The sequence below is a fragment of the Grammomys surdaster genome, unplaced genomic scaffold (genome assembly GCF_004785775.1).
Source record: "Grammomys surdaster isolate TR1022 unplaced genomic scaffold, NIH_TR_1.0 251, whole genome shotgun sequence".
NCBI classification, from domain to species: Eukaryota; Metazoa; Chordata; class Mammalia; order Rodentia; family Muridae; genus Grammomys; species Grammomys surdaster.
In genome coordinates, this window is record NW_021604692.1 from 1,201,671 (window position 1) to 1,344,665 (window position 142,995).

The 142,995-nt window shown below is 49.7% G+C and overlaps 3 protein-coding genes across 6 annotated transcripts; 2 read left to right on the forward strand and 1 right to left on the reverse strand.

Annotated features, from left to right (window-relative positions):
- The first annotated feature begins 22,523 nt into the window (after positions 1–22,523).
- Angpt4 (angiopoietin 4) lies at positions 22,524–57,278 on the forward strand. Its single transcript, XM_028774997.1, has 9 exons — positions 22,524–22,996; positions 37,170–37,325; positions 38,989–39,110; positions 41,276–41,514; positions 46,664–46,779; positions 48,430–48,531; positions 50,831–50,997; positions 55,360–55,490; positions 56,454–57,278. Exons 1-9 carry the CDS (start codon positions 22,664–22,666, stop codon positions 56,612–56,614), a joined length of 1,527 nt encoding a protein of 508 aa, XP_028630830.1. The 5' UTR covers positions 22,524–22,663; the 3' UTR covers positions 56,615–57,278.
- Positions 57,279–79,100: 21,822 nt separating this feature from the next.
- Positions 79,101–90,233, reverse strand: Fam110a (family with sequence similarity 110 member A). 3 transcript variants are annotated; one of them, XM_028774942.1, is made up of 2 exons: positions 90,016–90,233; positions 79,101–80,634 (listed from the first exon to the last, which is right to left on the reverse strand). In XM_028774942.1, the coding sequence occupies exon 2, from the start codon at positions 80,556–80,558 to the stop codon at positions 79,668–79,670; it is 891 nt and encodes a 296-aa protein (XP_028630775.1). In that variant the 5' UTR covers positions 80,559–80,634; positions 90,016–90,233; the 3' UTR covers positions 79,101–79,667. The 3 variants fall into 3 exon arrangements, with proteins under 3 accessions (XP_028630775.1, XP_028630777.1, XP_028630776.1); XM_028774944.1 differs by lacking the exon at positions 90,016–90,233 and adding an exon at positions 83,803–83,875; XM_028774943.1 differs by lacking the exon at positions 90,016–90,233 and adding an exon at positions 81,335–81,413.
- Positions 90,234–106,937: 16,704 nt separating this feature from the next.
- Slc52a3 (solute carrier family 52 member 3) lies at positions 106,938–119,362 on the forward strand. 2 transcript variants are annotated; one of them, XM_028774970.1, is made up of 5 exons: positions 106,938–107,074; positions 114,407–115,042; positions 115,950–116,437; positions 117,945–118,068; positions 118,337–119,362. In XM_028774970.1, exons 2-5 carry the CDS (start codon positions 114,476–114,478, stop codon positions 118,547–118,549), a joined length of 1,392 nt encoding a protein of 463 aa, XP_028630803.1. In that variant the 5' UTR covers positions 106,938–107,074; positions 114,407–114,475; the 3' UTR covers positions 118,550–119,362. The 2 variants fall into 2 exon arrangements, with proteins under 2 accessions (XP_028630803.1, XP_028630802.1); XM_028774969.1 differs by lacking the exon at positions 106,938–107,074 and adding an exon at positions 110,131–110,239.
- The last annotated feature ends 23,633 nt before the right edge of the window (positions 119,363–142,995 follow it).

Sequence of the window (142,995 nt, forward strand, 5' to 3'; positions counted from 1 at the left end):
CTTTAGTCTCAGAGGAGACTCTGGGCTTCCACTTTTGAACAGTGTGACAGCTGCTCAAAGAAGCTGTGAAGACTTCCGGGACGGACCAAATGCATTTCACATTATGAGACTTGGAGGGCTTGGAGCATGATGTGATGGTTTAAATAAGAGGTGATAAAGGGGTGATAAAGGTCCCCAGCTCATGACACCATTCAGGGAAGATCTGGAAATGTTAGGTTGTGGAAGAATTAAGGTCACTGGGCACGTTCTTGAGACCTCCCTTTTCTCCTCCTTCTTCCCCCCTTCTGTCTCCCTCCCCCTCTCTCTGTCTCCCAGACACCATGAAGTGAGGATCCCCTATACACACACATACACACACACACACACACACACACACACACTCCCGCTGCCACCATGTTCTGCCCAGACAAAGCAACCATGAACTCTGGCTCTGAAGTCATGAGCCAAATAAAAAGAAGTCTTCCCTAAGTGCTGATCTCAGAGGTTTCCTCACAATGATTAAAATGCCTATGAGTACAGTATCTTGGAACTGGAGAGATGGCTCAGTGGTTAAGAGCACTTGCTGCTGTTGCAGAGAACCAGATTCAGTTCTCAGCACCCACATGGTGGTAACTCTAGTTCCAGGGGGTTCTCACACCCTTTGCTGGCCTCCACAGGTACTAACCAGGCTCATGGTGCACCAACATACAGGAAATGTCTATGTGTGTGTGTGTGTATGCGTATGTATATGTATAGAACTAGAAATAAATAATCAAAGATAATAAATATAGTATCTTTTAAAATATTTTGTCTGTTTTATTGGATTGTTTTCTTCTTACCTAGTTGTAAAAGCTTTCTCTCCTTTCTTTCTCTACGTAGACAGAGATCAAGTAGAGAATTAGAGGCAAATCAATGAATAGATAGATAAAAGGTACCTTCTAGATGCAAACTTTTTACGGATGCTGGTTTTGCCTGCATATTCTAATCTCTGGTTTATCTTTTCATTTTTTTCAACAGTCAATGCCATTAGAACAGAACTTTTATATTTTGTTATTGCTGGGAGTTTTGTTGTTGTTTTGGAGTTGCTTGTTTGTTTGTTTGACACAGGGTCTTATGTTTCCCAGGCTGGCCTTGAAGTCGCTGTATAGCCAAGGATGACCTTGAACTCCTAAGCCTCCTGCCTCCACCTCCTGAATGCTAAGCCACCAGGAAAGGTTCCAAACCTTTATATTTTAAGTCAAAGGCTTCCAGTTTTTATCTCATAGTTTCTGTATCTTGTCTAAAAATTCTTGGCTTGACCAAAAGTCACAGTGAATCCTCTTGTATTATGTCTAGAAATTGAATGGCTTTAGGTTTTCCATTTAGATCTTGGCTTTCTTCTTCAAGGTATTTCTGTGCATGAGGTGGTGAGCTTATCTTCCTTTCTTAATTTTCTTTTTCTTAATTTCTAATTTCTTAAAAATTGTCTTTTTTCTTAATTTGTATGTGTGTGTGCATGAGTCTGTGCAACCATAAGTGTGCTTGTGAATGTGTGTGTGCATGAATGTGTGTGCATAAGTTTGTGCATGTGTGTGTATATATTCATGAGTGTGTTTGTGCATAAGTGAGTGTTTGTGCATGAGTGTGTGTGTATGTGTGTGTGTGTGTTGCCATTGACATGAATGTTTGGAATTCAGAGAACAACTCATAGGAGTCAGTTTTCTTCTCCTGTGTGAGTCCCAGGGACTGAATTCAGATGTTCGGGCTTGGTAGCCAGTGCCTTTGCTTGCTGAGCCATCTTTCAGGTTCATTTAATATGAATATAAAATGCAATTTTACTCCTAGAAAAATTATCCTGTATGGATGCTGGGAGGTTGCTCAGCTGGTAGAGAGAAGATAACCTTTGGATCCCCAGAACCCCCGTAGACTCATTAGCATGTCTGTAATCCTAGAACCCTTATGCTAACTAAGGTGGGAGGCAGAGGTGAAGAGGCCAGAAAGCTAGCAGGCTGGGCTACACTGTAGCAACAAGAGACCCTTTTTTAAAAAGAGAGATGGAAGATGAGGGCCAAAACCCAAGGCTGGTGTCTGGCCTCCACACAGATGCTGCAGCATATGCATAAAAGAAAAAAGAAAGAAAGAAAATCACCCATCTGCCATGTTTAGTGGCGCATGCCTGTCATCCTAACACTCTGGAGGCTGACAGGGATGATCGGGAGGTCAAGGGTATTTTAGTCTAACAAAGAGAGAGGAAAAGAAGGAAGAGAGGGAGGGAGGGAGGGAGGGAGGGAGGGAGGGAGGGAGGGAGGGAGGGAAAGTATTGTCCACTCTCCCATAAATGGTATTTACTGCAACTTTTACTCAAAGAGAAAACATCAGAAGCCACCTGTGCCCCTAGCCTGCAGACTGCCCAGGGACATGCTGGCCTGCCAGCACTGTGGAAAACTACAGCGACAGTTCTGGTGTTGGCTGTCGGCCATGTGCATCTGCAGGGGATGGACGGAATCCACTATGGTTGATTGGTGCCCGTGCTGAACTCTGTGTTTTGAACCCATCTTCATTGGACATCAGAAAGAATGCAGTTGTCCTGGTGGGATATAGCTTCCCTGAAGAGTTCTGTTGGAACAGCAAAAGACAGCACAGGCCCATGTGCTGATCCAAAGCTTACCATCTGTGCATTTCCTTAAATGTGGATAAAACACACCTAAGAAGCTTTACAGGGAACTGGCCACACTGCAGTCTCAGGGAGCAGAGCTAGCATCTTCGGGGGCTGCAGTCAGGGACAAGTGTCCCTTTGTAACACTGAGATTTCATGCTATACTTGAGGAGTGCATCCTCAGAAAATAGAAGCTGCTTCCCCAGGGTGTTGCTGGGGAAGGCCATTCCCTCCTGCTTTCTAAAACACATCCACTGGACAGATCAGTTTGATGGAGTGACCACTAGGGCTGGACCAAGGTGCTGTGTCAGGGAACCACTGGGACCAAGAGCCAGCAAGGGGCCTTCAGTTCATCCTGTCCCTAAGGAGACCCTGGCAAAGTTGCTTTAGGGCCAGCTCAGAGGCCAACCCATCTGGAAGCTATCTGTGCCCTGGGCAAAGAGGAGGACAGTGGAAGAGGGTGGTGGTGGAGGGGGGAAGGATGATGGGAGGAGGGAAGGAGAAGAGGGGAGGAGGGCAAGCGAACCTGGGTACATACACATCTGCTCCTCATCAAGCCTGAACTGTAGACTCGGCCCCAGCCCTGGAAACCTTGTATACCAGCCAGATCCAGCCACCCTCCCCACAGGGACAGAGCAGCCCCACGTAAGATCCAATAGGAGAGGGTGGAGGTGCGGGTTAAGGAGCAGACAGCCTGGCTACAGCCCCATACCTCACAGGTCCCCTGGTTCCCTTCCTGGTAGCTATTCCATAACCCAGGCAAACTTCACAAGAATCATCTTCCCCAACACACACACACACACACACACACGCACACACACGCACACACACGCACACACACGCACACACACGCACACACACGCACACACACACGCACACACACACGCACACACACACATGCACACACACACACACGCACACACACACACACACGCACACACACACATGCACACACACACACACGCACACACACACACGCACACACACACACGCACACACACACACACGCACACACACACACACACACACACACACACCCCTCCTCATCTCTGTACCACAGGGCAGGAGCCTACACCAGAAGCTGAAGCATCCAATGAGGATCCAAGCAATGTCTGTTCACTCATTTACACTGTATAGCAGCCGTCTGAGCCAGGCAGCCCTACTAGCTTGGCACTTCTCATGACCCCACCAAGGCTCAGAGACATTGAGTAACTTGCCCAGAGTCACACAGCCTGCAGGTGGCAGAAGCTGGATGTGAACCTGGGTGCCTGGCTCCAGAAATCCTACATCCAAACACTACTGAACCATTCCTTGTATCTGTGGACCCAGGTTCTATCAGTATTTGTAGCAGTGCCCCCTAAAATGAGGGTGAGAACTGGTTTCTACCTGTACTGGTTGCCAAGGCCACAGAGGAATCGACATCTCTAGCAATTGGAAATGAACAAGGTGAGGGGCCCGGAGGTTGGGGAAGGCCAGTGAGACGGCTCGTTTTTATTGTCAGCCTTGTGTTTGGGGATCACCTGGGAGAAAGGTTTCTAAGGAGGATCAGCTAAGAAGGGAAGACACGTTCTGAGTATAGGAGCACTGTCCCATAAGCTAGGCTCTTATAAGAAAGAAAAGAGGAGAGGAAGGTGAGAAAAGACATGAGAACCTGAGTGCAAATCCCTTGAACCTACGGTATATAAAAAAAAAAAAAAGGAGAGAACTGAGACAGACAGTCCACACCTATAATCCAGTCCAGCTGAAGCTGCAGGTTCTGTGAAAGACCCTGTCTCATAAAACCAAGGTGGAGAGAGGTTGAAGAAGATACCTAATGCTAACCTCTGGTCTCTCTCTCTCTCTGCCTCTCTTTCTCTCTCTCTCTCTCTCTCTCTCTCTCTCTCTCTCTCTCTCTCTCCAGCAATACACATATCCATACACACCAGCACACACAAGTGTTCACATACATCCACACGTATATTCATACACAGCAGCATTCATTTGACTCTGCTCCCCGCCTGCGGTGACAATGCCACCTCGCGTCCCTGCAGTCACCGATGCCCTTGTATTCCTGGACTGTACCTTTGAACTGTGAGCCCCAACAAAACCCTCTTCCTCCTGTAAGCTGCCTCTGGCCTTGTGTTTGATCGCAGCAGTGAGAACAGTAACTCACAGAAGCGGGGGGGGGGGGGGGGGGGGCATCGGGAACTCCACACTAGGACACAGTCCAGACCAGCTGCTGGTTAGGTGGAATGTGGCTGAGTCCAGCATTGAAGAGTGCAGTGTCCACTGGCCTCTGGTCTAGGATGCTCCCTTTGAGAAGCAGGCTTGTGTGGACACAGTGGCACCAACAAGGACTTCTCCTCAGCCCTGCTAGTAACAGGACACTAGCCCCAGCTCAGCTGCCCAGCATCAGCAGCCGTGTGGCCCAGCCGCGGTGCAGAAAACGATGCAGTGATGAAAAATTCTGACGCACAGGCCCTGTGCTGACAGGCTCTGTGCGGAGCCCATTGTTCCGGGGACAAAGGAAGCGGCTGGCCATCGTGTGCAGTGTGAATTCTGGGGAACTGTCTGCGTAAGGAACTGGGAAAGAGCAGGAAGCGGGGCCAGGAGAGGATGCATGCGTGGAAAGAGTTTTAACTCACCACCTTATACCTTCCAGACCTTTCCCCGCTGAACCAGTAATAGTATATCAGAATTTTTCTTTTAAACAGCGATGCTAAGCACATGATAGGAGACAGCTCAAGGTTGCCGAGGGTGGTTTGAGCCCTTGTAACTGTTCGGGAGTAGCCAGTGTGTGCCCTGAGCATCCTGGGGAACTGGGAACTGGGAATGGGAAAGAAATGGGCCAGAAGTGGATGTGTGAGCAGAGTTCTGCATTTGCCTGCAGCCCCTTCCTCAGAACTCCAAGTGTCTGGTGGGTGGTAGCAGCAGGAAGAAAGAAAGCTAGGAAGAAAGGAAGGGAAGCTGGAGGGAGGAGCCTTCCAGTGGGTGTATTGAGTACTGGTTGTGGGCCAGAACCATTCCCCCAAGAGAGCTTTACCATCCCATTTTCCAGATGGGGAACCTGATCCTAGAACACTCACATCCCTTGCAGCCAGCAAACAGCAGCAGCACAAGTCACACGTGCTGGCTGCCACCACAGTCTCTGCTTAGCTCTGCCTAGGAGCTATGACCAACTGCCCTCCACTCACAGGCCAAGAGCCCAAAGCCTGGCTCCAGGGCTATACTCATCCCTTCCAGAGGAGGATGAGGGCAGCCAGCAGCCGGTGGCTACTTAGCCAAGATGCCTGGGAGTGATTAGGACCAAGCCCAGAGCTCTGGACAGAGGCGCCTTCTGAATTTTAATTGCATTTTAATGGAGCCGGGCCACAGAACCCATAGGCAGGTCACTGTTCTGTAGCAGAGAAGGCCAGCCTTCAGGAATGTGAAGACAAAGTGCCTCCCTGTGAATGAGGAGAGGAAGGACAAGGCCCAGGTAGAACTTTGGGACAAATAGAAGACTCAGACCTGAAGGAATGATCTGTCCCCAGCCCCAGCCCCAGCCTAGATTGAGCATCCACGTGTCAATAGCCACCTTCCCACACACTGACTACTGAGCCATCCACCCTCTCTGAAGCCAGAGGGGACCTAGGTCAGGATCTACTTAATTATCCTGATGACAGCCCCAGCAACAGCCATAGAGAGTCAGAGAACAGGGATTTCCCACAGTGACTGATGAGTTACCTCATGATGACCTTGGGACTGAGCCACCCTTATGTCACAGATGAGACAGGAGCTAAAGACACTCTCAGAGACAGACAGTTGCCAAGTGTGGCTCCAGACTAGCCCACCTCTGAACAAGGAAGAGGCAAGCCCAGAGAGGGCACAGAGAAGAGCCAGGTCACACAGTGAGTCAGGACAGGACTCTCAGACTGTCCCCTTTTGCACCAGGCTCTTTGGGAAAGTGAGACTGTGATCTAGGTTCTGAGGGCCTGGATTCAGGCCTGAGTCTCTGTCTTGAGGGACTCAACCTCTACTTGCAAAGGACCCAGAGACAGAAAGTGAAAACTGGGGAAAAGGCCAGCAGGGACCAGCTTGTCACATGGAGGGGAAGGAGACATCTTCATCTCCAGGATTCTCTTTCCTACACCCCCTGCAGCTGGCCTTTAGATAAGGCCTTCTACTGCTCCCCCAGAGCTAACCTTCTCATCACAGCTCAGATGTGACAGTCACACTATCTCCTGCCTTCTCCACTTGACTATATTGCCCTTCCTCCCACTCCATGGTGACAAGCTGTCCATCCTCAGGACCTTTGCACGGGCTGTTCCCTCTGCCCAGAGCAGCCTCCTACTGCTCCTCTTCAGGGGTTTCCTCTACCACAATGTCTAAGCTCCAAGACCAAAAGTAGTCCCCGATGTGGAGGTCTACAGGCCCTCCTTGTCTTGTGTCTTACGGTCTTCATGGCACTCATCCCCACCGAACTCCTCAGGTTCATTTTCTCTCCTGTGTGTTCTGTCCTGCTTCCCCCTGGTGAGCCGTGTGCCTCAGGAGGCCCAGGGTTTCCTCACATCAAGCTCTTGTGAGCTTGACTGTAAAGGTGCCAGGTGTTAGCTCACAGAAGGTACTGAAGGCCTGGCCTGGGGAGAGCACACCAGTAGGAAGCTCAGAGAAGGCTCTGCCCACCCAAGATCTGTGTTTTCATCCGTGAACCTGGCTGACCTCAGCACAGTCTTCCTTCTGCCTCAGCCAGGATTGGATGGCCTCAGCTTGCCAGTCCTGGCCCCGCAATGCCCTTGGATGCTGCAGAGGCTCTGTGATTACTACCCTTGTTACGGTTAGTGTCCTGTCCCGTCGCCAGACCCTCTGCCTGCTTGGGCGCCGTCTGGTAGTCTAGGGGAGGGCTCTAGAAACGTCTGGCCTTGGCTTCACAGAGTGGTCACCAGGATTCTCCCAGGCACCTTTCTCGCCTGCCTGCCTCACTGGTGCCAGCGGGGTGGCGCTGGGGTGGGCTGTCATTGATCTTCAGACCTTTGAGGGCTCCAGGCAGAAAGTACAAGGTAACATGCAGAAACCAAAAGGTGCTCTGTGCTAAAGCCCATGAAGACTGACTTCCCCCGCCAGTGTCTAGCATGACAATCCCTGCAGAAGGAACTAGCAGCCCTGACAGGCCCAAGCCCAACCCCCAAACTCTGGTGCCTCCAAAGGGGTATATCTTTGTTACAGTTTCTATTGCTGTGATACAAACACCACGACCAAAAGCAGGTTGGGAAAGGATTGTTTACTTGGGTTTACTTGGCTTAAACTTCCACATCATAGACTGTCACTGAAGGAAGTCAGGGCAGGAACTCAAACATGGCAGGAACCTGGAGGCAGGAGCTGATACAAAGGCCCCGGAGGGCTGCTGCTTACTGGCTTGCTCCATGTGCCTCGCTCAGCCTACTTATTGTCTTTTAGAACCCAGAACCAGCAGCCCAGGGGTGGCACCACCCACAGTGGGCTGTGACATTTTCTATTAATCACTAAATAAGAAAATACCTTACAGGCTAGCCTACATGCCAGTCTTACAGAGGCATTTTCTCAATTGGAGCTTCCTCCTCTCAGATGATTCTAGCTTGTGTCAAGTTAACATAAAATTAGCCAGCACTGGGAGGGAGGCCTGTGGACAAGAGCCCAGTCAGAGGCCCCTCTTCATCAAGGCAGGTCCCTGGGAGACCTAGGTGGCACTGGTGCTTCTTTAGATGTTTCCAACCCTGGTCCTAGAACAGGAGGATTGATGAGCAGAGTTGAGAGGGCAAGTACAGACAGTGCAGCTGCCCCAGGGCCTCCAGGGCGGATGCTTGGTGTTTCTGCTTGCCCCCACACCCTGAGTCACAAGTGTAAACAGGTATGTAACATCTGCATGGGATGGGGATAGAGGAAGGTTTGAACTCAGACCTACTTGGCCCAAGAACTCCATAGGAAAAGGATTAAAGAGGTGAGGAGCGTAGGGAAGGGGATGAGGAGGGGGGAAGGCAGAGAGGAATCATCCTCAGCCTTCAGTATCCCAAGGGGTATGGGGAAACCAGTATGATTCTATGACCAAGCAAGGCAATGCTGGGCCTGAAGGACAGAAGGACACCAATGCATCCTGACGTCTGATTCATGAATCATGGCTTAAACTTTATTCCCAGGGAGAACCCACCCAAACGAAAAGCCTGGAAGAGCCATAAGCCAGAGCCCCATGTTCCAGCATCTGTCAGAGGAACTGGAACATGGCACTAACTATCCACACTGACCCGGGACAGGAAGTGTGGCCCCCACGTCTCTCCTCTGTGGGAAGACCCTCCCTGGTTTTATGCTGGGAACTGTCCACACACACTCAGCTCCTCAGCAAGCGTGGCCACCCAAGGAGTCAGGTGTATTTGCATCTGCTGGTATCGCACATATCCACTGTGCGATAGGAGTGTGTCCCGAGAAGAGAAGGAAAGCTTTTCATTGTAGTAGTGGTTTAGTTTTCTGAGGCAGAGGCTTACGTGTTCCAGGTTAGCCTTGAACTTGCTATGTAGCTGAGGGTGACTAAATTTCTACTCTTCCTGCCTTCGACTTTGAAATGCTGGGGTTCCAGGCATGCACGACCATGCCCAGGTTATGTGATAATGGAGATTGTAGCCGGGACTTCACACATGATAGGAAGCACTGTACCAGCTGAGCCACATCCAAGCCCCAGAAGGAGAATAGCTCAGGGAGTCAGTGTGAGAACGAGTGGCTGTCAGTGCCAACCAATGCCTTCCTAGGGGGCTCAGGGGATTTGAGGTAAGAGGTAAATCCCTCAGAATGCTTTCTGTTCTCTCCAAGAGGAATCCTGTGTGGTATTGAAAAGATCAGTTTAGTTTTCTCTTAGGTGACAGGGTGGCCTTAGGGTTGGTCCCGCATGTTTTTTTAATGTGTCACCACCTCTCCAAGTGCTGCCACCAGCTCTGCTTTCTGTCAAGGCTGCAGGGTGGTGTGCAATCTAGGACACTCAAAGCAAGCAGAAATAAGGAGGCATATCTACAGACACATCACGCCCCTTGGATCTGAGCAGCAAATGTCTCCCCTGCAGCCAATGTCCACCCACATCTCTCAAGATGATCTTAGCACACAGAATGACATTAAAGGGGACATTTGACTGCACAGCCTCTGGAGGAGTAGGTTAGCCAAGGAAGAGTTCTGGGTTAGCCAAACTCGAGTCCCATTCCAGGGTGCAGATCTTCGAGCATCCAGGAAGACCTCTCAGAGAGCACATAGGAAGCCTGGGTAGAGGAACAGGAGAAACCCAGGGATGGTGATGGGCACAGTCAGTGGTGAGCCCCAGCCTGGTGCCAGCAATCTAAGAGAGGGAGATGGTGGATTAGAGAGCAGGTCTCTGCAGCAGCCGATGCTAGAGAATAGAGGAACAAGAGAAAACAGGCAGGTGGACCAGCTCAGGTGTCCACCAGACATTGTCTTCTGTTGGGTTTCAGGAAGCCACTGATGCCACAAAGATGAGATTTGGATGAGCATTTATCGGTCTGAATTCTAGGCTCCTGTGGCTTGAATCTGCCTTCCCAAAGCCCATGGTGTCCCTGCTCTGCCCAGCTTGCTGCATCTGCCTGTGGATTGTGGGGCCAGCCACACTCTGTAGCAGGTGGGGTCTAGTGTGGGAGGTGGGGTGACTTTCCTGATTTCACTCATTTGGGAGACAGGGATGTACCTAGGGTGTGTGAGCCTAGAGCCTGAAGCATACTACTATCAGCAACAGGCGTAGTATGTAGAGGTATGGTCGTGCAGACAGTGCTGTGTGCAGTGGAGACCATTTGAGTCAGCATTGTGGATTAAGTGGGTGCTGCCCCTTGGGCTCAGTGTGGCTCCATCAGGCCATCCCTGCTGTTACCTAGCTTAACTGCCTTGCAACATCCTCAGTCACAGAGTGAACGGCCTGTCTCTGAGTCCTTGGTCCGTGGAAACTCCTTGGTAAATGTTCTGTGGCCAAAGAAAAAAGATAACAATGCCCATAGTGTGAACCTTGCTCCAAGCACGGATGGTGTTGAATTCGGATCCAGTAACATCCGCCTGAAATGATATAAGGTTGGCGAGAACAAGACTAGGTCCATTTTACAGGCAAGGAAAGTGAGGCTCACGGACACCAGACCAAATCAGCAGAGGACCTGTTTTTCTAACCTTTCAATCTCTTCCTGTCACCATTGTTGTCTGTGTCCATCAATGACTATGGGAGGATGGTAGATAACCAGCCTCAAGTACCAACACCCAAGATGCCATCTGAGGTCCTGGAGCTGGAAAATGCTGGTGCCTCTCGGCCCCTTAGCGCTGCTGTACTGCTCCAAAGAGCTAAACAGCAGCCTCTTGGGAGAGAAAACGGGCTGTGAAGAGCTGGTGAGGACAGAGTATACACCAAAGCCCTGTGAGCAGGTGTAGAAGGCTCCATGGTCCAGAAGCATGACACACTGTTGGACTTTCAGGGCCTTAAGACCAAAGTCCTCACTGGGCCAGCCAGAGTCCAGGATAGACTGCTGGGGAGGGAAGGTCTCGATAGTTCAAAACTTTCTTGTCTCTGTTTTTCCTTTGTTTGTTTGTTTGTTTTAAATTCAGGGGTTTTCCCCTCCCCCTTCATTTTATTTATTCTACATCCTGACCACAGTGTCCCCTCCAACCTCTGCTACAGTCCCTCTCCCACCCTTCCCCTCTTCCTCCCCACCCAGCCACTCTTCCTCCATTTCTCTTGGTAGAAGTGCCGGCTGCAGTGGATATCAACCAGCCAGGGCATATCAAGTTGTGGTAAAACTATTGCCTCTGTTTTTAATGGGTTGTTCTGTTATTGGATCTGGTAGCATCTTCTCGTGTATATAAGTAATTCTTTCCATCAGATACGTTTTGCAAATATTTTCTCTTCGTTTGCAGTTTTCTTTTTCATTACTTTACCCTAATAAATTTTAAAAAGTAAAATGATGTTGAGGTGTGTTTATTGTATGCAGCAGCAAGAGGGTAGCGCAGGCACTGAGATTGACAATTCACAAATGGGACATCATGATAGAGAAACCCTTCTGTAAGGCAAAGGACAATCAATAGAGAAACTCAGAGAAGCTAAGAAAACAATGAGGGTTGAAGCAGCCTACAGAATAAGAAAAGATCCTCATGGACCCCACATCCACAGAGGGCTAATTTCCAAAATGTATAAAGAACTCAAGAAACTAGATATCAACAAAGCAAATAATCCAATTTAAAAATGGGATACAGATCTAAACAGAGAATTCTCAAAAGAGGAATCTCAAAGATGGAGAAAAACTTTTAAATAATGTTCAACATCCTTAGCCATCAAGAAAATGCAAATCAAAAAGACTCTGAGATTCCATCTTACACCTGTCAGAGTGGCTAAGATCAAAAACGTAAGTGACAGCTCATGCTGGCGAGGATGTGAAGCAAAGGGGACACTCCTCTATTGCTGGCGGGAGTGAAAACTTGCACAGCCATTTTGGAAGTCTATATGATGAATTCTCAGAAAATTGGGAATAGATCTACCTCAGGTCCCAGCTATACCACTCCTGGGAATATTTCCAAAGCATGCTCCATCCTACTACAAGGACACCTGTTCAGCTATATGCATAGCAGACTATCTGTAGTAATATAACTGTAGTTGGCGTGTGATATTCTATATATAATTACCAGAAACTAAAAACAACCTAGATGTCCTCAACTGAAGAATGGACAAAGAAAATGTGGTTCATCTACACACGGGAGTATTACTCAGCTGTTAAAAACAACGACATCATGAAGTTTGCAGGCAAATGGGTGAAACTAGAAAAAAAATCATCCTGAGTAAGGTAACCCAGACTCAGAAAGACAAATATGGTATGTACTCAGTTATAAATGGCCATTAGCTGTAAAGCAAAGGATAATTATGCTATGATCCACAGATCCAGAGAAGCTAAGCAAACACGGAGGATTCAAGGGGAGACGCATGGATCTCCCTGGAAAGGGGAACAATAGATTTTGTGGGTGGGCTGGAGGCAAGCGTTGATGGGAACAGGAGGGATTGGGTAGGAAGGAAGGATGAAAGGAAAGTGCTGGGGGAAACAGCTGGAATTGAGGGAGTGGGTGGGGTGTCTCTGCCTCTTTTGCCTGCTTTTGGGACTCTTTACCTCTGACTGGGTTGCCCCCGCCAACCGTTTGTTTGTTTGTTTGTTTGTTTTGTTTTTCGAGGCAGGGTTTCTCTGTGTAGCCCTGGCTGTCCTGGAACTCACTCTGTAGACCAGGCTGGCCTCGAACTCAGAAATCCGCCTGTCTCTGCCTCCCAAGTGCTGGGATTAAAGGCGTACGCCACCACCGCCCAGCTGCCCCCTCCAACCTTGATATGAGGGAATGTGTCTCATCTTTTTGTAACTTATGCTGTGTTTGCTTGATGTCCCTGGGAGGCATGCCTTTTCCTGAAGAGAAACAGAGGAAGAGTGGGAAGGAGAGGAGGGAGGGGAAACTGTAGTTGGGGTGTGATATCTGAGAGAACATTAAATAAATGAATAGATTTTGAAAAGTAAATTGAAAAGAAGTAAAATGACTAATTTTGGTGAAGTTCAACTCGTGATGAGTCTCTTATCTTGAGTCACATGTGACATGACTTTTGTGTCTGAAACCACACCTGACAGAAAGACACCTCCCTGCCAAAGCCCAACCCTTAGGATCTGTCTTTGCCAGTCCGGCCATAATATCTCCTAAAAGCTCCACAGACAGCATAGTGCCACCAGCTGGGTTCAGAGCATGAACCTGTGGGGCACTGTACATATTCAAACTGTGACATGTGATTTGATTTTAGTGGTGGTGGTGGTTTGTTTAAGACAGTCTCTCTCTATGTAGCCCTGACTGTCCTCGGACGTGCTATGTAAACCACACCTGTCTTGTACTCACAGAGATCCATCGGCCTCTGCTTCAAGTACTAAGATTAATCTATGAGTTCTTTTAACCATATGATCCACTTTGAGCCATGCTCTGGGATACTGAAGCCCGTGAATTTGTTATAGTTTCCTATCCTGTGAGGAGGAGGAGGCTTCCAGCAGAGAGCAACCAATCTCCACAGGCATGGGGTACCCCTTCAGGTTCAGATGACAGCTGGCCATCCACCACACAAGTATCTATCTCTCAGTGCCTGCCCCTCTAGTCTATGCAGAGTGGGTATTGCCTGGCGAGAAGGCTGGGCATGTGGTGGTTGCACAGTCCACAAACCAAACAGAAACAGGAGCAAATAGACATGACATACTGAGCATGTGCCAAGTGTCCGAGCTTCACAGACTCCACTCTCTGATGGCCTAAAGAGGTGCCCTCTCTTGATGGCCATATTAGTCGATGGATTTTGGTATGTCCCTTTCCCAGGCTACCTGAAGTGCCACAAGGCCAATGCTTAAAATGACAGAAGTGGCCTTGCCCAGAGCTTTGTACCAGAAGACTGCCATTGCTGTGCTTTTGGTCTCCCTCTGGCACAGTACTCATCCCTTCCTGGCTTTTCCAAGCCTCTGATGGTGGCCGTGGTCCTGGTGGTTTATCACGTGTAGCCCCGTCACTCCATCTTTAGTGACATCTTCACAGGGAACCCTGCCTTTTGAAGGATACCAGGTGACAGGTTAGGGAGTTGTTCAGCAGTATGTTACATGGCTGCACCTTCCAGAATACTTAGTCAGACAAGAAAGCTCAGAATAGAACAATCAAAAAGAATGCTAGGAACTTAGAAAGGTTACTTGTCATGTCTGAGATGTGACAGTGACAGGAACCGTGGGGGTCGTCGGGTCCTCCCTATATGACCTCCACATGGACCACTCATTCCATCCCAGCCACAGTTGGGGACATACTTGTGTCCACCAAGTTACAGAGACTGAGGCCCACAGCATGTAGACTGGCTGGCCAGGCCCACTTTAGCTCCTGCTTCCTCACAAACCCCCATAGAGGGTTTGTCAGGACCGGTATCCCCCTTTATGAGTCACTTGGTCTCCATAGTTCAGGGTGACCAAGTCTGTCGGACTGATGCAGGATGACAAGAAGACTTAGCCATGTCTTGCCCTCTAAAAGCTGTCTAGCACAGCATCACTTTCAAGGTGGCCACAGGGTTCCCAGGAAGTGGAAAAGCAAACCTCAGGGCACACAGCCAAGCCAAGCCTCTGCATGCCTCTGTTTGAAAGTGCCCCCCTGGCCAAAGTAAGTCACAGGGCCACAGCCATTCTCAAAGATTGGGAAAGAGAACCTACCTCTTTATCGAATGAGCCGAGGGCATGGGGAATGAAAGAGGAATGTGCTTCTGGACTTGTGGGGAGGTCTACCACAGAAATAACCCTCTGACCAACAACAGGGGGCACTTAGAAAATTCCCACTGGAGGCTTGGAGGCAGAGGCCACTACTAAACACAATTACAGAAGATTGTGCTGAGAAAGTAGCTCTTTGTGTGTCGTGAAGTAGGAAGAACGAGCTGGAAAAGTGCATGGGTCCTTTTCCAACCACCAGATTGTCACAGAGGCAAAACTGGATAATACCAGTGGCAGGTGGAGTGATGACCCAGACTGGTGGGAAGTAGTCTGTACAGCCAGCCACATCCCAGCAGGGATGCCCTTCACTCAGTCCCTTAGACACGAACTCTTGCTCTGGGCCAAAAGGCTCTTGCGGGGGCGGAGTAGGGAGTAGGGGGGGACGATGCACACAAATTCACTAGGAAAAGCAAAAGTTCCTGAATGGAGCCAGCTTCCACCAGCAAGACTGAAGGAACACGGGATATAATTACAGGATGCAGCACCTCGCAGCAGGAGAGAAAATGACCCTGGGCCTGGGGCCAAGCCAGGATATGCAATCTAGACAAACCTGGAAACAGTGGGCTGGAAACAGTGGGCAGAAAAGCGCATCCCACAGAAGACTGCCAGTCTGCCTTCAGAAAACACAAAAGTGTCTACATGGATTGCGCATATCTACAGGGACCAAGGAGCTCTGTGAAGGAGCTATAGGCACGCCTGCTTTGCCTGGACTACTTCAGTCCTTTCAAAGTTGAAGACAAATATACCAACCCTTGATCTAAGGAGGGGGGTGTGTGCACTACAGGGTGGTTTGTTACAATGCTTTTTCAAAAGATAAACCTGAAATAAGTAAAGTAAAATTTAAAAATGGTTTACAGACTAGTCTTGTGTGTGTGTGTGTGTGTGTGTGTGTGTGTGTTTCAGATAATATCACTAAAAATATATATCCATGTAGAAATGGCTGAGGGGGATGACTGTGAAGCTGACTGTGGACTCTGCCCCAGCTGGGGAGCTCTTCCCACCAGGGACATGCTGTGCTTGTTAAATTAAAATAAACAGAATCCAGAAGGGGCTGTTGGTTCTCTGGGTCACAGGCTTCTCCTGGCCTCTGCAGGGTCCCAGGTTCCAAAATAGATCTGCACCCCCACCGCCACCCTGACCTGGCAGGCCTGGTCCTCTCCTCCTGGAGGATAGCCAGAGGCAGGCTGGAGCTGAGCTCCTGGCCTGAGAAAGGACAAGCATGGCAGTGGCCCAGGCTACCCAGGGTGGAAAGGATATCACATCTTCCACTGTAGTCCTCAGGATCTCTGGCTTGGCAGGACCAAGGTAATGCCCAGGAATTCAGGAGGGAGACAGTCCAAGAGACACTTCCACAGAGCCCATGCACTGACCACAGCAGTAGCTGTGTCTGAGGTCTACCTGCTTGGGCTGCTGATGGCATACTGGGTGACTTAGGACAGAGCCAATGCAGTTTCTGGGCCAGTTTCTCTAGCACCATATGTGGAAAGAATTCTACCTTCTATTGCACCTTCAGTGTCACAGGGGCTGAAGAAGGATTGGGTACAAAAAGAGGCTGGCACTTTCTGACACCAACACAGGTGACAGTAAGCCACCTGGAGTTCTCAGATGTTTAAGCACTCTGCGGTGGTCAGCATACCACCCAAAGACAGTAAGATACCTCCTATCCTGTTCCCCACTAAGGATTAGTTCTCTTCTGCTTGACCTTGGCTACCATGCTGAAGGCTTAGGCTTGAGGGACTTGAATGCTTTGTGTCCCACCCTCCCTGGGATTATCTGTCTTGGAAACCAAAGGGCTGCCATGTATATCGGAGCCCAGGCCACTCCAAGATCCAACTGTCTTGGCCAACAGCCACAGCTGACTCTGCACACAGACAAGGAGAAGGCTGTCTTTATTTTCTCTCTTTCTGGGGTGTGTGTGTGCGCGCATGTGTGTGTGCATGTGCGTGTGCATGTGTGTGTGTGTGGTATAGTGTAGTGTGTTCTGCATCTCTGGGTTTGGGTTTGAGTGATAGCTACTGGAGGTGAGAAACACGTGACGTATTGTTGTCTTGGTGAAAGATTATTGAAGGTACCGTAGTTCCTGCTGTATGAAACTTGATCCCTGGCTTCCTGGGGACACTAAAAGACCATCCTCCAGGGTTGTTTCATCCTTGGAGCTTCCTGCCAGGACCTTACCTTACATCAGTGCTGTGGGAGATGCCCGGATAATGACCTCTGGATAATGATCCTGCGAGGTCAGGCTGGTGACATTCCTGTTCACACTTCTCAGAATGAAAAGCAAGAACCTGGGAGAAGTCACTGGAAGATGCAGGGCACTGGGTACTGGGTAGTGACCATCAGTGGGGCTCTAGATTGGTGACATTTGTCTTCTCTTTGTTACAGATACTTAATGAGACCAAATCAACAAGTGACTCACCAGGTATGGCTCATTTCACAACCAAGTTCCTGAGAGCCAAAAAATCAGATATTCTGGACCACCAGGTCCTGTGTTTGGCTTTGGATGATAGCCTGCCTCTCCTGCACTAGATGTCAGTTCCCCGTGAGATAAATGCAAGGCAAGGCGCAGGCCCCACAGGCTCACTGAGGCAGCCCAGTGACTCACTTGGGTGACTGAGTTGGGGTGGAGGTGGGTAGGTGGACAGTGACTTTGTGCCCCCTTGGGTTTCCAAGAAGACTACTAGAGTCTCAAGAGATCAGGACTGGTCCATTGCTCCAGGCTTTAGCATGCAGAGCAGTGTGGGCAACCCACTCAGCCCTCAGCTATAGCGAATGGTCCAGGAACAGCTACGTGCCCTGAGCTGGAATGTTCTCAAAGCTATCAAGAAAGAAGTATTCATTTCTAAGGGCTACCAACTTGATAGAAGATGGCAGCAGTCATGGCGGGGCTTGCCAGAGAGTGAAGCCAACAGAAGAAAATCACCCTGGACAAGAAAGAAAAATCTCTACTACCTTCTAAATATCTAGATCTAGCATGTCTGAAACTAGAGCTTAACTTCTCAGCTGTATCGCTCACCAATTTTTGACAAACTGTTTGAGCAAATGTGAACATGCTAAATGGCAGAACTGTATTCTCCACACTCTGCCTCCATGCTGGTAAAGTCAAAGTACACCTTGGTGTCAGTCAGTTTTCTATACTTGGAGTCAAGACACTTACAAAGACTCAGTAACTCAGATGAGACTTCCTGCCACCCCTGCCCTGAAGGAGAAAGATGACATCCAGGTTTCTACTTTAGGATGTTACTGAGCCAGCTCCTATCCAGAGGTGGGGAATTATTCACTCAGTAAACGCTTGCACGTGTTTCTATGAAACAGACCCTTGGACCAACACTAGGGGCTAAGACAGAAAGAATAGCCACAGGCAGAGGTTGCTAAGCCTGGGACTAAGTGCAGACCTTATGAGTCAGGGGAATGCCTTGATGGGGACACTGTGGCCTGGGCATCAGAGCAGTGGATGGACAAGGTACTTTTCCTCCCAAGGAAAGGAAGATGCTCGTGGAGTGACTTTCAGGGATAGCTTTCTGCAGTAATGTCAGCCTTGAACTCAGATGACAGAGCATACACAGAGAACCCAGCCAGATAGCAGGCAGGCCCCACAGAGGTCTGTGAGTCACCAGTTTGTACTTCAAGCCAGAAGCTTACAGCACAGAGGTCCAGTCAGTCTCTCTCTCTCTCTCTCTCTCTCTCTCTCTCTCTCTCTCTCTCTCTCTCTCTCTGTGTGTGTGTGTGTGTGTGTGTACGTGTGTGTGTGTGTGTGTATGTGTGTGTGTACGTGTGTGTGTGTGCATTTGTGTGTAAGAGAACACAGTTTGGAAACATATTGCTGAGTGCCACTTTGGAAACAGACAAACACATCTTCCCAGAAAGTGACAGGCAGTCCTCATTAGAGTGACAGCAGAATGTTCTGGTCCATACAGGCTGAGAAGTAGCAGAGACCATTGACTCTCAGTTCTGGAGTTCTTTCAGGAAGCCCAAAGAAGGGTGCTAGCTGGAAAGGCATCTGAGAACAATGTTCTGCACTTCAGTAATCCCAGATGTCATTTAATATCAATACGCCTCTCTCCTCAGTACCCCACCAAGGACCAAACTTCAAGCTTGTCATGCCCTTCTGGGCCTTTTATCCATGGCTATTAATCCTGTTCTTGAGCTCCTTCTCTGCCCTAGACACACCCCCAAGGCCTTTGCATATGGTACACAGACTTGATTAGGGGTCAACTTATGACCTTGGGGCCCAATAACCCTTAGACCACAGGGTCTTTATTTAATACATACTAGGTATTGACTGTGGGGCTCCCTTTTCTAACTTTAAGTGTTATCAGGCAATGGTGGCTATTAGTCCATTAGACAGAAGAAATGGAGTCAGAGAGGTGATGTAACTTGGCAATGGCCACAGAGACAAGAAGCTAGAATCACAGGCCTGACAGGCCAGTGGACTCAGGGCATGCAACTAGAACAGGAAGGTATGTGCAAAGGCCACTGACAAAGCAAGGTTGGCTGGATGTGGAGCCAGGGCAGAGACAGAGTGAGATCATGGCGCCTGGGCAAGCTAAGCTACACAGCCCAGGCTCCAACACAGAACACAAGCCAAGCCTGTTGTGCTTTCATTGAGAATTCTAAGACAGGATAGCATGTTAAGCCCAGCTTGGTGGAAATACTTGAAATAATTTCTAAAGCCAAATGGCAAGCAACAGATAGTGGTAGCATTCCTTCTAGGCTCTGCCCAACAGTTACCTGGCAACAACCAAGTAGACCTGGCTTACCATAAAAGGGGCTATTTGTCCCCTCCTTGCTCTCTGCCTCTCTCTCTCTCTCTCTCTCTCTCTCTTTCTCTCTCTCTCCCTCCTCTTCCGCCCTTTCCCCCTCTCTCTCTCTCTCTCTCTGGCTCTCTTCTCTCCCTGACCCCTTTCTCCGTCTGTCCTGTCCTCTTCCACCTCCCCCTTTCCACATGTTCCTGGCTGGCCTCTCCTCTCTTCTTCTCTCCATCCCACTCTCTCTGTCTCTACTCCCTTCTCAGCTCCCCTTTCTACACCCCTAAATAAACTCTATCCCATACCGTACTCATCATAAGGCTGGTACCTCAGGGGGAAGGGACGCTTCAGTGTGGGCCCACCAAGACACCCCTCCCACCTTACAATACCTAGTTCTACAAAACATATCCTGTTCTGTTATATAAAACACAACAGATAGTTTGGCTTTACTCTAGGTCTCAAGAGCTGCTTGTCTCGGTATCCTTCAGTGCCCACATGAGAAACCAGGCTAAATGAAGCCATTGTGCTGGTGACATCTCTGAAGGTCAGCTAGGGAAGGTCAGCTGTTGACAGAGGAGAGAGAAAGCCTTCAAATAAAGTCAGACCAACCACCATGCTTCAGTGGAGAAGATGAGCAGAGGGCCCCAGGGAACGTCCACACTCCTGACCTGAGAGATGACAGATGGCCACTGTACCTAAAGCCACCACACACTGGGGTGACTTGTGGGTGCTGTGATAAATGGAGGGGCAGAGCAGGTGAGCAGCAGTGCTCTGGACAAAGACCACAGCATGTTCACATGTGCAAAGGCCCTGGGAGGGGGGCGGTGCTGAAGGCAGTGGGGCCCCTGGGTAGACATCCCAGCATGGAGACCCAGCTCTTCTATTGGTCTTGCCGATGTTCTTCTTTAAAGTACAACTGTCTCCTCTTTCTGCTGAGATCTGTTCGCATAGCTCCGTGTCTATTTGACAAGCCCTGTGCAGAGAGCAAAGCCATGTTTCACTCATTCACTCATTCATTTGTTCTCTCCATCATCAGAGGTGTCTCCTGTGCAGGAGGAGGCTTTCCAGTGTTATCTGGAGACCACACCACACCCCACAGGAGGTGTGAGGACTATTTCCTGTGTCAGCTATAGACAGGACCTATTTCCTGTGTCAGCTGTAGACAGGACCTGGGAGGCCTGAGGGTCTTGTCAGCTGCCAAGGGTAAGAAGCAGAGAGCACTGGCGGGAATTAGGCTGGGTAATGGCCGCTGAGTCTTCTGTGTTCTCTCCATTCCCACTCCTATCCAGTGCAAGGTCTTCCAGACTGTGTGCCTTTTAGCAAATAACTCAGCTGCTCTGGGCCAGGTTTGATTTTCACTGTAGTTAAATAGAGAGGAATTCTGCAGGCCTCGTTGAGGTCAAGAAGCATGTCAGCCAATAGCCATGATGATGGCTGACCTTCAGCCTACACTCCTGTGTGTCAGGCACGGGCCATACACGGAGCTGCGCTCCTGTTCTGAATTCATGTGCTTCTGCATCCATGGCCTCATCTGTGATCAAGGAAACCAATGCAGAGCTGGCCTGCCGAGCTCTGGCTCGCAGACAGGCACCTGGAATGCTGCCTGCTGCCCTCATCGGCAGCTGTTTTTCCTCCTGCCAGGGTCCTACCTGATCCAGGGCTCAGGCCCCAATGAACTCTTGTTCATTCATTCATTCATTCATTCATTCATCCATTCATCAGAAGTTCAAAAATACGTAAGAGAGGAAACACACCATGAAGCTGGGCTGCATGCACCCTGAGGCACAGACTCAAAGGCACCCCACTAGAAGCAACTACCAGTTCCCCACCCACACCCGTCATGACCATGGCCCCAGAGACCAATCCCTGCATTCTCAGGCTTTCAATGCTGTATCTGAAGGAGGAAGAGACAGAAGCAAATGCTGACACCGTGCCTCTGCAGCATGTCCCTGTACAACACGACCTGACTCAATGACTGTCATGCTCGGTGAAGTAGGTGGGTACTGGCACTTTCCTTGCTCAAGAAGCTAAAGCGCAGCGGCTAATAGACTTGGGGAAAGCCACACAGCTGGTAAACAGCACAGCTGGGCTTTGAACAGTAAACTGAAAATTCCTCAAGTCCCTCAGCCAGGACTTCCACGCATTCCTCAAACAAGAGCCGGGTCCTGCTCTGTTTTGCAGCAGGAGTGTAAGATTCAGGGCCAGCCACATCTGATTCTAGGGGTACTAGCCAGGATACTCCCCTGGCCCAAGACTTACCACCCAGAACAGGAAGTCCTGGGACAACCTACCCAGGAGACTTTTGATTCCTGGCGCCACCACGAAGCCAGAGCCACCACAGGGCAGAATGCCCCCACCCCAGGCCCCAAGGGAGAAGGGAGGCCAGGAGCCAATTGTGCTGGGCACCCACAGGACTCTACTCCAGCCTTGGAAAGCTTTCTGTCTCCAGGCTGTTTCCCCAGCCTCGCCTTGTTCCCTCCCTCCCCAGGCTGCTCTGGGGGTCACTGCTTGTGTTCCAAGCCTAACTTGGAATCAGAGGGGGAAGGTGGAGGGGCTGAAACTTGAGAACCGGGCTTTGGGGGACAGGGGTAAGGGTGGAGAGAAGAGAAAGCTGGGGAGAGGGGAGGAAGAGACTCAGATACTTCCCACTTGGGAGAGAGCCTTGCATGAGCTGTGGTCCAGTGTGTGAGTGTGCGTGTGTGAGTGCATGGGCGGCCTTGAGCCCGCCAGGGAGGACAGGCCCCACTGCACAATCAAAGCCTTAGAAGCAGAAGGAAGAGGCAGGAAGGGACAGAGAGAGGACAGAGGTGGCTGGGGAGGGGGGGGAGCAGGAGGCGAGGCCTCAGAGGGGAAGCCAGCAGCTGTGGCTGCCCTGAGTATAAATAGCCCAGAGGAACTGGCCCTCGGGACTTACAGCAGTAGGACTCTGCATCCAGGTCTGTCTTCACAGGCCCCAGCTGCACAGCACATCTGGGCTAGCTCTGGCTGTGGGTAGTTACCTGCCCTGGGAACTCTGACAAGACCATCCCATCACCACTTGGTCTCAGATGCCCTGCCAGCCAGCTATGCTACTAGATGGCCTCATCCTGCTGGCCACCATGGCTGCAGCCCAGCACAGAGGGCCAGAAGCCAGTGGGCGCCGCCAGATTCATCGGGTCCAGCACGGCCAGTGCAGCTACACCTTTGTGCTGCCGGAGCCTGATATCTGCCAGCTAGCGCCAGTGGCACCCGAGTCTTTGGGGGGCTCCAATAGCCTCCAGAGGGACTTGCCTGCCTCAAAGCTGCACCCAACAGACTGGCGAGCCCAGCGGGCCCAGCGGGCCCAGCGTGTGAGCCAGCTGGAGAAGATACTAGAGAATAACACTCAGTGGCTGCTGAAGGTACCGCTGGGGTTGTGTGCCGGGCTAGAGGGTGGCTAGGGGACTCTCCTATCATCAGGGGGAGCATCAGCCCAGAGGTGTTCATCTCACAACAGAAGGGCCCAGGCTTTATGTGGTATAAAGCCTCTGGGATGTGGGGTCCAAAGAGGGCCCTGGATGAGGAAGGCCGTGGGGCCTCATATGTAAGGCTGAGCACCATTCGGCCAAGTTCCCCTCAGATGTCCATTCATTCATCTAAGAAGAATTCGCTGAGTGCTGACCATGAGTCAGGACCATTCTAACTGTCCGGGTATCCCGACAAGAACAGAACGATACATTCCTATCTAATGTGCTGGGGAAAGGAAGGGTGTGAAAACGTTGTCTGCTCTGTGGGGCAGTGACACACATGGAGGTGGAGACAGGAAGAAGGTACAGGGTGGCTTAGTCAGGTCAGATCCTTAGGGCATCTCTGAGGAAGTGAAGTGAGCAATGGGTTCCTAGAGGGCATCCTAGCGGAGGTGGGCGTACAAGAGAGAGCACATAAGTTGGGAGTAGGAAGGGACATGGGCATTCCTGGACGGATGAACGGACCACAAAGGCATTTGGGACTTTGGCTTCTAAGTGACTTAGCTACCACTGCCTTGTGAACAGGCTGAGACTGGTGGATCTGGTTTAAGACATTATGGGGTAGAACGGCCTCTGGGAGGCCAGGTGTGAGGTCTCCATGGATTCTGCAAGCTCTAACCATGAGGGTCTGGAGGTCTACAGGATTCGTGTCTGATTCTGCTTTATTCTTGTGAATCACTGATAAACTGGAAGTCAAGTGGCCAAGAACCAGGAAGTAAGGTATGTCACTGCAGTGTGGGCCCGGTGCCAGGACTGGTGAGGGGGTCTCTGGTCACCTTGCTCATCCTGCAAATGCTGAGCAGCTTATATCTTGGTAAGCACTGGCAACAGAGCTGAGGAAGGCAGGCTGGGCTATGAGTGTGTGGGCAGCATCCTGTCCTGTGGGACCAGGATGTGGCCAGCCAGAGTCCCTGAGTAAGAGCCACCCAAGAAAAGAGGAGACCTAAAGCCATGTGGGGAGAGGACAGAACCAATCCATGGAGGCTTAAAACAAGGTAGACAGCAGATATGCCTGACAAAGAATAAACCAGGTAGGATAATAGCCACCCAGAACACCTTTATCGCCCCTGTGGTCTCTAAACTGTTGGAGTTTTCTTTTTTTTAACTATTATTACATTTATTAACTTATTTACCTGTGTGTGCATGTATGTTGGCATGCACATGCCACATGTGTGGAGGTCAAAGGACAGCTCATGGAAATCACTTCTCTCCCTCTACCATTTGGGTCTCAGAGTTCAAACTCATGAACCATGTCATGGTTGTCAGTCATGTCAACAAGTACCTTTAACTGGCTGAGCCATCTTGCTAGACTCTGAACTTCTTAAGTTATACACCCATTGTTTACACACATGAACCCCTACTAATATGACACACTCCTGGGTGAGCTCCCTGTAGTGAGTAGGCTGGACTACATGTATTGAAGTCCTGTTCCCACATGTTCTCATACCCCCACTCCCACCACACATGAGTCTGCTGTCCCTGCTGCATCCAGGCTGCTGCTCCTTGCCTCTTGTCCCTCGGGTCTTCCAGTCCACCCCATTCTGTGCCCATGTCCTCGGCTCCTTTGCTGACTGCTGCAGGCTGCCTGAAGCCCCGTTCTCTGGGCAGCTGGCCCCAAGTTCTACGAGATATCTAAGCCAAGCCTTCCTTTCTAACCTTCCCCTTCTCCGCTCCACCCACCTCTCACCAGATGTGTCCCAGCTATAATAAACAATAGAAGGCACGGTGACTGTCCTGTGCCTCCCAGTGCCCAGATCTTGCTCAGGCTCAGACAGAATAGGGGCCTCAGCCTCCTCACCTCTCCCTTTCCACATGGCCTTTCCTATCTCTTCTTCTCATCTCTTCAGAGTTTAGCCATCCCCAAGCATCCCCCCTGCTCAGGAAGATGGAAGTGTCTATAGCCCATACTCTGCATCCTCTTCCTCCTCAGGTCACTTCTCAGGTCCCAAATCCTATGACCACAACTCAGCTCATCTTCCAAGACCTCAGGACAATGTTGGCAGTCAGAATCATCTTCTTGGATTTTCCAAGAAGCACTCTTCCTGGATCCAGTCCATCTCTCATAGCCCCACCTTGACCAGCTATGGGCTTCTCTGCCCTCACTGTCCCAGGACTTGCCATCTCTCCTCTGGACAGTGCCTTTACTTCCTTCTAGTTCCCTACCCCAAGTCTCACCCTCATATCCCTTGAATCACCCAGTCCTGGTGCTTGGGAAACAGCTGAGTCGACAACAGATTTGACTTGATCTTTGAGAAAGAAAGTCACTTGGCCCAACACTTTCTACAGGATCGTACCTGGGTGGCACACACCTAGACTGATAGTCCAGGGAGTCCTGTGGGGCTGAGCAACAATGGGAGAGTCCCCCAGCCTGACCTCACATTGGTGGGCCGGGTTATCTGTGTGGCCGAGGATGAAACCTGACCCTCATCTGACAGAAGGTCAGGTGGTGCTGGGAAGACGGAGACACTCGGGCTCCCTTCACTGCTGTGTCCCAGCAGCACGAACGATACCAGAATGGAGCAGCTCACCAGGCGCCGAGGCAGGGGGCTGATGGGTTTGTAGCTTCTCAGCACAGTTCACACTGGAGTCACCACAACTCTGAATTCACTCATGGTCCCTCTTAATCATATGGGCCAAAGGGCTGTGAGCTATCCCCTGGGACAAGGAATGTTGCCCACCTGTGCCATATTCTCAACAGACTCAAGTCTCTGGTGGGCAGTCTTACCATCCTCAGGGTAAAGGGCCTTTTGGTTGAGCACAAAGATAAGACCTATGGACTTACACAGACCTAGAAGTCACTTGGCTTGATTATGTCACCTCCTTGGGAAGCAGCAGAGCCTGGGGTGGGGGGGAGAACTCTGACCCTGAAGCTTCAGTGGAACCTTCCCTTCACGGTTTTAGAGACTTTGCCTCCCAAGCCTCACCAAGTGAAAACATTGCCTTCCTCGAGGAAGATTTAACCAGACAATGTCCAGGGAATTCTCTGCTCATGGGGTCTCAGTGTGTGCAGATTGTTTGCTCCAGGGTCCTCTCTACAAGTAGATGGGAGTCCTGAGAGTTGGAGTCTTTCACTGCCTTCCAGTTGAGATGAGTAACTCCTGGCTTTGAATAGTTACACACACGTGTACACATATACACAGATGCAAACACATGTGCACCCACGCAGACACACACAAACACACACATACATGCACATGCAAACACACATACATATACACACATGCACACATACACAAACATGCAAACACTCGCATACACAAACACACACACAAACACACACACAAAGATCGTCTCACACGAATTCACACCCCTTGACACACCCCTCCCAGGCAAGGGATGCTATGCAGCCTGTGGATGCCGCTGGGACTCTTTTTAGGCTCCTGTTTCTACCTGGCATGCCTCAGAGCCACTGAAACTCCTCTTTGGCTTTTTTTTTTTTTTGAAAGAGTGTGAAAACATTCCCTGAACACGTCGTCATCTTTACCACCACCACCAGACTGCCCAAGCTCTCTAACCACAAGTTCCTTTTCTTTGAAGCTGCAAGGGGAGTCAATCCCTGCCCCCCTGCTGTGAGCTCCCGCAGCCTGCCTTTAGCTCCCCGCCTCTTCCTACAGTGTACCTATGAGGAAACTGAGGCATTTGGCAGCCGTTCTCCCTGCAGCTGTATATGCTATCTCCTAACTGGAAGCTGGGACTCTGGGTGCTATGGGAGAGGGATCCTCTAAGCCACCCTTCCCCGTGGTGTGGCTGCTGGGTTCACCCACACTCATGATGTTAGCTCCAGTCTCACCTTTCTTCTCCCCTCTTCCTCCTTGCACCCCTCATTTGCCTTTCTTTACTCCATTCTCCTCCCCACTCACCCCCTCCTCCTAGAAATCTTCTGTTCAGTGACTCACACTTATTATGGGCTGTACATCAGTGCTCACCTCTGCTCCACGCCCCCACTAGGGTGAACTACTGTGGCCAAGAGAGATGGGGGAGCAGGCACGGACAGCTAGTGAAAGGAGTTCCTGCTGAGCAGTGTGGTCCAGCCGTTAGCCGGAGACCTCCCAGGGTGATCAGGAACCTTTAGTTAGGACAGCAGCTATAAGACAGAACAACAAGGGTAGCTAGCCACTCAGAACCTTGGGCCTGGCAGGTGAATGTCTGCCCCCAGCAACTATTCCATAGACCACCCTCTCATTACTGAGGTTGCCAGTCACTCATTACAGGCAATGTCTACTAGTCTCAGGTCTCTCCCCCATAGAGTGCCATCTGTGACTTCTCCCTGTCCCTATATCTCTATGAATGAGAAACCCCCAGTCTAGCCCCCAGTGCTGGGCCCTAGCCTATGTCCACTACCTGAGAACAGCATATCTTCCCAAGACTTAGGGCCCAGGGGTATGGGGGGAGTAGACACCACACAGCTCAGGTCTTGTGCTTACTTACCTGTTCTCTCTAAGTGCAGCTTTATGGTTCTGAGGCCTGCCCACTGTCCCACACTTTGTCTCCCTGTTTCTTTCTTTGTTTCTGTCTATAGCTGTCTTTCTCTGTCTCTCTCTTTGTGTCTGTCTCTCTTTTTATCTTTTTTCTATTTGTCTCTCTGACCTCTCTCTGTGTGTGTCTCTCTCTGCCTCTGTCTGTCTGTCTGTCTGTCTGTCTGTCTGTCTCCTTGTGCCTCTCTCTCCTCTTCTCTGACTCTTCTTGTCTCCTTCAGGTGCTCCCCCCTGAGTCCTTAAGCCACCTCTCCTGCCTCTACCTCCAAGACCAGTGCACACTCTCGGCCAGACTGCTAAGCTGGGGTCCCTCCGCCCTTCTGTCCACAGCCACCTGGGGAAGGAGTCAGCCTCCAATGATGTACAGGCCCCTGGCAGCAAACAGAACAGCTAGGCCCCTCAGCCCAGTGGCCTGGCCTGCAGGCCAAGAGTTAGGAAGGCATTCAGCAGGAGCCTAGTGTGGGGTCCTGCCCTCCCCCGAGACCCTTCCAGGCTGATGGGGGCTCCCAGCAGCCCTGGCCTCCCCAGGCTGCCTGTAAATTCTTGGCATTTTCAGCCTTCGGTTATGCAAACAAGAAATAAATCTCAGTTGCCACAAGAAATAAATCTCGGTTGCCGAATGGAATAGCTTGGGTTGATTTCCTAACCTCTCCGCTGGCTTTCTGGGCAGTTGGTGCGGGGGATGGGGTGGAGCAAGTGGCCTCTGCTTCTCAGAGGAATGAGATGATATTTCCAAGAAGGGCTTAAAAACTGTGGTTCCAGAAGTCCTGGCCTGGGGATGAGCAGTTGGCTGATATTCAACTGGAAGCAGCAGCAGCAGCAATAATGGCTGCCTAAGACCCATCTTGCCCCAGAGGGACAGGTTTATTTGTTCATGTGGCTTGGCTAGTCAGTCTGTGGGCCAGGGCCATGTGTGTCTAGCTCTCTCCTTTAGTGCCTAGAGTGCTCAGGCTAAGATGCACATCCCCTCTGTCTCCCTCAGAGCAGGAAATACAAGCCCCAGACATGTGGATGAGCTGTATTCCTTCCGTAACATTTGATCACTTCAACCTCAGCCGCCTTCAATTGCTTCAACTTCAGAGTGGCCCTGGAATATATCTCTGCTGGCCTTAAGTTCCACCTGGTGCCTGCAACACACGCAGCTGTGGTGAGGAGCACATCCTAAGGGTGCATTGGCCAGCTGTGGGACAGTTGGGGAGGTCATCTCTATGGCTGGTTTCTCTTGGACATGCTCCCTGCCTCCCGGCATAACCGGAGGATAAGGACAGGAGGAATTATGCTTGGCATTCACTGGGCACACAGATTGTGCTCGGTACTTTGTGTGAAGTTTAGCATTTAATTCTCACGGTGGCTTTAGACGATGAGGTGGCCAGATTGAGGAGACTGAGGCATGAGGAGATGGGTGACCCGTCCAAGGTCACATGGCCAGGGAGTGTAAGGTCAGATGAGAGCCATGCTTTAAGCACCAAGGCTAATTTCTCAGAGTTGTGGAGGCTTAAAAGCCAGGGAGTGCAGAACCTCTCTGCATGGGGATCCCAACTGAGACACCCCAACCTTAGCCAGGGCACAAAGGTATCTTCTGAATGCCTGCCATGTCTGTCTTGGTGATCACCTGGCCTCTCTGGGCCTCAGTTTTCTATCACTGGAAGTGATGCAAAAAGACTGATCTATATACAGGGCATGTCTCCAGGGAGAAATCACTGTGAAGCCTGGAGAAGTCAGGGAATTGATGTTGGAGTCAGGTACACACGTCAGCACCGGTCTCTCCACTTGCAGAAGAACCTGTTTGTTTATTTTTTAACCCCTCAAGCCTCAGTTTCCTCATGTGAGAAGTGGGGACTATCATGTCCTCAAATAAAGACAAGGTAAAGTGAAGCCTGCAAATATCTGGTGGGGTCTCCAGATAGAGGTAGCTCAGAACTCTAGAAGCTGAAACCGCAGCCACCTCCCTCGGGAAGTTAGACCAGCAGAGCCTTGTAAACCCCTACTCCTAACCCTAGGCCAGCCTCCATTGATCTACCGCACACAACAGGACCACAACACAGGGGTGACAGAAGGAAGATCATTTCTGAGCAGCTGTAGGCACTTTCCTCAGGAAGCCGTACAGAGGGATGACTCTATCTCAGGGAGAGGACAGGAGAGAGAGGCCAGAGCATCCGTCGGCCTGGCATAGTCTGCTCCTTGCCAGCATCTTTGTCAGTATGCTCAGACTGCTATCACATAAAGCCTTCCTGGCCCTCCCCATCAGCACCAGCTTGGTTTCCTTGGTTTCCTTTTGGCACTTTAAATGTTTGCTGAAACAGTTCAAGTATATGAAAAAAAAACAGAGAGAGAAGACATCCAGCTAAAAAGACAACGTTTCACCAAGGCCATCATGCTCCTGCCTCTGCTCCTTCCTCCCAGGACAGCTATTCTGAACCTTGTTCTGGGATGCATACACTCTTCCTGTCTCCTCCAAGCAAGAAGTACAAGTTGTCAGGTCCAACCCCTGCCTGTGAGCCGTACAGACTACCCCACTCGATCACATCAACCTCTGTGACCCTGTACCTGACCCCACTCTCATCTCCAGAATGCCATCTTCAGGGTCTGCCTTGGCTGCTAATGGCTCAGCCCAGGCCTGAAGGAAGCATTCTTGCCCTCTGATTAACAGCCTCGCTTACTGGCTTCAGATGATAGTTGGCCTCTCCCATCCTCAGTTTACTCAGTTTCCAAGTAGGAGCAGTTACCTTTCCCTCTGGGTTGCTGGGGACCAGGTTAGAGAAGGGTCTCGTGCTGGAGCTAGTGGGGAGGATGGTGAGTGCTGGAGGCATCCCTCTTTCTAGATCAGATTCTGAGGTTAGGGAGCAGCACAGGTGAGGCCTGAGCAAGGCCAGAGACTGTCTGAGTTCTGTGTAGATTCTTGATTTCACTAATAAAAGAATTCAAAATGAGCCAGTTTGAAGCAGAGCTGGATTTTATTTTTTTAAAGGCGATGTTGAGCTTGGGGTTACTAGAAAGAGCTACTATGGGAAAGGACAAGGCACTCTCAGCTGTGGAGACTCAAGGTCTTGCTGAAGTGTCTCAGCAGAAACCAAGTTTTCAGTTTTGATGGCTCTAGGGTCTCGAAAAGTAGCTTAGAAATTTTTTCGTTTCTTTTCCTTCCTGTTAAATAAGTATGGTTGCAGGGTAGTTCTAGGGATGCCTGGGATGGGAAACAATCTCATAAGATAAAGGCATGGGTCACAGGGTTGACAAGGCTGTAAGACATTCCTTTGACTGTAAACGGCATTTCTTGTGAGATTCCTAACAAATTGCAGGTTTTAAGTAGGGAAGAGAGAAAGGCCGTGTTGGGGGGGGGGGGGGCTCAAACATGACTCATCGCTATTTTGACTTCTTATTTGAAAACATCTTGATATCAGAAGAATCCTGTCTGTATGTTGGCAATCCTCACGGTCAATGCTCAGTGTGCTGGAACTGTTGGCTCTCAGGGGAGAGGAACGGGGCAAAAGCTTCAAGCAGATTCCAGAATGAAGTGTTCCTTTTGCTCAGTGTCACCCAATGGCTTTAGTCCAGGGGTCCTTGCAGAAGTGTGGCCCCATACAGCATTCCTGTAACTTGGCCATTCCCCTTGGGAAGGCAGTGCTGAGTGAGCTCATAGCAGGGGTGTAAGCAGGCTCAGCTGTAAGGAGACTCTCTCCCAGTGGCCACAGCAGGGGAATTGCAGCACTTGCTGTTCACATTATTCTTCTTGGCTCCTTGCCTTCAAAACAAAAAAAAAAAGTTAAAGTTGTAGCCTAAATGTGGAGCACGCCTGTAATCAATCCTAGCACTTGGGAGGTAGAGGCAAGAGGAGATAGCTGTCCAAGACCAGCCTGGGTTACATGAAACCTTGACTTTAAAATATATACATATATATATATATATACACACACATATATATATATATATATATATATATATATATATATATATATATGTTAAAATTATAGACATGTAAACTGAAATTGAAACACATACACACACATACACATGCACAACACACACACACACCACAGACACTGACGTCAGAGGTTACTGTGCAGAAGTTGGTTCCTGGGATTAGATTTAGGTCATCAGGCTTGGCTGCAAGCCCCTTTACCCACTGTGCCATCTTTCTGGCCTTTCATTGTACCTTTAAATCCAAACTAATTTGAGATGTGTAATATCAATAGGAGATGTCGTCTCCCCGTTGTCACTCCTCCCCAAAGCCAGTCACTGCGTCTGGCAGCTTGCCGTCTGTGTCCTCCATCTGCACACACACAGAATGTATCACTGGCATCTTTCCACAAGGGTAGGTCCGTGTCATGACAGGAGTGGATCCCGACCATGACACGAGTGAGCTTGCACTGTTGATGGTGCTTTGATCATGGCTGTGTTCACTCACACACCTCTAAGACATCTCTGTAAAACATCGGTGAGGAGACTCAGCCAAGCTGTAAGCCAGCACTGCCAGGAGGAGACCTGCAACATACACATCCTGGGTTTTACTGCTCAGTGGTTTCATAACCATATGGAGCTGTTTTACCCAGGCATCTCCACTGCGTTCTCAGCAGCCCTGGGCATAGAAGCTGAGACGGTGGCTACCACTGACCCAAGGCAAGGCCCACTCTGCGTTAGCAGTAAACACTTGCTTATCTCAGTCCTGAACTTCAGGCACCATTTCCCCAGAAAAGACACAAGGAGCATGTGGCTGTTACCAACTTCCATCTTCCAATCCTGTGCACACTCTTCCTACCTTGGGGGCCTTTGCTCTTGCTTTCCCTAATCCTGAAATCCCTCCCTCTAGGCTTTCTTTCAACTGTTGTGTGTCACCCTCTCAGCTCAGGTGACCCAGGCCAGCTTGCCCCAGTTGTTCTTCCTGGCTGGTTTGTTCCTGGTGCACATCACTACTGCAGCTCCACTCCTGTGTCTAGTAGGAGCCCTGGAACCAGAAGCTTGTCAATTCTGCTCGTCCCTGACTCCCTATACCAAGGCTAGAGCCAGCACATAGCAAGTGTGCCTGAGTGGGTGTGTACCAGAAACCCAAGGTCCCACATCAGTGTAAGAAAACACTTCAAATTATAATACATATTTATCTAGAACCTCATGTTGGCAGGCTTCTTTTTATTGAGACATAATTCACATACAGGAAAACCCATGTACTGTCATTTTATGATATAAGGTAATGCCAGCATCCCTAAGCATTCCCGTGTCTCTTTGAAATCACACACTCCCACCCAATGCCTGATGAAGGTCAATTATGACTTACTAAAAGGTCCCCTTGGTAGAATAGCCCACATTTGCAGACACCGAGTCTTTGTTTTTTACTTTAGAAACCCGTCACTGTGACTAGGCACACTAAGGACTCATCTGTCCCTTCTCAAGCTGACTGGCGCCCACAATGTGACTGGGGCTCAGCTATTCAGCTATTTTCCAATTAAGATCCATTTATATAGATAGCACAGGAACAAGACAGGCTCACTCGGACTGCCCAGGCACCGAAGCCACACCACCCACCTGGGTCTGCATGGAGGATCTCCCCTTTCACCCTTAGTCTCTGCCTAGTGAGAGACTTCCTTTGCTTTCCTCTCTTCATGCCCTCTTCTCAACAGAATAGTGCTTGCTGCCCCCATAGAACGTGTTTGTAAAATGAGGCCCAGGAGCATGCAGAACCCCTCCAGAGCTCACACTGGAAAGCAGCAGAGTTGGTCCTTGGGCCCAGGTGAAGTACAGGCTGGGGATGGGTATGTACACTGGTGGCTCAGATTACAAGAATATCCTGCTCCAAGGTGCTAGAAAAGGCACTGACAGTCTGATGCCCAAATAATAACAGACCTGCCTGCATCAGTTTCTCAAGTGGATTCCTTTCCACAGCCATTGGCTGATGCCTCAGCCTGGGGCCATCCCCAGGCGCCTGTCTAGCCCAGTGTTGGTATCCAGAACCTCAGCCTGGCTGAACCAGGCCATCTGGCTGGGATAATCTGCTGAGGGCCCAGGCCAGTGGGTGGGCTCGCAGATCCAGTAATAGGATCCAGCTGTGGATGGCCTATGCCCCACCCATCTACTTACAACCACAGACCCACTAGGGGAAAGCAGAGAGTCTGCTTTTAGGGAATCCCAATCACTTGAGAGGGTCCAAAGTCACTCTGAATCCTATAGGATGAAGGAGGACCAGTGGAATCTTGGGTTTCCTATATAACTTGGAACCTATCCTGGGTAGGAAAGTGACCTTCACTCTGCAGTGTGGAGAGGTGTCTAGAAAGTTCCCTACACAGGAATGAACTTACGGCTGGCTGTCTAAGTAGAAACTTGGGGCCCTGGAGTCTACATCTAATCCATGTTTCAGAAGGCTCCTGCTTAGCAGAAAAATCTAAGTGCAGACACAGCAGTGTCTGCTGCACCCTAGCCACTGGTGGGCCTCAATAGCCACCAGTAGCATCCCTGGGGAGCTGAGGGAAGAGGCAAACAGACTTAAAGCTCTTGCTGGGATCTCTGAGAGAGACTTAATAGCAGGACATGTGGAGTGAACAGAGTCAAGATTAAGGTCTGGGTTTGGGGCTTCAGAAAGGGACAGGGCCATTTATTGAGAAGAGCAAAATGAGATCAGGAAGGGGTGGGGCCATTCACTGAGAAGAGCAAAATGAGAGCAGGAACATGGAGGGAAGTAGAACTCAGAGTCCTATGCGGGGCGCTAGAGACGCTGGTTGTTTTGATTGTTCTAAGACAGGGTCTCATGTAGCCCAGGCTAGCCTTGAATTCACTATGTAGCTGAGGATACCCTTAAATTACTCATCCTCTTGTCTACCTCCAAGTACTGGAATTATAGGTGTGCTTCCCCCATTTTCAATATTAGAGGTCCCTGTTGGAAACCTGTCCAGATGTGGAGAGGTGTCCAGGAAGAATTGCTCATAGGAAATGGTGATTCGTGAGCTATGAAGGTCACCAGAGTAGCAAAAGCACACAGGCAGCACCCTGGGGTGTTTGGAGCACTGGGCCCTTCAGTATCTGGCCCCAGAGAAAGCCAATTTATTTTTCTTAGAAACGCATAAAATCAACTAGGTATGGTGGTACACACCCATGACCCTAACACTCAGGAGGCTAAAGCAGGAGGATTGTTGTGAGTTCAAGACCAGTTTCCTAAATTCTGGGCTATAGAGCAAGACCCTATCTCAAAAGGCCACACAAATACACACAAAAGAAAAACTAAAGTCATGGCCCTTAGAACAATATCTAGTAATACTGTAGTCATAATCCAAATATTAAAGACCAAATTGACAGTAAAATTGTTGCCTCAACCAGTGGTGGGTTGATAACTCCAATAATTCCATAGTCACACTGAGTGAGAAAACCAAACCAAAACAAATCAAAAAGTTCTGTAGACAACATGCTAAGTATGTTAAGTATTCAGAATTTCTCTTTACCACTGAGACACAGGACCTGCTGGGCCACCTCTGCTCCTCTATAGCCTGAGCTAGAGTGAGTGGAAATGCCAAATTGCAATCACAAATCCATGTTCAATGTCATCTTGCACTCGTTCAATGTCATAGAGTCCCAGAATCTCTTCACAGACCCCCTGGTCCCCAATTGAGGACCACTGACCTAGGGAAAGACAGAACAAGAAGCCAAAGAGACCAACACTGGACCACAAGAGAGAGGATTCAGTGGTGCCCAGGTTGCAGGAAGAGGGCACATTAGGTGTATGTCCAACAGCCGTGCTGGTGATAGGTCCGTATAAACTACAAGATCAAGGAGATCATAACAAAGTGACCACCCTGTAGACCGAGCACTGGCCACACAACCATGAGGGTCTGAGTTTGGATCCCCAGAACCCACGGAAAGCAAGATGCAGGCAACACATGTCTGTAATCCCAGCATTCCTGCAGGATGGGAGACTGAGAAAGGAGAATCCCCAAGAAGCTCTGAGGCAAGTCAGTAAGGGGGACCACAGACCCCATCTGCAACAGATAGAAGTGGGAACCAACACTCTTGGAATAGAGAAATTGGCAGGCAGGTGCAGGGATGGGGTCCTAGGCTTTAAATGCATTTGTGCGCACATATTCTCCAGGAGCTGCAAGGAAGGGTTAGGCCCAGGGATGGTGCAGAGGAAGAAGGAAGGTGATGGGCAGAGGCCTGGAGAAGCTCCACACTGGTCCACCCATCTTCCTTGCGTGCTCCACTCTGATGTCTCAGCTGGTTTTAGCTGGAGGTCTATTAAAGAACGTACAGCTGCCTCTCCCCTGGGTCCACATTCAGTAGTGCTGGGCCAGCTCTAGAAAACCACATTTCTAACCAGCTCCCAGCTGAGGCAGATCCAGGAGCCCTCTAGGCAATTCTAGCACTCTTTCTGTGCACCACTGGGACTTGACAATGGAGCACACACCTTCCAAAGTGGTCATGGCAGGAAAAGATGGGTGGCCAGAGGAGGGGGAGAAACGAAGGAAGAATTAGCCTGAGAGAGCATGACCTCCAGTCATGTACCCCTCCCTGAGAGCCTTGACCTTCCAAGGACCCCTTTGAGTGGCTCCAGGGAACCTTATGGAAGACTGAGTTCTGGCCTGAGAGACAGAGGAAGGGGATCCAAGCAGGGTGTGCAGCCAAGAGCAGCGAAGGAGCGCCTGAGCCTGAGAACTCACTGTCCACCTCTCCAACTTGCTCTTGGCTTCCAAAGAGACAAGCACCATGGGCTCTTAGGAAGAATATAGCCCTGCCAAAGAAAGGAAGCCAGCTCACGGGGCCCAGGGCACTTGGATGCTGTGAGCTTAGCTCTGTTTGGCAGACAACAGGGCTAAGAGAAAATTCAACTTGGGAGATGGGCCTGGAAACCTGTACAAGGGAAAGATATGAGCCCACCTCCAACCCCAACACAGGCTGGCTCTCTCCTAGGGGGAAAGGCAGAGCATGAGGGCTACACTCTGATCTTTGCTGCTCCCCCCTCCCATAAATTCATTGAACACAATTATTGAGCACCCTCTGAATACCTGGTGCTGTGCTAGTTGTAGAGATTGAGCAAGATTGCATCCCTGGTTTCGTGTACTTGACATTCTGCAGGGTAAGAGAGATAAAAAGAGATGCTTGGCATAAACCTAGGAAGTGATAAGTGTGTGACACCAATGAACCGACACGAGGGAGTGAGCCATGTGGGTGGGGAGAGCGTTCTGGAGAGAGTACAGGGGTATAGGATGGTCAAAGGCCCTAAGATGAGTGTGTTTTGTATAGGAGGGAAGTGTGGGGGTGTGGCTTCTGAATTGGAATGACAGATGGAAGGAAGGATGAAAGGAGGGGTGGGCTAGCCATAGAAGATACTACCCTCAATGTTTTCAGCTTTTCTAGTGAAATGGGAACCAAGGGTTAACACAGAGCAAAGGAGAGCTTACCTAGTGGCTACCCAGTGGGGACAGACTGTTTGGAAGAAGAATAAAGAGAGAGGCCAGTGAGGGAAACCTAGGAGAGGGGAGCAGTGGCCTGACGTAGTTCATTCTCAGTCAGGTATTTATTTACCTCTAGCTGCTGATCTGTGTTCTGCACATGGGAGGGAGCCACAGGAGGCTTCTTCCCCAGTCCCTGCCATTTCACCACAGCCCTCTGTCTCCCTCCAGCTGGAGCGGTCCATCCAGATGAACTTGAGGTCAGACCTGGCACAGGCCCAACAGCACACAATCCAGAATCAGACAACCACCATGCTGGCACTGGGCACCAACCTCATGAACCAGACCATGGCTCAGACCCACAAGCTGACTGCTGTGGAGGCACAGGTAACTGGAGAGCCATCAGAAGACCAGGCTGATCCTCTAGGCTTCCCATCTTTTCCTGTCACTGTCCTGGTGAGGTTGGGGCCTGAAGCCCCCTGGCCTCCTCTCCCTGATGATACATGCATTCACATAACCGGTCATCTCCCTCTATGTTGCTGCACTCGCTCTGACTTCTCTGTGTAAGCTCAAGACTGCTGGGCACTGGGCAAAGACAACACTGACAAAGCCCCTCCCCCAGGGATTATAGTGCACTGGGAGAAATGGATGATAAAGAGATTGGGTGACCTCAACAGGCCAAATAGGGCAGCCAAGAGGGAGAGAGGGGGCAGGGGACAAGAAAAGAGCAATCCCCCCTGTGTGCCAGGCACTACGCCAGACCCTGGTCCCAGTTTAGTGCCATAAGCAAGTCAATCAAGGTATCCTACTGCCCTGGAACTCACCAAGAAGGCAAGCAGGATACACAGCCCCTGTATGTTACTCAGTGACCATGTAAGGCAAGTGGCACCCAGAGAGAGAAAGAAGGGTGTGCTGCTGGGTCCATGGGTAGAATGGGAGGTGATGAGTCCAGACAGCAAGGTCAGAAGGACACTGGGATACAGTGTTGCTAGTGCATGAGCCAAGTTGCTAAGAAGAACACACCAGACAGGGAGAACAGCATGCATAAAAGCTCAGGGTAGGGTCAGGGGAGGGGGAGGAGGGTGAGCCTGCTGGCTACTCCAGGGACATGGAGGGCCAGTGTCCCGAGGGATAGGGCAGGGGGGGGGGGGTCGTAGAGAGAAACTAAATCATGGGCCTAGGATCAGCTTTCCGCAGATGGATTTTGAGCAAAGGGGGAGTAAAGGGGCCACAGCAGGAAAGGCTGCCTCAGACTGCTGCTGTGGGAATGGGATGAGGCGGAAACGGCAGGAGCAGGGAGCCCTGTGAGGTGAGCGCAGGACACTGGACGAGAGTCAGCAGACAGTGAAGCTAGTTGCTTTCTGTTACTGTGATAAACGCATGACTAAAAGAACTCTAGAGAGTAAAGGGTTTATTTAACTTATGCGTCCAAGTAACAGTCCATCACCGAAGGAAGTCAAGGCAGACACACAAGCAGGGGCAGAGGCAGGAGCCACAGAGGGATGCTGCACACTGGCTTGCTCCCCATGGCTTGCTCGGTTTGCTTGCTTACACAACTCAGGACCACTTGCCCAGGAGTAGCATCACTCACAGTGGGCTAAGCCCTCCCGTGTCAGCAACAATCAAGAAAATGGACCATAGACATACACACAGGCCAATCTTACAGAAACATTCTCCTAACTGGATTCCCTCAGATAACTCTGGGCTGTCACATTGATGGCTGAAGCTAGCTGAGAGAGGCCAAGATTCCATATGGCCTTGGAAGGAAGGGAGTGGTTAGGGGCATTGGGAAGATAGGGCATGTGGGGTCAAAGTTACATCTCTGGAACCCCCAACGGCTAGGAGATTAGCACTGATGTGCAAATGCAGTCATGAGGGAGGACAAATTAGGAACCAACTAAGACAGGTAGGGCTTATGAAAGGTAGTAAGCTAGTAACCATAAAAACTGATAGCTTCAGACCGTGGCAATGGATTGGCAAGCTTCAAGAGTGGCAGGCTCTTGGGCCTACATAGCACACATCCCCACAAACCTCCTGCTTATTGGGACAGGTCCTAAACCAGACATCACACATGAAGACCCAAATGCTGGAGAGCTCACTGTCCACCAACAAGCTGGAGAGGCAGATGCTGATGCAGAGCCGCGAGCTGCAGCGGCTGCAGGGCCGCAACAGGTGAGCAGGGACAGGACTAGAGCTGCAGTGAGCCGCTGGACCTGGCCAGTGTCAGGATGGGACTGGGGCCTGGATTTGTACTGGGGTAAAGGACCACTGTAGGATGGAGCTAGGACTGGGGACACAGCTGGGGTGAGGTTAGAGCTAGATACGGATCAGAATTAAGCTCAGAGTCCAAACAAGGCAGCTCCAGGCCTGCCTCCCAGTGTTCAATATCAATAGAGGCCATGCATTTTTCCTTGAGTCTCTCCTTCCACCTTCTTTCTTTTTGTAGTGCTGGCATGCAGTGCATGCATGCACATGAATACACACATAAACACACATGTATACATATATGCACACATGTACACACACATGTACACAAGTATGCACACATGCACACAAACATGCACACACATACATAGACATGCACACACATGCACACACATATACACACATGCACACAAGAATGCTTGCATGCACACAAACATGTACAAGTACACATGCATTCACACAAACACACACACACATGCATATATACATGCACATAAATACACACACATACACATGTGCACACACACTACCCCTTGTTTGGAGGGTTTTGTTTTTTGTTTTTTGTTTTTTTGTTTTGTTTTGTTTTATTTGTTTTGTTTTGTTTTGCCACTTTGTCTGTTCTGTTTCGCTGAGACAGATTCTTTCTATGTAGCCCAGCTGGCTTCAAAGTTTCTATCCTCCTGCCTCAGCCTCTGGCATTGGGATGATAGGCTTGTGCAAGCATACCCAGCTCTCTCTTTCTGCTTTTGATTTTCATTACTCTATTAAGATACACTTTTCATGATGTGCACTCCACATTGTAAACTTTAACTGGTTTCTGTATCTGTAAGCACACAAGCCTGAAATACCCCTTTCTGGAGAAAGCAGTTCTGAGTGTCAGGCCTCATGGTCAGTCTGGTATTCTGTATAAGTATGCTCTGGGGACACATGGACTTCCACAGACCAAAACAAACAAACAAACAAACAAACAAACAAACAAACCAAAACCAGCCCTGGGGTAGAGACAAGGCAGGGAAATCTGATGCCCAAGGCCCACAGCTTGGTTCTGCTATTGAGTGATCACATTTGATCTTTCTCCAACTTCCCAGAGTTCCTCAGTGTTTATTTCCCAGGCTCTAATCAATGGACATTAAGTTCATTTCCAGCTTTTTACTAATCTACCAATGCTTCCACGTTTCGTCTCCCATAGACAAGAGAGAATGCCTGAAGAGGAGGAGCTGAGTGGAACGCTTTCTTTTCTTAAACACTTTCTGCCTCTTATATGAGTACGCCATGTGCTTATTGCCCCAGTAGAGCTGTGTGGTATAAAGACACTCCGATCACTTGCCTGTGTTGCACCCCGAGTACTGCAAGCAGATAAAGAAAGCACCGCAAGTGCAAGCGCGTCTCCTGTACCTGTTCTATTTCCACAGAAGCCCATCCCAGCCAGGGTTCTCCTGCCTTCCTCTAGCCCACACTGAGGCTCATAGCGTCTTTCCACCATCTGTCTGTCTGTCTGTCTGTCTGTCTGTCTGTCTGTTCCCAGCACTCCATACTGCCATGCATTCCTTTCTTCTTCCTCTCTTCTTTTGTCTCCCACGCTTGAGGTTCCATCAGAGGCTCTGCCAGGTTAGTCCCCACCTCCCCTTCCCAGCTCTTTGCCAGGACCTTCACCTCCTTCCTCCCCATGGCTATAGCACAATCCTGGGAACATCACAACAGAACAGACCCACCAGCCCTGACTGTTGGGCATCTATGATGCCTCTCCTTTCTCACATTTAAGCAGTATCATGCCCGCATTCCATAGAGACTATCTCCTTTGGGCTGGAACACACAAGGTCAAAAGACATCCCTTCTGGGCTTGTGCTCCTGGCCCCTGGCTTGTTGCTGGGTCCTTCCATCCTGACCTCATCCCTTTGCTCACTCCTATTCATGTGACTCCATATACCCCCTCTCTTCCTTGATCTGAGCTATATTAGACACAGTCTACCAGACTGTGTGACCCTGAGCCAAACACTGAGTGTCTCTGAGCCTCTGAGCCTCTGCACAGTATGTGCCGCTGTCATATTCATCCCCAACCACCGAAGCTGGAGGTGGGGTGAATGCTTAAGAGTGGAGACCTTAGGCTCACTGCTATGTGTCCCACATGGCAGGGCCCTGGAGATCAGGCTGCAGGCATTGGAAGCACAGCATCAGGCCCAGCTTAACAGCCTCCAAGACAAGAGGGAACAACTGCAGAGCCTCCTGGGCCATCAGACCGGGGCCCTGGCTAACCTGAAGCACAATCTGCAAGCCCTTGGCAGCAATTCCAGCTCCCTGCAACAGCAGCAGCAGAAACTGATGGAGTTAGTACAGCGCCTGGTGCGGATTGTAGCCCAGGACCAGCACCCAGGTGAGCAGGAGTGAGTAAGCAGGGGCTGGGGTGGAGAGCCAAAGATGGAAGGGAGACCCTGTGTAGCCTCCTCAGCCATTATAGGCCAGGGACCCGTCGTGGGAGAGGCTAGCTCTCTCCTACCATTTGCAAAAGAGAAATTCAGTGAACCGTGATCATACTGGCCACAGCAGCCCCTAAGAGTATCCAACTCAGACTCTGCCCTTGTCTTTCCCCATCTGTTGAATGGAGATGGTGATAACACAGGCAACCACAACTACACTGAAAAGTGTGTGTACCAGATCTTTTTTTTTTTTTTTCAAAAAACAAAAATCAGGTCTCACCATATAGTTCCAGCTTGGAAGTTGCTATGTAGCATGGACTGGCCTCAAACTCACAGAGTCCTGCCTGCCTTTGTCTTACAAGTGCTCAGATTAAAGACATGCCCCACTATACCCAGTTATCCATCTTGGCTTGCTACACGTCTCCCTGGGCCTCAGTTTCCCAAAAGAATGGAAGAGTCGCACACAAGTGTCAAGACTTCTCTCCCCTTGGTGCTCCTGCTCCCTCCAAGGCTTACAGAGCCACATGGAAGTGGGAAGAAATGTGACATCCCCAGCCTATCATAGAAAGGAGAACCATGCCTAGCTTACTCCAAAGCCATCTTGGCATAGCTGGTTCTATCTGCATCCACTTAACCAAGCTTTTACTGAGCACCCACTGTGTGCCAGGCAGAGGCATGTGTGGCAGGGACTCAGCAGCACACAGCTGTCGTGGTTTCTGTCTGCTGCAAAATTCCTTACTGTTTGTCAGGTCTCAGCGTGAAGGAGAAGGGAAGGGCCTACAGTCAGCCAGGTACACTTTAACTTTCTTTTTTATTTATTTATTTATTTATTTATTTATTTATTTATTTATTTATTGAACATGAAATGCTTTTTTATAGCATGTTTTACAAGGGGAGGGGGTAAGAGGGGCCAGGTGGTGGAAAAGTACAAAATCTTCTTGGCCTGTGCCTTGAAACATGTCATGGTCTATACGGTACACTGCCTTGAATTATGATCTACCTGCTGTTCTTCAGAAGATAACACTTTAACTTTCTGCTCCAGTTTCCACAGCTCAGAACGCTAAGGGAGAGCAACGAAGAGGGCACTTCAACCTAAGGCCAGCAGGGGGCACACGAGAGTGTGGATGGGGTGGAATTTCTTTTAGAAAGCACAGACTAGTACGGACTGGGTGAGAAACCAAAGGGGCTTCTGCTATAGAACAATCTGCAACCACCTTGGGGGAGGCTGGGCCTTCTGTAAGCTACCCAGCTTCAATCGGGTGAAGGAGTTCCAGCCTGAGAGGGAACTGGGGCAGAGGATCCCACCATGAGTTCACCCTCAGTCCAGCAGTCTAGGGAAGCCATAAAGGGGGCGGGGGGGGGAGAGATAGATGCCTTCTAAACCGCAGGATAGGCAGTGACCAGAGCCATTATGGGCTTGTGCACAGCCCTGTCAGTGAGACAATCTGAATGAGTCCCGTGTGTGTGGGTTTCTCACAGGTGAGGACAGGACCTGAGCTCGGGCCTCTTCTTGCAGGTCCGTAGCTCTCCTGTCTCCTCCCACTGAGGTTGAATGACTGTTCCTTAAGTGCAGTGGGAGGCTGGGTCAAGCACCCGATCACTCTCTGTCCAAACACCTATCCGCTTGCCTGCCTGGCACCAGGAAAAGACTTCTGGTTGTCGCTCTTGCCCCTGGACAGATGGAGAGCCCATGGAAGACGACTGATGAGTGAGAGTTGATCAGAGAGTGGTTCAGGGGGTGCTGAAGCCCAGTGGACAGCCAGCATGGCTACTCTGCAGTCACAATGTGAGGACAGGGACACAGGCTCAGTTGTGCACTGTGTAAAAGCAGTGTTCATGCAGTGGTCCATTGGCCCAGCCTCCCTGTGCTCAGATGAGACACCCAACCCCAAGGAAGGGTGGAGAGGGGAAGGGCTAGCCGGTGGAGTAAGCAGAGTTTGAGCCAGACAGCCTTCCTCACCTTACAGGTCATCTGACTTCTCACCTTCACGATAGGACACTTGCTCCGGCACTTCTCAGCAGAGAGCACAGTAGAAGTCACACTGGCCAGGGCTCGTCACCATGCCTAGGGCCAGACACAGGGTGGGGGAGGGGTGGGAACTGAACAGATGAAGATCCAGGACGCACATTCCACCGCACCACTTCACTGCCATATTGGTCCAGTTTTATTTCTGTGCTGTCCCCTGAATCCTTTTTCCTGAGCCCAAGATGCTCCCAGCAGACCCTGGCTCCTAGGAAACCCTCCAACACAATAGTTCCAGGTAAAAGCATTTTTATTAGACTGTTATTGCTGTTGCTGTTGTTCACTGAGGAAATGGGCTGTAGACAGAGTCTCAGAGAGAGTAGCTAAAAACCCCAGGCCAGCTCCCAGCTCTGCCCTGATTCCTTAAGTACAGTGTAGCCTGTCTCTTCTTACTTCCAAGCTATAATGTTGCTTGCATTTGCTGGCCTCTCCTTCCCTGTGCGGGATCTGAGGGCTGCTGTCATGCTGGCACTAGAGACCCCTGACCAGGAAACATTCTAGACACTTCATTTGTGGTATGGAGCAACCCCGTTCAAACATGTCTTCCAATGGCAGGATCTGGGAGCCACTATCCAGATGTAAGGACCAAACAGGAAGTCCCATCCCCAGTAGCATCCTGTTGGGTTGCTTGTTTGTTTGTTTGTTGTATTAACAACCATCCCTCCACAATTTTGGCTCCATCTTTAGGTACCTACCTCTCAGAGAGATGGGGTTCTAGTAAAATCTCATCCCAAACCTGCTAAGAGAGCTAGACAGAGGAATTTTAACTCCCTGTATATACTGGGATCATGGAAGATTCCAGTCATTAAGTTAATAGTCTCTTGGTCTCAAGAACACATTGTTAGGGAATGTACGTGTGCCCTTGAAGGCCAGTGGTCAGCTTCCAGGAGGGCAGGATGAGGAGGCCTCTAACTGGAGCTGCAGGAGATCCAGCTTATCAGACAGCCACAAAAACCCCAGGTCCCCTCTGAAAGACACTCCAGCAAGGGGAAGCTGGGAGCCCTTGGGTCAGTCCTCATCCTGTGCTTCAGTGTCTGCCCTAGGACGTGGGAAGTGTCTCTGTGGAAGGCAGGTGTCACCTGCCTTCTCCAGGTGCTGAAGCCTAGCGGCCCAGCTCTGGTTTACCTGCTTGGGCATCTGCCAGGAGCTAGCCTGGCCTGAAATGGTCCGAAGCAGGACACAGCATCGGATGTAGAGGCAGCTTTAAAGACTGATGGTCCCCAGCCTTCTAGCTCTCTAATATCCTGAATGCCTGCTGATAACTTCTAAAAAAAAAAAAAATCCTAAAAACTTTCTTGCTTATTCTACGTCAAAAACCGCTGACTTGGGCGACTAACGCCTGTTGCCTAGCAGTGGGAACTTAAGTAAAACTTACTGCTATCACCCTCTTCTCTGTCCTGGCAGCCAGAAGCCTCTCTAGCTAGGATGGTTAACTCCTTGTGAACCAGAGAGGAAGGAAGGAAAAGAATTAAGATGTTTTATACAGGCAAATACGCACAGACACAGACATTCGTATGCACATTTGCATTTGCATTTTTATTTATACATTAACACAGTCACATATTTATTGGGTCTACCCTCCTGTCTCATACACTCCACCAGTATTCATGCATGCTTACATACATACACATGTACCCACACATGTATGTACAAGCAGATATATACACTTGGATGGATGGATGGATGGATGGATGGATGGATGGATGGATGGATGGAACAGAGCCCCCACAGCCAAATCATCCAACCAATAATTTTATTTCTTGTCTCTGGCCTTTTTGTACATTCATAGACAAAAAGTTCTTTAGAAAATTACCTCAGAGATAGAATGTTACACAGAAGGGGAGTTACAGAAGGGTGCTGATCAAAGCAGTGTTTCATTCTATAAGTTCATTATAAGTTCAAAGCAACAGTTTCACACGGCCTTGCTTTATCATCGTGCACACCTGTGACTTTATCCTTGAGCCTAAATGTTTTTCCTTGAGCACAAATTTATCCCAAGCCTACTTCTTTTTTTAGTGTGATCATGAAAGCTCACTGTATTTCTTACTACACAGCCTTTGCTTACTATATGAGGTGGCACATTCTGTTCTTGATTCTAACTTAACTATCTCTTTCTAGCAAAACAACTAAAACTATCTCTAAAAAACTTTCTTCCTAAAATTATTTGAATCAATTAGGAATTCTATAGAATCATTAATTCACCTAAACAGCATCAATTCATGAAAGTTCATCTTTATGTTGATCTGCGGGAAATCTGATCAATAGAGTGGGCTAACGCCCAGAGATTATTCATATTAATCTAATAATGATGAGAAAGGCATATCAGCTGTAGGAAGCAACCCTGAGATGAAGTCTCTTTGGGACCTTGCCATTGAGTTTCCCCATCACAGACCATGCAAAAACCATGGGTCACCTCTAGGAAGGCCACCTGCTAACCCTAGCCTATCCTAGACGGCTCCTGACAGGAATCCTCTGCTCCATCCCAATCCACTCAGGCAAAGCGCTGTGCCAACGCCCTGCAGTAAGGCTCCTCCCACTGGTGTTTGATGCTGCTGACCCTGCAGAAGTCCAAGCTTCTCGTTTTCCTTTTCTCCCTCACTTGTCTGTGCAGTGGCTCCTAACCTTACCTCAAGATTAGGTCACGGTGGACACTGGTGACCCTCCCTGTACCCCATCCCCTGCACAGAGAGCTATTCCTACCCAGGGATGTGGACAACGTGCTGCTTCCTCTAGGCAGACTTCTCCCTCATTTGGATGGTCTCAACTCACCATCCCCTCCTGAGAGAAGCCTGCATCTTCCTGTGTCTGGACCGCCCCAGGCAGGGTGTGCACTGCCTGGTCTCCTCTCTCTGCCTGCTCACTTCCTGCTGATGCTTTCTCCTTTCCTTCTCTTAGTCTCTCTCTCTATTCCTTCTTTCCTTTTCTCTTTCCATTCTTCCTTCATTTTGAAACAAGATTTTACGGTCCAGGTAGGTCTTGAATTCAGGATCTTCCTACCTCTGCTACTTGAGTGTTGGAAGTATGGATGTGCACTGCTGTGCCTGCCTGACCTCCTAGCTGACATTTGCTTTGTCCTGTTGCAGTTTCCTTAAAGACACCTAAGCCACTGTTCCAGGACTGTGCAGAAATCAAGCGTTCCGGGGTCAACACCAGCGGTGTCTATACCATCCATGGGGCCAACATGACAAAGCCTCTCAAGGTTAGAGTGCTTGGGATGTTGCTGAACTGGGGACTTCTTGACAGACCCTCCTACCCCGCCCCATCAACACTAGGCTTTATCCACCCTCAGAGAGCCCAGAGAAGGAGGGATCTCTGTTTCTGGAAACTCTCACCAGGCAGGTTCTAAGGGAGGGATGAAGCAGAAGTTCACAAAGCCAGCAGTCTACCCTTGGGAACCATCTTCTCCAGAAACAAGCTTCTAGGCAGAAGGAAACTGTTCTGTGCTGGTAAAGATGGCAGCCACCTGTGTAAGTGATGGCCCCAGGCACAACTATTTGTCTTTGCCCAAGTAGGTTATTTCATTCACATACAGTCCAGGAGAAGCAGGAGTTGGGTCTGGGAAGCTGGTGATGGGCTGATGGGGTGCCACCATCCCATGAGAGGCTCCAAGGTTGCTCTGAGGTTGACAGTTCCCCAGGGATAGGGGGTCAGGGGATGTGCAAGTGTCAGGAACAAGGTTTGAGGTAGGCCAGACAGAATGGGAACACACATTCACATATCCATATACAATATACACACACATACACACAAATATCACACAAATATACATTGTACACATCACACACATACATATACACTCACACATTCACACACATATACATACATACACATACACACACATTTACACACACATACACACATTCACACACATAAACATCACATACATATACATTGCATACATCACACACTTACATATACACTCACACATTCACACACATATACATACACACACATACACACACATCACACACACATACACACATATACACACACATTCATACATACACTCATACATCGCACACATCACACACATGTACAAACATTCACACATACACGTCACATACATACACACTCACACACACATTCACACACATACATATACACTCACACACACACACACATTCACACACATACATATACACTCACACACACATACACACACATTCACACACATACACACACACATACACACACACATACACACACATTCACACATACATATACACTCACACACACATACACACACATTCACACACACACATACACACACATTCACACACATACATATACACTCACACACACATACACACACATTCACACACATACATATACACTCACACACACATACACACACATTCACACACATACACACACACACACTCATACTCACACCACCATAATGTTTTGTCCCAGCACAGAATTCCAAACAACTGTGCCCTGAAAATGCTCTTAATCCATGAGCAAAATAAGTCCTTCCTCCCTCAAGTTGTTTCTGTCAGGTGTCTAATGTGAACTTTGACTCTGGCGACACCCCTGCAGTAATAACAAATGAGAAGACCTTGCGTGTGTCAGCTTCTACTCTGAAATTCTCACAATAATTCTGGTTTTCAGAGAACAACTCCACTCTGCAAATGGGGAGAAGGCTCTGAGAGGGTGTCAGTCACTGGCCTCCTTGAACGATGATGTCAGTGGGTGGGGAGTCTGCATCTGGACTTTCCTGATGCCCTTGACCTCAGGTTCACTGTTGCTAGAGAAGGGCAGAGTTCAGCCAAGTTACATTTAGGCTGCCTGAGACTTGGCTTGTGGCCCCTCCAAGTGTATCTGGCTGTGTTGTTCCACCTCCTCACAGGTATTCTGTGACATGGAGACCGATGGAGGTGGCTGGACCCTCATCCAGCAACGGGAAGATGGAAGCATGAATTTCCAGAGGACCTGGGAGGAATACAAAGAGGTAAGATGCTGTCCGGGGGGCTCCCAGCCCAGAGCCTGTGCAGGCAGGTGCTGGGGTGGACAGTGTAAAGCCCTAGCTCTCTCCTGGGTGAGGGTAGAGCTCACCTAAAGCCGACTGCCCAAGCTCACTTGCTTTTCCAGACCTGGCCTCAAATGGAGCCCCTCTTTGACATTCTTCACATATGTCCTAAGAATGAAATTTGTTATTTGTTTTAATATTTGAAAATTTAACACTTGCATGTTGATAATTTTTTTCAAAAAATCCAAAGGAAGGACTGAAGAGTTATCTCAGTAGATGAAATGCTTGCTCTGTGAACAGGGGAACCTAAGTTTGACTCCCAGAACCCACACAAGAAGGCTGAGAAGGACAGCATCTAACTGTGGTTCCAGATCTGGGGAGACAAAGACACACAGAGATCCCTGGAGCTCAAAGACTAACCAACCTAGTTCAGTCCCAAGCTCCAGGCCGGTGAGAGATCCTATCTGAAAAACAAAGATGTCACAACTGAGTAGTGACACCTGGCATTGATTTCTAGAGTACACACATGAGCATGCATGCACACACACGCACACTCATACCCACACTTACACACTCACACACTCATACCCACACTCACACACACACTCATACACTCACACACTCATACACACACTCACACACTCACACACACACTCATACAGTCACTCACACACTCATACACACACTCACACACTTATATCCACACTCATACACTCATAATGCAAAGAATGAAACAAAAAATTCTTATCATCCCTGACTATATGGTTTTAATTAATTTCTTCATTGTTTTTTAGTGTTGTTTATTTGTTTGAGACAGTCAGTCTACATAGCACCGGATGTCCTGTGTAGACAAGGCTGGTCTAGAACTCACAGAGATCCACCTTCCTCTGCCTTCCAAGTGCAGGGATTAAAGGCATGAGCCACCAGGCTCTTCAAATTTCCTCATCTTTCTATACATCTGAAACACATCTACAAGACAAATTTCTCTGCCTATACCTCATCTTCTTCTGGATTTCATGTATTGCAAGTTGACCTCAAACTCTCTTTGTAACAGAAGATGACTTTCAACTTCTGATCCTCCACCTTCATAATGCTGAGATTATGGGGCTGTACTACCACACTCGGTTTAAGACAGATTATTGAAAGCGGGACTGCTCCCAAGAACACATGGATGGCAAGGAGTACCCGACTGCCTTCCAATTTTGTTTTCCGTTAAATTTTGGACTTAGGAATTTTGGCAAGCTGACTTAAAAGCCCTTAAAGTTTTCATAAGTAAAAGAAATGGAGAAAGATTCACAAGAAATCAGTCCATGTCCATCAGCCATCCTCCAGATAAGGACATAACAGTGGCTGGCATTAAGCAGCCAGCAGATCAAGTGGACACTGTGTGCCCCTGTCCTTGGTCCTGAGAGATGGCTCTGCCAAAGGGCATCGGTCTCTTGCCATCCTGGAGCTCGGGTTACAAAGATACTTTGAGGACTGGTAGCCTTACATTTCTCCATTGCTGAAACTGTTTGGCCTCTGCCTCACCTCTGGAAAACTGTTCTCTGCCTCTCCTGCCTGGCAGCTGGCTCAGCCGACTCCTTTCTGCTGAGGCTTAACGTACATGTAGCTGAGAACACAAATACAAAGCAAAGAGCTCCGTGAATCTCCCACAGGCTCATTTATGTGACTGCCATTCACCCAGCTTCCTGGCACCTGGAAAGTCCCCCTGTGCCCCATCTCCCTAGGTGTTTCCCCAGAGGTAGTGGCTATTTCTTTTTATTTTATTATCTGTGAGTGTGAGTTTACATATGCAATGCATACACGTATTTATGCTTGCATTCATGCTAGAAGGCCAGTAGAGGGGGTTGAGTCCTGCTCTCTACCTTTCTCCACCAGGTTGGTGGCCAGGAAGCCCCAGTGAGTCTCCTCTCTGCTTCGTACATGGGTGTTGGGGGTTCTGACTCTGCCCCCATTCCTGAACAGCAACTGTTCTTCCCCTCTGAGCCATTCCCCGGCTATTCTCATTTCTATCACCACAAACGAGTTGTGAGTGTTTCTGACTTTAGAGGAATGTGATTTCAGTTAATTTTAGTGGGCTTAAAATTTACAAACAGCTCATCTTTGTTCTCTAGAGGGGAGCTCCTGTCCCAGGCCAGTGCACACTGTCCTTATGAACTTTCTCATTAGGCATTGACCCTGGCTAAGTGGCCATGGAGCCTTGGCTGGCCCAGCTCCTTGGCCACAGACACTGCCTCCCTCTTCAGCACACAGACACCCTTTCCTCTCCTCCCCACAGGGTTTTGGCAATGTAGCTAGAGAGCACTGGCTGGGCAACGAGGCTGTGCACCGCCTCACCAGCAGAACGGCCTACTTGCTACGTGTGGAGCTGCGGGACTGGGAAGGCCGCCAGACCTCCATCCAGTATGAGAACTTCCAGCTGGGCAGTGAGAGGCAGCGGTACAGGTGGGCTTGGGGCCCAGGCTTGTGGGCGGTTTGGGGTCCCAAGGCAAGTGGCTGCAGAGTCTGCACCAAGGGTCATTCCCTGGGCGTCTCCTACTTCTACCATCTGGCCCCCATTTGGGTGCACGTCACGGGATCTGGAGGTGGCCACTTAGCACTCAGCACATCTTGGACACTGGGTGGGGTGGAAAGACTGTCACTGACGCCACCATGCCTGGAGCAAGAAGGGATTGTCCAAGGTTAGCCACCCCATTTACAGACAACGGGAGGGGCCATTGACTTCTCAGTTTGTCCCGATGCCCTGTGGTGAGATGCAAAAGCTCCCACACTGGAAGAAAGAAAAACCGTTCTGCTTTTTGCACTGCTATTTGCAGCCCTGAATGAAACTTGGGCTCCTCAAGGCTGACCTTCACTGTGTTCTTCAGCAGTGTTGGGCACAAGGCTATGGTCAAGTCATGGAGGATTTCCACCCCTTCCTCTGTCTGGTTTATGGTGTGTGTTTAGGAAAAGAAGCACACACTTCCCAGGTACTTACTGTGTTCTGAACACTGTTTACTCTTCTCTTTAATCTTGTGCAGCAGACATTACCATATATGTTTTGGTGATAAAGAACCTGAGGCACTGAGTCCTTTGTCTAAAGTGACAAGTTAGATGGGTTCCAGATTTGAACCTGGTTCTCTCTGCATCTCCACTCTGCTCATGAGCTCGCTCATGGGGCTAAAAGTATGTCCCCTGACATCCTGACATCTGGCCCCTCTACAGCTGCAGACAACCTCCAGAAAGCTGAGGAGACTCTGACTTCCTCTAAGAGAACCTCTAAACATCTGTTTCCTCATAAATTTACTTCTGTGGACTTCCTTGGCATTTCCCCATGCCTCCCTTTTCTTATTAAATGTTCCTGCTTCCTCCAGCAGAGTAGGCCTGCCATCCTCCCTTGCGAGACCTGCCCTGATGCTTGAGGTGCGGGAGACAGAGCTAAAGGGAGCATCCCTAGGGCTGAGCTGTACAAGGCTGAGTGGAAGCCCCAAGCACACCCTCAATCCAGTCCAGAGGGTGCAGGCTCAGATGTGGGATCCCATCCAAAGCACCCTCACTGTGCCAGGCAGGTAAACAGTGTTGCAACTGCTATCACTGTTGCAACCCTCATGTGGTGCAGGCCTTCTCTGTGAGAGCCAGAGTCTGGCATCATAAATCAGATAACCTATGCTAAGGCACCTAGCATACAGTGAGTGTTGGGTAAATGTTGGAGATCCTTAAATGCTAGATTCAAAAGCAGAACTACACATCTAACAGTGTCTACAAGGATTGTGTTCACCATACAAAGTCATGGTCAGCTCTCAGCCCTTCCTATACTCTTGCATGTAAACTGAGTGGACATCTCTGGCTTTGTCTCTGAACCATGGAGAGCTCCCAGTGATCAGTTCTGCCCAGCCTCAAAAAGCAGCATGTAAGCCGGGCGGCGGTGGCACACGCCTTTAATCCCAGCACTTGGGAGACAGAGGCAGGAAGATTTCTGAGTTCGAGGCCAGCCTGGTCTACAGAGTGAGTTCCAGGACAGCCAGAGCTACACAGAGAAACCCTGTCTCGAAAAACAAAAACAAAAACAAAACAAAACAAAACAAAAAGCAGCATGTACTTAATTGGCTGCAGAGCTTTAATGACAGGATACTGAAACTTGCCCTGTGCCAGGCATGTTACCGTCACTAGAGAAAGACTCTGGCCTAAAACTATGTCCTCAAAGCTGCTCATACCCTAGCTTGACAGTAGTTGAGTGGAGTAGGCAATCCACTTACCCCAGAAAGGCAGTGGCTTCCAGGAACAATATTCAGGGGTCTAGAGACAATCAAAGAGGACTCCTGGGAGGGGCAAGGCTGTGGCAAATGAGTCTTTTTGGAGGGGAATCCCAGAAAATGAGGTGTTCTCAAAAGTAAACGGACCAGGGCTAGAGAAAAAATTCAGCCAATAAAGTTCATGCCTTTGGAGCATAAGGACCCAAGTTTAATCCCCAGAACCCAAAATTTTAAAATTAAGCATGGTGGCATGTACTTATATCCTCCGTGCTGGAGAAGTAGAGACAAGAGGCTCTCTGGAGCTCAGTGGGCCATGAAACACCCTGTCTCAAAAACTACCTGAGGAAGGACACTAGAGATTGTTTCTCTGACCTCCACATGCACACAAACATATATGTACACTGGTACATACACACAAACATCTACACATACACACTCATACATTATAAAAATGCCAGCGAGTTGGCATCCAGCTGGTAGGTCACACGTTCCCCAAACTCAAATGTTCACTAGGCTCCTGGGGCCATATGGTGTCTACGTATATAAGAAAGGCTTGGTCCTAGGACTAGCTTGGGATGGAGTAGGAGGTCTGGAAACTACTGGAAGCCCTGGAAACTGCTAAAGAGGAACAGGGGAGAAGGATAACAGCTTGCCCTGGGCCCTATCTCCAGGTCAGCAGCTAAGTGGGAAGATCCAGAGAAGCCCAGAGGCAGGGATGAGAGAACTAGCAGTGACAGGCAGGAGGCGCCCTTGTTTGTTAGATGCAATGTCTGGAACCATCTGAGCACAGATGGGACACACTTCATAATCTTTCTTGGGGATTCACAAGAGATTCAAGTTTCTGGGTTTCCTAGGGCACATGAGATCAATGGAAGGTTTCCCAGAGAATCACTGACTCCCATTCCGGTTCCCAGAGAGGAGAGGAACATTACTGTGACTTTAATGGCTAGAGGGAGAAGCCAGAGCCTATAAGTGGGTAGGCAACCTGTGATCCCAACCCTGAAGCCCCTAGCTGGTGATAACTCTACATGACACTGGTCCCCAAGGCTAGGAGAACATGCTTAAGGGCACATTAGGCCTTCATGGTCATGGTCATGAACACCTTGCCTTGCCACAGACAGATAGAGCCTGTGGGTGAGAGGCATGGACTGAGCCAACCATATAGAGACCTTGAGCCTGCAGGGCTAGCTTCCAGGTCCTGCCTTAGCTGTCCCCACCATCTGCTTTCCTCTATAAAGTAGAATATAAGCATATATATAAATATATATATGGTATAAATATGTTCATATACTACATATACTATATATTTGATATTTCTATACTCTATATACTGTATGTATTTACATATTTATATAGTATATATACTGTATTAGTATATATAATTATATATAGTATATGCTGTATAGTTGTACTGTACAGTATACTGTATATACAGCATATATATATACCTCTTATAGTAGTATATAAGCATATATAAATATAGACTTACATATATAAGTATATATAGTATATATACAGTATATTTATTATATAGTATACTATATATGCTTATACTGTATAATGTATATTACATATAAGTATATAGAGTATAGAAGTATCTTAGTGACTTGAGCCAGCTCCTGCCTCAGCTGCTCAGATAAGCTTTTCCTACATTTTCCAGCCAGGCCAACCTGTGCCAAGGACTGAATCCCCAGTCCTGAATGTGCAGGGGTCTCACCAAACCTGCCTATCCCTCAGCACACTTCACTGGCTGATGTCACTAAATCACAATGTGAACAAGGTCACAGTAAGTCTCTTGTCACCATCTGAATAAGCTGAGTCTCAGTGGAGTGGAGATGCCTTCCCAGTGCCAGGCAGTGACAGAATGGCCATGTTGGGGCTTGAATCTAGGCACTGTGCCCTACCCCAACCCCACAGCCATGGTCACCCAGGAGGCTTGGACATATTCACACAGAGTCTGGCAATGAAATAGAGACCCTCTGTCCCCTCGCTGGGGGGTTCCTGAGGGTTGAGCCATGAGAGCTGGACTGTCTAGGAAGGCTTTATTGAAGAAGTGTGGAATAGAGCAGCTGTTATGTTGAAGTGGCAGAGCTGGCAAGCAAAGAGCATGTAACCCTGCCTGTACGAGGCCAGTTCAGACTGGACACTGGCACTGATGGTTACTGAGTCTGACAACCTGGGCAGGTTCCTTTGGCTCTTGGCACCCCCTTTCCTTGCATAGAAAAAGGTAGTATGAGGTTTAAATGAAAATGAGTTAACCTTCTCAAGACACTGTAACAACGCCAGAGCAGATGCTTGAAAGACTTCTACCTCCTGTCCTTACTCTGTGTCTCCCACTCACAGCTCTCTAGGACCCAAATCCAGCCAGTATAAAAGGCCCAGTAGCAGTCAGCGCTGTAATCCCAGGGTGGCAAGTAAGGAGGGCCACCATGAGGGAGGCTGGCCTTAGCATGAGAGCAGAGAACACTTCTCATGCAAAAATAACAGATTGGAAACATTGCCAGAACAGAGCCCCTGGGGGAGCCCCAGCCTGACTCTGTACCCCTTTCTTACCCCACCTCACCACTGCCTCCAGCCTCTCTGTGAATGAGAGCAGCAGCTCAGCAGGGCGCAAGAACAGCCTGGCTCCTCAGGGCACCAAGTTCAGCACCAAAGACATGGACAATGATAACTGCATGTGCAAATGTGCTCAGATGCTGTCTGGAGGTGAGTGTATCAGGATGATACCTGTTGGTGGGTGTGTCCAGATGATGTCTGGGTGTGGGTGTGTCCAGATGATGTCTGGAGCTGGGTGTGTCCAGATGATGTCTGGAGGTGAGTATGTCCAGATGATGTTTGAAGATGGGTGTTCCTGGTGAGACTCTAGCCAAATCTCCCTCTTCCTAGTCACTGGAGTTTCCATGGGGTTGTACTTCCAATAGAAACACCCTTAGATTTAAGCAGCTGGGAGATGACAAGGGTGGCTCTGGGTAAGCACAATGCCCATCAATCCCGCCCTCTTGTCTGAGGATTTTCCTACTCCCCAGGCCAGGTAGAAACATCATGGGAGAGAGCAGAGGCAGTGAGGGCAGCTCCCTTGCCCACCTCTATGTGAGGCAGTGCTCCTGGAAGGGAAAAGGCCCGAGGCTGGAGATGGAATGAGAAAAGCACTCATAGACAAGACCCAAGTCACAGACACAAGGCCCAGAAGAGGCCAACAGTGACACAAGGTGGCAGAGGCAGAGAGACACAGGTGACAGCAGACAGTAAGGAGAGGACTAAAGCCCAATAGGTGGGCAGGAAGTGTTCAGAGCTCACTGGAGACAGAGCCCCAGGGGAAGACAGGGCAACACAGAGACACATGACACAGAGAGAGGAAGTGCAGAGGGACATCCACAAACACAGAGACCACTAGTGTGAGCAGGGGGGCATGACAAAGCCTGGTAGGAGATCATCAAGGGAAAAGGAGGGAGATAGGGGTGTCAGAGACACAGCAGGAAGTCTTAGAGGGGCCTGAGCTGTGACCAGAGCCGCTGCTGCCCTCTAAAGCCCTGGCTTCACCTCTGCCCATCTCCAGCCACCCACCTTCAGCAAACTGGCATCCCAAAATGACAGTCCATCAGCCTCCTCCCTGAATCTAGGCCACATGTCTCACCTCCTCTAAATTCCCTGTCCTCCTTCTTCCACTAGGGTGGTGGTTTGACGCCTGTGGCCTCTCCAACCTCAACGGCATCTACTACCCAGTTCATCAACACTTACACAAGATCAATGGCATCCGCTGGCACTACTTCCGAGGCCCCAGCTACTCACTGCCTGGCACACGCATGATGCTGCGGCCAATGGGTGCCTGACACACAGCCCTACAGAGACTGATGCTGTAGGAGGAGTCTCAACCCAGATGACTCTGTGCACGCTGAGCCCTGCCCAGAAGTCAGTGCCCAGGGCTCATCTTGACATTCTAGAACACCAGAGCCAGCCTACCTTGTCCCTGAATTACAAGAGTCACCTGCCTCCCTGTGCCCCTCTAATGTGAAATGCTGAGTGCTTGAGGTGCCTGCCTCTGTGTGACCCATACTCTTCCCCCTCCTGCTGCATGCAGGGACTCCCTGAGGCAGACTGAACTTGACACCTCAGAGGATGGGGTTGCAGCAGGTGGGAAAATCTTGCAGACTGGGGTGCCCTCTTCCAGGGGAGGCCGAGATTCTATCCTCCAAGTTTCTCTTGCCTTGAGATGTCCACAGACTTTCTTTCCAAGGTTGGTAAACACTGTTTCTGCTCCCAGGCCCCAGTGCTAGCCATCATTCCCCAGGGCTCTGTGGCTCTTGGACTTCAATGGCTGACAGTCAGATCTGGTCTCTCAGAGGCTTCTAGAAATAGGAGAGGGGATCTTTTTACACCAGTGTTTCCTAGAGTGTGCTCCATAGGTAATAACTAAGGCTCCTCTCTAAAGTACTTTGGACAAAGTGAGAGAGAAACAGCAGGTTAAATAAAGAGAATAGACGTTCCTAACTGCAAGACTTGTCAGGGTCTTCCATGTGTTCCCAAGGCTTATGGTCACCCATGAAGGAGTTAGGGGAAGCAGCTTTCTCCAAATTCACTTCCTTGAAAATCAGGACTGGTAAAATTCTTGCCATGCAAGTGTGAGGACCAGAGTTCAGATCCCCAGCATCCCTATAAAATGTTGGCTGTAGCCATGAGGACCTGCAATCGGCACTGGGAGGCAGAGACCAATGGTTCTCTGGAGCTTGATGGCCAACCTAGCTGAATTGGGGAGAGAAAAGTAAGGAGGAGAAGTAGTTGAGGAAGACCTGAGTTGATGTCTGACCTCCACATGTATGACACAGGAAAACACACACACACACACACACACACACACACACACACTTTTTTTATAGAGTCCTATTTGTCCCATCTTGGGGCTATGGATTCCCTTGGAAAGCAGGTGCTCATCCATCATGGGGAGGAGCCCTAAGGACACATCCCCCACCTCCAGCTCTGCCCCTCCTTTACTGGCTACAAGGATCATGGGGGCAGCCTCAGACAGCCTCTAAAAACACAACTAGAAGGAACTTTGCATTAAAATAGACATGCCACTAAAGAAGGTTCTAGAACAGAGATCCTGTCTGTGCTAGGAGTTGATGTCCTCCAGGGATCTTTCTGCCCACAATAAGCCAGACTTCTGCCTGTGAAGGGCTCAGCCTAGCAATTGTCAGGGCTGACACCAGCCAAGGGATCCTTTCTGCCTCCAGGTCAAGGCCTTCTGCTTCATCCCACATGGTGCTACCCCTCTGTCCCTGAAGGAGGTGAAGTCTTAGCCTGAACGGGCAGTCATAGGAACCCATGACCTCTAAGAAGCTTTAACCAAAAGGAGGGGCCACAACCACTCTTGCCCGTCAGATCACTGTGTCCCCTTCCACGGTCCTCACAGTACTGTTACAATCCCCTGACACCACGCCCAGTGGGGAAGCACCTTTCTCAGGTCTCCTGGGCAAGCTTGGATTGCAGGAATGGGCTCCATCCTCCCTAGAGTCCAGTGATGCTGGGAATTTCCAGCAGGACTGGAAAGAACTCGGAATCAGGCTGCTGCACATGGAAAGCTCAAATCACCTTATTAACCATTCACCCCTCAGAACTTTATTTACTACCTATGATATGAGACGGGACAGAATTGGGAGTGGACACACTGGCCTTGAGACCATAGGCCGGTTGCTCAATTTCCCATGGCCTTTATTGTCCTACCTGAGAAATGGACTCAGTAATGCTTCCTTCCAGCTGCTCTGTGCTATGGAGGAATGAAGCCACATGTGTCAATGTCCCAGTCTCCTGAGCTGAGGAGACGGACTAGTCAGCAAAGTACCCACATGGACACATCATGAGAGCCCATGTGAAATGATGGGCATGGTCAATACCCCTGCAATCCCAGCACTGAGGAGGCAGACGGGTGTGTCCCTAGGGTTCACCGGCCAGTTGGTCTGGTCTAGTGGGCAAGCTCCAGAGCTGACAAAAATGATAGCTCTTAAGGAATGACATCTAAGGTTGACCTCTGACTCACAGAGCACACACTACACCATACACACACACACCACACACAGACACACATACACCACACATCACATGCACACACACACACCACACACATACACACACACCACACACCACACCACACACACACCACACTCCTACACACATACATACACACACATCACACCACACACACACACACACACGCGCACGCACGCACACTAGTTCTCCGATAGGCCAAAGGAGTAAGGAAAGCCACCCCCTCCCCAATGTATGCTACTCCTCCCAATCCAGGCAAGCAGGGAACATCCTGCTCTGTGTCCACAGCATTTATCTCCGTGTTGTGACATTTCTAGTCTACTGCTGGGAAGTAGAGCAGGGCAAAGCTGTAGGCCCCAGGAGGCAGCTCCTCCATCAGTTCACCCCTGGACTCCTGCTCCTTAATATCCATACTGCCCTCTCACCTTCCTTCCTCTTCACTGGACACAGAAACAGTACCAGGGAAGATAGGCTGATGCACATACATGGGCAGTTTCAGGTACAGCTAGTTCCAGGAACTCATGTGATGCCTGCCTCCACTTGTAACTTGTCACACCGCTGGTTGACTGCATTCTCAGCCAGGGTCTCTGAAGTGATGAATGACTTCAGCAGCCTCAGTTCTGGCTCAGTATCTTGAGCCAGAAAATTGCTGTGGCCCAGAGGTTCCAGCCAAGGATGATTCTCTCTGGTCAGCATGAGCCTGGGATTCTGAGTGTCCAAAGCCAAGTTACAGGACCATATCCAGCCAGGGTAGGGCCACTCGGACCAAACCAAGTCTTATTTGACAGAAGCAAGAAAGCAGGAGGAATCCCACCTCCTCTTCTCTGTCTCCCACGGCTGCTCCTGCCCCAGCCTCCCTGCCCCTCAAGTTTTGCCTCAGGTGCCAGTTGAGCCTCAGGTTGCCTCAGATAATCAAGGACCTGAGGTGTCCTACCCAGATGTCCCAGGCACGGTTCAGAAGAGCCCTGGTTCTTTCTGTGACTCGATGTCCCATGAAGAACCTGCTAATCTCCGACAGCCCTGAGGACAGCAGTGCCAACTCACCACAGCTGCTGGAGGATCCCGGCAGAGACAGGGATGGCTTGGAGTGCAGGTTGCATCTCCTGGAGGATGCAGTTCCTGCAAATAGGATCAAGAAATTTCTATCCCGAATCTTCAATACCTCTTCTTGCCTCTGCTCAGTGTCCTACCATTTCTGTGGTGAAGGAAGAGAAAGTTTCGTCCAGGTGCACGGCCACTCACACACTCCAGCACACATGCATCACTGAGCTGCCTCCTTCCATCAGCTCTCTGGAGACATATGTCTACCTACCATAAAAATACTAAAGTGATGTCCTTGCTGCCCATCACAAGGCTAAAGGAATTTTCTGGAAGGATCTCCAAACCATCCTGTTCTCACTGATGCCTGGTGGGTCCCAGTGGGGAGGCAGCCAGGCAGCACACACCGTTCCTGAGAGCACTGCATGAGGCCAGAAAAGGCTGTTGTTATCCTAGAGTTCACTGTTCATATTAGAGAGCTAACCAAAGACACGAGGGAAGGTGCCTCTTAGGGGAGGGAGGGAGGAGACAGGCAGCCCTCATAGAAGGGTCCCTCAGTAACTTCAGGAATGGATCCTTCACTGGTTTTCCTTTCCATCACTGTCTGTGTGAGCCTTTGCTTCTCTCTTTTAAAGATGCATTGGAAAGCAGACAAACTGTTGCCTTGGCAACTGTATCAGCAGCCTCTTTGATAGGGCAGCTTTTCAGAGATGTGCAGCACCGGACCTACTGGATATGCAGCACTGTATGGCTGCATTCACTTGTACAGTTGTGAATGGTTGAGGACCTACTTGGACCAGGCCTGGCGGGGTGATGGGGATGGAGCAATGTATGGACAGATGTCTATAGCCTGCCTCACTGAACTGATCAGGCTTAGAGGAAGACAACCTGAGCGAATTAAAAGTAGTCAGGATGAAGTGAATAAACAATATACCATGAATGCAGACAATATGCGGGATAGACCAGACAGAATTACAGAGGAAACAACTAAGAGACCTCTAAGAAGGAGATCTGGGCTGTGTGTGTGTGTGTGTGTGTGTGTGTGTGTGTGTGTTTACCTTTTCATGTGTGTGTGCTGGGAAGACAAGAGGTTGATACTGGGTGCCTTGCTCAGTTGCTCTCCACATTGTGTTTTAAGACAGGGTCTCTCACTGAATCTGGAGCTCCCAGACTGACTGCCCAATGGACACCAGGAATCTTTCTGCCTCTGCCTCCCCAGTGCTGGGATTACAGGTGTGCCCCACCATGCCCTGCTGTTATATGATGCTAGAGATCTGACGTAGGCCCTCATGCTTGTGTATCAAGCACTTTGCTGACTGAGCCTCTTCCCAGCCCTAAGGAGACAATTTTTTTTAGATTTATTTATTTTATCTGAGAGTGCTGGTGGCTCCTGTCTTTCATCCCAGTATTCAAGAGGCAAAGGCAAACAGACCTCTATGGGTTCAAGGTCAGCTTGGTCTACAAAGAGAGGACCACAGAATGAGACTCTGTCTCAAAATCAAACAAACAAATAAATAAACAAACAACCTACATTACTCTGTGTGTGTGTGTGTGTGTGTGTGTGTGTGTGTGTGTGTGTGTGTGTGTAGCCTGGATGTATTTATAAGCACCATGGACATTCCTAGTGTCCAAGAAGTTCAGAAGGGAGTATCATCTCTCCATCCCCTAAGGAGACAGTCTTTACATCCATGACTAGGTGGGTACAGAGAACTGAGGCAGATGAAGAGTAGCCTACTAGAGCAAACAGACAAGGCAAAGGCCCTGCCGTTGGCCTGAGCTTAGTGAAGTTCTGTAACCACAGGAGGCCACTGTAACTGGAGGCTGAGGTACAAGTGAAAGAAGAATGTGGCCTTCCAACTATAAGAACAAAACACATATGAGTATACGTGCGCACACACACACACAGCTGGGGTTAGAGGTAAGTGCATGGTTTGGCCTTTGGCTACAGAGAAAGAGAAGGACTCCTTTCTGAGGTCACCAGGAGACACATGAGATAACAGCCTTTGGCTCCCAGTAGGCCCTATTCCCCTGTGTTATAAGTGTAGATACCAAGTCTCAGAGACAGTAGGATACAGGCTAAGATAATAGAGCCAGAATTCAGTGGACTCAATGGACCTGGAATGGCATAACCATGCCTAGTGGGTAGCTCTGCTGTCCCCGGCCAGAGCTCTCTTCCCTGGACAGGGAAACTGACATAATGGTGCCATCTCCTAAGTGGCAGGTAGGGAACAGGACATGTGGCCTACCTACACTCCAACCTCGTCCGACCAGCCAACTGCCGCCGCCATCCTTAGGCTCCTAACAGGACTGCACTTCCCTCCTGGAAGTGTGTTCCCCTTGGCTAAAGCCCTCAGGAGCCCTAGAACTCTAAGAAGAAATTCTAATTTTCAGCCTATAGCCAGGGCTCTTTGTGAATTCTGAAGCTGACTCTACCCAGGGTTCCTACTACAGAGTAAGAGTCCAGGTGTCCATAGGCTGCCATGGAAGAACTGTCCATTTCCGGTTGATTTTCATGTCCCTGTGGCACTATTTTTTTTCTTGGTTTTTCTCTGTATAGCCCTGGCTGTCCTGGAACTCACTCTGTAGACCAGGCTGGCCTCAAACTGAGAAATCCACCTGTCTCTGCCTCCCAAGTGCTAGGATTAAAGGTATGCGCCACCACTGCCCAGCCCCTGTGGCACTAATTAAGAGCCCTGGATTCAGCACTGGTGCAAGAAATACAGTTAGACTATTCTCTAGCTTTGCCCCCTTGCAGAGGGGAGGTAGAGCCTGTGAGATCTCTATGAACTAGGAAGTCATCAGGCCTAGAGATAGAGCCATGTACTGTCCATTCTCTGTGACAGCTTATGGAATCACTTTCCACGCCTCTTCTACTGCACAGGAGCTGGCCTTCAGATATCCCCAGAGCCCTGTAACCACTCAGTGATAGCTCAGTACACTCCCTTTCATAGATGGAAAAACTGAGGCATGGGAAAGTGACATCACATGGCTAAAGCCTCATGCAGGAGTACTGTAGACCCAAACCACCTACTCCAGAATGAACCGTCTCCATCTTACTCCCTGTGAGCTGGTCAAAGGAAAACAACTGAACACTCAGAATCTTCTGGGCACTGCCAACAAATGCTGAAAACTCACATAGAAAATGAAGTTCACTGCCGGGCGCTCTTGCCTCATGAGAGACAGGAGCTATATTCAGGTTTCGAGCTTCCTGACTGTCCTGCTGTGGTTTCAGGACACACAGGCACATGCCAGACAAGTATCCTGCTGCTGCACTATGCTCCCAGCCCTGGCAGAGAGCTCAGATGGTGATTCTGGTCTGGGAGGGGTGAGGGTGGGGGTGTGGGACCTGAGTATTTCCTAGCTGTCCCACCCCCTTCCTGGGTGGCCAACACCTGCCACTTCCCATCCATGGTCTGGAAGTCATTGTGCCTAGATTTTAGGAATTGAGTGGATGGAAAGAGAAGTGGATTAAGACACACGATGGTGCAATTGGTGAACACTGTGCTAAGGGGGACCTAGGGCACTGCTGGGTTTTCCCATCATCCCCTGCTTCTTGCTCATTGTCACTACTGAAACGCAGATATGGACCCCAAAGGCTATTGGACCCACTTTAAACACAGAAGCCAATCCAGGAACCTGCTCTTTTTCCTGCTGTTTGGGAAATGACCTCAGAGTTCCATGGGAACAGTTTGAGAATAAGTCCCAAAGAAAGGTAAAAGATTATCTAATACCTTTACATCTGTGTCCCTGGGCCTCAGGGCTGTGACTGGAGCTGGAATGCAGAAAGCACATTGTAAGTAGCCTCTGAGAAGCAGCAGGAGATAATAAATACGTAGTAGTAAACTCAGACAGTGGAAGATGTGTCTTCACTGGACGAGGCTTGGCACAGCATCCGTGGTCCTGGGAACGCTGGCTTCCCAACCTTCTTGAGAGCTGCAGATGTCTTCAGTTTGTTCTTGCACTTTTCCGTAAGTGTGTCTCTACGTGAAGTCAACCATGTGAGGAAGGACCAGACATGCCCACACACACTTAAAAGGAAAAAAATAAAAGGCCATTCTGGGAAAAATATGATTTTGTAGAGGAATTTGGAGGCAGCTAAACTGCACGCAGCTTTCCTGTGACACAGGCATTGCAGTTCCTAGGGCCCTCTCTGGTACATCATGGATACACTGTGCTTCTTAGAAAAGACTGGCTCCCACCCTAAATAAATAAGTAAATGATACTGTTTATCTGGGCACATCCAAGAACTCCAGTCTTAGTAACAAAAGCAAACACTCTGCATCTTGTCGCAGCGATGGGCTCTGCGGTAAGGAAAGCCCATGAGCTCCAACACAGCAGCCTCAGCCTAGGCGCCACCACTCATCACCCTCTGCTTGGTCTGGATCTCATCAAGTGTCCGTGCATGCAGGCTCTCCCAATTCTCTGCTTATGGGGAACTGTGAGCATTATCCATGAGTTGCAGACACCTACTTCCCTCCTCACGTGCACATCTCATTGTCTGACCAGACCTCATTTCCAGCACCAGGTGCAGATATAAGAACTGGGGCATGACAGCAACAGAGCCTTTAAACAAGAGGACAGCCCTTTCTGCCCAGGGGGTCAAGGCCGGGGGTCATGAAGGCCAGAAACTGTCCGAGCTGAGATGAGTAACCGAAGAGATGAAGAGGAAGAAGCCATGTGTCCACTGCAGGGGCATCTACAGCATCTCAAAGTAGCTTAGACAAGGTAAAAATCCATCCTTCTCTTAGGTAGGGTGGGCAAAGGTTGACAGGTCAGCTCCTCCATGAGAAGAACCCCAAACCTTCCTTTACTGTCATTTTTAATCCGTGTGGCTCCAGCTCTCCTCATGGACCAAGCTGCTGGGCTCTGACCATCACACCATACCTTAGATAAAGGAACAGTGCTGTGCAAAGGGCCCAGCGTCTGCCCTAGTCAGCTCCAGCCAGCAGTTTTCCTATCTTCTTCTCCTTGTAAAGTATCTGCAGAGATGGCTCAATGGCTGCACAGATGGAGCACTGGATGCTCTTCCGGAGGACTAGACTACAATTCCCAGAACCCATCAAGCAGTTCACAACCATCTGAAACTGCAGTTGCAGGAGATCGACTGCCCTACCCTCTTTAGGCCTCCACCAGGCACCAGGTATACGTGGTACACAGACATACAATCAGACAAAACACCCACAGACATAAATAATAGCAAGCAAACAAACAAATAAATAAAATTATCTACAGAACGTAATCACATGACTGCCTGATACAGGAACGTGATTCTACATATGAGCAGGTGTTGGAGGGTGACCTTGAACATCATGCTATAAAAGACCACAACGTTTATGCAAGGCTGGTCAGGAGTAAGAAAGGACCTGCTTGTTTGAAGCTCAGGAGCTGGGCTCAGGAGCCTGTGCATTGATTTCAATGTCTTGCCCCTCAGATTCTCCCACTTTCTCTTTGGTCTCATGATCAGCCTCACCCCTGTCCACTCTTCAAAGGGGAAAAGGGCCACTCAATTGCTGGTGGTGTCAACTGAGAAAGAGCAAAGCAGACTGATTTCTGGGAGTTGAACCCAGAAGGAGACTGCCAGCCCTGTAAGGTGTCCCTGCAAGACAGTTCGAGGCTCACAGCAACAGGTTGGACCTGGGTGGGACATAAAGACCTCACAAGACACCATCAGCAGAGACACCTTGTAACTGATGAGCTGGACAGAAACAAGGCCTCTCTGCCACTGTCTACAAAACCCAACACGGCTATGTCTGGGCGACAACGTGGCTTGATTTTTCCAAAGTGTGTCCAAGAAGAGGGACCACTGTTCCCATGTGGGTTACAACTCTGGGCTCAATCCTGTCCTGTCTGCTTCCACTACACTACTGGATTTACTAAAGTACCACTTCATTATCCCAGCGTCTCCATGGTACCCAGCCTAGGGCAAAGTGCATCCCCAGGCCCCATTTGCAGTCAACCAGACGCCATCACAATCCCTTACTAAGACTGTCTTCCTGACACTGAGGGTCACCAGCCAGTATCCCTTTGCAGCTGCAATGATGTTCTCCTTAAAAAACTGTCGGAGTGCTCCCTTGTGGCTTCAAGTTAAAGATCCCCAGACTGAAAATGAATTAAAATTAATTTATATATATTATATATAATGTACTTATATATAATATATTATAAATTAAAATAGTTATATATTTTATATATATCATATATTTAATAAAACAAAACGAGGAGTCAGCCCCTCAGCCTAAAGCTCTCAGCAGACACTGTAACAACATCATCAATATTATGAATTTCAGAGTTTGTCTTTTTATTCTTTGAAAATTTCATACATGTACATACTCAATGTGTTGTGCTCACACCCACTTCCCACACCCTCCCTCCAACTCCTCCATCTTTGCACGGCTCTCAATCTCTCTCTCTCAGTTTCTATTTATGCATAATTATTAAGATAGTGATAATAAGTATCATTACTTACCTCAACTCTATGGTCATAAATATGACTTGCTTCAGGAATTTGATTCTCATAAATCTCCCTCCCTAAAGAAATGTAATCCTATCCACTCACCATTAGGCTGGATTGCATGCAATGGGACATTCAAGGAGATTGGTGACACAAGCCTGTGATCCCACCACTCAGGAGGCCAAGGCAGGAAGACCCAAGGTTGAAGCTAATGTCAGCTACACAGTGAGATCCTGTCTTGAAAACAAAGGAAAATTCAAATAGCCCTATTAAACAGTTAAGCCTTTGCTGTTTTTAAAAAACTGCTTGTTTTTAAATGGCGTATGATATTAAAAGGGTATGTAACTAGAGTGTGTAAGGCCTGACCTCTAGACTTACCTGGTTCTGGATATGATCTGAGGGGCCAGCAGGTTCTGACTGACCATGTATCTATGGGCAGTGGACCAGCTCAAAGAGCTTCTGTACATCCTCATCCTCCAGCAGCCTGGCTGAGTTTCACGGTACTTGCTTGTGTCTAACTTCAGCCTTTCCTGCTAGTCAGGGCAAGATAATGTGATGGTCAGAGGGAAGGCATAGAGAGAGGTCAGGCTTTGAGGGGGCTCTGTGGAGTCATGTTTCACCAAGTAGGCGAGAGGATGGAATGGCTTTCACATTGCTGAGAGATGCTCACCTCAGTGTGTTCCTCTCATGTCAAAGAGTCTGCCAAACCAGTTGAAGCCTGTAGAGACCAGACAGCATTGTTTGCACAAGCCTGGAGAACAGCAGTGGACTCCAGCTTCCCAGATAAATATGTATGAGTCATATCTACATAAACCAATTATGAGATATTAAGAGATAAACTTCCATGAAGAAGCATTCTGCATATTTGAGGCCACCTAGACCAGCTGGATGGAACTGCTCACTCCCAAAACATGGGCTGCACCTAGGACAGAAGAGGACACAAACAGAGTGGCATTGTGACAGACAACCTGCCAGAGGACTGATGTCTTTCCAAAAGCACATCTGAAGACAGCAAGAGGGCAGGGTGAGGCCAGCTCTGCTGCCTTTCTCCAAACATGGAGCCCACACACAAGGAAGTAATCTGAAAATTCACAAAATACCTGCCACAGCCCAGAGAAGCCAAAGGAGGCATGACAGCTGGATTTTAGAAATCTGTCCTAGATGGACCTTCAGCCCAGGGCTCTAGGGATCGACTGAGGAAATATGATAAGGTATGAGCCTATCAGCTAATGATAACGTGACAATCTCCGTTAGCTGTGATACATGTAGTGCAGTGTTACTGATACATGCAGAACACAAGCCTGGGCTCTGACAGCCCTAACAAGCCAGGTTTGGACCGCCATTCTCAATAGGCCAGTTACAGAGACAGGTCATACTGAAAAGCAGAAAGGAGAGAAATCCAATTCATATTGGGAAGAGGAACAAAGATATCCAGTGACAACTCAGGGACCACTTGTCCCCTCCCAACAAGCCCTTCTTGGGGTCCTGACACAAGACTTATGTTGAAATGGAAGGGCAGAGGTATGCATAGCTTAAGCACTGAAATCTCTCTCCTGGAGACAGTTCTTCCTCTGGCTAGTACTGGCCTTCAACCTTGTCCTTTTCCCAGCATGAGACTCTCAGGGAGACCCCAATTTCTTAAGACCCACTAAGGAGGGCACAAGTGTCTCTTCTTGGAATAGCTTCACCCATGCAGGGGCCCTTACATCCTAATATGTTGGTGGTGGGAAAGTGCCATGGCATGGAAGTGCAGGGACTCTGCCCTATCTTTCAATAGCTCTGTTGTTGTTGTTGTTGTCTGTTTGTTTTTTTAAGGCAGGATCTTTCTACATAGTCCTGGCTGTCCTAGAATTCAGTATGTCAATAGAGCAGGCTGGCCTCAAACTCACAGAAATCCACCAGCCTCTGCCTCCCAAATGCTGAGGTTAAAGGTGTGTGCCAGTGTGCCTGACTTTTGCAATAATCCTTAAATATAAAACTGTTCTAAAACTATAGTTTCTTAATTGTATGCAAAAGAGTGTTTTGCCTGCATGTGTGTGTCTACCACATGTGTGCTCAGTACCCACAGAGGTCAGAAGAAGGCATCAGATCCCCTGGAACTGGAGTTGCAAACAGTCATGAGCAGGGGAAATCAATCCCAACCCTCTGGAAGAGAATCCAGTCCCCAGCTGTCTATTTGTTTTTTTATTTGTTTGTTTGTTTGTTTGTTTGTTTGTTTGAGACAGGGTTTCTCTGTGTAGCCCTGGCTGTCCTAGAACTCACTCTGTAGACCAGGCTGGCCTCAAACTCAGAAATCTGCCTGCCTCTGCCTCCCAAGTGCTGGGATTAAAGGCGTGCGCCACCACTGTTTATTTTTTTTAATGTATAGAAAGATTCTGACCAGGTGCTGGGATTAAAGGTGTGCAGCCACCACCATAAGCAGTCTATTAAGGAGAAGAAGGACAGATTTGGGGAAACAAAGAAGCAGCAGAGAGCAAGAAGTGCAGAGGCAAGCAACAGCCCTTCTGGGCTAATCTAATTGTATCTTAGAGATGAACACTGTACTGCTTGAGGGTTTGTCATCGTGAAACAATGTAGGATTATCTGGGGAAAAGAAACCTCAACTGAGAAAATGTTCCTGTCAGACTGGCCTGTAGGCAAATCTGTGGAGCATTTTCTTGATTAATGGTGGATGGGAGAGAGACCAGCCCACTGTTAGTGGACACTGCTAATGTCCAGTGCCCTGGATAGGTGGTCCTGAGTTCTATAAGATAGCAACTGAGCATGCCAGGAGGAGCAAGCTAATGAGTGGCATTCCTCTGTGACTTCTATTTAAGTTCCTGCCTCCAGGTTCCTACCCAGCTTGAGTTCCTGCCCTGAGTCCTCTCAGGATAGACTACAATTGAGCATCTGTGACTGGAACGTGTAAGGCAAATAAAATGTTTCCTCCCCAGTATGCTCTGGGCCATAGTGTTTCACCATAGCAACCGAAATCAAACTAGGACAAACACACTGAAGGTCAAGAGGGTCAGTGACTTTCCCAGAGCCCAAGCTCCAGATGAGGAGGATGTCAGGTCTGAAGCCACAGCCCTGACTTCTGGGAGCTGGGGAAAGAGCTCTGTGGGTGAAGTAAAGCATTTGCTGCACACACATGGGGGCCTCAGTTGGATTTCCCAGAACCCACATAAACAGCAGGGCATTGCACACTCCTGTAACCGTGCTAGTCGGGACTGGGGACTGGGGAGATGAGTGGTCTTAGAGCTCTAAATAATGAGCTCCAAGTTCAGAGAGACCTGCCTCAAAACTAAGGTGGGGCCAGGTGTGGTAGCACACGCCTTTAATCACAGCACTGGGAGGCAGAGGCAATCGGCTGTCTACACAGCAAGTTCCAGGACAGCCAGAGCTATACAGAGAAACCCTCCCTACACATGCACCATGGCACATACCCACATGCACACATATTTACACATGTGTGCACACACATACCCATCATGCAGACACAATAAATAGTACATTAATTAATTATAAAATAGGGTGGAAACCAACTGAAGAAGACACTCAGCATCAATACACACACACAAACACACTCACATACATACACCCTACCCAGGTCCTGATTCCCGAGTGCATGCCCTGACCATTAGGCCATGTTGCCTATCTTCAATAGGATAAGGTTAACCAAAGCCATGCTATTGTTGTTTTGCTGAACCTGAACTGCTACCAGTAGCATGGATGTAGGACCATCAACAAGATGCCATTCCACCCCCAGGTCATTACACACTTCCACCCAACTGTGCTGATAACCATTTCCTCCAACCACATCACCCACAGGGAATTTCTTCTGACCTCCTGCCTCTGTACCACACAGCCTCTGTTCAGCAGGAATTCATCCATGCATACCAGAGCCACCTCCGAGCTCTCCTCCCCTGAGCCAGTGGCCAGTGGTGAAACCCTCTAGGCATGATTATAGATAGTCCCTGGTTTTAGATCTTGTCTGTTGACTTTGATACTAGTACCTTAACCTCTCTGGGCCATGACTGCCTGATCTGGAAGTGTTAGTACTGTCTGTCTTATAGGGTTGTAAAGCTTCAGAGAAAATGGAGGCGAGGCACAAAGCATAGTGGCTGTTTCATAGTATACATACATGCACACACACACACACACACACACACACACACGCCGAGCAGGACCCAAAGTCCAAATGCAAGGTCAGATAGGATCCACCCACACTTACACGGATGGTATGTGGCATGGTATCTGTTAGTTACTGTTTAGGGGTTCAATTCTACAGAAAAGCAAATGATTAAAAAATCCTTTATGAGTTCACAAACCTTCCCTCATAGTTCATCCCAACTCCAGCTTAAGTTCTGAGCAATGACACCCACTTCTCAGTTCTGGCTCAGACTCCAATTCCACTGTGAAATAACAGTATGACATTGAACATGGCCTTGCCCCGTTTGCCCAATCGGCTCATGGAACAATGATACCATTGGAGAGCTAGGAGTTGTACAGAAACCCAGGGTTTTGAGATACAGCGGAGATCAGACCCCTAAGAAAAGAGGGGTAAGCATCCCAAGCCAGAAGGGTGTCTTCAAAGGCAGGGGTGGATCTCCTGGGTCTAACCTAAACCTGTGGTATGGCTTTGCACCCCTCACCTGTATCTTTCACTGCATCTGTTCACGGAGGTTGCCCACTTCACCCCTACTGCGCCGTTCCACACAGTGATTTTTTTTTACCCCCTAAAACCAGCCTTCTGATTCTAGAGAATCAGTTTCCAAGGTCAGTGCTTTTCCCAGAGACTCGTGTGATTGCTTTCACAGGTCAGAGGCCACCAAGGTATCCCACATAGTCCCCAACAATGTTGCCTCTGTGGTTACCTTGTCCAGGGGGAGTTGAGTGACACCAGAGAGTGTCTAACCCAGAGACACAGCTGTAGTTACAAGCTGGTGTTCCCAGAATGGATCTGGGTGAATCCTGGCAGTCTAGCATGGTACATCCCCAGCCAGGGCTGGATAGAGCCCCTCCACAGACCAACCAGAGCCCGTGGCTTTCCTCTGCAGGGCACCAGCATGTCATGGCTCTGCCCACCTCTGCCTTCCTGACCTCACTCAAGACTCAAGTGCCCAAGAGAGAATTGGGAAGTGGCTACAGAAGGCATCTGTGAACAGAGGGAAGCAGTTGGGGTTAACAAGGCTTTTGTGGTGAGAGCCCTTCATGTGCCCAGTGTGTGCACAAGTGGTAGCCAGTGTTTGAAATGAAAGCAGGAGATGATTCTAGGAGTTGGGAAAAGTATATTTTTCCCCCATACTTCCTATGTGCTTTCAACTCCAAGTACTAAGAGCCAGGGCTAGCTACACCAACAGCCAGAGGGCTGGAGGGAACTAGCTAGTTTAGTTTTCCCAGAAAGACATGCAGGTTTGGCCCAGCCCAGCCCACAGCATTCATCTCCATGGAAACCAAACTTCTCCTAACCTGGGAGGCAATGCTTACTGTTCCTTCTGGTGGCATGCTAACAATGACACAGCTAGCTGACATTTTCAGGCCTTGTACCGTCTGACCTGCATCTCTCCTGCTGTTTTAGGTGTTATCTACCGTGTTCCAGCTGAGGAAATCTGGACACGGAGGGCATAGGTGATTTCTCCAAACCACAAAGCAAGCTAGAGGCAGAAACAGAATTTCAGTCTTTAGATGGTCAGCTGTTAGAGAGGTGAGTCCTGCCCCAAACACTCAGACCCCTTAGCACTAGGGAAACTGAGGCTTGTGGAGAGGAAATCTGGGGGTACACATTATAGAGCTCCCCAAGTATACCCTCAAGGCCTAGAAGAGGATTTGAAACACAGTGGATACTTACTGAATACAGGAAGAAGGAAGAGGAGGGAAGAAGGGAGGGAGAGAGGGAATAAGGGAGGGAGGGAGGGAGGGAGGGAGGGAGGGAGGGAGGGAGGGAGGGAAGGAGGGAGACAGGAACCCAGTCTCTGTCACCAAAAGAGCTGTGGGGATGGCTTGCACAGAGCCACAGTAGCAAGACGGGAGCCAGTGAAAACTGGCATCTCTCCATTCCTCTTGTACAGGCTGTGTCATCCTGCAGGTATGTAGACCACGCCATTCCTGGGGCTTCGTCATACCCACAACCAGGCTTGGCAGAAACCCAACACAGAACCTGATGTCTATTGGCTGGGTTTCCCTGTGGGTGTGAAAACCAAAATATTACCCTAGAGGTGGAGCAGCGTAGCCAAGCTGGGCCAAATCCAAAAGGCAGTCCAGGCGTCCAGCTGGGCCTGTCTGTGCTGGGCTTCTCCTCGGCTACTTCCTTTGAAATCTGTTTACCTTTTCTTCATAGATAATAAATCCATATGTGATCCCAACTCTCAAAGGCACAAAAGGAAAAGTCTCCCTCCCACCACTGACCCCAGCCACCCAGTGGATTCCATCTTCAGGGATGGGGTGGCATTCCTTTGCAGTCATGTTCTTGTTCCCACAAACAGCCAGCACTGCAACTGGCCATTCCTCTATGCTTGCACACTTGGGCATACAGCACTTTTAACTACTAGATAGGGTTTTGTGATGTAGCTTGGCCTGAATTTAGCAATTTTTCAGAAATGGCCATTTTCTATTGCTAATACAAGCAGTGGAGAGAGGAAGAAAATCCCACACTTGCTGGCAGAGTCTGTTTGCGCTCAGCTGCTTGCCCTCACTGAAACTGAGGGCCACCAGGTACTGAACACACTCTAAATCCCCAGTTCTAAGGAGACTCTTGGTGCTCTGATCCTGCTGAGCCTGTGGAGAAAGGCGGCTGGAGCAGGCCTCTTCACTTATCACCAGCACATATGCACATCGGTGGTGGAATCCACAGATACCCAGATAGTAATCAACTGAAGTAGGTGTGAGCCTCTGCCCTCCCTCCCTGCTTGTGACCTCAAGCACATGACTTCCCCTTCTAAGACCATATCAGATCCAGATCTACTGCATGCCAAACCTGTACCTTACCCTGCTCTGTGGGTGTCTGTGGTTACGGAGGAATTCATTACTGAGTGAGCATATGGTTTTCCTACCAACAATTAAAGTATTTAAATATTGACAACAAATCAAAGTTGGAAACCATCACCCATGAGCAGCACATGATACTCATCCTGACAGCGTCCACAGGGATGGCGGCATCCTCTCCTTTGCTGGACTTGACAGCAGGGGTGGGCAGTGCGCCCTGTGTAGAGGTACCAAAGTAGGATTTGAACCCAGACCCTCTATGTGACTCCACATGCTCTTGGCCACCAACCTGACTGATCCCAATTGACCACAGCAAAGAACATTCTTTAAAAGCATGACACACACATGTACACACATACCCATCCACTGGTAGAGGTGAGTGGGCCTACCTGCGCTTGAGTGGAAGCAGTGCTCTGCCCCAGAGTGCCCCTTCAGTATGGCTGCCATCCTATCTAAGCTTGTGTCTTCACCAGCTAAGCAGTCACTGCAGAGAAGTGAAATCAGATCCTAGGCTGAGAGCAAGCTTTCAAAACTGTAGGATTACAGGACTTTCCACCCCCATGGGCACGGAGGGAAGAAGGTTAGGTGGGAAGGAAGCTTGCTGGTCAGAGCTTCAGAACGTGGGACCAGCTGTCAGGTGATATGACTCCGTAGACTTCAGCCCAGCGCCAGGCAGGAGGCTCCAGACAGAACCCCCTGCGCCAGCAGGACACCATAGGAGGATAGGGGCCTCACTAGGGGTCAGGCTGAGCTATTTTCAAACCTCAGAGGCCAGGCAGAAGGCCAGCTCTGCCCTCCCACAGACTCTGCTCCTCACAGCGGGGGCGGGGGGGAGTGGGCTAAGCTTGCCAAGTCCGGAGTTGCTGTCTGGCTTTATGACACAAATGGGAAAAGAAAGAACAGGAAGAAGAAAGACTGCCACCCGGCTGGAACCTCAACCCACTCGCTCTGTCACTCATCCTCTGTCCACACCTCCCCAGAAGCTGGGGATACCAGAGCAGAGAGAACTCCCTGCCTCCTGGGGAGATTATTCTAATGAGACTGACAGCACGTGGCCTCTGTGTAACACATCCCTGGAGGTGGTAAACTACAGCGGGTGGCACAGAGACCACCACTGCTGATGGTTATGTGTGGGCATCGGGTAAACAGGACAGAGCTCCCTGAGGGGGTAACAGAGACACAGAATAAAGGAGAAAAGGCGTCATGTGGGTCTCCAGCCTTGGTAAGAAGGCAGCGCACGCAAAGGCGCTGGACAGAAATGTGCCCGGCACTCCTGGAGTAGTAGGAAGGTAGCATGGAGTGTGGAGGAGAAACAGGGTCAAGGTTGTGACAGCCTGGCCAAGCCGACTTTGACCGTGAGGGCGTGGTCCAGGCTGCCTGGCAGAATGGGCTCACAGTATTCAAGGTTCCCATAGCTCTGTATAACCTGGCCTGGTGCACCATGTCCAAACCCACCTTTCCTCTATGCTTCCACCACAGGACTCCAGCACATGACATCTGGAATCCTTTTCTGTTTCTACGATCCCCAGAGATCCAGTGATTAAGGATGCTACCCGTCCAGCTCCCAGCTGTTTGGTGCTAGCTCAGCTTCTAGCACACTATGGGTCCTCAGGGATGCTCTTGTTACAATTATTCTACAGATTCTAGGATTTTTTTTTAAAGGGGCTCCAATTTAAAGGACTAGAGGAGAGTTTGTTCAAAAGCACCTGGGAAGGGAAACTGAAACCAATAAATGTCATACAACTCTGGGAAAACTGAGGGAATGGTGGCACCAGGTTAGGAGGCACCAGGCAAACAAAAAAGAAAAGCAAACAGCAACTCATGGAAAAACAATGATCCATACAGGAAAGGAAATCCAAAGAAGACAGGGGATGTGAGACAGTATTTGTAGACTTGTGACATAATGTTGTGTAGTTGCTTAGTGAAAAATTGTGGTACACATCGAGTCAGAAGAGTAAGTGAATAAAAGCTAACTCCCTTGATACTAATCAAAAGGCAGCTTGAATATGGGCTCATGCATCATGCTAAACACATGCATGCATCTTGCTAAACACATGTATGTACCATGCTAAGTATCCAACAACTCAATCTCAATCACCTGAAAGCTCATGGCTCTTACGAATGAGAAAACTTTCCACATGACCAGTGAGGGGAAGGGATGAATGGGGGGGTGGGGGGCAGGCCAGCACTCACTATGAAGACAATAGATGGCAAAACCAATCAATACTTGTCCAAAATTAATCAGCAGGAGCAGGGCTCCTTAGAAATACAGAGGTAGGACCAGGAAAAAAACAAAAGCCAAAATAAAGAGCTGAATGTGGTTGCTTTGGAGGAAAGAGGCTGGGAGGGGAAGAATGGTTTCACTGGGGATGTTTAACCCATACAGATGCAAAGAGGAGCCAGCAGGTGGGAGCAGGACTTGAGAGTGGGGGACACAAGTGACTTCCCACAGTGATGAAAATGGGGCTGGCACACAGTACACACTTGGCTAAACTCCGCAAGTGATGAGCTAGTGATGGCCTTTTAAGAGCTGTGTGTTTCACCGTTAACAACAACTGTAACAATAATTACATGGGGCTGGGGACATGGCAGTGAAGTGTTTGCTGCACACGCATGGGGGCCGAAGTTCAGATCCCCAGCATCGCAGAGACACACACAGGTGGTCAGGAACAGATACTGAGTGTGCCAGTGAACATCTGTAATCTCAGTATTGCAGGGACACACACAGGTGGCCCCCAGGGGCTTGCTGGCTTGCTAGTTTACCAAACATGGAGAATTCCAACTTCAGCAAGAAGCCCTGCCTCAAAAACTAAGATGAAGGATAACGGAGGCAGGCAACAGATGTGGCCTCTGGCCTGCACATGTACATGGACAGACAAGTGTGCCTGTAATAAACACATGTACACATACACACATCACATACAATAATGCTATATCATACCCCGGAAGGAAGTGTGTTGATGTTCACACTTTAAAAAGCTTTATAAGAAGTGTTGATGTAATGGAGAGACAGACAGGTGGACAGATGGACTCCAGGCAGAACAAATGCAGTGAGACATTAAAGTGCATTCAGAAGTGGGTAAGTGATCATTGGATAATTCCTTCATATTTCAAGTTTTTCTGATAACTAGCAGGGGAAAGCAGGCTACTTCATATGTCATTTGAAATACACGCTATTGTGAAAAACCTAGCTGGGGGCCTGGAATGTGGGATTGGCAGTTTGCTTGTTGCTCTTGCAGAGAGAGGGCTTGGGTTTGATTTTCAGCATCCACATAAACCATCCTAATTCCAGTTCCAGGGGATCTGGGCCACCCCTCTTCTAAGAAAAAAATTCATATATATATACATATACATAGTAATCTAAAAATGACAAAGCTAAAAAAAAAACAAAAAACAAGCGAGTAGGGTTGTTCCACCCACACCTGGATAGGCCACACACCTTCTGTGCATGCAGGGGCAGCTGTCACTATGTTCTAGCCTATGTCCCCACTGTGCTCTGGAAACTCAGAATTCAGGGGACAATAGCCTAACTCCTCACTGCTCCCCAACACCCATGGATGCCAGGCCAAATGGGGAAGCCTGTCCCAGATCTCCTGGGATGCCTTGTTAGCAGAAATAACCATTTCATCAGAGACAGCCCCTACAGCTAGCTGCATTCTACTCTCTGCCAAAAGGTAAACTAAGGGCGGGGGGGCTTTCTCCAGGATCCCTTTACACCTCTAGCCCTGAAGTGGATCACCAAACCACTGTCTCCCAAGCTCCTTTGTGCATGGTCAGCTAGTAGGGAGAAACTGAAAACAGGTCTCTGGCTAATTAAGCAACCGGCAGCTGGGGCCAGGCTGGCCGGGAGCCCCAGCCGCCGGGGCAGCAGCTGCGTGCGGGGTCTCTGTAACAACAGCAGGCTTGAGCTCAGGTTCACACCACCGGGAAGGCAGAACAATGGAGGAGCTGGCTCCCCAGATCCTAGGGCTGCCGGGAAGAGGGGAACCTCACAGCCTTCTGTTTCCACAAAGTCTTAGAAGCCTGGGAACCTTCCCAAGACCAGGCAGCACCTGTGGGAGAAATCAGGCCTGGCCCAGCCCCACCCCCACTTTCAGTAATGCCCACTAGGGTCCTCAGCTACGGAAAGGCACCGCTCTACATTTAGGGCTGATGTCCCTGGGCATTCCTACTTTAGACTTCTCCACAGATTAACTGTTCTCCCCGCATACTGGGTACTACCCAGTAGGTACTTAACTGATCAAGAAGAGAGCTTGAGTACACGGGGAGGGAGCACACGGAGTGCACAGGGTAATGCTGACTACTGTGGAGTGTCTAGAAGACCAGGCTGTGGCCCAGGCTGCCCTGCAGTCCTGCCCTGTGATGGTCCACAAGTTACCACTACCCACACCTGCATCTCCAAACATCACCTCACCTATCCAATGAGAGGTGTGGCCAGCAATAACCCCTTCTCCAGGAACTGGGGTTCACCACTGTTCCTGAAACCAGCACCCTAATAACTTTTTGTTTTCCAAGACAGGGTTTTTTTTTTAATAGCCCTGGCTGTCCTGGAACTAGCTCTGTAGATTAAGCTGGCCTCCAGTTCACAGAGATCCACCTGCTTCTGCCTTCCTCCTGCTGGGATTAAGGTGTGTGTCACCACTACCCTGCTAGAATCCTCATTTCTTCACATGCCAAGTGCGGCCAGCTCACCTACCCTTCTGGGTGGCTGGGGCACCGAGGGTCACAAGTCAGAAAGAGACCATGACCCAAGGCCAGGAGTGTACCCAGAGGGGCAAGGCGGCTGGCCTGAATCTCTCCCCAACCCCGCTCCTTTTCAGCATGTGCCAGGACACTGCCCTCCTGTGCCCATCTCCAGATGGAGAGGAAGCAGAGCCTGTTCTCAGTGTCCCCTTCCTTTTCTAAACCGCCCCGGACCTTGGGGGTTGGTGGTAAACAGACAGCTATGCTGATTCGGATGTTTGTCAACAACCCAGGGGAAATCTCTTTAATGCTTTAAATAAAACCAGCATCAAACCTGTCACCACCACCCCCTCCGATGTTTCCTGTCTCTGAGGACTGGAGACAAGGCTGCCTGTAGGGAGGAAACACCACCAAGCCCCCTCCCCTTTGTGGGACAGCCATCCCCCAGGTCACCCTTTGTGAACCCAGGGAGCTCTGCTGCTCCACTACATTGGGAAAACTGGACAGATGTGAAACCACAGCATCCATGGTTAGCTGCTCTGCCCGGCCCAGGCACTGGGATACAGATTACTTCAAAACTTCCAGAATACAAGGTCCCAATCCCAAGCTCTCCGAACCACCTAGCTCTCCACTGAGGCACAGAAGCAAGACTGTCCTATCCAGGATCATCTGGGGTCACAGGCAAGGCCACCACTCTGGGCTATTCTCTCCCAAGTCCCTCTTCTAAGAACTCTCATCGCCAGTCCCTACTCTGTAGCCTGGTGACCAAGAGTCAGAGTTTTCTCTTCTTGAGTGTCCCTTTAGCAACTCAGCAGGACTTGGGGAGGCGGAAGCTGTCAGGATGCTCCTGCCAGCCTTTTCTCTGAAAGCCTCTTCTTCCTTCCAGAAAGAAGCCACTCTTGGCTCTGGTTCCACTCACTGGCTGGCTGTCTCCTCACCTACAGAGGAGCCTGCAGGTTTCTGGAGAAGGTGAGGCTGCCCTGCTGGATAAGTCTCAGGTATGGCCTGCCTCACTGACATAGGAGAGCCGCTGACCTCCTGAACACCAGATCTTGGTTCAAGAACCATTCCATTCCGAAGGCCCTATCCCAAGACTTCTCACACTCCTTCCCCTATGAACAGAGAAGAGTCCAAAGCCCCGACCTTGAGAAACAAACATTTGTGTTTATTAACCACAGAGAATTCAGAGCATCAGGCTCCTAACCAGTCCCTCCTATACAGTCTACCCACCTAGGCCAACTGCCAAAGACCAGGAAGAGCAGCAGACAGGCCTCATCCTCTGGACCTCCTCCCCAGGGTGAGTTCCCAGGAAAACAGGGCCCTTTGGGTAAGGAAGAGGAAGTCAGCAAAGGAGGACAGACAGGGAAGAAGGAAATAGGCCTAGGGCAGACAGACTTGGCAAAGAACTTGATTCCCAACTCAGTGGAGGGTAAGCGGCCCAAATCCAGTCTCACCCGAGGAACCAGGCAGAAGCACACTTGTGTCACAAACCTTGTTAGGGGGTGGGGGAGACCAAGGGCGACAGCAAACCTCTGCAGGTCAGTCCTTGCTTGCCAGAGGATGCTGGTCTAGGTCTAAGTCTTGGTCTCTACACTAAATTCACCCAAGGGTCTCTGGGTCTGCAGGAAAGCAGCCAATGGATACAATAAAGGACAATGTGCCAAATGTCTCCTCACGATGTCCTTCCAGGAAGCGGGAGTCCAGGAGGCCTAGCCCTCAGTGGCGGGAGGGTCACGTGCCTGCCGCAACCCATACAGCCACTTGATCACACGGGCATTTCGCTCAATCACAGACACCCCATAGGGGACACGCTCCAGGGCCCGCTCTTCCACTGTAGCAGAGCTGCGGCGTGAGCAGCCCCCTTCAGAGCTGCAAGGTCCAGCACTTGGCCCTGCTAGAGACACGATGTCCGAGCTAGCCCTTGCTAGGTGGGCCACCCCCAATCCTCGTGCTTCCTCTGGGTCCAAGCCGCAGAAATTAAAAAAGCGCTCGAGATCAGCTGCTGCCCTGGAAAAGCGCTCACTCAGGTCCGACTTGGAGCGTTGCAGACCAGGGGGACGGCCTGGGCTGGAAGTAGTAGTGGTGCCAGGTGATGGGTAGGGCCGAGCAGGTGAAGCAGGCAAGGGACGAACGTCCACTCGGCGCACCGCGACCGTACTAGGCGGCGGACGAGGAGGGGTGGCTGGTGGGACTTTGTGGGTAGATCCTTCTGGCCGTCCAGGTGTTCGGCTGGCCTCGGATGGGGACACAGGACTATCACACAGGTTGATTAGGCTGCTAAGGATGTCGAGGTCCAGTTGGGGACGGCGGCCAGAACAGGGCAGGACTCGGCGGCTGGGTGTGAGCACTGGGCCGCGAGGACCAGGGCTGAAGAGGGGCTGTCTGGCCAGCGGGGGCTGCACAGGCTCTTGGCGGGTGTTGGCCACACGCAGGCTCTTCACGTACTTAGCCTTATCAGCCTCCAGGCGTTCCACAGCACTTGGTTTCCTGGCTCCCCCGTCTGCTGGCCTTGGTAGCAGGTAGCCGGGGACCTTGGTTCGCAGGCGAAAGGGTAGGGCGGGAGTGGCGGGGGCTCCAGGGCTCAGCGTATCCACAGGCATGGCTGTTACATACCCCGAGGGCAGAGGCGAGAAGACAGACACAGGCACAAAGTTGGCAGCTGTATACTGGGCTCCGCTGCAAGCAAGGAAAGAAGACAGGCTGAGCACGTTCAGACAAAGGCTCACTGGCGGCGAAGCCTGTGCTATTATAAGGTAAAAGGCACGCCCCTGCCTCACAAAGAGCCAATCACCAGGCAAAATGTACTACTGGAAGGCCTGTGGCCCCACCTACTCCATCTCCCTCCAATAGTGGGCGGGGACCTGCACAGCTGAGCGAGAGGAAAGAGGTAGAGAAGCCAGCTCCACTTTAAAGAGAGCAAAACAGGCTCAAGGTCCAGGGTCCTCTCAACAGCCCCACTTAGGGATTGGGAAACTGAAGCTCAAAGAAGCAATGGACTGGCTTAAGCTACCCTTGTCTTCCAAGAGAGGGGGTACTAGCGACCGGGCAGTTGAGATTGAATGACCATCATCCACACCCCACCTCAACTGCACAGAGAGCCAGATACAACAACCAACATCCCACAACTAGCCCAGGCAGGAAGCTGCGCAGTGCCAATCACCTGCCTGGACATGCCAGGCCCACAAGGGGCACAAAAGCAAGAGGCTGCAAGAGAGGAGAAAGTCCCCACCACCACCACCCTAGTAGAGTCCAGATTAGGGTAGCTTCCAGGATATGGCTCCAAGGCCAAGCCCATAGAGATCCAGGCATGTGGACAGACATAAACATCAGCCCCAAGCTATGCTGCTGCAAGGAACTATCCAGGTCACAGCCCCACCTAGTGCTATGCTGCTGTCATCTTGACAGTGCTCATGGGCTGCAGGGCCCTGGGTGCTCAAGTGTCCCCGTGGTTATCCAAGAGTCAGGTGTTAGACCATTCCAGCAAGTCAATTCTGCCATCTCTGTTTCCAAGGAAACAAGGTCAGAAAGTGCCGTCTCCCCACTCCTGGGTCCCTCAAATATGCAACATAAAATCCGTATGCCAAATCTCCTGGTCTGTAAAAGGGGGCGGGTTCCCCAAGGGCATTTGCAGTTGAGGTTACTCAGCAGCCACTAGCTCCTGAATCATACCAGCCCTGCTTCAAGTTCTCCTTGACTGCATGGCAGGTGGCTACTGTACCAGACAGCACTGAGCCGGAGCACGCCTAAACACAGTAAAAGCCCAGCCAGAACAACCAGACATCTCAAGACAGGGATCCCACTGTGTGCCAGACACTCAGAGCTACTCTCTTGTACCACCTCCAAGAGCCTGGAAGCCACTGTTACCATTTTGTAGTTGGGAAAACTGAGACTCTGGGAAATGACTTCCTTAGGTCCCAAGGGAGATTTAAAAGGCAGCATCCCATGATGCCTGGCCTGAGCACATCGACTCCTACCACACCGCTTCTGCATGTACCACACACACACAATCGCTTTTCTCATTATACCCACTGGTACCATATAACTTACTGTGAATATGGTTCTTTCTTTCTTTGTTGTCCCCAACTCCCTAAAATGTCAGCTCCACGAGGGCACAGGTTTCGGCCGCTTTGTTCACTGAGTCTCAGCTTCATGGTGTGGCTCTCAGTACATGCTAGATACTCCACAAGTGTGTCCTGAACTAAAATGCCCACAGGAGTCAGCTGAGAACCAGCACACCAGTGAACTAGAGAGGCCCTGCCCTCCACAGGCAGGTGGGTCCAGGGTGAGGGGTGGAGTGTCACCAGGACTGGCAATCCAGGACAAGCTTTCTCTAGGTTTTTAACTGTGAGCAAATTTCATCACCTTTTTTTTTTTTTTTTTTTTTTGGTTTTTCAAGACAGGGTTTCTCTGTGTAGTCCTGGCTGTCCTGGAACTCACTCTGTAGACCAGGATGGCCTTGAACTCAGAAATCCGCATGCCTCTGCCTCCCAAGTGCTGGGATTAAAGGCGTGCGCCACCACTGCCCGGCTCCATCACCATTTTTAAAAGACAACTAGTCCTGGGAAAGCATAGTATGTCTACAGATATATCTGCTCCTCCATCTGCTCTCCCCAGTCCCCACAGAAACCTCAGCACAGTTTTGGGGAGGAGGAGGAAGAAGAAGAAGAAAAGGAGGAGGAGGAGGGCTTCTCTCAAGGCTTACGGGGCTGTTGGGCAGAAAAGGAAGGTTGGCCTCACACAAATAGACCCCCAGGTGACCTTGGGTGGTTAGGGTCTGGCCAGTAGAACTGCTACAGAGCCCTATCTCGAGTAGCCAGACTCTGCCCTACCTCCCTAACCCCCACATCTGCTCTGCTACCCAAACCAGTCCAACCCGTTGGTAGTGGCTGAGGCAGTTCCCTCCCCGACATCACCTGGGAAAGAGGAAGGAGGTCAGAGGGGCAGGGCTAGGACAGAAGCTCCCCACCACCACCACTTTGCTTTTATACCCACCACCTAACCCTATATAGAAAAGGGGGCGGGGACAGGTGTGTGTTCCCAAGCCTGGTCTAGTAGACACCAGGGTCCCCGTTCTCCCACCAGCCTCGCACCTTGCGCAAGAGGCAGCTCTTAACAGACTGTTCCCCTATCTAAACCCAGTTAAAAATAGACCTCCCTGTGCCTTCGGGTCACCGCTGGAAAGATCAAACGGGTTCGCAGCACCTGGAAAGTGGGCAGCGCTCCCGAAACCAGATGCACTGTCATAGACTGAGGCTCTGACTGTGGAGTGAGCAGACCCCGCCCCCTCTGAAGGTCTCTAAACTCAATCCAGAAGGGCAGACCTAAGCCCCAGCAGGGACAAAGGAGACAGCTGGTAAGAGCTGATCACAATGAGCCAGCGGATCCGCACCAGCGCACGTCACAGGGGCCCCTCCAAGAGGAAGCTAGGATCCCGGTCGCCAAGTGAAATTTGCCAAGTGAGATTTACCGTCTCCTTTGAGGTCTCTTTTCACCACGGGTTTCCAAATGCTGTCGCTAATGGTCCTAAATGCACCAACCTTGAGCCTTTCTGGTCACTATTCCAGTGCTGTAGCCCGACTTCGTCCCTCCCTTCAGGCTCCCAAGGAGTAAGTAGATCAGGACTCCGGGAAAGCCCCTAGTTTGGTTTCGGGTTGTCCTCACTTGAGGGCAATCCTGGATTCTCAGGCGGCGAGGCTTGGGCGGAGCGAAGGCTGTGTGACCCCCACCACCACCACCACCACCATCTGCTGTCCCTCTCTGAGCAGGAGCTGGCCCACGGCTCGAATGCAGAGACTGAAGGGACAATCCCTGATGCATCCCTCACCCCCAAGCACCGCAACATACCTGGCTGTGCAAGCCGCCTCCTTCCAGCAGCCTGCACGCCTCCCGCCCACCTGGCTCAGGTAGCCGGCTTTTGCGCAACTTCCGGGGCCTGGCAGGTGAACCTGCCGGCTGGGAGTGTTCCAGAAGAGGGAAGGAGGGCCAGGCAGTGACCGCAACCGGTGACTGACGGCCCGGTGTGGGAACCTAGCCGGAACAGAGCCCCCAGGCTCACCCAGCCGGGCTCTTATCCGACCTGGAGCCTGCACAGCCGGCAACACATCTGAAGTTGTGCGGGATTCTCGCTGATGTCCACGGCCAGGCACGGGAAAGTGCTCTTTCTGGGCATTTAATCTTTCCGTGATTAAACGGGGCGCAGTGAGCATTAGTGTGGTCTGGGTAGCCTTCCTATGAGGCAACTCCATTGTCATCAAGCTGACTAATAGAAACCCCAGACAGGCCAGGCTGAGTCACTTGCCTAAAGTTGACAAGGGGGGTCGGGGGTGGGGTCCAACCTGCGTACTTTCCCTCCCACCACTCCTGTCGCCCTTTTCTCCTGCGTGCCAGCAGGTGGCTGGGCCACAATCCCATGAATAAGAAGAGTGGGACCTTGGGGGACAGCCTACCGTAAGCTCTCAAGGCTTGAGGTTGCCGGCTACAGCTTTGTGCCAGCTGGAAGGGTAAAGAGGGACAGCTACGGCAGAGTGGCATGAGACTACCCACTTAACCCTTGAACAGCAGGACCACCAGGAAGTGGATGATCTGAAACCCATATTCACAGAGGAGACTACAACCCTATGGGGGGAATCCCTGGGAGGGGTCCACCTGTTCCCTCTGCCAGTCCAAGCCTTCTGTCACTTTCCAGGGTATTGTGAGGTCCAGGGAAAGGAGATGCTCACCAAGGCCTCAGATCCCAGGGACCCGGGAAAGCACTCCTGTACCCAGGTGGAGTGTTGGGCCAGGGCTGGGGAGGAGGATACAGAAAGTGATCCCTGTCCACTTTCCTTCCCTGGGAGCACTGACACTCCCTCTAGTCCTGGATATTAATGGGGATGGGGTACAGGGTCATCCACCATGGCCTGCCAGCTCCCTCACTGCCTGGCCCTAGCTGGGATAGCAAAGGGACAAGCTTGGAGCTGGCCTCAGGCACTAACAGTGGAAACTACAAAGATTGCACTTGTCGAGGTGAAGCCCAGTTATTTCTGCACATTTCTTTGGCAGCAGACGTTGTTTGGAGCTTCTTGTTGTTGCTGCCATTAGTGGAGGATGGGTGTTTGTTTTAAACAGGCTTTTACAGGATAGTACAGGCCAGTCTGGAACTCTCCATCCTCTTGCCTTGACCATCTCAAATGCGAACTATTTCATCCTTATACCCACCTATGAGGCAGCTACTGCTACTGTGCTCTTTCTACAGATGAAAAATACGGAGGCTTAGAGGAGTGATGCTATCTCCCTGAGATCACACTGTTAGCAAATGACAGAACCAGGATTTGAACTCAGGCTTGGATATGGGAAGGAGAGAAACAAGAGACAGAATGTGCCTCCTGAGAAATCCCCACAGACAGCTTGCTTGGGCTCCATAAGGAGCTGCTACCTACGGAAACACATCCAGCTATATTTTGGGCTATAGTTCCCTCAACTGTCTCATGGGGCAATAATGGCAATGTCTTTCTAACAGATCATACTTCGCTGCTGTGCTTGACCACTATACCGATATACGCTCTGGTGATAAACTCCACCCCCAACCCCCATGCAGCCCTCCAATCTCTGCCCAGATCTACCACTTCATCCACACTGTCATTCCTGGGCCAGCCACAAAGCCCTCCTGGCTAATCCTTTACAAAGGTCTTTCCTGCCCCAGGGCCTTTGCACCAACTGCTTTCTATCTAGAACCGTTTTCCTCAGGTCTTCAACCCTTATTTTAGATGTCACCCCTCTGAGGGCCCTCCCTGTCTACTCCAGCAGGCCCCCGTAGATCTTCTTACCTCCTTTGTCCCCCCACCCAAAGCACCTTGGCTGATATTGGCATTCCCAGTGTTTACTTGCGATTTCCCAGCTGCCTACTGGACTGAGCCCTAACACTCTGTTGTGTGTACCTCCTCCCAGGAACAAACAGGAGGGAACATCGCTGACCAAGAGGCTGAAGGAGGCCCAGGCCAACATCAACATACACACATCAAACATATACAGACTTCTGCAGGTCAATCACACTCCAATTTCCAAAGGAAGGAAAGAGGGGGGAGAGGAGGGAGACAAGGAGGGGGGAGGAAGGGAGGGCCACAGTAAAGGAAGGAGCATAGAAATGCCCTCGTCCCCAGCACACCTCCTTTGTAGGAGGATGTGACAAGATCTTGGTAATCAGCTGGTTCACTGGTCATTTCCCCGTTGTAATTAATAATTAGCTGGGGGTGTGGGGAGAGACCAGGATCCCCGAGTGTCAAGTCTCCCCAGGCTTCCATATTACACTGCCTTTCCACACAGTCCTATGCCCGCCTTCCATCAACCCTGTTCCAGCCAGAACACCTCCAGCCATGCCCTAGTCTTCCTCCAAAGACGCAGAGTCAAAATCTTCAGGGCTCTGGCCCATCCCACCCAAACCACTGCAGGGAGCATGTCCATACCTGGTTTCCCCCACTAGAAAACAGGTCCAGCGCATGGCCACTCCATCACAGTGAGCCATGAGGACTGTTGGACAAGCAGCTCCTCCAGAGCCCAGCTCTGGGGAAGACCTCTGCTGGCACGCTGCAAGGACAAGAGCAGCAGTGTGGTGCAGTCAGTTAGCCCTTCCACATAAAAGAAAACAGCTGGGCATGGTGGCGCATACCTTAATCCCAGCACTCGGGAGGTTGAGGCAGGAGCATCATGAGTTTGAAGCCAGCCTGGGACATACACACACACACACACACAATCACACGCTATCTACAGAGTGAGTAAATGAAAGCTACTATGCTCAACATCACTTCACTGGACCATTAAAGAAATAGAAATCGAAATCACAGCAACAGTGTTACACCCATTACCACAAATCCTATCCAAAACATTATGATGTTAAGTGTTGGTGAGGAAGGGTGACCTTAGAACCCCATTCAGTGGCGATGAGTGTGAGAGCCACAGCATGGCAGTTCCTTGCAGGTTGAGCACTGACCAGAGAAACACCTAGGAATCAGACTTCTAAACCCTTATCTCAAAGGACCTACAGTGTGTGTGCCAGCAGAAACCCTCACACAGGATCCCCAGCAGCATTAGTCACCACAGCCAAAAGGCGGGCACAATCCAAGTGCCCACCAATGAATGAACGAGTAAAGAAATGTAGAAACAACACACGTCCAATCGATTATTCGGCCTTTAAGAGGGAAAGCTGACAGATGGGCTACAGCATGAACGGAACTTGAAGACGGCAGGCTGAGTGTGCTGAGCCGAATCCAATGAGACAGAGACTGCATGCTTCTGTGTACATAGAGTCGAAACACCAGGAACGGGGTAGGATGGCAGTGCAGGGGAGTCTGAGGGTGGGAAATGACTGGTTATTGGGTATAGCGTTTTATACTTCAAAGTGGTGAAGTTGGGGCCAGAGACACGGCTTAGGGTGAAAGTGCTTGTCATACAAGCCTGAGTTCAGTCCCCTGTCCCCACGGTGGAAGGAGAGAACTGACTCCTCTAAGTGTCTTCTCACATGCCTGCTGTAGCATACATATCCATGAAATAAAAGCAGTAATCCTCTCACTTCATAGAGTGGACAGAAATCACAGCTCACCCGGGTAAAGTTCTCAGCACAGGGCAAGTGTTCCAAGCCCAGGCAGCTGTGTGTACTCTCTTCCCAGTAGAAGGTGGGATTTCTACGGTTGATCATTTTATGATATTCTGTACCACCCCACCTGCTTCTCTGTCCTTTCAAAGGAAACGTGGCTCTGGCTTGGTAGACAGGGGGGCCTTTGGCTACTGCAGAAGAGGATCAGGAAGGCTCCAGGAAGTGGGGAAGAGCCAGCCCAGCTGTCCAGGTCAGACACCCTGCTGGACATTCTCCAGGGCAGGCCAGGCTCCAAGCTATTTCTGGAGTTTTCACTAGGCTCATGCCCTGGCCTGCCCAGGAGTCAGCCTTGCTCAGAGTAGCTTTGCACAAACCTGAGGAAGGGAGTTGTGAGTGGGCCGCCATGGGAGGGGCAGGGATACCCAGGACAGTGAGCACCTGCATGAGCCCCTCCCCCACATGCTCTCCACTAACTCAAACTCTGGGGACTCAGTTTGCACCCCCAACAAAATGGGAACCAAGGGAGACTTGCAGTGAAGGAGGGAGGGAGAGAGAGAAAGACTACTAACAAGCAAGGCCTTAGGGAAGGGCCTGACACAGGATGGGAAGGTAAGGCTTGAATTAAACCTGTGGCCACACCCACTTCCTGTCCTACAGTGCCTTCTGCCTAGGCCTGAACTCACATGTCAAGAAACTTGCCCAAACCCACACAGCCAATGGCAAACCACAGGCAGGGCAGTGACCTCATAACTTTGTGTAGATGCAATCTCTATGTCTGTGGCTTCTCAGTTGGTTGACCCACAGTCAAGGCTTAGGACTGCAAAGCACGCCATGCTCTATGTGTAATTCTCACCCAGCCCCTCTGCTCAGTAATCTACGTTCCTCTTCCTGCCGCATCCTTATCTAAGGAGTTTTAGATTATTTCCCATCAGCCCCTACTGAGGGCCATGGTGCGTCTGTCCAGTTCTCACTTGCTACAAGGCATGGCAGCATCATGGCACCTGTCATTTTGCATAGAATGAGGTAGCTGGCAAGGGGGAGGGAGAGAGAGAGAAAGAGAGAGAAAGAGAGAGAGTGTGTGTGTGTGTGTGTGTGTGTCTGTGTGTGTCTGTGTGTGTGCGTGTGCGTGTGCTCGTAACAGTGCCTATGCTGCCTCTCTGCTGGCCAGAGTCCACCTGAGTGACACCACCCTATCCTGCTCCACCCCCAGCACAATACACAGCAAATGGCCAACAGATGTTGGCTTTGATCATCTTGATTCTGCAAGTTTCGGGCACCCTGACAGTTTGTGCCTGTGTTAACCATCTCACTTGCCTGTCACATTCAACTGGGAAGACAATAAACTGCCTAAGAAGATACCTCATGCACAGTATGGAACAGACGCTACCAAAAAAAATGGGGCACTCAGGGAGACCAGGCTACAGAAGCTGGACGGTGTGGAAAGAAATGAGGCAGCAGCGGTGTAACTTCTCTACTAGATTGCTCGCTCAGCACAGACCAAGCCCTGGGTTCTGTCCTGAAAATGGAATAAAACTGGTGTGTCGCCTGTCATCAGAGAAGGCAGATTTAGGAAGATGGGGAGTCCAAGATCAGCCTGGTATGCATAATAAGACTGAGGCCAGCTTGGGCCATACAAGAGCTGGGGAAGGGAGCATGACACAAAGACAGATGGACAAACACAGCTCCCCCAGAGTCAGAATGAGGCTCGGAGGAGGAGGAGTTCCCTTCAGAAGAGATCCTTCATCGAATCGGCGGGTCCCTGTGTCAAGGACTGAAGACTCCTGCATAGTTAAGTCTGTGACTCTGAGCAACAGCCTCAACTTCTCAGAACCTCAGATTCCCCACCTATGAAAGGAGATCAACAACAGGGGAGCAGATAAGAGTCCAGCCTAAATTAGACGCTCCACTTGGGAGGGCCTGACCCTGCACCCAACTCTAAAGTCCAGTTCCAGCAACTCTGGCTTAGAGGCACCTCCAACAGACACACACACACACACACACACACACACACACACACACACACACACACACGAGAGACCCACATGACTTCCAGGGCCTTTGGATCTGCAGTCCTAGGGAATCAACCCTGCTCCCTGGGAGGCCCTCTGAAAGGGCACCACTGGGACTCCGGACGGAAGGGGCGCTTTAGGCAGAAAAGTTGCCAATGGGGAGGGAAAAGCATATGTCCTGAAGGGGGAGGGAAAGGCATATGTCCTGAAGGGGAACTCCGAGGGCCGGTAGGATAGGGGTAGCCTAGCCCTGGGATCCCCTGAGCCACATCCTTCCAATAAGCCCCTGAAAGAGTAACCCGCTGGAGTCCTCTGTCTGCCAGGAACGGGGGCTGCAAGGTAGGGCACGGGAACAGCCTGGATCCTCTGCTGGCTCCCTGGGCTGGACACTTGACATGAACTCTCCTCTGTCGACCCCCTGTGCTGAGACGCTTGCAGGGGCTGATGAGAGGACCCTCCGCCCCCTTACCCCATGCTCACCTGCAGCCCACGCCCGGAGGAACCCCACTCCTCTCTGGCTGCCGAAGCTGACAGCTGGTGGTCCCTGTGGACCTGAGGAGGCCACTACGTGTGGAGACCCGCAGGCTCTTCCGAGTGGGAGGCCTGGCTGTCCCACGATCCCACCGGGAGACAGTCCCCAGGGCCTGGAGGAAAGGGAAGTGAGCCCGCCGTCCCCGTCGCTGCAATGGTTCGCCCCGGACTTCCTGATTGGCCCGTCGTTTCCGTTCGAACGGCGCGCCACCCGGGTTGCCAGGCAACATCAGGAGCGGCAGATGCAGCCAAGCGGCTGCGGCCCGAAGCCTGGCCTTCCGGCTGCCCAGATCTTGGCAGACCTTTCTTCTCTTCCAGCTGGGTTTCCTTGGTCTCCAGCTGCAAGAGTTACTAGTCCCAAGTTTGTTTGCTTGGTTTTACACAGTCCCTAATACCAACATTTTTGAGTTTTGAGGCAAGGCCTTGACACATAACTAGCCTAGCCCAAGTTGGCTGCAACTAGTACTAGGATCCAGTTAGTACTAGGATTATAGGTCTATAACACACCTGGCTCGCTCTCTTCGCTTTTTTCTTTTGAGACAGGGTCTCACCAAGTTGCCAGGCTTACTTGGAATCCATGCGTTTTATCCAAGTAGTCCCCAAACTTGCTATCTGCCTGCCTTAGTCTACCCATGCGTTGGTATTAAATGCCCAGCCCCCGAGCTGGGCTCTACTTCCAACTCAGCAGCTACTTCTCTATGTGATTACCCACAATCCTCTTTGCCTCTCCGTCCCCCTAACTGCAATGGCAAGTCAGTTAGTTTTCAAATGTGCACACCAGTAGTTCCCACAGTGCTCATCACAACTGGATCAACTACAGGAATCCATCCTGGGAAGAAGCTGAATTGAGTGTTCTACATAATTCTTGTCAGTACTCAGGACCCAGCTCTGAGGTACCTACCTTCAATTGTCTCCACTTTCCGGTTGGGAATATTATGCAGTAACTTACAATGACGCAATTAAACAGCATTTAAGAACAATGGAAGAATGCTAAGGAAGTGTCATGTTTTAAACACGCTTCAAAATGCTCTATACAGCACAGACAGATATTAAATATATAACCATGCTATTTCTTTCTTTCTTTTTTTTTTTTTTTTTAGGTTTTTTGAGACAGGGTTTCTCTGTGTAGTCCTGGCTGTCCTGGAACTCACTCTGTAGACCAGGCTGGCCTCGAACTCAGAAATCCGCCTGCCTCTGCCTCCCAAGTGCTGGGATTAAAGGCGTGTGCCACCACCGCCCGGCCAACCATGCTCTACCCCCATGAAGTACCCCCTACTTCATGGGGGTAGAGCAATCCAATGGACCATGATCAAACCATCAAGGGCTGCAACCCTTTGAAAGACTGACTTTCCTTCCCCCAGAAACATTCAGCTATAACTAGCTCCTCAGTTACTCATAAGCCCCTCCCCTCTCTGTACTGAAATGTTAACTGGCTTGATCTTGTGCAGACAACCACAGCTGCTGTGGTTCGAAAGCACAGTGGCCCTGCAGTGCCCAAAAGAGTCTGCTTTGCTCTGGTCCTTCCTGACCTCTGGCTCTTACTGTCCTTCACACTGTACATTTGACACAGATGGCATATGTGTGACAGAGCACTCCACAGATTCTTATTCCCAGCCCCTCAACCAGTTGTCCCATCCATGGCACAGAGAACTTTCTCTGATGGCGTCTGTGAGCTGCACTGATTTTATGGTATGGAGATGAATTTAGGAGGCAGTTTGATAGTATGTCCATTTAGCAAATAATAGCAGTAGGTTCACTCGGGGACCAGTCAGCTCCCCAACCACGGGTTCTTGGCCAGATTTGCAATACCAGGCATGTGTATTATCCTGTGGAATAGGCTATAAGTTCAACCAAAAAGCTGTTGGCTGCCCCAAAAGCATTTGTGCCGCTATCATACACATGCCTTGCTGGTCACTATTGTAGCTCAGGATTCATATCTGGATAAGGCTGTTGATAACTCCTCTTTCCCAGCAGCCTACACTGCACCTCTGGCTCTGCAAAAGCTAACCTGCAGGAAGGGTGCTTCCTGTCAGCACTTAACTTCTTATTCATATTTCTGTGGATTCTGCGATTTCCAAGTCTTGAACTGTCACGGGGAACATTTTTTTTTTAACTTTTGTTTGTTTGTATGTGTATGTGATATGTTCATACATGTCTGTGGCAGGATAATTGATCACACTGTGAACCCCAAGATCTTGTTATTTACTGAAAAAATATCTGTCTCTAATTGTGGTGTGGCTCAACCCTTAGCACACACCTTTCATGCCAAACAATGAAGGTAAAGTTAGTTTGTAGAAGAAAACACCCATGTTTGAAAGTGGTGTCTAGTTGAGAGGCAGATAAAGTGATGAATCAGAGAAAGATTTGACAGAATAGGACATGCCCAACTCTCACAAGGAGAGAGAGGAAAGGGAAGACACTTGAGGGCAGCGCAGAGAGAGGAAAGAGGCAGTTCTTACCAGGATAGTTGAACAGAGACAGGTTAAAGAGAGGAGAAGCTAGACACAGGCGGAGATAGAGTGAGCCAGAAAATAAAAAGGAGCCAGAAGAGAACAGACTGCTAGAATTAGCATGAGGCCAAGCTGAGCAATTTAAGAGAGACAGAGAGAGGGGGGAGGGGGAGGGAGAGGAAGAGGGAGAGAGGGAGAGAGAGGGAGAGAGGGAGAGAGAGAGGGAGAGAATTGAATTACTCAGCTTGGAGAGGAATTTGAGCCAGAACAGTTGAGTTGAACCAATCAGCTAGAGTTCAGAAAGAACAAGAAATGGTAAGCTTATTCAGCAGCTAGTTTCAGAGGCTGAAGACATTCTCTCTCTCTCTCTGAGACAGGCTCTCTCTATGTACCCCTGGCTGTCCCAGAGCTCGCTGTGTAGAGCAGACACACAGATCCTCCTACCTCTGCCTCACACTTTATTCCCTTTTAACTTTAGTTTGTTTTTCATTTGTTCCTGGGGGGGGCAGTGCATGCGCAAGAGTGTGTGCCCACATAAAGGACAACTTGTAAGAAGTCCTTCTGTCTTGTAGGTTCTAGGGATCTATGTCTGCTCATCTAACTGGTCCTCTCCATCTAGTTCACTTGAGACAAGACATCTCATTGAACCTGGGACTTAGCTGCTGGCCAGGAAGTGCCACTGAGCCTCCTGTCTCTGCCCTGCCACAGCCTGTGCTCACAGGTATATAGTCACATGTCGCTTATGTAAGTTCTGGGGATTTGAACTCAGGTCCTCAAGCTTGCACAAGTATCTTACACACTAAGGGATCTTCCTCAGCTCAAGACAACTTTGTTTAAGGTGCTAGAATAAGTTAGCTTGAGTTACTGTAGTTCTCAGTTAGTGTGTATATCTGCATTGGTCTATTTGCAGCTGACCTCTGTTCCATTCCATGGAGTCACTGACAGAGCACTTACTGTGTGTCAGCTTAAATCAGGCAGAGGAGGCTAATACTATGTCAAGCAATTCAGAAGAGACCTCCGTCAGCAAGGACGGGGGAGTCTGAGGCTGTGCTAATTTCATCTGGTCTGGGAAGCTAATCAGGGACAGGTCTGATTAATACTCAGATGGGAAGAAGGTCGGAGGATGCTGGATGGTACAAGAACAGATTCAGGGGTTTCAAGCAAACTCCTCCCCTCTAACTCCCCAGCACCATGCTCATGGGAAATGTAAACAAACTGCGCTGTGTTTTCTATCAAAAGGTTAAATGAGACAAAACTCGATTTCAAAGAAATCGTAAAGAAGCCACTTGGCAGAAATCTAAATATCTCCCAAATCAGCTCTTCTCAAAAATCAAATAGATTCTCAAGTTTCATTTCTCCCTAGAATCTGTGCTGTTCTGTATGAGTCAGGCACAGAAGAACATGAGGCAAAGCTCTGGTCACTGAGAGTGAAGCACGGGACATGGTTCCATTAGTAATAAAAACCAGTGGACCCCCCACTAGTGTGCTTGCCAGCATCTATGCACCGCTGGGCAAAAATAACACACCATTCCCAAAAGCAAGACTCTTTACCTTGCTGAAACTTTTTGGATTATGTGGACATTTTGTAAGATCCCAGAGCCATTTCTTACAACTTGGTACCCAACATGGGAGCTTTCTCTCCATGGCCAAAGGTCTTGGAGTCTGATTCTCATTCTGGAAGGTGCATCCCGATGCATCCCTGCAGTGACCCTGGGTGTGGAGACACTCTCCGGCTCCAGAGCTAACAGAAACTTAAAAATCAAAAGTAGATCAGTGACTTAGAGGGTCCACAGAGGGAGCCTCGGCAACCAGGCATCTTCATGTAGGAACCAAAGTAAGAAAATTGAGCTATAAAGTACTATCTTGATGGTTGAAAGTTTGGGGCAGGGGGATGAGAATGTGTCTAGGGTGATTGTCATAAGGTCACTCAGAGAATGGGGAACATGGGTCCAGGAACCCTCCAGTGTAGGGGTGTTGAGTACATCCAGGCAGGACCAAGATAAGGAGCAATGAAGTGTCTCCCTCTGACACCCCATAGCCCATTAGGGTGGATGTTGAGGTTCTGTGAATACAGCTCCTAACCCAAGGTAAAGGATAAAAGATCTGAGGTCCATAGGCGTGAGATTCTTAGGCTTAAGAAATGGGTAAGCAGTAACAAACACTAGTTGGTCTTCCAGAGGACAGAGGTTCAATTCCCAGCAGCTACACAGGGCCTCACACTATCTGTAACTGCAGTTCCAGGGGATCTGATATTCTCTTCTGGCCTCAAACTCAGCAATATGCCTGCCTCTGCTTCCTGAGTGCTGAATTTAAAGGTATGAGCCACAACCTCTTGGCAATCCATATACATTTTTTAAAAGGATGATATTCTCCCAAACAGTCCTCTGGAGCACAAGCTCCACTACTGGGGAGAGATTTCCTGTAACAAAATGAAGCTGGGGACCCCGATAGTTTATATGGGGTGAAGACCAACTGGATCAATTCCTTGGGCCCTTACTCTATACCTGTCCTGATTTGATATTGGTATTGAGTATTCTCTTCTCTAGTGAGGAGAGGGGATGAAAAGAAGAATCTCTCGAGAAAGAAAACGTCATCCTGGAATACAGGTGTCATGACAGCAGATGAAACATTCCCCAACCAACAACCCACATGGAATAAAAGCAATGAGGCCCACAGAGGCCACACCACCATGAAGGGAATTCACTACCCTGGACCTGGTATATGGAAAAAGAAGACTTTACTATGCAAGAGGAGAAGGAAGAGGATCATGAAGAGTTCCCAGAAAGAGAAAGTAGAAAGTTAAAAGTTTAAAAAAAAAGTTTAAAAAAAAAAGAAAGAGAAAATAGGAAGTTAAAAGTTAAATAAAGAAAAGTTAAAGTAGAAAGAGAAAGTCAGACACAGAAGACCCCTTGGGACATGGGATGCTAAAATTACATTTGGTAACTAACATCTGGCCAGACATAGCAGGAAAGTTACAGAAGACCGTGGGGTGGAAGGTCAGAAACTTGAGTTATGGAGGGAAACCCAAAAGGCATATGTAACAACAGATAAAGAAAAAAAAAAGCAAACGCTTTCATAAAATCTACTATAAAACAAGTCAAGCAGTAAAGCAGGACCCAAGTCACTAGGCAGAGGAGCCCTGTCTGGGTTTTCTTCTCTGTTGCTGCGATAACACACTGACCAGAATCAATGTGTGGGAGGTGTGGTGGTGGTTGTTTAACTTGTAGGTCCCAGTTCCTCACTGATGGAAGTCGGGGCTTGAACTGAAGCAGAGACCACAGAAGAACTCTGCTTACCAGGAGAACGCTGCTTACCGGAAGAACACTGCCTACTGGCTTGCTTTTTGTGTCTTTCTGATTCAACCCAGGGCCACCTGCCCCGGGGTGGCACCTCTCACATCGAGCTGTGCCCTCCCACATTGATCATTAGTTCAAAAACTGCCTCATCGATAGATTTGCCCACAGGCCAATCTGATGGAGGTGTTTTCTCAATTGAGTTTCCCTCTTCCCAGATGATTCTAGTTTGTGTCAAGTTGACAAAAAAATAAAATAAAATAAAATAAAATAAAAACAAAAATAAACCCTAAACTATTGCAACCCCCTGTAGGAACTATGGCAGAGGGAAAATTCCAGGGAGAAAAGAGAAAACTGTTATTAAATGTATGTGGGGTGAAAAGATAAATCAAGGGGACCGCCCCATCTTAAAGAAAAAAAAAAAACAGATTCCTTTTTAGCAGGCTCCAGTTGAGATGTGGGATGGAGGGAGACGGATGACTTTCCTGGCTGTTTCGAGGGCTGCGTGCTGCTCTCTATTCTAGCTAGACCAGGGAGAATGTCTTCTGCTATGTAAAGCTGCACTTATACAATTAATACATCAGGTATCCGGCCCTCTGTACCCGCCTTGCTTTTCCTTGTTTGCAAAGAAACTTTTACTTCAAGGTCACTGGTATCTCCAAGCCGCCTACAAAAATGGAAACATTTTATAACTCTTGTCGGAGGAGGAAATGGTGTAAGAAACCAGGCAGAAAAGAGTTTCACAGTAGGAAAAACCTTGGCACTTAAAAGTATGTGTCCAGATGCTCCATATTCACTACGATGTGCACATCTAATCTGCTTCAATTCTTGTTGAAGGAACTGAAATAAGAAACAGGTGTAAGAGAGAGCTGTTGAGAAAGTTGTAAGCATCAGGTTATAACTTTGGTAACAAGTGTTTGAATAGAATAGAGAATACTCCAGATGAGGGTAGCTTTTGTGTGATTAAATAGCTTTTTACTGAGAACAAAAATTTACAGATGAGGGTAAAAGCCAAGTCACAGAGGACCTGAGTAAGTTATACAAGGACAGGGCTTAGGATGTCATACATTTGATGGTCAAAGGTTGTTTATTCCTTGTTAAAGTCTCTAAGCCTATGCTGATCTACTCACAATAATCTTTACAAGAACAAGCAGAAATGTCAGAAGGAGATAATTATTTGTGGTTTTGCTAGCTCTGCTAGGATTTAACTACCCATAACAGAAATCAAGATTTATTTAAAACAGCCTAGGTTGCTTTGTCTGATCCTTACCTTCATGCTACACAGAAGCAGAATTGCACGACTGGGAAAGCCATTCTGGCTTTCAACAACCAAGTCCCAGGAGCCTACACCAATGAGGAGCGGAGGGTCGGGAGAGGACAGCCTCTTGTCCTTCAAGGCTAGCCAGGAGTCAAGGCAATGGTACCCCTCTATAAATCACTTGTCTCTTGATTTAAAAAGGCCACAAAATCTCCAGAGACTGGATTCTAGACAGTGCATATCGTATAAGGAGGGGAGTCACCGGGGAACCCCAGGCTATGTGAGATGGAACACAGAAGTTATCATTGTATACTCTCCATCATTGCTGAACATACGTGTGGGACATGTAGGACTTACAAAAAGATAGACAAGAAGAAGAAAAAGGTATGAGACACCTCATAGTCTGAGACCCTGAGTATCCAAAGAGATGACACAGAAACGTTCAAAGTGAGTCAACTGAAATAGTTACTGGTTATTGTAAACCACTTAACTAATTGAATGCAAGCCTCCTCTCTCCCCCATGAGACAAATAACCATATAATGAAGATACTCTTAAAACCCACAGAAAATACCATATCAGATAACAGAAGCCATTTTACTGCCACCATTCTAAGCCTGTTTGGACACTAATTGGGACTGTCATACTCCTTGGTACCCTCCCTTCTCAGGAAAAGCTGAAAGAATGAATCAGATCCTTAAATGACAAATTACTATGTTAAGTTTACAGTCTCATTGCCTTGGGCTAAGAGTTTGCCTGTAGCTTGTTTGGAATTCCCACATCCCTCAGAAGGACCTCACACTGTCCCTTAGGCTGTATGGATTGCCACATTTGGGGAAGACCATGGAATCTACATGTTGGGCCTCTCCTTCATTTTGCTCTCTTTTAGATGACAAGACCTTCCTGCTCTGACACGTCACTCAAATGTCCAGCCCTTTCTTTCCAGCCTGGGAACTGAACAACAATAAAAGTCTAGAAAGAGAACTAACTGGAACTGACCTGGGTGGGGGACTCTTTCAGGTGCTGTTAGCCAGGGAAACCGAGGTCTGGATTGGCTGAGGGAAGCTGGACACACTACTCCTGTGTAAAGGGGCTGCTGACAGCAGAAGCCAGGGAAATTGGTGGATCCTACCACAAGGAGACCTTTTGAAATGAAAACTAAGAAAGAATTGGCTTTAGCCTTCCCCCCCACCCTGGGAAAGATCGTGGGAAACTTATTGACTGATGTAAGTAAAACAACTTTTGCATTAACTGTTCAATGTGGTCCATGTCTGGTCACACACTGTTGAACCTAGAAACCCAGAGATTCCTAAGGTTGATCATGGGTCGTAGATACTTAAGATTTAAAGCAGAGTACAGAGCTTGGAACTGGGGTGAAGGGAGTCGTGAATGAAGGGTTAGGAGGGGTTGACTATTCTGTCAGTGCCCTACATAAGAGTGACTGTCACACCTGCCCAGCAAGGGGGCCAGAAACTTGGGTGGTTCTGTTCCAAAGGACCACGATGGTTTTAGGAATAGGATGCATGATCTTCATTTCCATCTTGTAAATCCATTTCCTCTCTCTTCCCAACCATCTAGGGACTGAGGCAGAAACCCCAGGATTACCTGACCTCTCTTGTTAAGAACCAATTACTCCTCCTGCCTTGAAAGGTGAGAAGAGAAATTGTAATTCGTAGGAAATTCGTCTGGAGAGAAGGACCTCTGTGCCTTTGAGGATGCAGCATGTACTACCCTGTGTGCTGCCAGAAGAGCAGCCTGGTGCCAGTAATAGAAATAGTAATAGCCAGTAATAGAAATCTCACCAGCCAATTGGAGGAGGACTGGGTGCTGCTTTGGTCCAATCAGCTGGCACTTTTACTATTGCATATCCTTTCATTGAGAAGGGTGCATCTAAGCTGGATAGTGATGATAAATGCTTTTAATCTCACCACAAAGGAGACAGAGGCAGGCAGTTGTCTATGAGTTCAAGGTCAGCCTGGTCTATAGAGCAAATTCCTGGACTATCAAGGCTATACAGAGAAACCTAGTCTTGAAAAGAAAAGCAGAGGGTGGGGTGTATCTGGCTGCAGAATAGCCATCTGACACTCCACTAGAGGGCCAAGAGGAGTCTCTGATGGATTTAAGGCTAGGAAACAAATAGCAGAATTTGAGTTAGTACTAGTCTAAGCACCTACCATCAATTATAATATAGACTGAGAAAAATACAGATACTGGATCTGTTACATGTACTAAGTTATACTGGGGAGCTCTATTAAGGCTACAAATGACTGATTGGATATCATCTGAGATGGCGTGGGAAAACAGGCCAGCTTTAGACAGGACATCAGCAGAAAAAGGTGGCGTCCATGTGATGACAGGGGCCAGTGTTGTTCTCTCACTCTTGATGATGCAGCTCCTGGTGACACCATTCTAAAGGCTCACTGGGGACTCTCATCAGTTAACTAAAACCTCAGAAGGACATGATCCTTTCTCTAATCTAGGGGAAGGAGGGTTTGGAAAATGGAAGGGGATTATAACTTCACTTCTCAACTCCCTTAATGGCAGCTGGGCACTGTGTGGTCCTGTGCACGTGACGGCTGATCCAAAGACTAGCTGAAAGCAACTATATTTGACAAAGTTCCTGTATCATATCAAAATAATATGTTATCAGTAAGTAGCTCAGAACAGGAAGGCCAGGCAATGCTCACTGAATTAGAAGAAAAATATAAACAAGGGGCGGGGGTGGAGAACTGTGGGAAATACAAACAAAATGTACTGCCTGTTCTATCAAAAGATTAAATGAGACAAAAATCATATTTAAAAAAAGAAAGAAAGAAAGGAAGGAAGAAAGAAAGAAGCCATTTGGCAGAAATTCAAATTCCTCCAGGGTCAGCACTTCCTGAAATCAAAATATATGTTTATTTCATTTCTCCTCTGCATTAGCTAATCATCCCCACAGTGAGTAACATTCAAATTGACCATGAAGACTACCCATCGAAGCGTCTTTTGAGTACTGTGCCTTTAAGTGCATTATCTATTTATAAACTCGGGATATTCTTATAAAAATAAATGAGAAAATTAACTGAAAGAAAGTTTCAGAAGTCAAAGCCTGGTTATGCTGAAGCACCACCTACCTTGGTGTTTTGAGACAGGATCTCTTCTTATGAGGGTGCTTGGGATCGAACCAGGTCTTCATGCTTGTTCAAAACCACTTTACCAACTGAGCCACCTCACCTCAAATGCTGACAGTTCCACGAGCTTTTCTCCAGCTGCTAGTCACAGCTGAGTTAAAAACAGAGAACAGCAGAGCAGCCTATGATCCTAACGGGCCAGACCTCTAAAGGATACACAATAAATACAACCAACTGGGTGCCTTTCCCGCCCAAAGCTGACAGAAGCAAAACGGTAAAGTCACAGTGACAAGTGCAGATATATATCTTATACACCGTCACGAGTTAGGGCACATACAAAATAGCCTTTGATTGACTACAGAATAAAAACAAGAATACCAAATGTTGTTATTTCTTCTTCCATTATCCTGAGAAGATGGAGTGAAGTTTACATGCCCAGTAAAAGTTTCAATGAATGCAGACTTCAGGCCTTTCCCGCCCCTCCCGTTGCCTCCTTGCCTTCCTGCAATGCTACTGCCCTTTCCCCAAAGTCTGCTTCTATCAAAGGCCTCCTTACCCTTTCTTCTGGCCTCTGTTTGCTTCTTTGTCTGGTAAGTTTCTCTAGGGGAGGCATCCTGCATCTGAGATCTCCGCTGCCCTGCCCAAGTACCAGGGTGATTCTCCTGATCTCTGCTAACATGGCTATAAACCAATTGCCTGGCCACGTGACCATGGGGCTGGTGAATGGAGCTGGAGAGGTCTCAGGGCCACTCTCCAACATCAAATCTGAAGGCTGGTCAATGGTCACTAACACAGACATGGCTCTGGAGTTATACATATATACCCAGAAGATGCAGTGTGAGAGACAGCTCTGCAGCTAAGAGCATTCACTGGCTGCTCTTGCAGGGGACCCAGGTTCAATTCCTAGCACCCACATGCAACTCCAGTTTCAAGGGATACAAAACCTTCTGGCCTCTGAGGCACCAGCCACACATGTCAAACACAGACATACACGCAGGCAAAACACCAATATACATAAAACTAAAAGTCCAGCCGGGCAGTGTTGGCGAAAGCCTTTAATCTCAGCACTTGGGAGGCAGAGGCAGGTGGATTTCTGAGTTCGAGGCCAGCCTGGTCTACAGAGTGAATTCCAGGACAGCCAGGGCTACACAGAGAAACCCTGTCTCGAAAAACCAAAAAAAAGAAAAAAAAAAGTCGAACATCTTTTATTTATGCCACTGTGTCTGTGTGTTTGCATGCCACTTGTGTGGGCGTCTGAGGAGGCCTAAAGAGGACATTGCATTCTTGGAGCTGAGGATACAGGCATTTGTATGCTGCCGGCCTCTGAGAACTGAACTCAGGTCTACCTCTGAAGCTGCCTCACCAACCCATCCCTATAATTGTAAGCTGTGGCAGATGATATTTACAGAGCTTCCAGAATTAATTAAATTAAATCCACTTAAGTAAAGCAGAGCAAAGCTCAACTAAGAAACTTTAGTTCACCAAGGGAGCTGGTGGATCCTGGGTGCGGTGCTCACAAGCCACTCCCATCTGGGAAAGCCTGGCTCAATACACAGAGAAAGCCAAAGCCCACAAAGGAGAGGCACCCCTGCCTATCTGCATAGAGCAGGTGGCCAAAGTGGGAGGGGACAGATGGCAAGGGCTAGAAGGAGAGGCTTGCGGCTTCCCTAGGGCTGTGGGGGACAGTTTTCCCCTCCCCATCCTCTGCCCACATCAGGGGAGAGATTGGGGGTCAGGGGCTGCCCTGACAGATGGGATTTTGCAATGGAAGGGGGCTGGGAGGAAAAGATGCCCCCAGCCGGCTAACCTCTCACAAAAGAAAACTGCTTTGTCCCTTATGCCTTCCCTAACCCCAGATGGCAGGGCCAGGAGGGAGAAACGCAAGAATTGGAAAGTAGCCCCTCCCCTATCAGAAGTTCATGGCCTATAGGGACAGAGCCTTTGTAAAAGCCTGACACCTCAGACTTTGTACCCCAGGCCCCATATCCCCACACACAAAGTTCAGGCCTTTCAACTTGAACCATCGCTTTGTGACATGAGCTAATCAAACCCAAGTGAACTTGGCTCTGGATATGGCCTCAGGTGCCTACTGACACCTCAGCCCCCTGGCACAGACTCCCCTCCTGCATCCTGCTGGGATACTGCCACTCAGCGCCTGCCCCTAGCCCTCTCCTACGAGCCTCAAGCATGGGCAGGTTCCTGTGCACTATCTGCTCCCGGTCCTAGACCTTCCATTGGCTTTTGTGTCTCTTCCCTGCCTCGCTTTCCCTTCCAGTTAAACAGTTGGCTGTGAAGTCCCAAACACTCTCAGGAACTCAGCACATCCTCACACTATAGATGACACCTGTGGTCCCGTCTCTTTCTGTCCTCTTGCTCCAACCTCCTGTACCCCAGGCAGGGGTCTAGCCTGCCCCTCCCTGCCTATAAGACAGCCCAGCACACAGTAGGTACTCCACAGATATCCATAAGGGAAACAACAGGTTGTGGAGGTGGCAAAGGCCAAACACCCATCCCAAACGCCAGAGAGGCAGACTTGTCCTCAGAAAAGGTGAAATGAAAATAGCACTTGCTCCTTCAGCAAATGTGTGTGCTTCTATTGTGCTGGGCTTAGCCACGCTTGTCTTCCTCAGCTGTCCTGCCTCAGATGCCCATGTCCACACCCAAGGCTGGAGGGTTTACCTGGGCCAGAGCATAGAGAGAACAGAAAGCCTCGGGCCTGGAAGAGGCGAGACTTCTGAGGAGCCTGAACGAGTGGGAGAGGATCAGCAGAGGGACTTGCCCTGAGCTATGATTTCTTTCTTTACTGAACAAAACCAGAACATGGGAAGGTTCACACCCCCCAGAGGGCCCGTAGGACATTCCCAGGAATAATCTCAGAGGCCACCATCACCTCTTCCCCTAGGGCAGGGGCCATCTCCTACACCTCAGACCTCAGAGCAAGGGACTGTTTCCTGGAACCCTTTCAAATCTTAAGACACAGGTTTGAAGGCATCCTTCCCACACAGCTTAAGGTTACCCTGCTGACCTCATCTCCCTTGCAAGAATCAGAGCAGGCTCCATCCACAGGGTGCACTGTGTCAAGTTCACTCTTACTGCAAAGCTCTTGTCAACTGGAAATCACACTCAAAGGACCACAGTGAGTCAGATGTGTCTGCTGTTGGTTCAAGGCAGTGGATTCAAAGCTGCAGGCTAAGGTATCTGGTGAGGAAAAGTCTCCATACCCCTAACTTGCAGAAAGAGCTTCAGGAGGAGACAACACAGACACACAGGTGCTGGGAAAGCCAGGGTGATGGACATGTGGTCCTTAATGTTACTGATGTCCTGAGAGTCTAAAAGGATTCCAATGCAGCCTAAGCATGTTGATTTAAAGACAATGTTCCAAAGACAAACATCATGGCCGGTTCTGGATAATGACTGAATTCGTTAGGAGACAAGAGCAAGAGACTGAGCAAAGTCGGAAAAACTTTCCTCATAGACACACCAGCCCTGTCTCCAGGATGTCTCAGCCCTGGGTATCCCTCTGTGCCTGTGGCCCCTTCCCCTAAGACCTCTGATTCTCCATCCCAGAGATGGCTTCTGGTGCTCTGAGGGGCTTGCTCTAGACCATGTGTCCCTGCAAATCAGACTGAGCAAGAAGAAAAAGGCGCAGCTCAGCTGTGCCCCCTGGAGACCAAGCGATGTGACAGTTTGCTGAGGAAGTGCTGCAGGGCACAGCTTTCCTCCCTCACTCACACTCGTGTGTCCGGCTGACACTTCTGTCTCCCCCTTTGACTGGCAGAGACTCTGAGGTCTAGGCTGTCCCCACCCCACCCCAATCCCTTCTCACTGTCTGGCTGTTCTACATTCTTAGAGAGGAAAGATGTCCACAACACAGAAAGGTAGTGAGGCCGGGCACGCGGAGGGGAGGGACAGGGTCCCTATCCACAGTCTTGGACAGCTGTGGTACCAGCAGGCTGGGCTTCTCCTCTTTAGTTGTGTCTCTTTGCACTACCACTCCAGATACCACGCCCTGTTCAGATAGGAACCCAATTATCCTCACCCCTTCCCTCTCCTTTACCCCCAAAACCAATCTTTAAACATCTGTTAGCCTAGCCTTCAACAGCTGAGCCATCTCTCCAGCCCCTTTAACCATGTGTTATGTTACAGTTCCTTCTGGTGCTGTACACTTGGGATGTGGGTATCTACTTGTACCCCAGAGTCAAGCCCATTCCAGACAGGACCTCTGCCAGTGAGCTATATGCCTTGCCCACGTTTTCTGGAGATATATGTAGCACTGGCTGTCCTTTAACTGGAGATCCTCCTGCATCTATCCTCCCCACCCACCCACCCACCCACCCACCAGATCCTAGGGTAACAAGCTTGCACTACCATACCTGGTACGGTTGTCTGCCGAGCATGAGCCTAGGGCCTCAGCCATGAACAGAACAAACATGGTCTCTGTCTCCCCAACACTAGTTGGGAGACAGACCCTAAACAGGATGCAGGAATGAACACACAATACACCATAAAGGGCACTGTACAAAATTCCAGTGCATCTCAAGGTAGGCATTGGATTACTTTAGTGAAGCAGTCGCTTCTGGAGACAAGAGTGAGCAGAGAAGCCAAAGGTGGGAGTGGCACACACCTTTAATCCCAGCACTCGGGAGGCAGAGGCAGGCAGGCATATATCTGAGTTCAAGGCCAGTCTGGTCTACACAGTGAGTTCCAGGACAGTCTTAGGGCTGGGGTGGGGAGGTTAGCAGGGACCTGAGGATGCTAAGGAAGGAGCCATGCAGCTGCCTCGGGGAAAGGGCCGGTGAAGGGACCAGAGAATGCAAAGGTCCTGACCCAGGGAATAAGTTTGTCACATAGCTCAAACCGCAAAGAGGCCATTAGGGAGTTGAGTAAAGCCTGAGACAGGGAGAGAAGAGAAACCACCCAGCTTCTTGGGAACAAGAGAGCTGAAGGCTGGCTACCCGATAAGGCAGTGGGGTACTGTGCAGAGAAAGGATAGGCAAACAGCATCGCTAGGGCTGAGTCTCAAGTGAAGGGGAGAGAGAGCAGGACAGTGAACCAAGTGACCGGCACCTTCAGGCAGGCCATGAAGGAGGCTGAGTGGTGCCTGTGGAGGTTTGAGAAAGGCTGAATCCTGGGTCCTTCCGTGTCTCTGGAGGGGTCAGTCAGACACACAGTCCACAGGGAAGATCTTAGGTCTATTTGGGGGCCATGTCCCCTGCCGGGAACATAGTGAAATTTGGGGAGGATAGCACCCACCCCAGATTTCCTCTACCGGCTCCATTGTCCTTCTCAACTCCTCCAGACAGCGCCACCTGGTGGCAACTTCTTGAAACTGCAAGCACTCAAATTCTCTGCACAAGCAGTTGGTGAGGTTTGCTCTTGATCTCTCAGCCCTGACCTCATCCAAACTAACACTTTACCTGCTCACACTCTCCTGTGGTGCGGGCTTGCGCAGCAGTCACTCCGGGTACCACCAAGTGCTCCCTTGCCATTTCTTACCCCGCACTAGCTCTCCCCTGTGAGTGGGGAGTCTCTGTCTCAGCAGAGAGAGGGGTATTTCCACGCTCCTTTACTCCCCGGGTCCAGCCTTTCACTGAGCAGCAGAGGTGTGTACAAATGTCCATCCCTGCCTGCACACCCAGGATCAGCTCTCAGCCCCACCCCATTCCTCAGACTTGATTGGAGAGCATATAACCCCTCACCTATGATCTGTATGCATGGGATTCCCTCCACCTCCAATCCCCGGCATGTCTAACACAGGTGTGTCCAACTTTCTGACATTGAGACATGATACTGTCAGCTACAGAGAACCGCGCGATTGACTTACCAAAAATATTAAACTCTCACCATGTAAGTTTTGTGTCAAGCCCCATCAATAGCTATATTTAGTCACATTTAGCAGACAAGCCTGCTATTTGTAGATAGTTTTCGCCGAAGAATAAAGAGACCTGTCGCCTCCCTTGACCCGTGTGCTGAGACCTTTACTGATGCTGCATAAATTAGCATCGGCTATTTTTGTTACTTATTCTTTTTAAAGTGTGTTATAAGTTTAGGTTTTAAATAATCAACAGGTTTACAGATTCACAGATGGTTAAAATATATCCACTCAGGCCAAAGTTCCCTTTGCTCCCTGCATGCTTGTACCCCCACCCCCACCCCACTGTCATTGTACCCCCAACCCCACACCACTGTCAATGCTTCTACATCGTTTCTTGTGGGTGCTAAATTTCACACATACATCCCTAAAGAACGTGTGGGGTTTATTCGTGGGGATTGTTTTCAAACGAATAAAGTTACCAGGTGTGTATTTAGCAACTCCTCTACTATCACCACCTCCTCCCCTGACACACACACACACACACACACACACACACTGCGGGCGATCGTGCTGTTCTGGGCTCTTGAGCTGTATTGAGTGTGAGATCAGCTGCTTTTAACGGAGACTGAGAGGTGCTTCCACCCCGCAAAGGGAGCATATGGGTCCTTGGATGGTCTGGAGTCCTCCTCTAACCCTGTCTTGGCACTTTAGCCACACTGGCATTTCGCGGTTCACCTCCGCCTTCTCCTCACTGCTAGCTTTGCGGGCCCCACCTACCGCACCCTGGAGTGGTGGGGAGAGCACTTAGCAATGAAATTCTAAGAGCTCTCCACCCCCGCCCCCACCTCCGGCCTCCGTAGAACGCAGGCTTTTGCGCCCCCTGGCGGCTGCTCCAGTGAACTGGAGCGGCGCCTTCTTGCCTGATCTTCCTACTCGAGGGTGCGGTCAGGAAGCTGAGCCTGTGGTGTGACGAGAAACTTCTCGTGCGACCTGGCCAGATGTGGACAGGTTGGTCTCTACTTTTGAGGTTCTCCAAGAAACGTGAGCACCACCTCGAGTTGCCCGAGGCTCTGCATATTTACAGGTACCAGTTATGGATAAGTTGTTCATTTGTGTTTCTACATGAACTAGGGTCTTTTCCATCACCTGTATTTAGTTGGGGAGGGAGCACATGCCACACTGTGGGGGGGGGGGTCAGAGGGCAACTTACGGGAATCGGTTTTCTCCTTCCATCATATGGGTCCCGCCGATCAAACTCAGGTTGGCAGGCTGGGAGCAACCGCCTTTACCTGATGAGCCATCTTGACGGCCCTTTAGTTTTGTTTTCAGAAAGAGATAGCAATGGACTTGCTCGGCAGTCCACGCTGGCTTTGAACTCATGATTCTGCTTCAACTTCCCGAGAGCTGAAATTACAGGCCTGTGTGACTGCTCCAAACATTGTAGTTCCGATCTAGCCAGATAAATGAGCACCCGCAAAGGGCGGGGCTGAGCTGATCCTACGAAAAAGAATCCCTAGCGACAGACACGACAAACGAGGTTGCAGACAGGAGCACTTCCTCACCTTGGCCGACCCAAGGCTCCCCAGCAACTGTCCTATTCAGAGGACGCCCCGCCCACCCTTCTCGGGCTCCCTGCCCCGTTTTAAGATGCGGAGTAAGCTGCTGGCGCATTCATCTCTGCTAGAAAATGGGTTTGCCAAGGGCCAGAACTTTGAACTCTGTTCACTTGTACATCCTAAGCCCTTCCCACGGTGCCAGGCGTACAGCTAGCGTTTAACTGGAGTTGTTGAATTAACTGGAGTTGATAATGAATCCCCTGAAGGAAGACATGACTTTTTTTTCTTTCTTTCTTCCTTTCTTTTTCTCGTCTTTTCTCTCTTTCTTTTTTCTTTCTCTTTTTCTTTCTTTCTTTCTTCCTTTCTTTTTCTTTTGGAGGTTTTTCTAGACAGGGTTTCTCATATAGTGCTGGCTGGCTTTGATCTCATTTTGTAGATCAACTCAATCTCGAACTCAGAGATCCGCCTGCCTCGCAAGTGCTGGGATTAAAGTTGTGGACCACCATACCTGGCTTGAGAGGTCTCTGACCTTAAGTGAAAAAAGCAGCTTCAGAATCATGGAGTTGTTGGGGATGTAACCCAATTGGTAAAGCACTAGCTTAGCATGCACAGAGCCCTGGTTTGGATTCCCAATCCTGTATAAAACCAAGAGGCAGAAGGCTCAGAAGTTCAAGGCCCTCTCTGGGTAGTTACAGAGTTTGAGGCCAGCCTGGAGCACATGTTTGTTTCAAAAACAAAGGAATAAACAGTGAGTTGTGCCCCTGTTCCTCACCCCAGCCTGTGCATATAAACATTAAACTTTCTGTAACCTTTCAACTGCTCAAAGGATCTGGGTGCATGGCCCAGTGGTAAAGTACCTATCTAAACCCTGGGTCCATCCCCATCACCAAAAATGCAGGCTGTAGGCAGGGAGAAAAATATTCAGAAGTAAAGGATCTTAAATAAACAAAAGTTATAAAGGATGTTCTAAGGGTTACAAGAATCAGGGAAGGCACACGGGCTGGGGTCCATTCATGTGTGCAGAGAACGGTGAGCCACGCCCACACAGCCCATGCAGGTGGCTATGACAGACAAGGCAGGAGAGTCCCTCAGTGGAGGTGGCACTTGACATTCATGCTTGGCAATAAGATTGGATCAGGCAGAACCAATGCTCCATTGAAGGATAAGGTAGGTGGGCTATGGTGGCTCAGAGGTACTTCTGAAAGTAGTCAGGGCAACTGGTGAGAGTCCATAAGGCGTTGAAACTTATTGGTCCCCATTGGGAAAGGACTTACTTGGAATAATTAGATGAGCAGCAGAGGGTCTCCAAGGGTTGATAATGTTTCATTAAACTAGCAGTACCACGTAGAGCAGCTGTGAGAGGCTAGCCACTGGCTGGAGCACAAGGAAGGTAGTTGGGATGGAGGGAATCCCTGCTGGACCTGGGAGGACAGCATTCCAGGGCACTGGAGTAGCCTCCGCCATGGAGGCATTCCTTTCGGAACCAAGGCTATATCCCTGAGGCTAACACATTTGGCCTTGGTTCAGGCTCTTCACGTGCACTGACGGACACGTGTATGGACAGGTGACATAACAAGAGGAGTTCCAGTCAAGGTATCACAAAATCTAAGGCTTGGAGAAGGGTCGGGGTGGGAGCTAGTCCAGTAGGCTTTGTGACAGACAGGGCTTGGGAGGGGTGGTGGCACCCAGGTTATCAGGGAGAGGAAGTTGGAGGGAGGCATTGCACGTGAGTGAAGAGTTTCTTGTCAGAGAGATAAAGCGTACTGGTGATAGCTGTCTGTATAGCCCTCTACAGCTATAGATACACTGTGACTCTCTTGGCCTGATTTCACAGGTAGATGCAGATTCTGTGGCCAATGGCCAGCGCCTCAGGCTGCTCCTGCAAGCCTGAGAAGGACCAGCTCAAACTGTACCAAAGATCTAAAGATAACTGCTTGGAGTAAGATAGGGGGACAGATGGGAGACCAGTTGCTATCTTTTAAGTACACTTTGAGTAGTGTTTTCTGAGCCCCATAGCTCACTGCCTGCTGAATGAGGGAAGGAGGGGGGCCCGGGTCTCCATAACAGTGGGGTCTCTCAGAGCTAGGAGCGGCAGGCAGTTCAGAAAGAGCTGAATTATTCACAGAAGGCCATTCAAAAGGAGGCTGAGTTCCAAGACTTGTTTGACACATTTTCCCCCAGTGAGAGCGCCCCCTGTGGTTCTGGCTCCAGGCCTAGCCCATGCTTCCTGTTACACCTCCCTTGATTCAAGCATAGTCCTTCCCAAGTCTCAGTTTCCCCATCTGTGAGATACGGCAGGAAAGCATCCCCTGCCCTGCAGGCTTAAGTTACTGTTGCCCAGACACCAGAGGCTTGAGGGTCCCCTGGAGCTGTGTTGCTCCACTCAAGACCTTAATTTCCTCATCTGTACAGCAGAGTTTCTGTAGTAGACTCCCAGAAGCAGGAGTGAGAGAAAATGGCTAACTTACGTCTAACCGCAGGAGACTCTGCCCCACCCCTGACTTGTTCCCGCGGGAAGGAGGGGGGCGGGATGCCGAAAGCGCAGGTCCTGCGGGCTGCAGGCAGTGGCTCCTGAGTGCCGTCGCTGGGCCACTCCCGGGTCCCGCCTACCTTCCCGCAACCGGGGCGGGGACAGACAGGTGCCACCACAGACTCCTGGAGCCACGGCGCAGGCGGACCCTCCGTGACCCTCGGTGAGTGGCGGTGGAGCATGGACAGGGGCGTCGGTCAGGGGACAGCGGGTGCCCTGTGACCTTTCCCCTAGTTCCCGCCAGGAGAGCGGCTGGGATAAGCGGAACAGCTGTGGACTGTGAGCCGCCCTTGTGCTCCCAGCCCAGGCCTGCTTGGCCTTGGATGCTACGCTACACCTGTATCCACCTGCCCAGCCTCAGCAACCTGGCCTGGGTGCACAAGGTCCCACCAGTCTGAGGATGGCTCTCCTCCAATGTTCGGCTGGTGTGGGAGGCCGGATGCCCTTCCTAGCCCTCAGGGAGCAGAGGAAGGAAGGGAGCCTTGAGACCTCCTCCCTCTCTCCCTGAGACCTGGACCACTAAGCCATGGCATACCCAGGCTCCTCCAAGGGTGGGACCTCCTTGGAGGCTCAGAGAAGACCTGAGATCATACACAGTGTGGGAGGACAGGCCTGCATGGCAGATAGCTCTCTGAGATCAAGGTGGGCAGAATGCCACTGCCACCATCCTGCTTTCTGGGTGTGTGGTTGCCCAAACAAGTCTTTGCAAAGGGAACTTGAATTAGCATGAGCTAGGGGCCACAGGTGAGATTCCTGTCCTACTTGGATGTGAGAGAACCTAGGCTCCTGGCCACCTAGTAGCAGCCCCTGAACCTACATCTCTCGGTCTCTTCCTCTGCTCCAGCTTCTCCTGTCCCCTCTGTTCCAGAATCTTTCCTTCTGCCTACTTGGGGGTCTGTTGGTTCTCTGGGCCCCAGTGTCCTGTCCCTCACCATTGAGTCACTCTTCCACATTTCCTCACCCCCTTTTCTGCACTCCACTCCCTTCCCTAGGTTGGCTTTCTGGTCCCCTGATCTGCCTACCCAGAGCAGGTCCCAGCCAGTCCCCAGGGCCACCTGCAGGCCAGAGCTAGCTCTCTCCAGTCTGGGCCCCCTCGGCTCAGCGCCCACCAGCTGCCAGCCTATCTATGCAGAGAGAGCACCCAACCATGGCGTCAGGGTGTAGGGTGGCCCAGTACCTTGCAAGCCAGATGCTGCCTCCACATAGGAGAAAATACCCCCACACATACCCCAATTCCCGTGGGAGACCTCTGTACTGGCTGATAGACACAGATAGGCTCCTCACTGGCTGGCTTCTGAGGATCCTGAGATGGGAGGCTTTGCACAGAAGCCAGGAAACTGTTACAGTCCAGGACCAAGGTCAGGCCACACAAGGGAGGAGGCAGCCCAGTGCCACACAATGGGACTGTGGGGCTGCTGACACTCAGTGTTTGATATCAAAGTAACAAAGAGGGTGGGATAAATTTGCTTAGCATACACAAGACCCTGGTTCACCCCTGTAAAACATGCACACACTCGCTCTCACACACACACACACACACACGCACACACACACACACAGGAAGGACAGAAGGACCAAGCCTGAACTCACCCTCTGATGTTCCTTGTCACAACTTGCTTCTGGACCTTGTCTCAGTCAGAGCCTTTGTCTCATCTCTCCCCAAAGGAACCCTGGCACTCAGGAAGCAGCTCTATCTTAGGGTCCCTGTCTCTGGCCCCCTCCCCCTTTCTCATTCCCTATTACCTGGCCCCAGAGCTTGAGAGTTTAAGTCACGTCTTCTCCTTCCTTCCTGGGGCCTGCTTTATAATCCCACACACCACGAGCACCTGTATGACCTCTGACCACTTCTTTTTTCCTTTCTGAGCCTCAGTTGCTTCCTCTGTGAAGTGAAGATGAACCCAGGACTGCTGAGAGGCTGCAGATGTAAGGGGTTTAGTACAGTTGGACCCCAAGCAGCCATGATGGCTCATTGTCTGTCAGGACCCTGACGACATGCAGTGGCTCTACCCTACTTCATTTGTGGCTCCCTGTGGCAGTCGTCACCGCAGCCATCAAGACTGGCCTTCCCTCATCTAGGAGGGGTCAACGAGAACACATCCACACTGTCCTTAAAGGGCCTGGTGACCTCCCCTTGGTTTCTTTGCTGCTCCTAATCTTATAGTCACAGCCTCACTAGCCCCAAGGCTAATCTTAGAATATGGAGAGTGGCCTGCCCTGGCGAACATCTCTGCCTTGGACCCTCAGTCCCCAGACTCCTCTGACACCCATATTCCCTCCCACCTCCCAACTCTTCTTGACGCTGTGGTACTCAGTGCTGCCTGGACAGCTCTGCATTTTGATTTTGTGTTTTTCATGGTAACAGATCTATTCACATTCCTGAGAGCAGAGACAATTATTCAACTGGGTGTAGGAGCCCAATAAAGGCAGGTTACATACCTGAGTCAACAAGAGGCACAAGGCCACTGAAGACAAGGCAGAAAATACAGATACTGACCCATACCTCATGACCCAGGCCTACAGTAGTCCCAGCTTCTAGGTAGGCTGAGGCAGGGGGATCCCCGTCTGAACTACAGAACGAGATCACAGCCAGCCTGGACAACTCAGTGAGACCCTGTCTCCAGATTAAAAGTAAAAGCAATGGGGCTGTGCGTAGCTCGGTGACAGAGCTCCTGCCTGGGGTACGTGTGTCCCTGAATTCAATACCTGAGACACACTCCATCTCATGCTCATCTTTTAAACGTGTCCCCACCACACTTGGAACCTTCACTGCTCTGAGAGCAGCAGTCTGACTTTCCTACATGTTGTCCTCTGCCTGGGACATTCCCTCGCTGGCTAGATCAAACGTGGGGAGCTGGGGTGCAGACCCTGATAGAACTCCGCCTATCTCTCCTTTCCTGTGACAGCTCTGGAGGGGAAATTAGTCCTCTAATTATTGGCTCCCTCTTCTCCCTTTATCACTTGCTGTGTCAGGAAGTCAGCAGAGCAGTGACTGGCAGGGCTTCGTGTCCTCCTGTACCCCCTAGAGCACCAGCCCAGCAAGGGTACTGGGAAGGCTTCCTGGTACAAGATCTTGCAGAAATCTGGGTGGAGAAGAATCTTCAGGCCAGTACGGCTTTGAAGGTGGGGCAGGAGAGTAAGTGCAGCTTGGACGCTGCCTGTCTCCAGGTCCTCTAGCAAACCCGGGGTCAGGCCAGGACAGCCCTGGGTGAGAGCGGGATAGCCTGCAGGTCTGGTCGCTCCTGTTCTCCCATCTATCATTTCCCGTTCCTAGGTGGGTTTCCTGTGTAGGGACCAGGGGAAGGAGCTGACGAAGCATCAAAGATTTCTGGGTGAGGCTTGACCACAAGAAAGCTCTAGAACTACTAGAACCAAAGAGGGATTCATGAGTGTGGTGACATATCATACCCCTGAGGCAAAAGTGGGAAAGAGCTAGAGCTCTAGGCTACCCTGAGCTAAATGGTCAGATTTTTGTCTCAAATCCAGAACAAGAAGAAAAAAACAAAAAAAAAGAAAAGAAAAGAAAAGAAAAGAAAAAAAAGACTTGGAGTCTGCTTGTGGCTACCCAATTGGATGAGTGCTGGCATGGGACCATCTCAAGGGCACACGATGAGAGGAAAGGGGTCCCCCCCCTTCCTCTGTACAAGGAGGATCCCACTGGGGTGATACAGCTCCCACAGAGGCACATGACACACGCTGGCTGGGTGGCCTTGGGCATGTGACTCTGCCTTTCTGGGCCTCTTCTTCCTCACCTGCTCATCAAAGACACTAGTGTGGGATGGGTAAACTTCTTTGGCTATGATTAACAAAAAAATATTCCATCTGCTGACTTTTCCAAATCATGGGAAAACTAGCTTGTAACCATGGAAATAGAATCCTGGAGTCATTTTCCCACCCAGAAGAGTGATGGTAACCTGTTCATGGGTCAAAGACCTATCTATATGTCTTTCCTCTAAACTGTTTATATCCTTGGCAAATTTCTTTCTGGAGTTTTCAGTTGTTGGTTTGGGGAAAAAAACTCTTTATATATTGAAGAACCAAGCCTTTTATCTGTTTTGCCCATATCTCCCCCAGGTTATCATCTGTCTTTTGACTGTACTGTTGGTATTTTTTTACAGAAGATATTTTGTTTGCCTATTTACATTTATTACTTTTGTGAGTTTTTAACATTTCTGAAGTTGGATACATCAATCTTTTCTTTTATGATGTCAGGATTTCTGAGTCCTGCCTAAGAAAACCTTACCCAGTTAAAGGTTATCTGTGAACAAATGCATCTGTTTTCTGCTAATACAAAGCCAGCTTGTGGTTGATGAAACTGTAACTGTCTCACCAGGTGTCCTCCACCAGTCCCTCTGCAGCCTGATCTGGAGGACAGGACATCGCCTGTCCTGGGCTTTCCACAATGGCCTTCCTGACACACCTGCTGGTCTGCGTCTTTGGCATGGGCTCCTGGGTGGCCATCAATGGGCTCTGGGTGGAGCTGCCCCTACTGGTGACTGAGTTGCCCGAGGCCTGGTACCTGCCCTCTTACCTCACTGTGGTCATCCAGCTGGCCAACATAGGCCCCCTCCTCGTCACCCTGATGCATCGCTTCCGACCCGGCTGCCTGTCTGAGGTGCCTGTGATCTTCCTTATCCTGTGCACAGGCACAGCTGCCTGCATCCTCCTAGCCTTCCTGTGGAACATGACATCCTGGATACAGGGTAGACAGCACAGTGTGGCCTTCATCGTCCTCACCTTCTTCCTGGCCCTGGTGGACTGCACCTCCTCTGTCACCTTCTTGCCCTTCATGAGCCAGCTGCCCACGTACTATCTTACCACCTTCTTCATAGGCGAGGGGCTCAGCGGCCTCCTGCCTGCCCTGGTGGCCCTTGTCCAAGGCTCGGGTATCACCACCTGTGTCAATGCCACGGAGACACCAGGTACCACCTTGAACCCTGTGACCATGATGGAAACTCCCATCACTCAGGTACCTAGCATGGCCCGGAGCCATTGTTGTACTGTGCTTCCTCCCCAGTACAGGAAAGGGAAGATTTACTTCCATTATTTCCTTTGATATAACTATGTATTCGTTAATTTATTTATTTCATTATTGTGTGTATTCTGACTCACGTGCTTAGTTAGGGTCACAAGCCACAGCACCAGTGTGGAAATCAGAGAACAACTTTGTAGAGTCAGTTCTGTCTTCCCACCTTTATGAAGGTTCTAGGGATGGAACACGCACGGGTTGTCGGCCTTGCATGGCAAGTGCCTTCACCTGCTGAGCCATCCTGTCAGCCAAGGGCTACAAATTAAAGTGAGGAGGGTTGGGGGAGGCAGAAAGACCCTGAAGTGTGTGAGTGTTGGAGGTTCATAAAAGTTTGAGATTCAAAGGTGATTCAAAGGTGTTAGAGATTTAAACTGTCCCAGACAGCAGACGGTGAGTGACAAGGGGCTTGGGGCTCATCAGGGTGTGGAGATGTACTCTGGGAGGGGAGAAGAGGAGGTGGCTGATGAGCAAAGGTGGCCTGTCATAAACTCAGATGGAATCTGACAAATGACAAGACAAAGGTTGCCTATTTCAGTCCTGAAAATGTCCACATCCCTCCTCAGCAGACCTTGGGGAGCTATGACTTTGTCCCAACTCAGCTGGTTTAGAGTAACTGGTACTAAAGAAGTCTTTCTTAGGGTGATGTATTCTGGTCTTTTAGTTAGATTGGGGGGTTACCTGAGCCCCCCAAACAAAATCAAAGACAGAGGAAATGAGAATTAAGGTCTAGGTGTCTCTGAACTCCTCAGGCCCAGATTTTCGTCTGGGACTCTGTGATGTAGCAATTGTTCCTGACGTCTCAGACTCCCCCAGCCATGTGGCTGACTGCAGTTTTGTTCCTCCACAGGGAACCCTTAGCCCCTCCCTGTCGCCCCTCACCTGGCACCTGGAAAGCCGCTACCTGGCCCCTCGCTTCTCGCCACTGCTGTTCTTCTTAGTGCTATCCTTCCTGATGGGCTGCTGCCTGGTCGCCTTCTTCCTCCTGCAGCGGCAGCCCTGGGGACGGCAAGGCTCCATAGAGGACCTCCTCCACTCCCAGGTCACCCTGCACTCTATCAGGCCTCGAGACACAGAGGACACCAGCTCCCTGGGCACCCCTGTGAGCAGCCCAGGCAAGGGATCAGTGGAAACCAGCGTAGCCTCCCTTCGTCCAGCCCAGCTGGCCTTCATCTACTCCGTGGTAGCCTTTGTCAATGCACTCACAAATGGCGTTCTGCCCTCAGTGCAGACCTACTCCTGCCTGCCTTATGGGCCTGTTGCCTACCACCTGTCTGCCACCCTCAGCTCCGTGGCCAGCCCCCTCGCCTGCTTCCTCCCCATCTTCCTGCCTAACAGGTACCCCACCCAACCCAGGGAACTCTAGTGGGGATCACTCCATTTCAGAACCCCAAGTGCCAAGCCCCACTGGCCAATGTGTAGTAAGGTGGTTGGTAATGTGATCTCCCAGATGTATGGGGTAGCTCAAAACTTTGCCTATGTGCCTCCAGGGTACCTATCTGAAAAATGGGAGTAGCAATGCTTCCTCCTATGTTGTCTGGGAATGTGATATGGGTTGTTCTCAGTGTTCTCTATTAGAGAAATGGAGATGGGCTTGTTCAACCTTACCCTCCTGCCTCTGGCTCAGCCAACTCCATCAAGCTGTACTTCTAGGATAGCTAGGTAAAGATATAATTGAGGCTACCAAAGTGGACAGGGCCCTGGCTCAAAAGTATAAGGAGTTCTGACTCTCCCCACTCCAGGAGAAACATCCATGTTAGAATTTCCAACCTTAGGGGCCTGGCTGGGCCTTGCTACCACCCCCGCCTTCTAGCCATTCAGATTTGCTACAAACACAGACCTAGCTGGGACCAAGAACAGGATCAAGCAGGAGAGTGAGCTAGGGGAGTCCATCAGTTCTCCCTAGGGCTTCAAACTCTGGGGCAGAAAGAAGTCTGGGGATTTGGTTCTGGAAACCTGACAGAGGCCATGGCGAGAGAGAGAGAGAGAGAGAGAGAGCGAGAGAGAGAGAGAGAGAGAGGGAACTGACTGACAGCGGCATGTACAGAAAAGCTGGGGTGGGGTTGGTCAGGTGGGCTGTGTTCACTCTGATAGAGGGAGGGCATCTACTACACAATCCAAAACTCAGCGTGTGTCTTCTGTGCAGGACAAGGTGGTGCTGGCTAGTCTGGGTAGGTGGAGTCTGTAGGGAAACAGTCTCAGGTTGCAGAAACTTATGGGAAGTAAAAGCTGCAAGTGACAGTTCCTGTACATACTGGTTAATCATGGCTAAACACTCATTCTTGGACCAGGGGAAAGCGTGGCCAATTTTCTGAGCCTCACAGAAGGAAAGCAATGTCTCAGCTGCCAGCCAGATTCTGATAGAATTTTGGCATCACCTCCAAGCTCATGGTTGCCCTCCCCAAGAGCAAGGGAGGGTCCTGGAGAAAGGGTATCATACTCTGAAGGGCCTTGCAGAGATCAAAGCTCCTGGTGGCTTCGACAAGGAGCTGATGTCAAGAAGGAAACTATAGCCAATGCTCACAGCTGGGAAGCTGCCCACACCTGTGTTCCATCCACTCCCCCAGGTGCCCACCACACTCCCACTGTGCACTCGAGGTTAGGTCAGAGATAGGTCAAGGAGCAGTCTCAAGGTGTGGGTGGTTAAACTGTGATCTGGTATGAAGACATGAGGTCCTTGACACCTCTCAGTGTCCCCCTTAAGCTAAGTAGCCTGGGATTTTTTTTTTCTCATAAAGGTCTAACCTCTAAACTTAGAGGCCCTGGCTACTCCATGAGGCCTAGGTGAAGTGGGCAGGAGGCAGGCTTCTCAACCCCTTCTATGCCCTTCTCCGCCCCTCTACAGGTCGCTGTTATTCCTGGGGCTGCTCACAGTGCTGGGGACTGGCTTTGGGGCCTACAATATGGCCATGGCTGCTATGAGCCCCTGCCCTGTCCTGCAGGGTCACTGGGGTGGAGAAGTCCTTATCGTAAGTATCCCCTCCCACCTTCACTTCCCAAGGCTGGGGAACCCCAAGGACAGCCCTTTCTGTTAGCCTAAAAGCTGTAAAAACAGGGCTTAGGGAGGGTCCCAATTTGGGGGAGGGAGAGACACCTGGGTTTCCTTTTACCTTGTAAGGGTGGCTCCTGTGCCCCCCTTAGCCCTCCAGGGTCCTCTCCATAGGACCTCCTTGTAGTCAGGGTTCATTTCTGAGCCCTTTTTCCCCTCCATCTCCCCTGGTGACCTTGTCCCGGCAGGTGCTCTCCTGGGTGCTGTTTGCAGCCTGTCTCAGCTATGTCAAGGTGATGCTGGGTGTGATCTTGCGTGACCGGAGTCGCAGTGCCCTCTTGTGGTGTGGGGCAGCAGTGCAGCTGGGCTCTCTGATTGGTGCCCTGCTCATGTTCCCACTGGTCAATGTACTGAGACTCTTCTCATCTGCTGACTACTGCAGCCTGGACTGCTCTGTCTAGGCTCACGTGGCCACCACAGGACAACAAGTACTCCCATCACTGAAGTTAAAAGCCAGAAGAGCCCAGAGACACAAAGGGTAACAACCCTTTGCCCTGTTCCCTATCCCCACCCCCACACCCCAACCCCAATCCCCAACCCTGCATGGTCATAGATCTGGGTCTGGGGAGCAGGAAAGCCAGGCCTGAGCTTTTTAACAGAAAGGCCTCCTCCCAACCTGAAGTTGCACAGCGCAGCCCCACCCCCAACACCGTGTACCAGTGCTTATGAGCCCCAGTTGCAGACTTCAGAGAGATCGGTTTGTAACACTCAGTTGGAGGCAGCCTAAGGATATTAGAGGAAGACCCCTGGAAGATTTAGCTGCCTCTTGCTTACTGAGAACTTGGGGAAGTCGTCTCTTGATTCTCTAGGCCTCTGTTTGCTCACTAAAGGAGGGTCGTAGTAAACGGCCTTTCGTGTGTAGGCTTAGGCATCTAACAGGTTCTCCTGAACTTTCTCGTGCATGGACATCCTTCTTAATACAACCTGGAAGTGATCAGAGGACTTGGGGGGGACCCTGCCTCCATCCCTTTTCTTCATCCCAAACATGTTAGTCCTGGGTCCCCAGTACAGCCCTCTGCCTTTCCTGCCTCGCAGAGACCCTGAGATGAGTTGAAGGGGACCCTGCATCTGAGTGAACCCCACCAGGACGCATAGTGGACAGTGAGAACCTCTAGGGGGTGGCTCATGCAGGATGAATTTCGTCTGTAATTATTATTTTGTTTTGCATTTTGTTCCTTTTTATAAAAATTAAAGTTGTCTGTGCTTTTACACTAGGGGCTGTGTAGACACAAGGAGCCCTGTGAAGGCTACACTGTTTCAGCCTAATTCTAATCTCTTTTCGATCAAGGTCAAGAACCAAGGAAGCGAGAGCAGAGAGAGCCCTAATGCCAGCCCACTTTTTTAGACTGCTGTCTTACTGGCTCGCACCACCCTGCACTCCTCTTTATTCTTAAAGTAGGGCCAGAGAGACTGTCCAGCTGTTTAAGGCTAAGGCCCATGACCGGAAGTCAAAATACTTAAATGGTGCTTATCCGGCTGCTCTTGATATGTGTGCTCACACATGGTGGGTGTGGGGGTTAGGGGATGGGGGAGGGGGATACTGGTGGGAGAAGCAAGAGAATAAAAAGTTCAAGAAATCCAGCCAGGAATGGTGACACACACCTTTAATCCCAGCCTTAAAGAGACAGAGGCAGGCAGATCTCCGAGACTTCAAGCTCACTCTAGTCTACACAGTGAGTTCCAGGCAAGCCAGGAAGGGCTAAACAGTGAGAGTTGTCTTAACAAACCAGAAGAGTATGTACACGCATACACAAACACTTTCATTACTTCCTGTTCACCCTTCCAAAGTAGCAGGAAATACAGAGACTTCCTTCTAGGACCTCAAGATAACCGAGAGTCACAAACCAGTGTGCATCTCACCCCTTTTGGTTCAGAGGAAACAGAACGTGTTCATGTTTTACCCTAGGTTAGATAGTACTCTACTGGGGGGGGGGGGGAGGTGTCAAATTTTTTGTCCACATTTGAAGACACTGGGAGCAAAACAAAGAGTAAAGTCTGGTAATCCTCTGCCTAGGCAGAAGGAAAAGAAAGCAGTGTTGTTATGGAACGAAAAAGCTTCAAATCTGGCAGCCATGGGCATCGTACTCAATCTACTACAGAGATATAAACGCAAAGGTTGGGCATGGATCTCAATGACAGCATGCTCACATGATGCATGCCAAGGTTCCGTCCCAATACCACACACACAAAAAAAAAGGTTTCTGGAAATTGTAAACATAAAATTCCTCTCTTTCCACAGCCAGGTGGCATCATCCATCACACAGATACTCTCAAACAGCTAATGATGAATCCTCAAGGAAAATGACCGACAAGGCCATTGGTCACACAGCACATTCTGAACTGCCCTGGTGATAGACTGGCCATCACTGTCAGCTGACTGTCTTTATCCAAGCTCATATCTTTATGACTGGTGTTCTTTAGATCAGTGTGATGCCCTGAAGTAGGCATCTGCCCTCCTCAGAAGGGAGGCTGGGTGACCAGATGCAGATTTCCTTGATCTTCCTAGTAAAGCCCCCAGATCAGCAGAGCCGCCCTCTGTGGTAACATAGAAGAGAGCTTTTGCTCCAGTCTGCTTTCCGCTGTTGTGATAAACACTTTGACCAACCTGGGGAGAAATGGGTGTAGGAACCTGGAGCCCAAACCTAGGAGGAATGATGTTTACTGATTCCCTCTCTCTGCCTTATCTTCACCTGGCTTTCTGATACAACCCAGGGCCACCTGCCAGGGTGGTACCACTCACAGTGGGCCAGGTCCTCCCACATCAATCATTAATCAAGCCGATTTCCCACAAACGTGACAACCTCCCTCAGCTGAAACCCCCTCTTCCCAAGTGACTCTCAGTTAAGTCAACAAATCAAAACTAACCAGGACAGACTCCATCAGCTTTCTTTTTCTTTTCTTTCTTTCTCTTTTCTTTTGTTTTTTTTTTTTGTTTTGTTTTGTTTTTAGAGACAGGGTTTCTCTGTGTAGCCCTGGCTGTCCTGGAACTCACTCTGTAGATCAGGCTGGCCTCGAACTCAGAAATCCACCTGCCTCTGCCTCCCAAGTGCTGGGATTAAAGGCATGCGCCACCACTGCCCAGCCTCCATCAGCTTTCAAATAGACTCAAGGCTCACAAGGATAGAATTCAGATGTTGTCTTCATAAATACCCTGAAGAAAATGAAAACTGTCTCCTCTTTGACAGGGAGAGTTAATTTGTTTGCAGTACTGGAAGCTAGGGCCTTGTACTTGCTAGCCTCGCTCCATCCCTCAGCTGCCCCCACCCTCAGCCAGAGTACACTCTGCAATTTCCCTGAAACAGCCAGTCAGGATGTGGCCATGGGTATCCAAAGAGCGACATAGATGAGGAAGATGGTCCAAGAGTAACTAATGACTGGAGGACACAAAGAGCCGTCTTGGCTTACACTCAGTAGAGAATAAGGCAGTGTGCTGACACTTGGGACGTCACTGCCACATGGGAATTTGGTCTGGTTTGACTGTCACCCCATCTTAGGAGCCTCCAGCTTGCAAATTGGCCCAAGGCTGCATGGCTCGACTTCTCTGCATACTGGTGGGAAGAGCCTCACTCCCAGGATTCTTAGGAGAGGGACTGATCAGCAGTGTGAACACAGTATTCAGTACCATCCCTTCAAACAGGGAAGTGCCCTGCTCACCACAGATCCTTAATGCCCCTGAACTGTGTACCTCTGCCTAACCCACCACCCCAGGGTGAGTCTGGCTGGCTAGTGAACTCCCAGGATTCTCTGTCTTCGCCTCCTCAGCCCTGGGATTATGAAAGTATGCACCCCTACCATGCCCAGCATTTAAAAATATGAGTTCTGGGGGTTGGATTCAGGTTCCCACTCTTGCAAAGCAAGTACTTTACTAAGTCACCTCCGCAGCCCCAAGTCCAGTCTTGAGTCTGTTCCAAGATTCGGGATGTTTCTGTAGCCTACTGAATGGCCAACCAACAAGATAGCTGCCAGTAAAGAGGGCCCGTAGTCCTAACTGCTGGGAAGGCCAAGGCGAGAGAGTCACTGGAGTCTCAGAGCTTAAGGGTAACCTGGGAAATATAACAAGGCCCTGTCTTTTTAGTAAAAACGAAAGCAATCAGGCCTCTGGACTCAGCCTGAGGTTAGCATGGGGCTTAGCTAAAGATGCTAACTCCAGGCAGGTGGGAGCCTGAGAAGGTGTTTGGGGGCCGCAGGAGTACCTCCTTGGACATACAGAGCAGAACAGTGTGTTGCCCTGAATGTATTTTGTGGAGTAACCTTCAAAGGACCACAAAAGATGTAAAGTAGCTAATACACCACTGGGGTGCTCTGGGGAGAAAGCACCACCCTGGCAGAGGGCCTTGGCTGGGTGAACTGGGCGAGGGCCAACACAGAGCAGAAATGTGGACTTTGTCCTTCCTTCTGCTCTCGTAGGAATGCCTTTCAGGACCTGGTGACCCCTGGAACAAAGGGACTCAGGAACTGGACAGAACAGCCAGGCCAGCAAATGTAGGACACGAGGGGAAATGGGGGCCAGAGCCAGGGTGAGGTTCCCTAACTCTGCCTGGGAACCCCAGTGAGAGCCACTGCAATCCCTCAAAGTGGGGGTCTCCTGGAGGCAGTCTAGCCTGTCATTTTGTTGGTGTGGTTCTCCCAGGGAGATGTTCAGAATGGCCGAGAAGAAACAAGAGCCAGACAGCAGCCCATTCACTGGCTCCCTGGAAAGCCTGGCCCAGCCAGTCCTACCTTTGGTCTAGGCAAATCCTGCTCTTGCCAGAAATCTTAGATTCCCACCCAGTTCCTGCACAGCTGGTCCTTCCTTCCTGATCTGGGACAACCCAAAGCCTTATAGGGCAAAACACTCCCACTGGGTGGGTGTGGCCTTACTTATGCCTTTAAAGGCCTGTGTGTGTGTGTGTGTGTGTGTGTGTGTGTGTGTGTGTGTGTGTGTGCGCTAGCCTGTGGACGGAAACTGGCCAAGGCTGAACTGTTCACCCTGCACTCCACCCTGCCTCACCCTGAGAAGGATCACGAAGGACTTTCACTCCTTAATTCCTGGAACTAGGGAACATGCAGGGCAGAGGACTTTGCAAGTAAATGAAGGGAGCACGCTCTAAAGTTGAGGCTTGTGTGGAATCGCCTGAGTGGGCTCCATCAATCCACATCAGCCTCAGCATGCAGGGAATCACCAGAGGTGCCAAGGGAAAGGCATGGAAGTCTGGGGCCAACAGCCATGGTGCCTGGCCGGGGTCAGAAGTAGGACTCATACAGAGAGGCAGGGAGGGAACCAGAATCTCATCTTGCAAATGTGCACATTAGTTTCTGACCACAGCCTTAACGATTTTGAAAGAGGTCAGCTTTCCTAGCGCCTCCACCCAGACGGCCAATTTACTCCTTGCCCGGAGACCTTGGCTAATTCTAACCTACGAAACTACAATCAATTTGAATTTCAATCCATTGATCACCATGTAACCCAGGCTGGCCTCAAACTCTCCATCCTCCTGAGAGCCAGAATCAAGGGTGTGTACCTCTAGACCCACACTTTCATAGCTACTGCTGTGTAGTAGTTTCTTACAGCATCAGTAGAAAAAATGGTGGATGGTATTTCCTCTTGAGATCCCACAGCCCCTTGCTGTTGGATAGCATGTCCTTGTGCATCCTGATGCCACAGAGCATGCTGGGCTGTAGACACTCAGGTCCAGATGAGAGGAGGACCAGAGTCCCCTGGAAAGGGTGCTGCACATTCAGGATACAAAATGGTTGATCGGGAGGTGAGAGTTCTTAACACTCTTGACGAGGACCAGGGTTCATTTCCTGGTGCACACACTGGGCAGCTCACAGACCCCTGAAATTCAAGTTCCAAGGGATCCAATGTCCTCTTCTGCCCTCCTCAGACACCTGTATTCACATGGCAGGTCCTGACACAGACATAGTGCTTGCTGACTCTTGAGATCTTCCTAGTGAGCTGGGGTATAAATGCCAAGGTTCACACTAAAGATTCATCCAGAGGAAAGAGGACCCAAAAAGAAGGAAACAGAAAATCAGGTCAGGATGGCTTGAAGTCAAGTCTACATGGTGTGAAACAGGCACATACATTTCCTAGGGCTGGTCCACACCAAATGCCCCCACCTGCCCATCTCCCCAGAGTTCTGCCTGGCAACCATCAGCATCGTGGCATTAAAGGGCCTTCTCTGCTTAGCCCCATGCCAGGACCAGAGGCCACCCTTGCCACCTTCTGTGGCAGGTCCTTCCCGGGAGTGCTCTACCCTCAGCTGTCTTCATTCCGTTCTCACAGAATCCCTCTGGAAGGATTCCTGTACTCAGTCCAGGTCTGTGCATAAAGGAACCAAAGCTGGGGGTGGGAGGGTCTACACTTTTAATCCCAGGATGCAGGAGGTAGAGAAAGGTGGATCTTTGTGAATTTAAGGCCAACCTAGTCTACATAGTGAATTCCAGGAGAGCCAGAGGTACATAGTGAGATTCTGTCACAAACAAACAAAGAAAATACCCCAAAATGGAAGGAAGGAATAGAGCAAAGCTCAGAGGGGTCAAACACCTCGCCTGGGCCCCAGCACCAGTCTGGTTACTTAGGTTCCCAAAGGAAAAACTTCAAACACAGCAGGGCAGCATGCAGTCAAGGGCTTAAGTAGCTGAGCAAGACGGCTCAGCAGGTAAAGAGGCTTGCTACCAAACCTGATGACTGGAGTTCAATCTCCAAAACCCACTTGGTGGAAGAAGGAAGAGAATCTACTCCCACAGATTGTCCTTTGACCTCCACACACATCCTGAGGCACCTGCATCCCCGCCACACAGAGGATAACTTTTTGAAGAAGAGTTAAACTGCAGCAAAAAGGAAGCAAGAATACAGCCTTTAGAGAAAGCATAGGTTGAGCCCAGCCCAGCAGCCAGATCCCGGCCTCCTCTCTGCCTTCCCCAACCTAGGCGCTGCCAGGAAAGAGACATGCTTCCACAGCCCCTTTACCCAGGTGTATTACATGCTCCCCTGGGTTCTGAGGCTCAAATTCAGGCCATCAGACTTGGCAGCAAGCTCCCCTACCCACTGAACCATCTCTCTATCCCTCTATTGTCCTTTATGTCTTGGTTTGGAGGCCTGTTGGCCAATCCATCTCAGAGCTAACCTACCAACCAGCAACCTGAGCCTGGCTTCCTGACTTCTCACCGAGTGCACAGTGGCCCAGAACAGAGGCCAAAGGCCCCTGGATTTCCTTGTGTCAAGGATTAGCCACATTAAGGCAAAAGGGGTCTGATGAGGCATAAAATTCTGGGGCAGGACTGGGACTCAAGATAAAACACCCAGAGCTGGAGGAACAGGCAGGAGCTTACCATTCCTGACTAGAGGAGATGAAGGGTTTCCCGTGATTTTCTTTTTCCTTTGACACTTTTTTTGTACTTTGAATTTTTCTTTGACTTTGCATTTTTTCCCCAAAATTCAGTAAGATCTAAAGAAAGGAAGAAGGCTATAAGTAGCCCCCATTGTCTAGTCACCTTCAGCAGCTTCCGCTGGGCCGCCAAGGTCACCCACACCTGACGTAGATTTTTTTTCTTTCAGTACTTGGCTGTGTTTCCTGTGAGCTATGGACTTTCTTTGTTTCAGAAGTTCTGTCTTTAGACAGGGCTCCATGTCCCCTGTGAAGAGTGACTTCTTCTCCTCCTTGGCCTAGTGAGCTAGGCTTTGCTTCATGGCCTTCTGATAATGGTCTGTGACTGGAAACTATGGGAACAGCGTAGTCATGAACGAGTTTGTCCCGACTCTCTGGGCACGTGGCCAGGCACTGGACTCATACAACCTGGGTTCTAAGCCTGCTTCCTGCTCAGTTCAGGGCGGTGCTCAGGGAGCTTGCTGTATCTCTTGAGGTTCCTGTCTCATCATTTGAACAGGTTAAAACAAGAAACCTGAGCCCAGAACCAGTGTCAACAAAATGAGGGTAAGCCCATCCCATGTTCCCGCTGCGTGCCTGTCACGTGCTCATGCACTATGCCAGCTGTTTTCCTGTTTCCTTCTGTTCTGTTCTGATCCGGAGGATAATTTGAAGCCAGCCCTCTCCTACCAAGTAGGACCCAGGGATCAAACTCAGGTCATCAAGCCTAACAGCTAGTGCCTTTAACTTCTGAGCCATCTTGCCAGCCTGCCTGGTTTGACTTTCTAAAAACAAAATCTCACAGTGTAACCCAGTTCAACCTCAAACTTAATACTCCTGCCTCCTGCTCCTTAAATGGTAGTGTGAGTTGCCACTTCCAGCTGCCATGCACTAGTGCCTAACAAGAGTTAGTGGATTTAATCTTCAAAGAATGACTGAGGCCATGCCTGGCTGGCAGTCCCAGATTCTTTTTGGAAGCACAAACCCCTCTGGCTAGCTCTCCATGGAAAAGCCTCCCACTTGCCTCTCAGAGACTGTGTAACACATGGGAAGTCACTGAGAATAATGCACACAAGGAAAGGTTGGGGACACTACGTGGAAGCAGGAGTGTTCTGAGCACAGTCCTCCCATCCCTCAGTGGTGCCCACGGAAGCACCGCTGCAGGTCCTTCCGTCCATGATGAACTTGGCCAGTTTCTCCATCAACCAGAGTCTAAATAAGACATGTGAATTTCTCCACCCAAAAGCTTGTAAGCGAAGTGATATAGTGGGTTTTCTAGCCCCAAGACTCCAACGAGCCTTGCCACTTTTGTCATGGACTTTGAACCTCAGTTAAGAAGGCATGTCTGAACTCAAGGAAGAGTGAGCACATGACAAGGTCAGCTGGAGGCCCGTGGGGCAGCAGCACATCTGGAATGGAGGTCAACAGGAGGTGTGGAGTCTAATCCCAGCTGCATATCCAACTCTGGGCAACCCCATGACGAAGTGTCAGGCTGTTTAGAACACAGACTATGGGTGCATGTAAGTGAGCTTGCATATAGCCCTTGGGCAAACAGTTCCTTGCCAACCAGCTCCCACTGGGCTGCACTGGGTGCAATGTGGAATGTGACCATCAGGGGTCACTGTCACTCAAAAAGCAGGGGAAGGTGGGCAAGTGCTCCCCCCACTCCCTGCTGGAATGAGCTGGGGTCCTCAAAGGAAGGCCTTGGAGATGAGGCCTCAGAGAGGCCCTTTATCATGGCCAGCCTCATACCAGAAAGAGACTCCTCATTTACAGTTAGAATCGAATTTTAGAGGTGACGAAGTGACCTCAGATATTAGGTTACATAGCAAGTGCTTGACACATTTGGAATTTGATCTATACCTGGCCATCTCTGATGTAATTTCTGCAGGGAGCCCCTCGAACGCAAGTCTCTCTGTCCAGCCCTGGCATACCCTCCCCAGCAGTTTTGATCTCTCTCTCTCTCTACAGTAGGAATAAGGCACTGAGAGGTTAAGCTACTTGCCTAAGGCCACACAGACAAAGCATGAGTGTTACAGTTTAACTTTACCCTGACAACCCACACAGCTCAGCTGCTGAGAGCAGGCACAAAGTAAAGCATGGCACCCATCCATATACACACATACCCCATACACACACTAATGCTCACCTAGGCCCACCATCTAAACTAGGGTATATGATCCCTTGGGTGCATCTATGTGAACAGAAGCTCAAATGTCACCACGTCCTCCTCTGTGACACTACTATGGAACCATATGGTGGTCAGGGGAGGCCTCTCTTGTAAGGACCATGCTAAGGTGTTTTGATTCCCACAGGTACCTTGTCCTTGCATCATGAGGGGTCATGGGTAATCCCTTCCCCTGCACTCCCAAAGATCCACCCAGGGCAGCAGCAGGAACAAGACAGACCAGAGTAATGGAAAGAAAGAGTAAGCCATCAAGAGGGTAAGAGGGCTGGAGAGATGGTTTAGCAGTTAAGAGAATTTGCTGTTCCTGCAGAGGATCCAGGTTGCATTCCTAGCACCCACATGGTGGTTCATAGCTCCACTTCCAGAGGATCTGATGCCCTCCTCTGATCTCTGTGAGCACAAAGCATGCACACACTGCACATACATCCATGCTGGCAAATCACTCACGAAAAATAATATGGGGTGAATCTAATTTTTAAATAATAACGAGGCCAAGGCAAGGGTCAAGAGATCATGGTGGTGACTGAGATGGCCAGAGTGGCTTTGCAGGGAGGGAGGATGTGGAGTCTGACTATACAGTAAAGGAGGACATGACAGGACTGGAGAATCCTGTCGAATTCTCACAGGGCATGTGAGAATTGTCATCGTATAATCAAATGTCTTGATATCCCATGTCAAGAGATCAGTTATCACACATCAAATCCTAGCAACTTAAGACAACGGCAAGCAGCCATGTCTGGAATCATTTCTGGTAATCAGTGTTTGTGGCTTCAGGGCTAACAGGACGCTGCTGCTGTTGCCTGGCATCTTTAAGAGGATAGAGGATCCCTTCTGAGTCACTCAGGAGCCATTGACAGAGGGGGCCATACTGCTTACTAGCGTCAGAAGCGAGTCCATTCATCATGCAAGATGGTCCTAGCTCTCATGTAAGCAGTTCTAGGGCTGAACCACAGTTTATATAGGTTTTGGAGGCCACCCTTGGGGACCTTAGAGAAAAAGTTTCTTCCTCCTCCTCCTCCTCCTCCTCTTCCTCCTCCTCCTCTTCCTCCTCCTCCTCTTCCTCCTCCTCTTCTTTAGATTTTATTATTTTTTAATAATATGTTTCCATGTGTATTTATGCAATATGGTGCAGTGACCTTGGACACCAGAAGAGGGCACCAGAGTCCGAGAAACTGCTACAGGCAGTTGTGAGCTTCCCAATAAGAGTGCTGGGAGCCAAATATGGGTCCTCTGGAAGAGCAATACTTATCCTAAACCCCATAGACATCTTTCTATCTCCAATTTATTATTCTTGTTGTTGAAAGACAAATACTGCATAAAAGTGTATCACTTTAATGCTTTCTAAGTGTCCACTTTGACCAGTTAAGTAAAGTTACCTTGTTAAGCAACTGTTCCCAGCCATCTCCCAAACCTTCTTGTCTTTCTAAACCAAGACTCTAGACACTAACTCCACAGTAGCCCTCAGCCAGCCCCCGGCCACCACCATCCCATTTGCCATGTTAAGTTGAGCCATTGGCACCTTCCACAGGAGTATTATGTAGTATTTGTCTTCTGAGATTAGTTTCTTTTGCTTATTTGTGTGTCTTCAGAGTTTGCCCACGAGTACCACATGTTAGTATTTCTTCCTTTTTTTCAGACCAAAAAATATTCCATTGTGTGTACATGCCACTCTGTAAATGATCCTCTATTTTCCTGATGTAATTATCATCTAACCTAGGCCTAGTCCTGGAAAATTCTAGCCTCTGTACAATCTAATCTAGGCCTAGATTGTTTTCAGGCTCTGAAAACTGCTCACCCTTTCTTGTTCTTTCTGATCTCTGGCTGGTTCAACTCAGCTGTTCTGGTGCAAGCTGGTTGATTCAATCTGGCTTCTCTCTCAGCCTCTGACTTCTCGCTCTGCTTGGCCTCAAACTAACTTTGGCAATCTGTCCTAATCTTCTGGCTCATTGTCATTCTCTGGCTTGTTCTGTCTTCACCTGTGTCTAGCTTGTTCTCTCTCTGCAACCTGTCTCTTGGTACAAGTGTCCCAGTAAAAACTGCCTCCTTCCTCTGCAAGTAGCTTCCCTTTCCTCTTTCTTCTCGTGAGAGCTGGCCACATCCCACTCTATCAAATCTTTCTCTGATTCATCATTTTGTCTGCCACTCAATTCAACATCACTTTCAAACATGAGAGCTTCCTTTTACAAACTAATTTTACCTTCATTGTTTTGGAGTAAAGGTGAGATTAAAGGGCATGTCTGAATTCCAGCCAGAGGGATTAATGGTGTGTGCGGGGATGAGCCATACCACAACTAAAAACAGGTTGGGTTTTTTCCCCAGTAAATAACACAATCTCTGGGTGCAATACTACTCTTTGTTGTTGTGACATCTCTCTGCTGGGGGGTGGGGGGGTTAAACATCTCTAGCTGCTGTCCTAGTCTTACAGAGTCTTATTCTGGACATCTACTGGGAGTCACACAGCAAGTCAGGAACTCATCTTTCTCCTCATCCCTCTCTGAAGCCTGGGCAGTGGACTCAGGAATGCTCACAGTACCCTGGAAGCAAGCACTCACCGTACCACGTCCCAGGCCCAGAGGAAGAAGGCTGCCAAGCATGGAGCTTTCCAACATCATGTAGTACATGTTTCTGACGTTACCTGGTCAGGGAAGAGGTGCTTGCTTTATTCCTGATGGACAGCTACTTCTTTCTGTCCTGCGTCTGCCATTCTGTCATCACAGAGGATCTTGGTGGATGCTATTCTCTCACCAGACATGAGTCTTTGGCTCTTTGCCAAAGACTCAGTAGCTCAGTATTGCTAGAAATCTCAGCCACATAGCACAGAGATGGTGGAGCCTTTATGTCCAAAGGCTCTCAGAGAGAGCCTCACCAGCGTTGAGTGGCTCTTGGCATTCCCTGGCTTGAAACCACATCTCCACTTCTTTCAACATCTGCCTTTGTTACCAGCTTGTTACACTGCCCCCTCTTGGCGTTCGCCTCTCTTCTGCCTGGTTGGTAATAAAGGTCCCCTTAGACATGTTGTGATCCTTAATTACATCAACAAAGATCCATTTCCCACATAGGGTCATACTAACAGAATATGGGGATTAGAACTTTGGACTTGTTTGGATGGCCATTATCCAGCCTCCTGTATATTGGCTGTAGTGGCCATGGGTCACTTTCCTGCTTGATAAGCATGCTCTACATTCAAACTGCAGTTAGTCTGCACCCTTGTCATGCTGTGGGCCTGTCCCCAGGGTGCCCACTGGGAAGTGGCAGCGCCACTGCTGGCCCTGCTTACAGTATAACCATCAAGTTCTCGGTGGGTCAAGCCTTCCTCTGCTGGTGCCCGAGAGAAAGTCTGCAGATTGCAGCTGGGTATGCCTATAGCAGCCGACATGCCGCCATTCTGTGGCTAGCCCTCCTGGGCTCTGCCGGAGCTCCCAGAGGCTGGAAACACTGCCCACCTTGGAACCAGGAGGGCGGTCATCTGGGATGCCCTGGCCTGATGGGGGAAGAGAAAACATGGTGCTACAGAGGAAAATGATGGCGGGGTGACAGCTCTTCTGTCCCCAAGGACAAGGCCTGTGTCCTCCTCCATTCACTTGACCCAGCTGATGCACATCTCTCACCAGAGCCCTGCCCTCCCCCTCATCGTCTGCAGGGCTCAGATGGAAGCATAACCCATTAACCCCTTCCTGGCCCCTCTGCTTCACTTTGCAGCTGTCACACTCGGCAGAGCAGGGAGGGGACTGAGTAGTTAATAACAATCACAAAGCAGTATATCAGCTGCTAGGCTGTCTCTGTCATCGGCTGCCAGCCGGCCTCGACCAAGGGACAGCCTGCAGCAGCCACACTATAGGTTCACCCCAGGGACCGCCCTGAGATTCCAGCCATGTGACCTCTATCATCAGACTTCCATCCAATAGCTCTCGAGTTTCCCCCAAGCAGCACCAGTCCTCCTGCAGAGTCCCATGACAGCCCTCCTGCTCCTAGAAGCCCTCCTCAACCACATTGCTCCCTGTCACCTGCTCTGTTTATGTTTACCTCACCCTGGCTTCCAGTTTGCTTGAGATTGCAGCTGCCTCATCCGGTGGTGGCTGCTGTTTTATGCAGTATCCTTACTGTATGTGTTTATGTGTGGTATGTGTGGAGAGCCTGTGTATGTGAGAATGTGTGTGTGTGTGTGTGTGTGTGTGTGTGTACATTCCGTGTGACAGCCCTCCTGCTTCTAAGGTGGATGGATATTGTCTCCAACCTCCTGAAACTCCAAAGCAGGACTCAGTGCACAGTGTGTGTAGGTGTGTGTACATATATGTACATACATGTGAAGGCATGAAGTTGATGTCCTCCTCCATCAGTCTCCACCTTACTCATTGAAGCAAGGACTCTCAGTTGAACCCAGAGCTCACTCACATGGATAGTCTAGCTAGCCTGCTTGTTTCTGGGATCCCCTAGAATTGAAGGCATGCTGCCCTTACCTACCCAGCGTTTTGTACTACACAATGAAACCCTATTTCAAAAAAAAAATACAAACAAAAAGTGTGTCTGGATTGGGAAGATGATTCAATAATTAAGAGTTCTTACGAGGACTGGAGAGATGGCTCAATGCTTAAGAGGTCTGATGCCCTCTTCTGGTGTGTGTGAAGAGAGTGACAGTGTACTCACATACATAAAGTAAATAAATAATAAAAATATAAAAATAAATAAAAATAAAAGGTGTTCTTATGACTTTTGCAAAGGATTCAAGTCTAGTTGCCCCAGGCACATAGGGTAGCTCACAATCACCTGTAACTACCACATCAAGGTATCCAATACTGTCTACTTGAAGTCACTGCTCACGTGCTCGCACATGCACTCGGGTGCATGTACACACGCACACACACGCACACACACGCTTGTGCATGCGCACACACACAAAACCACTTTAAAGTTAAGAAGTGGAAAAAAAGGTATCTAGGTTTCTGCCTCAGGTTAGACCAAGACCAAGAAAAGGTGCTCTGCTGTTCCAGTGTCAGAAGAGTCTGGCACCTGAGGGGACAGACCTGGAAGCACGCTCCCCATTAAGACAGCTTCTGGAGTGAACATAGTGAGCATTGGGAACCGTGTTGGTCCAATTAATGAAGAAAAGGTTCTTCCACCCAGAAGACCAACTCGAAGAGTGGCAGGAACTTCCACAGGAGCTGAGCCTGGGGTATGGCTGGTGTGCAGTGCATAGCCTAGGGCTGAGCCATCTGCAAGGAAGTGGGTAGTAGCTGCAATGGATGCCTAAGTGGGGACATCCTGGAGTCTAAACTTTCTCCTAATTGCCAGGAAGAACCATTAGAGGATGCCCTGTGTGTGGACACACACATGTGTCACTGAATATATGGAGGCCAGAGGATATCTGATGGTCTCTTGCTCTCTACCTTATTCCTTTAAGGCAAGACCTCTTAGTGACTCAAAAGCCTGGGGTTTTAGCTAGGCTGGCAGCCAGCAAGCCCCAGTGATACTGTACCCTGCTCAGAGCTGGAATTACAACATCAAACCAGCAAGATTATGATTGGTTTGTTACACGGGTGCTGGGCTCCAAACTCCGGTCAGTAATGGCCATTGATGGATGAGCTATCTTCTGCAGCCCAAGGGGGTGAGAATTACTTTTAATTGGGCTACAGTGATGTCAAATGCTTGTTTCTGTTTTTTCTCATAATTAGTATGTAATGTGGCAGAACATTCTCTGGGTTTAAGATCAGCAGGTAGAACAAGATACAGCCCCACCACTGAACTGTATCCCCAGTCTCTCCTCTCTCTCTCTCTCTCTCTCTCTCTCTCTCTCTCTCTCTCTCTCTCTTTCTCTCTCTCTCTCTCTCTCTCTCTGTGTGTGTGTGTGTGTGTGTGTGGTTTTTCAAGACATTATTTCGCTGTGTAGCCCTGGCTGTCCTGGAACTCACTCTGTAGATCAGGCTGGCCTCAAACTCAGAAATCCTCCTGCCTCTGTCTCCCAAATGGGAGGATTAAAGTGTGCCATCACCATAGCTAGGATTACAGGTCCTTTCTGACAACTGGTTCTCATCTCGGGATGCAGATGTAATGGCAGGTATCCACAGAGTCATTTGTGGCCATGCACTAAGCTGTGGAGTAGTAAGACAGGAGCCCAGGCTCCTAAACTGTGGAGCACGTGCCAACCTTAGAGTGCCTGCCTCTAGACTCTATTTTCATGAAAGATAGATGCCTCTGCCTTCTGTAACCTGACTCGGCAGGCCTCCCCTTCTCACTGCACTGCCAGCACACATTTTCAATCTCACTCACCTTGTGGATCTTCCCTACCTGTCTATGCAGTGAATACCAACCCCTCCCAGCATCTTGCTGGGTCATCTTGCTCAAACTTTAATCCCTTTGCTCTCCTGCTGAGACTTCTTCATGCAAGCCCTCATCCTTTTTTGCTTCTTCATGCAAGCCCTCATCCTTTTTTGCTCCCTCACCTGGTCTTGTCTCAGACTGGGCCTCCTCTAGGGAGCTGTTCGCTATATCTTCCTTCCTGGGAGTTTGTTCTAGGCCCGCGGGGTTCCACTGTTGGCCTTTTCTGGCATCCACAGGCTGTAGTCTGTCAGTGTCTAAGTCTTTTGGAGCTCTGGAGTCTCATGGAGTCTTTCATGGTGCAGATGAGAGTCAACAGAGATCTAGATACGGGTGGGACAGTTAACAACGTGGATTCTCGGTTCTTCCCCCCAACCCATCCCTATGCTTTGACTTTGGCCAAGCTGGTGGTGACGGAATGGGAGGACAAAGCGGCCGCTAGAGGGCGCTGTAGCTCCGCAACCGCGCGGGATGGGCGGGGCCTGGGGTGGGCGAGGCCGGGGCGGAGTCAAGTTGTGCAGGAAAGGGCGGATCCCTCCTACCGCCTAATGTCCTGGAACCGCGCGCCCCTCCCGCCGCAGATAATTAACTGGGGCCAATAAAACGCTGATGGCGGCGCCTTTGTAGGCACCGCGGCGGCATTGTTATGGAAAGTGCAGTCCCCACACGCCCGGTCCCCGCAGCTGGCCGAGAGTTGCCCGAGCCACCTGGACGGGACCCGGGACCCGCGCCGGCCCATCTGCCGCGCCGTCAGCTGCGGAAAACATGGGAGGCGGGCTGCTCCAAGTCAGCGTCTACAAAACTTTAGGTCAATGGTGGCACTGGAAATCCGCCGGCGCGCAGCCGAGATCAGGCGGGCAGGCCGGATTTTTCATGGAATGTTTTCGAGAGGTCCGCGCCGCAAGCCCCAGAGAAAGTGTCCACTATACTCATGGAACCCCAGGCGAGGGATCCAGCTCTGTCCTCTATAGTTCCGCTCCATTTCAGCTGACAAGTTCATGGAGATTACTTCACGGCTCAGCTCACTTCTGCCGGCGGTCAAATGGTGGGCGCAGAGCTTCCAACCTAGTCTGTGGTACATGTTGATTCCCACACACACACAACATCCCTCCCCCACCCCACCCCCGGTCCCCTCAGTGGAGCGGACAGAAGGTCTTTCCTCAGAGATAAGTGGAATAGTAATAGCCAGAAAGTTTTTAAAAGATAGCGCCAGAGTGTCTTCAGTACAAAGCCAAGGTACTGTGTATTTGCTGAACCTCTGGGGACGTCCACCACTAACGTGAGTTATGCTTATATCGCAAGTCCTTTGTGGAAGAGCAGTGCAGCTTAGGATTCTCCTCTCTGGATGGTCCTTGCTACTTCTGAACTCACAGACGCAATAATCTCCCGACAGCTCCATCTCCTGACCGTCTACTCCTTAAGGAGTTCACTGAAACTCATGCTGGGGGGTGTGACTTAGTGGCAGAACTTTGCCTAGAAATTATGAGGCCTTCCTTGGGTTCCATTCCCAACACTGAAACAAAGCAAAACAACTTTGACACCATATTATAGATGTGTATGAAATGTATAATCCAGCTCTGTCACCAGATGTTAAACCTCCAACAAGCAACCTCTGTGGCTCCTATAAGGTGGCTGTGAAAAAGGCATGCCCCTGTCTCACCCCTCTTTCCTGCTCTAAGCTATACACCAGTGCTGGGCTCTGAGCTGCCAGCAGACAAATCTGCCCTCTCTGGACTATCCTTTTTCATCTGTCAAGTGGGCTCTGGAATTGCAGATGACCTTCCGGTGAACTTCAAGGATGAGTATTATTTTATGTCAACAGTAGCTAGGCTCATCTGAGAAGAGAGACCCTCAGTTGAGGAAATGCCTCCATAAGATCTGGCTGGAGGCATTTTCTTAATTAGTGATGGATAGGGGAGGGCCCAGCCCACTGTGGGTGGTGTCATCCCTTGGCTGGTGGTCACAGGTTCTACAAGAAAGGAGGCGGAGCAAGCCAGTAAGCAGCGCACACACCTCCATGGCTTCTGCATCACTTCCTGCCTCCACCTAGTTTGAGTTCCTGCCTTGGCTTCCTGCAATGGATTGTGACTGGGGACGTGTCAGCCAAATAAATCCATTCCTTCCACGTTGCGATTGGCCATGATGTTTCATCATAGCAATCATAGCCCTAACAAGACACTGCTAAGGGTCCAAGTTCTGTGGGATGGCTATGGGGATACAGATGGGATGATCAGCAGGATAGCCACCAGAGTAGACAAGCGGGAAAACAAACCAGAGATGTACATGGGCCTCACACTTTACTGCATGTCGTGTGCAGCTTTACAGGGGTACTGTCCTTGCCGAGTGTGGTGGTTTGAATAAAAATGACCCCACACACACATAGGCCCAGAGGGAGTGGCATTATTAAGAGGTGTGGCTTTGTTGACGTGGGTGTGGCCTTGTTGGAAGAAGTATGTCACTAGCAGGTGGGTTTTGAGGTCTCACAGTCTCTTCCTATTGTCTGTGGAACGAGATATGGAACTCTCAGCTACCTCTTCAGCACCATGTCTGCCTGTATGTCACTATGCTCCCCACCATGATGCTAATGAACTAAACCTCCAAACTGTAAGCCAGCCTCAGTTAAATGTTTTCCTGTATGAGAGTTGGCATGGTCATGGTGTCTCCTTACAGCAATAAACCCCTAAGACACCAAGTCTAGATTCCAGGACAAGAAGAGACCAGGCCCTAGCCTTGATCCTAGCACCTGATCAAGCCTTGACAGCAGAAGGAGAAAGGAGTTGATTCAGTCCCTGGTGTCATTCTGTACCCACCTGTGGGACTCTCCCTACTGAACACTACCAAAGATGAAGGAAGAATGAAATCAGGGCTTTGAAGTAACAACTATAGTCTGTATGACTGTTTGTACTGCCTGTCTTCTCTGGGCCTCAGGCTCCTCATCTGAAAAATGGGACAGTGCTCTTCCAGAACATGGAGAGAACTGAGACAGAAGCTGAGTATCGCATACTGTGTTCCTCCAACCTTAAGCAATTGCCTGCATGTTCCATGGCTCTGTTTTCTGATCTCTACCATGAGATACAATAAGATCCTCGGTGCACAGAACTGCTATGACAAGAAGAATCTTCATGTAGAACAGTACAAGGATACTCAGGCCTGCTCCTGCTCGACCCTTGATTGAACTCCTGTTGAGTGTTGGGGGAAACACCCTTCAGACAAGGCCTCACAGGTGGAAAAGAGAAAGAAAAAACAAAAGAACAGATTCTGCCAAAGGAGGAGACAAGAGGCACTGCCACTGAGGCACAGGGCAGCTCCAGCTCCTAGGTGTGGCCAAGGAGGCTTTCCAGCCACCTGGCTTTGTCTTTTTAGGCTTGTGAGAGGATGGAACAGCCAGCACCGCAGGGACAAACCGCAGGCGTGGAGAGACACTTGGGGGAAAGAAAAAGACAGAGACACTCTACAAACAATGAAAGGAAGAAAAGGAGGCAAAAGGAAAGAAAGACAGAAAGGACCACTGCGGACTCACAAGAGATACTGTGTCTTGCCAAGAGTCATGAAGTCTGTAGGTGACAGAGCTGGGATCCAAACTATAGCAAGAATATCAGAGTCTAGCATCTTCTGAACTGTGAAGGAGAAGAAGGAGTGGATGGAGGGCAGTGGAAGGAAGAAAAAAATCAGGAAGGGGATGGAAAGGGATAAGGAAAAAGAAAAAGATGAAGAGAAACCAGAAGATGGTAGGGAAAGAGGGGAGCTGTAGAAGGCGGAAACTGAGAGTCAGAGGGAGAGAGGAATAAAGATGGAGGCTGAGGAAGGGGCGGGGCTATCCTTGGCCCCGCCTCAACTTTCTTTTTCTCTGACCACTGTGTTGAGTACCACACAGGAAGATGTAGACATAGACCACAGGGATTCCACAAAAGGGTCTGGTAGTCTAGCCACTGTTGCGGCCAGCAAGGGTCAGAGTAAAGAACTAGGGATGCTGTGCCAGGGCTTGTGTTGCTACCCTCCTAGGCACAGCCTCACAAGCACCTTGCAGAGGAATAACTGTCTCCAAAGCTGAAACCCCAGTTGAAGAATGAACTCAGTCCCCCGTGAGCTCCAGATGTGGGGCTTGAGCCCAAAGTCTGTTTAGGAGCTGCCTCTTTAACCTGCTTATTGCTGACACACTGTCCTAGAGATGGAGGCAATGGCCAAAAGTCAGCTCAAGCCGCTGGGCTACACTGTCTGGGTAAGTCTCCAGTGCCCGCGGAAACTGGAGCGTCCACACTGTTTCTCTTACAAGAAACCCCCTGTGGTAGTCTGAATAGGTCTGGCCCTCATAGACTCAGGAGTCTGAATGCTTGACCCATAGGAAGTCCCACTCTTAGGAGGTGTGGCCTCGTTAGAGGAAGTTTGTCACTGTGGAGGTGAGGCTTTGAGATCTTAAATGCTCAAGCTACACCCAGTGTAAAATCAAATCCAGTCTCCTCCTGGTTACCTTCAGATCAAGATGTAGAACTTTTGGCTCCTCCAGAACCATGTCTGCCTGGATGCTGCCATGCTTCCTGCCATGTTGATAGTGGACTAAATCTCTGGAACTATAAGCCAGGCCCAAATAAATGTTGTCCTTTAAAAAGAGTTGCCTTGATCATTGTATCTCTTCACAGCAATAGAAATCCTAACTAAGGCAACCCCTACTCATCAGCTGCAGCCCCGTCACCCGGCAGCCTTCTCTTCAGGACAGCCTGCCAAGGGTGCAGAAGAGACCAGAAGGGGTCAAGGCCACGTGCAACCAGCCCAGCCCAGCTAAAGACCTGCAGCAGCTCCTACTATGCACTGTCTGCAGAAGCAGCTGCCACTTCTCATGAGATTCAGTGTCCATGGGGACCCCATGGGGATCGGGGACCTGGGAGCTCAGTTTCAGATGGCCTGGTATTCCTTTGAAGCCATACCCTGGTTTGCTTTCTTGTGTACCTGAACTTCTCAGAAGGATTTATGGTTCGCCACAGACCCTCACTGGATACAACAGACATAACGGGAGAGACCAAGGAAGGACATGGAGAAGCCTCGGTGACCTGACGTCACATGCATTACATGACGTCCCAAATTTAGTGACTTTTACCAATAAGCATAATAGAATTCCTATGTCCCTGGGAGGACTCCGGATGGGCGTGGCGATATGGTTCTGGGGTACACACTTGCAAGGTGGCTCACTCATATGACTTCAGGTCCATACTGGCTGACAGTGGGACCTCACTCAGTTTCTGAGGAACTCCATAGCACAGCAGCTAGCCATCCTAGAATCAGACCCAGAGGCTGAGATAGAAGCCACAGTGTCTCAGAAGCCAAACTGACATCCCCATAAACTTCCACTGGTTATAGACTCAGCTTCATTGAAATTCCAAAGGGGCGCTGGCATGGGGAGGCGGTGGGAAATGGGATTACCTGGGGGCACTGTGGGTTATTCAAGGGCACTGAGGTCTATGTGGGGACATTATGGGCTGTCTGAGAAAACTGGGGATTATCTGAGAGCAGTGGGGGCTGTCTTGAGAGTATGGGGGCCGTCTAAGGGTATGGGGGCCGTCTGAATTTACTCAGGTTATCTGAGGGCACTGAAGCCTTATCACACAGAGTAGCTACTGAAGGTGCTAGGGGTTATAAGAGGACGCTGAGGGTTATCCAAGGACACTAGGCATCTTCACCTGGGAGTACTAGGGGCCATCTGAGAACACTGAGAGTTATCTGAAGACAGCAGGAGTCATTGAAGGGCAATGGACCCTATCAGAGGGCACAGGGGGTCACGGGCATCAGAATAGTGAGGGGAAAAATTAGAGTGTTCCTTCAAAGTCCTTCAGACTATGTCTCCTGCAAAGTGTAACTCCGCCATGAACAGAAAAGTGGGGGTGGAGGGGTATGTGTTGGATCTAGAACATGATCTGCTACATTCTCTGTCATTTCTGACCACACCTTTCCCACTCTATCTCAGGGTTCCACACTTGTTTTGTTCTCAGGATCCTGAGGCACAGGAACTCTCTCTCCTCCTCTCATCCCGGAACAGCTTTCTCTGCTTTCCTTCAGGATGCCTCCTCTGGAAAACCTCTGCTAGTGCCCTCACATGAACGCATTGCTCTCCAGTCTCCCGTCGCATCCCTGTGGCTGCACAGAACAGAGCCTGCTCTGCCTCCTCCTGCACTGCAGTGTCCTGACTAGGGGCTAACTCACAGTAGGTACCCAGGTTAGTGCCAAACGAATCAACGATGTGCATTCCACCTCACACACAGGACCCCCTTCCAGGCACAGAAAGACACTGAGACATGACCGAGTACCTCCCTGGGCCTCAGTGTCTCCTGCCCTGTAGTGCCTGGGAGGCTCTCTTCCAGTCCCATGTCTCAGCTGTCCTATCCCTCTGGAAATATCCAACGGACAGTACCCTGAAGATAGAGGAGTCAGCACAGTTCAGTCCCAGAGGCTGCACTTCACTCTGCACACTTTAGACTCCTCAGATGTAAAAGAGCTAGGTTAGCCTTCAGCTTCTGTAACAAAACACCCGACTCACACAACTTAAAGGAAAAGGGATTTATTTTGGCTCATGGTTTCAGTTTTGGTTCCAGTTCCGCTGTTTCCATAGCTTTGGACCTGAGTTAAGGCAGAATATCATAGTGGAGAAGGCAGAGGTGTGCAATACGGGAGGCTGCCCTCTCAGAGCAGTTTGGAAGCAAAGAAAAATAGAAGAATGTTCCTAGTTTAATGTACCCCATTCCAAGGCACACTCTTAATTCCTACTTCTTCTAACCAAGCCGACCTCTTAGTTTCCCTCCACTTCACAACACTGTGTCATCCAATTATGAATCCATTGGTGAATCCACTGAGTAACTCAGAGCCCTCACAGTCTAATCATTGAGAAGTGGGAAGCAACTCTTCAACATATGAGCCTTTTGGGGAACATGTCATACCTGCTATGGTTTGACTGTGAAGTGTCCCTTATAGGCTCATGTGTTTGGACACTTGGTCCCCAGCTGGTGGTGCTACTTTAGAAGGCTTTGGAACCTTAGGAGGTGGAGACTCACTGGAGAATGTGAGTAACTGGAGGCAGGCCTCAAGATTTTTATAGACCAGCTCTCATTCCTGTCTGTTCTCTGCTTCCCATTACACAAAGAAGAAAGAAACTGAGGAGTTCCAGCTATGCAATCCTGCCACCACGAGCCACATGATGCTCTGCTTTCTCCCTCAAACTGTGAGCCAAGTTAAGTTCCTCCTTCTTTAAGTTGCTTACTGTCAAGTAGCTGGCTGCTGCAACAAAAAGCATAAGCCAATTTAGAAAATTGGTACCAGGAGCGGGGTTGTTGCTGTGATAAACCATGACCATGTTCTTAGGCCTTTGGTATTGATTTAGGGAGGGAGTAAGGAAGAATTTGAAGCTGAGGCAGAGAAGCCCTGGAGTACTATAGGAAGAGCTTAGTGGACAATTCTGCTGGGAGTTTGGAAGCCCAGGATGCAGAGTGAAATGTTCACAGTGGAGGGACTCTATTGGGAAATGGACCAGAGAATATTCATGCTAGCCCCTGACAAAGGATCTTCTATATTTCACCCATGTCCTGAGAACGTAAGTGACATTAAATTCAAAAGACTAATTGGTTTGTTAGAAGACATTTCAAAGCAGGAGATCATTCAGGTTGTGTCATGGTGACTGCTTGCTGCTCTTATCCAAATATACATTAAGAGAGAGCAACAGCAGAGATAAAGGATGTTTTTTAAATGTACAGATTGGCAAGAAAATGGGCACACATGACTTTAAAGTTGCAGATAAGGCAGCTGTGAAGGCATCTGTAATTGTCTAGAAGATTCCCACCCTGAAAGAGAAGCCTGGCACTCTGCACTGGGGCTAAAGGGAAATGGTTTCCTGAGGGCAAGACCTCACATGTCAGAAATGCTAACTTGTAAAAATAAAACAAATGGAGAGAAAGAACCCAGGGAACTCTTTCTCCAGGGCAGCCTTGAAGACATAGAAAGGTTGCTGTGACCGTGGTCTAAGGCAGAATTTAGGATCATCACCCACATGATATTTTGCAGGTGTAAAAGATACAAGAGTGAAGGGGGTCATAGAAGTTCACACCACATTTTCAAAAAGCCCCCAGGGTGAAGCAGTGCGTGACGTGGTTGGAATCCTTGCAAGGCAATCCTGAAGGGCTACTGCATAGAGCTTGGGAAGTAGACCCCAATTTGCAGCGGAGACTTCAGGATATTGGAGAAGACAGAATAGTGGGGACATCAACCAAGGAAAGCTGAAGGTCCTGAGTGCAGACAGACCAAGAGAGAGGTCACATGTACTTACTGTAGGTGGCAGAGCTGGCGGGCAACACCATCCAGGGGAGCTGGAGATCAGATGAGTTCACCACAAGCCCAAGAGTCTGGACATAAAGCTTCAGAATTGGTGTTCACCCTGCTGGGTATCAGCCTTGCTTTGGTCTAATCTCTCATTGTTATGTTTTTGTTCCTCCCATTTGGAATGGGATGTTTATTGTGTGTCTTTATATATTAGAAATATGTAATTTTTCTTATTTTACAGGGGCTTACAGTTAAGAGATTGTCTAGAGTCTCTGAAGAGACTTAAGGCTTTGGACAGTGTTAAGACTGTTAAAGACGATGGGAATCTTGGAAGTTGGACCAAATGCATTTTGTATCATAAAATGGCTCTTCTCTAAGAAACCATCATGTCTCCATTTACTGTTTTTTGTTTGTTTTGTAGTATTAGGGGTGGAACCTAGGGTCTTACACATACTAGGCAAACCTTCTACCAAGGAGCTTTACTCCAGCCCCCATTTGATTTCACTTTGGATATGTGTGTGTGTATGTGTGTGTGTATGTTACATATATAGTACATGACTGTAAGTGTGTGCAGCAACACACACTGTGTAGAGGTCACAGAACAGTTGTCTTCTTCTGTCATTATGTGCCATATTTTCTTTGAGACTGAGTCTCTCACTGAACCTGAAGTTTCAGCTAGGCTGACTGGCTGTTGAGCTCT

What these genes read in the sequence shown, in the direction of transcription:
- Angpt4 (XM_028774997.1), top strand. Translation starts at nt 22,664, where the DNA reads ATGCCCTGCCAGCCAGCTATGCTACTAGATGGCCTCATCCTGCTGGCC. An exon ending in AGCCCAGGACCAGCACCCAG is followed by an intron (nt 41,515 to 46,663) that starts GTGAGCAGGAGT and finishes GTCCTGTTGCAG; the next exon opens with TTTCCTTAAAGACACCTAAG. An exon ending in AGTGAGAGGCAGCGGTACAG is followed by an intron (nt 50,998 to 55,359) that starts GTGGGCTTGGGG and finishes CACTGCCTCCAG; the next exon opens with CCTCTCTGTGAATGAGAGCA.
- Fam110a (XM_028774942.1), bottom strand. Translation starts at nt 80,558, where the DNA reads ATGCCTGTGGATACGCTGAGCCCTGGAGCCCCCGCCACTCCCGCCCTA.
- Slc52a3 (XM_028774970.1), top strand. Translation starts at nt 114,476, where the DNA reads ATGGCCTTCCTGACACACCTGCTGGTCTGCGTCTTTGGCATGGGCTCC. An exon ending in CCCATCTTCCTGCCTAACAG is followed by an intron (nt 116,438 to 117,944) that starts GTACCCCACCCA and finishes GCCCCTCTACAG; the next exon opens with GTCGCTGTTATTCCTGGGGC. An exon ending in GGGGTGGAGAAGTCCTTATC is followed by an intron (nt 118,069 to 118,336) that starts GTAAGTATCCCC and finishes TTGTCCCGGCAG; the next exon opens with GTGCTCTCCTGGGTGCTGTT.